This window comes from Mus musculus, chromosome 10 (genome assembly GCF_000001635.26).
Source record: "Mus musculus strain C57BL/6J chromosome 10, GRCm38.p6 C57BL/6J".
Taxonomy (NCBI): Eukaryota; Metazoa; Chordata; class Mammalia; order Rodentia; family Muridae; genus Mus; species Mus musculus.
In genome coordinates this window covers 58,315,783-58,443,958 of record NC_000076.6, presented here as the reverse complement: position 1 = coordinate 58,443,958, position 128,176 = coordinate 58,315,783, and the positions used below count along the sequence as shown (strand labels likewise).

The 128,176-nt window shown below is 41.6% G+C and overlaps 1 protein-coding gene and 1 non-coding gene across 12 annotated transcripts; one reads left to right on the top strand and one right to left on the bottom strand.

Annotated features, from left to right (window-relative positions):
- Positions 1-19,267: 19,267 nt before the first annotated feature.
- Lims1 (LIM and senescent cell antigen-like domains 1) lies at positions 19,268-120,617 on the bottom strand. Of its 11 annotated transcripts, none has more exons than NM_001359115.1 (11): positions 120,272-120,412; positions 44,779-44,938; positions 35,823-35,889; positions 34,279-34,399; positions 33,757-33,906; positions 31,406-31,556; positions 29,894-29,986; positions 27,277-27,325; positions 25,485-25,560; positions 25,124-25,312; positions 19,268-22,505 (listed from the first exon to the last, which is right to left on the bottom strand). In NM_001359115.1, exons 1-10 carry the CDS (start codon positions 120,301-120,303, stop codon positions 25,165-25,167), a joined length of 1,047 nt encoding a protein of 348 aa, NP_001346044.1. In that variant the 5' UTR covers positions 120,304-120,412; the 3' UTR covers positions 19,268-22,505; positions 25,124-25,164. The 11 variants fall into 11 exon arrangements, with proteins under 11 accessions (NP_001346044.1, NP_001180232.1, NP_080424.2 ...); NM_001193303.1 differs by lacking the exon at positions 120,272-120,412 and adding an exon at positions 49,359-49,586 and having other exon boundaries at positions 25,173-25,312; XM_030244824.1 differs by having other exon boundaries at positions 19,270-22,505; positions 25,173-25,312; positions 120,272-120,617.
- Positions 94,355-94,461, top strand: Gm23058. Its single transcript, XR_003949156.1, has one exon. It is a non-coding gene; the product is annotated as a U6 spliceosomal RNA (small nuclear RNA).
- Positions 120,618-128,176: the final 7,559 nt, after the last annotated feature.

The window sequence follows — 128,176 nt, the reverse complement described above, 5'->3', positions numbered from 1 at the left end:
ATACATTTAAAACCCTTAGGTCTTGGTGGTTGGGGGCAGGGGAGGAATCCTATCCTCTGGAATAGGCAGCAGGTGGCAACTTGCTATTGATTGGCAGGGATACGTATCCAGATGGAGTCTGTGTGGTCCATGAAAATAGATCCAAGTGGGTTTCCTGGAGCTTGTAAGAATCTTTTTAAGTTTACAATAAAGAGAAATTTGTTAACAGCTTAAACAATCTTTAAGGTGAGCTCAGGAAAGACAAAATTTCTATGAAACAGAAAGGGGGGGCAAGAGGGGCTTTCCCCCTCTATCCAGAAGACTGAATGCACACACATTTAACATAATTCAACATTTTTAAGTTTATATTTAAAAGACAAAGGAAACTTAAAATTTTGATGTTGGGTTGGCGAGATGGCTCAGTGGTTAAGAGCGCCGACTGCTTTTCCGAAGGTCAGGAGTTCAAATCCCAGCAACCACATGGTGGCTCACAACCATCTGTAACGAAATCTGATGCCCTCTTCTGGAGTGTCTGAAGACAGCTACAGTGTACTTACATATAATAAATAAATAAATAAATAAATAAATCTTTAAAAAAACTGTTAAAAATTTTTTGATGTTGTGAATATGACAGTTGATCACATAGATTTAGCTTGAGAAATATCTTTAGTCTATAGTTAAAAGACAAAGCAAACCTAAAATTTTGAATTTGTGATTATGAAAGTGGATCAAATAGTGGGATGTTTTATTAGAGTTAGGCAATTTGTCAGAACCCCATTAATTAATGTTAGGATTCAAACTTTTGAAGCCCTAGTATAACAGTGGCATAGTGAGGGGGAGAAATTTGAAGTATTTTTGTATCTTAAATCATTTTTTTAATCACCACCCAAGTTTTTTATGTCCTCCAACCTTTATATCTTGCAATTATCGACCTCAAAACACCTTCCTAGACCCTCGAATATTTTTTAGATTTTTTTTGTTTTTGTTTTTGTTTTTTGTTTTTGTTTTTTGAGACAGGGTTTCTCTGTATAGCTCTGGCTGTCCTGGAACTCACTTCGTAGACCAGGCTGGCCTTGAACTCAGAAATCTGCCTGCCTCTGCTTCCCGAGTGCTGGGATTAAAGGCATGCACCACCACACCTTGCTTAGGTGTTTTTTAGATCCTACTAACTTAAGCTTTTATATCCTCAGACCTTGCATAAAGTTTACACCTTTTTAAAATCCAGTTATTTTTCATAAAATGTATGTGGGTGGTTGATCATAAGGGAAGAGAAAGAACAAAGGGAAGATTTGGTGTGAAGGTAAGAAAAAACCTTCAATTTTCTGGATTGCTGGCAATAACTGTTCAGGTTGCTTGTAATCACAGGATCAAAAAAGCCATTAGGTGGTTATTTAGTAGTTTTCTAGTGGGCATTGGGGCCAAGTCTGACTGTGAAGGTGTACTAGTCTGGAAGCCTTTAGATCAGGCATTAGTTTTAGGGGCTTTAGGTTCTCCAGGAGGCATCCCATTGGAGAGCCTGAAGGCACTAACAAAGATGTAATAATGGCCATGGGGGAGGAAAAAGGTTATTATTTTTACCATTTGCAAGAATGGGGGTACAAACTGGCTGACCAGGTTATCACGTGACCGTCAGAGACCAGGGCAGATGCCCTGAGACACAGGTCACCCAGTATGGGGATATTGGAGCTAAAAGGAAGGGGTTCTGCCTCAGAAAAAGAGAAATCTTCTCAAGGGAAGAGGATCTATGGTGTATGTGGGGGGGTCATTGAGAATGGTCATCCGTGGAGAGAGAGGGAGAGAGGGAGAAGAGAGAGAGGGAGAGGGAGAAGGGGAGAAGAGAGATACACAGAGAGAGGGAGGGAGGGAGGGAGGGAGGGGGAGAGGGAGAAGAAAGAGAGAAGGAGAGGGAGAGAGTGAGGAGAGAGAGAGAGGAATGGTCCTTATGTTGAAGTTCATCAAAAGACCCTTGCTCAAAGACCACAGAGACCACCATCACTGCAAACCACAAGAGGTTTTTTTTTATTATTCCAACATGTTGGGGGACCCCCCCCCCGCCTCAGCACGCAGGCCAGAGGAGAGACCCCAAATGAACAAAGAACATACTTTTTATACCTTTGTAAGGGGCAGATTTAGGCAACAGGGTAGCTGGCTTATTCTAATTGGGGTAGCAAGTAACCTTTTCGGGCATTGTTTGGTTTGTATAAGGTGACTAAGTAATCCTTTGGCCTAGTCCCTCACTCTACCTGCCCTTGTGGATGGTCAGTAAAGTGGCAGTATGTTTTGAACTTATGGGTCAGCTATTAACATCACAGCTATTAAGTCATGGCTATTAACGTCAGGGGAATTCTAGCGACAAGGTCAGGGTGGTTTGTGGTCTTTCTCAGAATTCAATGTGGGGCAGGGTAGGGGAATTTTTTGAGACCTGCTAATATTGTTTTGGCAGCTGCAGGCTTTAGTCTGGTCATTATTCAGGATCTCTAAACTTAGTCATAAGGGTGGTATAAGAACCTACGCACCATCTGAACCAAAACACAAAAGTCATAGCCATTCTGACCGCTGAAACTACACAATTTGGAAGTCCCTTCAGAGGGGGAAGGGGCTGGGTGGTCTTGAACTTATTTTGGATTCTACACTTACATGTCTGGCTGCTGGCTTGTACCTGGCCATTGCTAGGTTACTGCTGGACAGAGCATAGAGGAAATGCTAACCCAGTCCATGGTCATTCAAAATTACCCCAAAAGTAAACTCATATTCCCTTTAAGACAAGAGCTATGTTTCTTGCTCTGACCCTGTATTTTCTAAATTCTCAAAACTTGCTCCTTTCAGGCCTGTGAGATAGCTTGCCGGAGAAGCCCGGGGAGCCCAGTTGTACCCCTTGATCTCCTGTCAAAGAGTAGAAAGGCAGAATAAAACTGTTCTGATCTCCCATGCTAGTGCTGTGGCCCGGGTGCCTTATTACCTCCCCCACCCCATGCGCACACACATACAAGTAATTAACCAAAAACACTTTGGGAATTTGAATGATAAATTCTTAGTTTAAACAAGACATAAAATAACATTTTAGACTTTAGATTTTTAAAAGGTCACACTTGTATATACAGTAATGCCTTGGTTATATTGAAAATTATAAAGTATGTTAACATTTTAATTGGGCATTTTGAGTGATTTTATTATGTTGAAGTTTTCTGTACTTCCCAAATTTTTCTACAACAAAGAAGTATTGCCTTTATAAGGAAAAAAAAATCACATTTTGTTTTAGACCAGCACAAGATCAAGTAGTCAACATTCCAGCTTGAGGGAGGGGTATATGAGGGACCATTGTTAGCTGAGGAATTGTCAACGTTTAATAATGGCTGCTAGAGTGCAAGAGCCATTTTCTTCAGGGGAGTAACCAGCCACTAGTTGGTGATCCAGTAAATAGGCACACACACTTGGACATACAAGCAACTACAATTAAGTTTCTGGGGTTAAAAAAAAGTCAAAGCAGAAAGGGAAGGAGGGTATGCTGGGGAGGGAGGGTATGCTGGGGGAGGGAGGGTATGTTGGGAGGGAGGGTATGCTGGGAAGAAACTTTATGGTGATTAAGAAAGGGGATGGGTGATTTTGATCAAAACATTATATGCAAGTATGAAATGATCAAAGAATGAATTTAAAATTATGTTTAAGTTTTTAAATAGAGACAGCTCAAGGCTCAAGGTGGTGGTGGTGGTGGTGGTAGTGGTGGTGGTGGTGGTGGTGGCTCACGCCTTTAATCCTAGCTCTCCTAGAGGGAGAGGCAGGCAAATCTCTGAGTTTGAAGCCAACCTGGTCTACAGAGTGAGCTTCATGACCGCCAGGGCTATGCAGAGAAACCCTGTCTTGGGAGGAGAGAGATCAGGAGTCAGGGAGGGGGAGGAGGAAGGGAAGGAAGGGGAAGGGAGAGAGAGAGCTCAGCAGTTAAGAGCACTTGATGCACTGTGAGGACTGGAGTTTAGATCTCAGTACTAGTGCCTCCTCATGCCTGCAACCCCAGCTGATGCTGGGTGGGGATACACAGGAAGATCTTCGGGATTTGCTGGCTTCCAGCTTAGCAAATTAAGTCCAAGTGCCAGGTTCAGGGAGAAACACTACCTCAAGAAAAAGGCAGGGATTGATAGAGGAGCACCCTGTGCCCTCTTCTGGCCTCTACAAACCTAGATAGGCTTGTGTACCTGTACATACATGATATACTCATCCACAGAGACCAGTGCACACGAACAAAAAAAAAAAAAAAAAAAAAAAAGCTTGGGGATGGCTGGGCAGTGGTGGTGCATGCCTTTAATCCCAGCACTTGGGAGGCAGAGGCAGGAGGATTTCTGAGTTCAAGGCCAGCCTGGTCTACAAAGTGAGATCCAGGACAGCCAGGACTACACAGAGAAACCCTGTCTCAGAAAACAAAACAAAACAAAACAAAAAACAATAGTCATCGCTAAGAAGTAAGCTTATGTCAGGCAAAGGACACTAGGACAAAGGAGCAGCCTACGGATTGGGAAAGGATCTTCACTAACCCTACATCTGACAGAGCTAATATCCAAAATTTATAAAGAACTCAAGAAGTTAGACACCAACAACCCAAATAACCCAATTAAAAAATGAGGCATAGAGCTAAACTGAGAATTCTCAAATAGATGAATCTGGAATGGCCAAGAAGCACTTAAAAGAAATATTCAAAATCCTTAGTCATTAGGGAAATGCAAATCAAAACAACTCTGAGATTCCATCTTACATGGGTCAGGACAACTAAGATTAAAAAACTCAGCTAGGCAGTGATGGCGCATGCCTTTAATCCCAGCACTTGGGAGGCAGACGCAGGTGGATTTCTGAGTTCGAGGTCTACAGAGTAAGTTCCAGGACAGCCAGGACTGCACATAGAAACCCTGTCTCGAAAAACAAATGAACAAACAACAAACAAACAATCAAACAAAAACTCAAGTGACAGCTCATGCTGGCAAGGATGTGGAGCAAGAGGATCAATCTTTCATTACTGATAGGAGTGCGAATTTGCACATCATCTTTGGAAATCAAGTTTGCTGTTTCTCAGAAGACTGGGCTAGAGCCAGCTATACCACTCTTGGGGATATACCCAAAAGATGCTTCATCGTCCCACAAAGACATGTGCATAGCAGCTTTATTCATAAATAGCCAGAAGCTGGAAACAACCTAGACGTCCCTCGATTGAAGAATAGATAAAGAAAACGTGGTACATCTACACAGTGGAATACTACTAGGCTATTTAAAATGAAGGCATCGTGAATTTTGCAGGCAATTGAATGGATCTTGAGTATTTCATCCTGAGTGAGGCAACACAGTCCCAAAAGGACTTGCGTGGTATGAACTCACTTATAAGTGGATGTTAGCCATAAAATACAGGACACCCATAATCCACTCCACAGACCCAAAGAAGCTAAACAAGAACAAAGCCGACCCCTCCCCCCCACACACACACACTTAGAAGGAGGAATAAACTGGGTGGGACAAGGATTGGGGAGGGGACTGGAGGATTCAGGATCAAGTGTGGGAAGAGACAAGAGAGATGGCCAGATGGCCATGAGAATGAATGGAAATCTGCAGCTGACAGGGAGGGGGAGGTATGGGGCATCTCCAGGAACAGACAGAGAACCTGGGATAAAGGAGACACCCAAGAATCAAGGATGGTGACCTTCGCTGTAACTCAGAGTATCAGAGATATGGAAGCTGAAGAGGCCACCTCCTGTAGCCAGGCAGGAGCCACAGTGGAGCGATAGGGACAACAACACACCCACAAAACTTTCAACCCAAAATTTATCCTGTCTACAAGAAATGCTGGCACATGAGATGGAGCAGAAACTGAGGGAATGGCCTCCCCACACATATGTAGCAGACGTGCAGCTTGGTCTTCATGTGGGTCCTGAATAACTGAAGCAAGAGTTATCCCAAAAGCTGTTGCCTGTATATGGGATATGTTCTTCTAGCTGAGCTGCCTTGTCTGGCCTCAGTGGGAGAAGAAGTGCTTAGCCTCACAGAGTCTAAATGTGCCAGGGTAAGGGGATACCCAGGGAGGCCTCACCTACTCAGAGGAGAAGGGAGTGGGGGATGGGGGATGGGGAAAGGATAGTGGGAGGGATGACCAGGAGTGGGACAGTGAGCTGGATGTAAAGTGAATAAGTAAATAATAATAATAATAATAATAATAATAATAACAATAACAATAATAATAACCAATAAAAAGAATAAAATAATCATGAATAAATTTAGCCAAAGCAAAATAAAACTTATAGATTAGAAAGACTACCCTAACCAGTGGCCAGATAACCTGGCTCATAGATTGGATGAAAGCATTTACCTACGCAAACCCTTGTACATGAATATTAATATCAATATCATTAACAATAGGCAAAAGTGTAGGCAAACTGAATGCACATTCAATAAAGAGTCATTTTAAGATGAGACATGGTCACTGTTGTGTGACTCTTTCTGAGGAGGCATGAGCAAACATATATTCACTGCCAATGGTATGAACAACAGACCAAAGAAAGGATGCCATATATCAGTTTGGTGAACTATTCTCTGATTGATTACCTGAAGTGGTAGTTTGAAGTGCAGAGACTCTAGACCTAATGCTCAGAAACATTGACACTCTTGTTGAAGCAGGCTGTCTACTTGGCCAGGTGCGAGCCACCATTATAACCCCTTTTCTGCAGTTTGTGGATCCAAAGTCAGTCCAGTTGTTTCCCCTGGGTACCACTAAATGGTAAGCTGAGCTGAAATATCTCTCTCTCTCTCTCTCTCTCTCTCTCTCTCTCTCTCTCTCTCTCTCCCTTCCCCTGAGCAAGTGTGAGGAGCGGTGGCCTGCGAGTTCAACTCTGGGTCCTTTGCAGAAATTACTAAGAAGAAAGCCACAGATTGGTAAGCAGTATAATCGTTCTGCTTCCCAAGAGCTCCCCTCAGAATTTTCTTGGTGTTTTTCTTTGCTGAGGCTTCTCTTTTTAGTCTTCTGATCAGAAACTGAGGCTTGGTAGCTATTCCCCAAGAAGCTGGAAGACGAGTTGGCAGAAAAGCTTCATGGGTTTTATGTGTCCTCCAGAGACCACAGCTCTACCAATTGGAGAGGAATGCTTTCTCTGGAGTTGCCACCACGCCCAGCTGGAAGTCAGTATTCTCTTAGCAACCTTCAGATGAAGATGTAGAACTCTCAGCTCTGCCTGTACCATGCCTGCTTTGGACACAGGCCATACTCCCATCTTGATGATCATGGACTGAACCTAAGCCAGTCCCAGTTAAATTTTGTTCTTTATAATACTTGCATTGGTTATGGTGTCTGTTCACAGCAGTAAAACCCTAAGAAAGGTAGTGAGGAAGAGGAAGAGATGCCTTCCCGTCCTCTCCCCTGCAGCAGGTAGGAGAGCTGGCCCAAGGTCATGAGAAGAGATTTGGTTCTGTCTTTCTCCCACTGCAACACTTGGGGTTGGGGGCCCTGCATCTTGCTTGGGCAACACAGTAGCACTGATCTTGATGGAGAGGGATGGGGGTGAACAGGCCTCAAGGTCATGAGAGCAGGAGAGCTGATTCTATCCCTTGCTGGCTATGGCACTGGGTGTACTAGGCAGGGCAGTGCTGGAGAGCTTGTTGGTGGTGTGGATGCAGGTGAGTTGATGGGCTGACCAACTCAGCTACCTCGCTGGCCCAAATCCAGGGCTTTGAGTTGCCAACTTCTACCTCATGTATGAACTGCTAAGAGTGTGTGGAGGGGCCAGTCCCGCTGATCCAAAGCTGCAGGATCTCCATGACACAGGGCAAAAACAGGATATTTGAGAAGAGTACCCATAAGAATTCAGTATTGATGGTGTAGCAGAAGCCAGAGGCCTTGAAACAGATCAATGACTCACGGCAATGAATATTTGCAAGAAAAGAAGTGTGGAAAAATGGTGTACTGTGGGACAGACTGTGACACTATAGCATCCATGACTAGATTTTAAAAAATTCTACCTTCTTTTCATTTCCTTTTGGGGGAAGCTTGCAAGGGCTGAGGGTAGATACAAAGGAATGAGGAGATGAGTGGAATTGGGGTGCACGCTGTGAAATTCACAAAGAATCAATAAATAAAATTAAATGAAGTTTAAAAAAATTCACAAATGACTCATCTTAAATTGTAGAAATTGTTGAGCAGCATAAGTAATCTCATGCTGTCCATACCCATTTAATCCAGGACGTGCAGGGTCCCTCTGTTCTGTGTGTCCCCACAGGGTATGCGTTCCAGCGACTGAATGTTTCAGAATCAGATCAGCTACCCCGGCAGCACAACATGTGCTTGAGCTCTTTTTTTGTCCTTAACAGTATCTCCAAAGCACAGGAGTAGCATTGCAAAGGTCATAAACACCAAAGGACAGACTAATTGATACCTTCTTGCAAATAAATAAATAAATAAATAAATAAATAAATAAATAAATACAGGAGTAGCATTGCAAAGGTCATAAACACCAAAGGACAGACTAATTGATACCTTCTTGCAAATAAATAAATAAATAAATAAATAAATAAATAAATAAATACAGGAGTAGCATTGCAAAGGTCATAAACACCAAAGGACAGACTAATTGATACCTTCTTGCAAATAAATAAATAAATAAATAAATAAATAAATAAATAGCATAGTAGCCAAATGGACTGTGGGTAGGTCTTGGGTCAGAATCCCTGTAGATAAGGTGGCGCCTACAACATCGTCTATCTTTTCTTGCATGCCTCCATTGTTGTGACTGGAATGGTAGTAGAACCCATGTAGACTGTTGGTATTCAAGATCTGATCACAGGCTCATAAAAACTGTTACTGATATCTGAAAAAACTGATCGGTTCCATCAATTCCCAGCAGATATTTGACTGAATGACTCTAATGAATTAGGCACTGCACTAGGCACGTCTCTGCAGGACAGATCCATTATATACCTCCTCAGTCCGCCACCAAGGGGAAGTTCTCGCAGTCTCAGATCATGTCGGACTTTTATGGGACTGTTTTATTTGGAGCCCCCCAGTGAGATTCCACACTCCACACAGAACTCAGCCTCACTCTGGGCCATGGGGAAGCTGCAGAGCAGGTGTCTCCTGAAGATGTACAGGGGTTCATATTTCCTGCTGTGGTCCAGAATGACTATTGTGTTCCTGGACAGGAACTTCAAGCTGACAGAGTCCTTCTGGTTCTCCTGGGAGTTAAGTCTTCACACTGAATTCAGTTGCGGATAGAGAAGGATACTGGTCGAGTTTTTCCTCGGTTGGGAAGGTTGTTCCTTACTGGAGTCTTCCCCTGTACTGTCTCTTTACTTTGGAACACCAGTTGTAAAAGACCTGGTTTTCTGGTTCTGGCTGAGTGAATGAATGGTTGAGCAAAATTGTAAATGATCGGGCAAACTAGTTTGCTTGCATCTGGACCACAGGATTCATGGGCTGAGCTGGAAATCTGGCAGAAGCTGCAGAATCTGATTGGGCTATAAATGGAGGTGACTTCACAGGGCTCAGTGAGAGCAGTTGGAATCCACCTACAGGTAAGAAACACCTAAGTCACCTGAATTTTTGATCTTAGCCATTCTGACTGGTGTGAGATGGAATCTCAGGGTTGTTTTGATTTGCATTTCCCTGATGATTAAGGATACTGAACATTTTTTCAGGTGCTTCTCAGCCATTCGGTATTCCTCAGGTGAGAATTTTTTGTTTAGTTCTGAGCCCCATTTTTAATAGGGTTATTTGATTTTCTGGAGTCCACCTTCTTGAGTTCTTTATATATATTGGATATTAGTCCCCTATCTGATTTAGGATAGGTAAAGATCCTTTCCCAATCTGTTGGTGGCATTTTGTCTTATTGACAGTGTCTTTTGCCTTACAAAGCTTTGCAGTTTTATGACAGCAGATGCTGGCAAGGATGTGGAGAAAGAGGAACACTCCTCCGTTGTTGGTAGGATTGCAAGCTTGTACAACCACTCTGGAAATCAGTCTGGTGGTTCCTCAGAAAATTGGACATAGTACTACCGGAGGATCCCGCAATACCTCTCCTGGGCATATATCCAGAAGATGTTTCAACTAGTAAGAAAGACAAATACTATTTATAATAGCCAGAAGCTGGAAAGAACCCAGTTGCCCCTCAACAGAGGAATGGATACAAAAAATGTGGTACATTTACACAATGGAGTACTACTCAGCTATTAAAAAGAATGAATTTATGAAATTCCTAGGCAAATGGTTGGACCCGGAGGGCATCATCCTGAGTGAGGTAACCCAATCACAAAAGAACTCAAATGATATGTAGTCACTGATAAGTGGATATTAGCCCAGAAACTTAGAATGCCCAAGATATAAGATACAATTTGCGAAACACATAAAACTCAAGAACGAAGACCAAAATGTGGACACTTTGCCCCTTCTTAGAATTGGGAACAAAACACCCATGGAAGGAGTTACAGAGACAAAGTTTGGAGCTGTGATGAAAGGATGGACCATCTAGTGATTGCCATATCCAGGGATCCATCCCATAACCAGCCTCCAAAAGCTGACACCATTGCATACACTAGCAAGATTTTGATGAAAGGACCCTGATATAGCTGTCTCTTGTGAGGCTATGCCGGGGCCTAGCAAACACAGAGGTGAATGCTCACAGTCAGCTATTGGATGGATCACAGGGCCCCCAATGGAGGAGCTAGAGAAAGTACCCAAGGAGCTAAAGGGGTCTGTAATCCTATAGGTGGAACAACATTATGAACTAACCAGTACCCCGGAGCTCTTGTCTCTAGCTGCATATGTATCAAAAGATGGCCTAGTCGGCAATCACTGGAAGAGAGGCCCATTGGATATGCAAACTTTATATGCCCCAGGGAACACCAGGGCCAAAAAGTGGGAGTGGGTGGGTAGGGGAGTGGGGGGCAGGGTATGGGGGAATTTTGGAATAGCATTGGAAATGTAAATGAGGAAAATACCTAATAAAAATATTTAAAAAAAGAAAAGAAACACCTAAGTCTCCTGAGATAGAGAGCCAACTTACTGGTGAAGTGAAATCTGCTCTGAGTAGTGCAAGAACTCCAGGGAGATCTTGATCCTTGTTCCCTGTGTGTCTGCCTTGCCCTGTCCCTCTTGTTGTCTTAAGAACAGGAGAGCCCAGAGAGACCTGTTCCCCATGTGCCTTTGTTACAAGAGTGGTGTTAATCCTTTCCCTGGGATTATATTGAGAGTTCCAGTAAACTCTGTTTTCCTTGTCTTGTCTTTCATTCTCAGACCCACTCTCCTCCCTTCTTGGGACTATAGCTCTCCTAGTGCGTGTGCGTGTGCGTGTGCGTGTGCGTGTGCGTGTGTGTGTGTGTGAACACCACAGCCAGCAAGTGTTGATCCCTGAGAGACAAAAGGGCAGTTTGTTTCAACATGACTCAATAGCTGGTGTAGGTTCAAATTTTGAAAGTCTGACCTCAAGTATTTTATTTCAGGCATATTTAAGCACAGCAGAAATTGAAAAGAAGTTTGTAAATGATAATTAGCTTAATCCCATGTTCATGACAGAGCTTGAGAGATGAGTACATCGGAATTCTGTGTAAAGTACAAGCAACATCTTCTATAAAGATAGGTTCTATAGATTAACTGGGAAAACAGGCTCAAGATAAAAGTATGGAGCGGAGCGGGGAAATCTGCTGTGGTCTTGGCCATACAGATAGCATAAAAGGTTGCTAGTCTACTCTAGCCTTTTGGACAGAAATCAGGGTGTACATCTTCCCTGCGTAGACGGTCCTGTGTGTTTAATATTCTTGGCTCCCCTAGTGAATATCTGCAACCACAAGGACTTCCTTGTCTCTTATATTCCTGGGCCTGTCTCCTCTTCCTTGACAGAAGCCATGTAGTTATGGGAAGCAAGTGAGTTTTCTGGAGATGCCTACCTTTTTGCATGGTGCTCTGTGAGGCAAGGACCTCAGAGATTGCTTTTCACTGCTGATATGCTTTTCCTGCCACTATGACATAGCCTAACGATTCCTGGGCATCAGCCTACCCTATTGGGCAAATTTTCTGCAGATCAATACGAAGATGAACTTTTATATAACAATGCTGTTCAGGTGAATTAATGACTTTATAGGACTCCTGATTTGATTCAAATTTTGGGAAGAAAGCTTCAGAAATTGTTTTAGGTTTTTTTGTTGTTGTTGTTTGTTTGTTTGTTTTTGTTTGTTTGTTTGTTTGTTTTTCGAGACAGGGTTTCTTTGTGTATTCTTGGCTGTCCTGGAACTCACTCTGTAGACCAGGCTGGCCTCGAACTCAGAAATCCGCCTGCCTCTGCCTCTCAAGTGCTGGGACTAAAGGCATGCGCTACCACACCTGGCGGTTTAGTTGTTTTGCCAGAAAGATGTAATAAAGTTAGAATCAAGAATAGAACATGACGCCCCGCCCCCCCCCCCATAGAATGAAGCTTGTGTCAAGGTTGTGTAATAACGAATACAACAAGCTTTCATAAATTGCGCTAAGAAGAGAAACAGGCTTGGAATAAATTAATGATCATGGAAAAAATTTATTCTAAGCAGGTCCAAGGATGAAACCACAGGTGTGCACTATGACAAAGCAAGGCCATGTGAAACTGTTACTTTGAACTTATAATGAGCTTATAGAATGAAACACTACTTTGAACTTACTATGGACATCCTGCTGTAACTCCCTTTTACATAACATTTTATCCAAGAGGTAATTTTATAAAGATCTGTTGTCTAAGGAGGTATACAAAGGCTGAGACAAAAAATAAAGTGTGAGCCGGGCACTTGGGAGGCAGAGGCAGGCAGATTTCTGAGTTTGAGGCCCGAGGCCAGCCTGGTCTACAAAGTGAGTTACAGGACAGCCAGAGTTATACAGAGAAACCCTGTCTCGAAAAAACAAAAACAAAAAAAAAAGTGTGGCTGTTGGGGCTCTGCTCCACCCATCAAATCATCAAATATGTGTGTCTGTGTGTGTGCGTGTGTGTATGCATGTGCACTTGTGAAATTGATGAAACAGACAGATGGTAGGTAGGGCCTGGCCAAGTGTGTGTGTGTCTGTGCCTCATAGAACCCTTATATTATCCTACAAACCAACCTGACATCTTTATAAAAGGAAAGATTATTAAGTTTTTCAGGCTGTCTGCCTCTATCTCCACCCACATACAAACTGCTTATGGATAGATAGCTCATTGAATTCAGTCATAAAGAAAAACAAACTCCTGGCTACTCTTGCAGAGGACCCAGGTTCAGTTTCCAGTGCCCACATGATAGTTTATAACCACCTGTAACTCCAGTTCCAGGGACTCCCACATCCTCTTCTGATCTTCAATAGTACCAGACATGAATATGGAGTATAGACATACAGGCAGACAAAACGTATGTGCATATGAAATAAACAATAAAAATAAAAGAAAAATGTACTCTTTTGGAGTATGGATAATATTTTTAAAATTATTAAATGCTGTTTTAGCTCACTGAAAAGCTGGCTCTGGAGATAGGACTTGGCCTCCTTGCTTTAGATCCAAGTGTGTTTGTCTCAAAGTGCCCTCCACAGCCCCTGTCCTGGGTCAGGCTGGCCCCATGATTCTGTGACAAGGAGGAGAGCCACAGAACATCCCAGGAAAGGCACTGTACACTGAGGAACAGTTAAGAGGTAAACTGTTTCCAATAGAGGCTACTACTGTTTATACCATGGTATCAAGGTGTCTCTGATAGAATTAGCTAATGGGATGTTCATATATGGAAAAGATAAAAGGGACCCTGTCTAAATCTCTCAATAATAATTCCAGTATCATAGTCAGCTAATTTCTGTTAGATGTCACATGACAATTTAAATTAAAAAAATTTTTATTAACCAGAAACATACAAAGCCTAATGATCTGACATTGTGTATACAGTAATATTAATTTATTATGTTACCATATATATGTACATATATATATGCATTCTTTTATTAAGAAGCTACTGCCCAGTATCTTTTAAGCCAAATAACTACCATTTTCATAACTTGCTGTCTGTTAATACCCAAGATACAATTTGCAAAACACAAGAAAATAAAGAAGAAGGAAGACCAAAGCATGGATACTTCATTCCTTCTTAGAATAGGGAACAAAACACCCATGGAAGGAGTTACAGAGACAAAGTTTGGAGCTGAGATGAAAGGATGGACCATCCAGAGACTGCCCCATCTGGGGATCCACTCCATAATCAGACACCAAACACTGACACTATTGCATATTCCAGCAAGATTTTGCTGAAAGGACCCTGATATAGCTGTCTCTTGTGAGGATACGCCAGTGCCTGGCAAACACAGAAGTGGATGCTCACAGTCATCTATTGGATGGAACACAGGGCCTCCAATGAAGGAGCTAGAGAAATTACCCAAGGAGCTAAAGGAAACTGCAACCCTATAGGTGGAACAACAATATGAACTAACCAGTACCCCCAGAGCTTGTGTCTCTAGCTGCATATGTAGCAGAAGATGGCCTAGTCGGCCATCAGTGGAAAGAGAGGCCCATAGTTCTTGCAAACTTTATATGCCCCAGTACAGGGGAACGCCAGGGCCAAGAAGTGGGAGCAGGTGGGTAGGGGAGCAGGGTGGGGGGAGGATATGGGGGACTTTCGGGATAGCATTTGAAATGTAAATGAGGAAAATACCTAATAAAAAGTTTTAAAAAAACTTGCTGTGTCTGTTCAAAGCGATCACAACTGGGTTTGTTAGATGTTTGGTTTTGGTTTTTTTTTTTGTTTTTGTTTTGTTTTGTTTTTTTTCAAGACAGGGTTTCTCTGTATAGCCCTGGCTGTCCTGGAACTCACTTTGTAGACCAGGCTGGCCTTGAACTCAGAAATCCGCCTGCCTCTGCTTCCCAAGTGCTGGGATCAAAGGCGTGTGCCACCACAGCCCGGCTGGGTTTGTTAGATGTTAATATTCCTTTAAGGGGGGGGTACCATTAAGCCCTCACAGTAATAACCAGTCACTCCTTGAGCTAGTTGCAAGCAATTAGGCCCTAATTGTATGAAGTCTCAAGGTTTTCAGGAGAAATGAGGGTATAGAGGCTAAAAACTAAAATGAGGAGTCTGTAGTCACTATGCAGCTATGGGAAAGTTGTTCTGCATGCTGGGCAAAGCCCCAGTAGAAACACATAGTGCTTGCCTAACACCCTCAGTTGAAAAACTTCTTACAACAAATAGAACGTATTTATTAATGTTATTATATCTCATGATATTTTAAAAAGAATACTGTTTAACCATAAGTCAATGGCTTCTGTTGGGGCTGAGGCTAAAAAGACCAAAAGACAAAGGCTCAAAAATTTTAACAGGGTTAAATTAATTACCTTGGTTTATAAAATCATAACTTCATGAGAGTTACTTACTGTAAATTGTTGAAACAAAGGTGATTTAAGTAAAAAAAATGATCATCCACTTTATAAATTAATGTTCTTAATGTCCCCAGATTACTTGTATATACAATCTTTGTACATACAGATATTTGTATATTTGTAGTTATATTACAAAGGTAATTCATTTACACTGTTAAGATTGGAAAAAGAGATCAAGTTACATCTCTCATCATATATTTTTCTGTAGCCTGGCAGTGGTGGTATATGCATTTAATTCCATCACTCAAGAAGCAGAGGAAGGTGGATGTCTTAGAATTTCTATTGCTGTGAAGAGACACCATAACCCCAGCAACTCCTATAAAGGAAAACATTTAATTGGGGTTGGCTTAGTTTCAGAGGTTTAGTCCATTATGATCATAGCAGGAAACATGGCAGCATGTGGGCGGACATGATGCTGGAGAAGGAGCTGAGAGTTCAACATCTTGATCTGCAGGCAGCAGCAGGAAACCCTGTGCCACACTGAGTGCAGCTTGACCATATATGAGAACTCAAAGCACCATCCCCCACAGTGGCACACTTCCTCCAACAAGGTCACACCTCCTAATAGTGCCACTTTCCATGGGCTAAGCATTCAAACAATGAATCTATGGGACCATTCCTATTCAAATCACCACAGAGGATCTCTGAGTTTAAGTTCCAGGACATCCAAGGCTATACAGAGAGACCGTATCTTGAAACACATAGACACACACACACACACACACACACACACACACACACACAGTGTGTATATATGTGTGTTATGTGTGTGTATATGTTTTCAAAAATTAAGTCTAATGCAGGTAACTCTGAAGTTTATAAAATAATACTCAAAATCAGATATATTAAAAAACTAAGCTGGGCAGTGGTGGCGCACGCCTTTAATCCCAGCACTTGAGAGGCAGAGGCAGGCAGATTTCTGACAGCCAGGCCTACACAGAGAAACCCTGTCTAGAAAAACCAAAACCAAACCACACCAAACCAAAACCCAAAACAACCACAACAAAAAACTATGAAGAAAAAATATTGGCTATGAGAATTGAATACTTGAGTACAATGGGTTAAATTCACAATATACTAGCATAGCAGGACATCCCCAGAATTACGTACCCTTTCCCTTGGAAGGGACCCAGACTCCACCAGAGCAAATTGCATGTTGGCCTCAGTACAGGATAGGGATGTATGAGAAAATAAAATTTGCCTGAGTCTGCTGCTCCACAGTCTCTAGCCGTGTAAGACAGACCAGGAAAATCTCCCCATCTCTATAAAAGACAAATTATTTCCCACGTTTCACATGGCAGGAGGAAGGATTCTCTCATTCAGTGGAGATCTTAGAGTTTGCACCTACTCTCAGGCAAATAGTAATTACTCTGTTTTCAATGTCTCACAAATGTCTATTTGCAGATGTCATGTGTCAAATGTCATATGTGGGTGCTGTGAATAGAGGAACCTTGTGCCTAAGCCTGACAGCTGGTATGGGACCTGCATGCTAGTTCACTTGGCTATGCCTTCTATCCTGACATTCAATATTCCTCTTAGCAAAAGCTAACTCCAGGGCTAAGAGGTAACTGATCACCCGACTTTGATACAGGGCCAGTCAGCACAGCAGGCTTAACCACAGATGCCCATTCAAACACTAGTCACAAGTGTCACCTTGTGGATCCAAAACATCCAGGGCAAGAAAACACTATCTGTAGAAGAGATCTCTCCAAGTCACCTTCCAGAAATGACAGCGACTAGGTCTTCAGCTCTACTCCCACGACAAACCTGGAAGTCAAAGTAGACACTGAGAGATAGGAATTACTACGTATGTTCTTCCTTTTGGACTCAGAGTAATATTAGCCATAATGCTTCCTATAGGGTTAGCCACTGTCTTAGTCAGGGTTTCTATTCCTGCACAAACATCATGACCAAGAAGCAAGTTGGGGAGGAAAGGGTTTATTCAGCTTACACTTTCATACTGCTGTTCATCACCAAAGAAAGTCAGGACTGGAACTCAAGCAGGTCAGGAAGCAGGAGCTGATGCAGAGGCCATGGAGGGATGTTCTTTACTGGCTTGCTTACCCTGGCTTGCTCAGCCTGCTCTCTTATAGAACCCAAGACTACCAGCCCAGAGATAGTCCCACCCACAAGGGGTCTTTCCCCCTTGATCACTAATTGAGAAAATGCCTTACAGTTGGATCTCATGGAGGCATTTCCTCAACTTTCTCTGTGATAACTCTAGCCTGTGTCAAGTTGACACAAAACTAGCCAGTACAGACACGATCCTTACCTAGGACTGGACTCTGACAAATGAAATTTGTTTTTACTAGTTCTACTGCTTCTAAAAATGATGTTTATAATAGAAAATTGTCTGATGTCTTTGGTTAGCCATACCAGACTATGGCTCCAAATAACTGTTGGTCCTTATGATATACTTTCCTAAAACTCAATTCCATGGCTAGTTTGATTGGAATCATGGGCCTACCCAGTCCTCTTGTCCCTTTTACAGACTGTTTAATTAACTGGTTATTAAACTCTTTCAAACGAACAGCCTTCGTACCTGAGGACCCAATGCTACCCCTTTTATAATGGGTCAATGTGTTGCCTTTCCCTCAGACCACAGTCTACACTCAGCTCTTCCCATTGGCTGAGCCCATCCTGCTGAGAAGATTCTTATGTAGCCACAGCGACAGCTTTGGAAGGCCCATTGCTTTACAACATACAAGGAAAGGGTTTAATCGACTGAAATGAAAACTCTTGTTCTTGCCCCGTGCCACTCTGGTGTGATGTGATTGTGAACCTTGACTTTGTAAACCCTACCCTGCTTCACTTCAGAGTAAGTGTACTTTATGGCAGGAGCCTGCTCTGTCACAGGCTTTAGTAAAGCACTCTGAAGTGGCCTTATATTCATGGTGGTCTGTAATCTACTCATGTGGTTATTTCAAGGGTACACAAAGGAAAGTCCCAGCTGTCCTGTGAAGAGAGGGAAATCCAAGTGAGAGCTGGAATTCCACTCAGTGGCAGAGCGCTTACTGGATGTTAGGGTTGGAATATGGACTATCTCCATGAGGCTCCAGTGGGTGGGTCTTAAGGGTTATAGCCCAGAAATGATTGCAGCCAAGGCTTCCCTCTACTTCTTGATCAGCCCAGATGTGAGCAAGCTGACACACACTTCCTCATCACAAGAGACTCTTCATCCTTTAAATTGCTTCTTGTCAAGCATTTGGTCAGTGTGCAATGAATTGGTATATCTACCAAACACAAGGCCAGGTCTGGAATGGGTCCCTAGAACTGGAAAATGTTGTTTATTCTGACATCCAACAATTTCTGTGACATTGTGGGATGTTGTCTTTGGAGTAAGACAGTTAGTACCATTGTAATCATAGCTGCTGATTACTTGCAAGACCCTGAGCAAAGCAGTTTCCTTATAGGAGGTGTGTGGGGGAGGCCACTAGACCTCATTTGAGATAGGAGCTACTTGTTCCCTCCTGCACGCCCTGAGCCCAGATGTAAGTGATTCTGCTCCAGAGGGGCGTGTTGTGAGAGGCACTAGAATATGTAGGAGGAAAGGTAACTGAAGGGTGGGGCTCCATTTACGCAGCTTTGGAGGTTGTCCCAGTGCTGCAAGGATGCAGCTTTTCTATGATGCAGCTGTCCTAAAGTTATCCAAATTCTTGTAAGTAGCCTTCACCCAAACTGCTGGAAATTAGTTCAGTGAAATCACCACATCAGCAAACTATGTGGGTAGAATGGTTCTCTGTCTGGGATGAGTAGACATTTATCTGTGTTGCCCCAGGAAAAGTTAATACAAAAGGTGCTAAAACTTGGCTTGTATACCATACCCAGGCCATTTTCTTTTACTTACATATATGATGTTTCTAACATATTATACTAAATGAATATTTGAATTCTCAAAGATAGGTCAAACTAAATGATATGTAACACACTATGAATAATTATGAATATTTATTAAGCACCAAAAGTACACAGCAATGGTTGCTACATAAAAAGCACAATTATTGATATAATTTCTTGCCATTAAGCTTACAATCTAAAATAAAATACAAGGATATTGTCAGCCTACATCAAAGTTTCCCTAACTTGAAATTGGCTAATTTGGCAAATGGATGAGGCAAAATGACCTATTTCAGGCAAAGTGTTATAATAAGGCTTTGAACATGACACAAAAAATCTTTTTTGTGTATCCATTTTCCATGTTATATTAGGATAAGGACAAAAAGGGCACTTAGAAATTTCATAAGCACAATGAATTATTTCAGATTGTTCTCAGAAATTCAAACAGATGTTCACTGACAAATGCCAGCAGCCAGTGAAACCCCACAACTAATAGGAAGTAGATGAAGTCTCTGTCTTGGCCCCATTTAGACCTCCATCTTCCACACTAAGGGCTCTAATGATTTACCCCACAGTGAAAAGCACCATCTCTAGATGAATTACCACATAATTATGAGATCAAACTTACTGGAATATTCCTGTCTGAAGAGAAGTGAGCAAAGACAGCAGTGGGGACTCTGGCTTAAGCGATGTCACGTAAGCAAAGGCAGTCAGGCAAGGCCACACACCTCGAAAGGGATGGGGAAAGCACGGGAATGAGTGCTTTTCTGCTCCATACTTCCAGTGAGGTATGTAAGTTACATCAAGACGCTAGACTACAAGTTCTATCTGCCTAAACGCATGTACAATAGTTCATAAATACTTCTAAGGTAGCCACTGCTAGTCATTCTTAGCTGACAAAGGCACACGGAAGAAATTTTGGTTCTTATTGTCAAAAGCAAAGACAAATTTAAAATGCTTAACAAACACAAATCATGTATATTTTTAGTCACATATAATTCTCTTAATATGAAAAGGATATTAGGAAATAAAATGATTGGTTACAAGTTAGTTATCTGGAAACAGAAATGTATTCCATAATGTGCATAATCAAGTATTTTAAAAATTCATGATTATAAACTTTTAATGGCAGAGTAACAGCATCCTGAGATATCCTTTTTGTGTGTACACATCCATATTTCTGAATGTGTGCATGTGTGTGTGTGGATGTGGAGGCTAGGGATCAGTCTAGGCGGCCCTTCCTCAGGAGGCATCCACCTTGCTTTTTGGAATACAGGATTTCCCCCTTGGATCTGGGGCTCACTAGTTAGGCTGAGTTTGGCTACCTCGTAAAATCCAGGGATCTGCTCCCTCCAAGTTTAAACTCAGGTCCTAAGGCTGGTGTGAGTCCATTACTGACTGAACGTTTTCCTAGGCCCCAGAGATATTCTTTACGGCAAAACAATACACTAGTGTTTTTGTTTGTGGGGATGTTTTGGGGGATAGTATCTCACACTGTAACCTAGGATTTGTCTCCAACTCCTGGTAATCTTTCTGCCTCAGCCTCCCAAATGCTGAGACTACAATGTGAGTCATTATATTCAGCAGTATTTGCAAAATATATCTTGGCAACTGAAAAAGAAGGTAACATGTTAGCAGCAGAAAAATTTAAAAAATGTTCATACTCTTGCATATTGAGTTCATACAAACAGAATGGCCCAGACATTTCAGGATAAACAGTTTTATAAAGTAGAACTCCCCAATTTTTCCTTAGAGTTGATACTCTTACCACCCTCTTTCAGTCTAAAGGTATCATTTATACTGCTTTACTGCTTTATAGTAAACAAAACCCAGTTATGACATTTGAAATAAAAAAGCCTTCATTAAAATGTTTTAGTATATCAGCATAGTTCTAATAAGAGGACAGGAATTAACTTTCACTGGCTTCCTGAGAAAAGAATTTTTAAAGTATGTATCAGTGGTGAATGATTCTAAATTTATGAATCTCAATCAAAATACTCATTTTGATATTATAAGAAATATCTAGAATTCCTGATATAGGATGCAGTTTTCTAAGGCAAGGCAAGTTAGATTATGTATGAAGTATAGATATTAGCACAAAGATAATACGAGATACAGTCATTCTTTCTGAAACAAGGTTTTAATATGCAGCCCTGGGTGGCCTAGGACTCACAGAGATCTGCCTGCAGAGAGCTGGGATTGAAGCCTAGTGCCACCACACCTGGCTCACGCTCACTTTTGAAAGCCATACATTCGAAGCTGCATTATAGTGCATTTCATGTCCCATTTGAATACTATGCATTTTATGTGTAATATAGTTTTAAAATGCTTCATTTCCCCAACATCACAATGTATGCAATATTTTCCAGATAACTGGCAAATTTTTGTTTTGTTTTGCTTAAAAATGTAAAAGATGCATTAGTAGTTACAAGTATGTTAAGTAATTTTATGAAGGAAAAATTTATAAGGAGAACAAAATAGAAAACTAAGCTTAGTGATTTAATAAAAAAAGAAATCAGTCATCCTGAAATGTTTTTGCTTCTTAGTAATATGCATGTTCCTTTTACAATGCTAACTGGATAAGCACATGACAACATAGGAACTGTTTGGGCACTTATCTTCCCATACAGTTCCCAGTATATGAATGGGAAATGATTTTCTTATGCGATCAGGGAAGCAAAGCTTATGTGAGTCCCGTGAAAGCTGACTCTTTATAACAGTGGTTGTCTATTATGTTTATTAACTGTGTGTTGGCGCATATGCACCATGGCCATCTGTGGAGGTTAGAGAACAACTTGTGGGAGTAAGTTCTTGCTCCACATGACCCATGTGGACACTGTCTCAGATACTCTCTTAAGGATTCAACTTAGTACTAGGCTGGCAGCAAGTGCTTTGGTTGGTCCATAGAGCAGGGTGTTTAACTCTGAAGTTAAATTTATATTTTGGATGGCTTAATTAAAACTACCCTTTAACCTTTTTTTTTTGTTTGTTTTTGTTTTTGGTTATATACTTTTAATGCCTACAGACTAATATGGCTAAAGAAATGAAAGTCCTGATTTCATCTGTGTTTTACATAGAAATAAACATTTTCTTTCGTTTTTAAATGAGAAAAGGGAAATGAAGAAAACCATTCTAATGCTCTGACATAGTTTTAAGCAAGGGTAGATCAGGTTAAGTAACATTGATTAGAAGAGAGAGAAAAAAGACACCAAAAGTTATTTCCTTCCTAAGGTCTCAGATAGTTTCTTAAGTCTTTTCTTCAGCTCCAAAGGAAATTTCTCGTAGCACTTCTTACAGACTGGCTTCATGTCAAATTCCACAAATTTATTCCTAAAGGGAATTATATATAAAAAAGAAATTAGTGGAAATATATTCAGCACACACATGCACAATATATACACAAACATGATAAAGTGACATAAATTCATGAAAAGACATAAATGAAGACGCAATGTAACATAGTATATAAAATCTCTATGTACATGTCAGTAAAGAACTGTAATTCTAATGTCAATTCTTATTATGATAAATGTCAAGAGTGACTGGTATCAGTTGAAAATATGCTTATACAATGGTTCTGTACCCCTACATTTAGAATATGTGATGTTTTAAGCACTGGGCCTTCTCTTCATCCCAAATAAAGTCAATCAAACTTTAAAGCATCAGGCAGCGCTTTCCTCTTCTCAGTGCCTTTTACCCCCTAGTTTGTTGAGACAGTTTCACTCTAGAGCCTAGTTGGCTAGAACTCATGGGGATTTTCCTTTCCCAGTCTACCCAGTGCTCGGATTGTAAGTGTGAACCACCATGCTTGTCACCAACAAACTTATTCCAATATATTTATTTAAAGCAAAGAAAAACTGGGGGGTTTTTTTGTTTGTTTGTTTTGTTTTGGGGGGAGAAGGGTTTCTCTGTATAGATCTGGCTGTTCTGAACTCGCTTTGTAGACCAGGCTGCCTCAAACTAACAGAGATACTCTTGCCTCTGCCTCCTGAGTGCTGTGATTAAAACCACCACACCCCACAAAGAAATGGTTTTTATAATGTGAGTGATGTAATTTTTGAAGGTAAAAGGATCTTATCATGTATTTAGTATTTTTAATTAGGCAACTATAAGGTTTCATCTTTCCCTGTAGAAATGATTTTCCTTTTGTCTCCTAATTTAAAAAAATTACCTGAAATTATTTTTTAAAAAAAGAGCTTAAATCATAGTAGGTTATTTTTAGCTATTGGGACAAAAAGCTGGTTATCATTCTTGAACACTAAGGTAATGGGACAGCCCTTAAGTGTTCCTTAAGTGGTAGTTCAATAGAGAACATGATTCCATTCTTAAAGCTAGAAGAACACATAGTATCAATTCACTTATAAACAGTTCTGGAGAAAACAGCTCTTAGGTGGTCTCCACCTGTAATGTACTCAGAAAAGCTAATTGCAGGAGCTTAGTACTGCTGAATTCCAAGCTCTGTACGTTATTTATAACCTGTTCATTTGCTGTGAAGTTATACTTAGAAAGCATTTGTAGAATAAGCCTAGTGATACACTGTTACAGATAACAATAATTGTTTTGAAGTCATTTTGTTTCTTTTTCTTTTTTCTTTTTCTTTTGGAGACAGCTTCTTTCTATGTAGTTCTGGCTCACCTAGAACTCTCTACTTAGGCCAGTCTGGCCTTGAACTCACAGAGATCTGCCTGCCTCTGCTTCCTGCATGCTCGGTCAAAGGTGTATGTATACTATCACATCCAGCACTGAGGTGATTTTAAAGAACAATGTTAATAACAAGAATAATCCCTACCCATGTATTTACAAATATGTTTTGTACATTATGACATTTCTGAGTTTGGCTTTCCATTTTTTTTTTTTTAACAAAGAAACTAACGCTGATTCAAATGTTACATGTTGCCAGTTGGTAAATGAATACTTGAGGGGCAGTTTGGTTTAAATGGTGGTAAGAGGCTTGAATGTACAGGCCTGTCTCATGTGCAGGCTCAGACCAGCTTTTTTGTCACAGTGTGGCCTAGACACTTTTTCTCTGCGATCTTTAAATAGTAGTTGGAACAGTTTTAAAGTAGCTCTACATCTATCAACTGTTGCTGGTCTCTGGTTTCTCTGCTGCCCAAAGTCATTTAACTGGGGAATTCTGGGTCTTGCCTGTTTTTGGAACTACATGTACTCTGTAACTATAACTAAACTAAATATTTTCCCAATGTTTTCTTAGAACAAAAACTATTTTTGGTGGCAAAAGCTTAAAATATATGATTCCTCCTTTAGTGAGACTAGTTCTCTTGTTTGAAGTTTATATTTGCCTTTTAATTCTTCAACAAAAGGAAATAAGAAAATGAAGCAAACCTTCTTTTCAAGTTCAAACCACCATAAAGAAAACCATGAACTAATCATGTCAGTGATCCAACAGAACGTCCAAGACTGAAGCATACCCATACAAAACAAGAGTAAGAGTCTGGAAACTCAAGGAAATGCCTTCACAAGCGGCAGGGAGTGAGCATACAGAGCACTGCAGAGGACAGTGTTGCTATGCCATCTAGGTGGCTTTGCTCAGCCAGAAGACATGCTGCGAGCACGTGTGGTTCTAAAACACCCAACACTCCACTTCCTCAGTTAAATAATTTTAGGTAAAGAAACCAAAGACCACAGCAGTTAATTGCCATAAAATACTTTAAAACTGTTCCCACTACTATTTAAAGGTTGTAGAGAAAAGGTGTCTCTTGGTCACACTGACAGAAAAGCTGAGCTGCGGCAGATATGTACATATTACACAGCCCTTGGTAAGTATGGGTCTCATTAAGCTTTATACTTGTAAAAGACAAAAGAACCAAGTTCACACAGGACGAGTATTTCAATCTCTATGGCCACAAAAAACCAAAAAACCACGCTTAAAAAAAAAGACAGAACAACAAAAAGACACACAGAAAAGAAAGGCATCCTAAGAGACTAACCACAGAGAAGCAATGAGAATGGAGTAGGAGGGACAGAACGTTTACAGACACACTGGCTTTCTCTTTCTCTGCTTGTCCTTATCCTTTGCTTCTCTCTCCCGTTTGGCAAGTCGCCTCTTAAACTCTTCTGGCATTTTCTCATAACAGTATTTGCAGACTGGCTTTAGATCAATTTCAACAAACTTATCCCTTTGAGTGGAACAAAGAAAGGACAGAACAGGAACAATTAAAGAAGAACATGTACTTTCAGAAGGACTCAAGAGAAAAAGAGACAGGAATCAATCACTTCCCCTTTTACATTCTAAATGGCATCTAAATCTTTTAGCTTTGGTAATCACAATGGACTGGACCCAGTACTTACTTGAGTGTGAGTTTGGTATTGCAGGTGGAGCAGGCAAAGCAGCTCACACACCAGGCCTTGTTGAGAGCAGAGACCACTGTGGGGAAAGAGATCTGGTCACACGGGAGCATTTCACTGCGGGAAGAGGGCTTCACTTCCCCACCCTGAAGAACGCGGACGGCTGCTCCCCATGCACCTAGAGGGGGGCTCAAGCCTTCTTTCCTGAGAGGTTCCTTTCCTCTAGAGACAGAGTCCTACTGTGTAGCCCAGGTTGGACTGAACTTCTGGTCTTCCTGCTTTATCCTCCTTGATTACGGAATTACATATGTGCACCATCATGTCTGGTAAGAAGTTTTGTTTTCTCCCTTGCAAAAGCACAGCCCAAAAGCTCGATGCTCCTCGTATGCTTCTAACCAATTTACTTTTTATTATTATGGCTATCTTTTCACCTGCTTTTTTTTTTTTTTTTTTTTTTTTTTTGAGGCAGGGTCTTATTATGAAGCTCTTGGCTGGCCTGGAACTCAACAACATATGGACCAGGCTGGCCCTAAAGTCATAGAGATCTCCTGTGTCTGTCTCTTGAGTGCCTGGCTTTTTTCACATTATTGGAAAGGTAGGTTATGATTTAAGCAAGACTATTTCTATGTTTTCATTTTTTTTGCATGCCTTTGTGCATGTGTGGGTGCACATGCATGTGTGTATATATGAAGTTTTCTTTGATCACTCTCCATCTTATTAATGGAGGAAAGGTCTCCCAGTTGAACTCAGAGCTAGCCAGAACAGTTAGTGTGGTTGGCGGCTTGCTCTGGGGAGCCCCTCTCTACCTTCCAAACACAGGAATTACAGGCAGGTTGCACTGTGTGAGCAGTATTTCCATGCTGCTAAGGATAGAACTCTGGTCCTCATTACACACGCATTTATCCTTTGAGGTCTCTCTCTCTAGACCTCTTTTGCCCTTTTTTTTTTTTTTTCCTCGAGACAGGGTTTCTCTGTGTAGTCCTGGCTGTCCTGGAACTCACTTTGTAGACCAGGCTGGCCTCCAACTTAGAAATCTGCCTGCCTCTGCCTCCAGAGTGCTGGGATTAAAGGCATTCGCCACCATGCCCGGCTCTTTTGCCCTTTTTTAACTTTTAATTTTTCTTTACTTACAAATTTGAGACACTAAAACACTATTCCTTGTAGCACCGTGGGCAGTAGATAACCATCTGTCTCACCTTGCTCAGGTGAGCTTTTCTAACAAGGCTCCAAGACCCCTGAAGCAATATACATTAGATAACAAATTTTAAATTCCCGATTTTAATGTACCTGACTTAAAGGGGTGTTTCTTTTGAAGTTGAGAATAAGCACCTAACTTCCTTTGTCCTTTACATGACAGTGTCTACTGCAGGGAGGAGTTAAATTGACTGCAGTGCACTAATGAAGGTCTTGAACTAACCTTGTATTTCCTGATTAGGTGATGTCTGCTGAGAATCAGAAAGCATGCAGCAAACACTATTGTTTAGAATTTTGTCAGGAAATTTCTGGCAGGACTAGTTAGTGACCATGAGCAAACACAGCTGCTTCCTCTTTGTTACAGCCAATCTGTCCTGCCTGGTTTGCCACACAGCACGTCCTAGCACCTCTGTACAGCTTGCTTGCACCAGCTGTGCTGCCTTGGTAGCCCATCTAGCTGTTGTACAGTTCTGGAGAAGCATGCCAAGAGGGAAGCAACTGACAGTGCCCGAACTGCAAACCACAGGAGCAGCTAGCTTCTTTCCATCTTCCCACCATTGTGTTTATGACAAAGTCGGCCCATCCACCCGCAGATACATACCATCACCTTCTATGACACGGTTGCAATGGAAACAAACATCACCAAACAGCTGAGAATGAAGACAAGAAACAAATGGTGAAGGCTCAAGCTGCATTAGAATTGTTTTTTGTTTTTTTGGTTTTTTTTTTTTTTTTTGGTTTTTTGGTTTTTTCGAGACAGGGTTTCTCTGTATAGTCTTGGCTGTCCTGGAACTCATTTTATAGACCAGGCTGGCTTCGAACTCAGAAATCTACCTGCCTCTGCCTCCTGAGTGCTGGGATTAAAGGCGTGCACCACCACGCCTGGCAGAATTAAGTTTTTAACAGTAAATATTTATATGATCTCCATTCTGTTTACCACTGAAAAACAAGTAGCTGGCAACTAAATTTGAGAATTTATTCTTTCTAAAGAAAATCAGTAATTGGTTAGTTACAATCAAACACTCCATTTTCTTCACTTAATCATATCTTTCCTTGTGACAATTTGAGCACCAAAATAACAAAACATACAAAACAACCCTATGCCCAGGAAGGAGGATGAAGCCTGTTCAAGCAGAACGCTGAGGGCAACTGAGCAGGGAGGGCACTAAACTGGGTAACTCTCATTTCCACCCAGAGCAGGCAGCACTCTTGCATGCTACTAAATGTAAGGAGAAAGTGATGAGGAGGGCATTTATGCTGTCAGAAAGTGACTGTTCACGGGTTGGGGGATGGGGTGGGCAGTAACTCCCAGTGCAGATATAGTCAACACCAAGCCTGGGTGGGCACCAGTGGAACAGCAATGAACACAGAAGAGAAGTGCTGAGGAAGACATACCACTCTATTCAGTGTTCCAGCCAAGAGCCCATGACCTCAAAATAATAGTGGAGAACCATCTGAAGAGATGAAAGGAAAAGGATATACTAAGGAGACTGGAGATGTTCCATATTTGAGGAGGCTAAAGAAATATAACAATACTGACACTAATCTTAGAGCAGGAAACAAAGAAGTACTATAAGAACATTATTGGGCTGGGTGGTAGTGCATCCCAGCGCTGGGAATGCTGCTGCAGTAATACAGAGAAACCTTGTCTCTAGAGAAATAGATAAGCAAATGTCTAAATGATGAAAGCAGAATAAGTGAAATCATTATATCAATGCTGGTATCTGTGATATATAAGGAGTTCTGTATTCTAGGGAAATATACATTGAAACATTTGGGGTAAAGGAACATGACTGCATCAAATGCTTATGGCTTAAAGTCCTAACTGAGGAACTATGGGCAGTTGAGGGCTGTGGGAAGGAGTGTCAACTTTCTTTAAGAGTGTAGCTCCTGGTAAGTTGGCCATTCTCTAGTGTACAGCTCCCTACACAGATGTAAATGGGAGCACAAACTGAAGTTGATGGGTTATTAAAAAAAAAAAGAAACTGGGGGTTATAAGAAGGCAAAGTATAGGAAGGTAGGGTAAATCTGGGAAGACTTAGAGAAGATAGGATTGAATATGATCAAAACATATTATATGAAATTCTCAACTAAAAAAATTAAAAAAAAAATCCTATGCAGCCGGGCGTGGTGGCGCATGCCTTTAATCCCAGCACTCGGGAGGCAGAGGCAGGTGGATTTCTGAGTTCGAGGTCGGTCTGATCTACAAAGTGAGTTCCAGGACAGCCAGGACTATACAGAGAAACCCTGTCTGGAAAAACCACAAAAAAACCCAAACAACCAAACAAACAAAAAACAAAACAAACAAACAAACAAACAAACAAAAAAAACCCCTACAAAAAAGCCAAAACGAACCAACCAACCAAACAAACAAACAAAAAAACCCTATGCATAAGATGGGCAGGAGTGGCACATGCCTTTAATTCCAGCACTTGGGAGGCACAGGCAGTCTGAGATCGAGGCCAACATGGTCTGCAGAGCTAGTTCCCAGACAGGACTAGTCTGAAAAACCCTATCTTGAAAAATCAAAACCAACCAACCAACCAACCAACCAACCAACCAACCATCTACTCACCCACCACCCATAAAACCAAACTAAACCAAACAACAAAAAACTTGCCCTGCAAAAAACCAAACCCAAAACAAAACAAAAACCCAGCAAACAAACAAACAACAACCAAAAAACTATGCATGGGTTGTAGAGGTGGCTCAGTGGTTAAGAGCACTGGCTGCTCTTGCAGAGAACCTAAGTTCACTTCCCAGCATCCACATAAGCAGCTTACAACCACCTTTAATTTCAATCTCAGGGGATCCAATGCCTTGTTCTGGGCCCCACAGGCACTGTACACATGGGGTTCATGGACATACATTCAAGCAAACACTCATATACATAAAATAAAAAAACCCTCAAAACAACAACAAAAAACTATGGACATTTAAATGTGCACGTATATCTGTACATAAAAGATATATGTATTAATATAAAGCTCTATTTTTATATAGTAAAATCAAATGCACCCAGAGGAAGCAAAGGGAGATTGTGGGTAAAGGTAGATATACAGCTATTGTTTGTACATTAGTTAGTGAGTGTTTTGAGACTCAAAGATTTAAAGTACATCTCTGTAGACCAATGCACATTTTCCAAGCACTTTCTCTCCAGTGGAAACATTGATGTTTCAGTTTGCATCTATCATATATCTACTAAGTACAGTCATTACCTGATTATAGTGAGTTTCACAGTAGGCCAAGCCCTTCCTCTCATAATGGCGATGCCCAAGAAATGGTTTTTCACATTTGGCACAAACAAAATGCTGGAAAAAAATTGAATAGATTAATAACCAGATTTCCATCTACCCCTTTTTTGGTGATAGTGCCTCACTATATAGATCTTATAGCTCTTGCTGACCTAAAACTTGCTGTGTAGACCAGGTTGGTCTGTAATTTACAGAATCTGCCTGCCTCTGCCTCCTGACTGCTGGGATTAAAGGTGTGCACAATCACACCCAGCAAGACCAGATGCTTTCATGGTCTCAGTGCTAATGTATAGGAAACTGTAATTGGTTACTTTAAGATAATTGCTCAGCAGCAGGATATGGCACACATCTTTAATCCCAGCACTCTGTCTCTAAACAAAACAAAACACCAAACAAAACAAAACAAAACAAAACAAAAAAACCCAAACCAAAAAACAAACCAGAAAATAACTAAGTACCCAGCAGTTAGAAGCACCCACTCCTCTGGATCTGGGTTTGGTTCCAGCATCCGCATGGAAATTATGACTATCCACATGTCCAGGTCCAGGGGAACTGATGCCCCTGTCTCACCATCATAGGCTCCAGGCACACACACGCAGATAATACATTCATACACATACAATAAAATAATCTTTAAAAAACAAAACAAAAATCCAGCCCATCAAATAAGACATCTAAAAGAAGAAATGGGCATCCCAGCAGTATTTATAACTGAGAATATCTGTTGTTAGATGTGACAATGTTGTCCTCAAGAAAGATTTAGGAAAGTATATATCTAGCATTATGCTGTCATGTTACAACATTCTAGATTTTTTTATTTACTATAAAGTTGTGCTTGTTCATTTTTGTAAACTTAACACAAACTAGTCCATAATTCTAGGAGTTGCCTCTCTAAGACTGGCCTGTGGGCATGTCTGTGGGTATTTTCTTGCTTGCTAATTGATGTGGGAGGGCCCAGTCCACTGTGGGTGGTGCTATCCCTGGGCAGGTGAGCCTGGGCTGTGTAAGGAAGGGAGCTGACAATGAGCCTGGAAGCAAGCCAATAATCAGCATGTCTCCTTGATCTCTGCTTTAGTTCTTACCTTGGCTTCACTTCACAATGGTCAATAACTTATAATCCATAATAAACCCTTTCTTTTTCCCAATTTGCTTTTAGGTAGCTGTTGTTTGTTTGTTTTTGAGTCTCTCTTTATAGTGAGTTCTAGCTGTCCTAGAACTTACTATGTAGACCAGGCTAGCTCTGAACTTATAGAGATCCTCCTGGTTCTGCCTCCCAAGTGCCAGGATTAAAGGAGTGTGCCCCCACACTTGGTTTGGTCAGGTTTTTTTGTTTTGTTTTAGTCATAGTGATAAACTAGGACAAAAGTCAACTGTTGTTTTAGATGTCCACATTTCATCCTTAGACTGTTATCTTGCTAGCACACTTGAGGCATGGAGATTGAAAGCACTGGCTCCCCTTGGGCAGGCTGTACTCACCTCCACATGCCATTGCTTGCCCATGGCATTCACTACTCGCCCTTCAATGGGCCTCCTGCAGGCGCCACAGATAGGGACCCCCATCTTATCATGGCATGGCAGACAGTATAGCTCCCCTTTCAGCTCCCGAGCATCAGCAGTTAGCTCCTTCCTGTCCACCAAAAGACATTAAACTGAATACTATTGTACAACCGGATGGGAACCCAACAGAGGTAGCAGGATTTTTTTTTTTAACAAGATTTTAAAAGATATAATTATAAGAATCCCTGATAATTTCTATTTTCCCCTCATTAAAGGTGATCTGAGAAACTTGAATTAAGAGACTTGGCTGGGTTTCAGGTTGTTACTAGTATCTTGCATTAATGGTGAGACACAAGGAAAGGTCAGACACATGCCACTTCAATCATGCTTATCATTGTTGTCTTATAATAACATATTACATCTCAGTCCATCTGTCTGCCTTAAAACTCCCAGTGCTGGATCCATGTCTGTAATTCCAACACTTGGGAGGCTGAGGACAGAGGATTATGAATCTGTGGACAGCCTATGATACAAAGGTGTTTATTAATATAAAATATAAATTATATTGAGTTCAGGGCACATGAACTGAAAAGCTATTGGAAGTTAATGGCTACTGGTGGAGGAGGAGTCATTTATCTTCAGGGTGTAGCCATTTAGGTAAGGTGTCCAAGATGCAGGAAATAACTCCACAGCCACATACTTGCAAGCAATCTTAGTTAAACTCAGTGGCCTATAACAGCAAGGATAAGAGAAAATAATGGGAGTGATTTTCATTAAAGAATATTATAACTATTAAGACAAAAAATAGTAAGAAAAGATAAATTATACTGGCAAATTGTCATGGGCTTTAAAAAATGTATGTGTATAAGCTCTTTGTTTGCATGTATGTCTGTGTACCTGGTGCATACGTGCAAAGGCCAGAAGAGAGCATTAGATGCCCTGGAACTGATGTTACAGAGGGTTGTCTTTTGCCACATGGTGCTAGGAACTAAGCCTGGGTCGCCTACAAGAACAACTAATGCTCTTAACTATTGAGCCATTTCTCCAAATCCCAGAATCCAGCATGTTTATTTCAAATGTCTTTTAAGGCTCCCTGTTCTGGGGCAGGCTAGCCCTCTACTGCTGCAAAAGGGAGGAAGGACAGCAAACAACTAAGGCTTCTAAAAGAATTAAGCCTTTGAGAACAGCTAGAGGGGAACCATTTCCAACAAAGGTTACCATTGTTCAGCCACTGGTATAAGCAGGCCTGTGGTGGCCCTGGGAAGCTAAAAGCTCATCCAGGGAGAGAACATTCTGCTCTGTCTATAAATTTCTCAATCAAGAACTTAACATGAGGGCTGGAGAGATGGTTCAGCGGTTAAGAGCACCGACTGCTCTTCCAGAGGTCCTGAGTTCAATTCCCAGCAACCACATGGTGGCTCATAACCATCTGTAATGGGATCCAATGCCCTTTTCTGGTGTGTCTGAAGACAACTACAGTGTATTCATATAAATAATACACGCCTTTAATCCCAGCACTTGGGAGGCAGAGGCAGGCGGATTTCTGAGTTCAAGGACAGCCTGGTCTACAAAGTGAGTTCCAGGACAGCCAAGGCTATACAGAGAAACCCTGTCTCGAAAAACCAAAAAAAAAAAAAAAAAAGAACATGAGAACTGGAGAGATGGCTCAGTGGTTTAGAATACTGGCTGTCCTTATAGAAGCCCTTGGTTCAATGTTAGCATTCACATGATGGCTGACAATCATTTTTAACTCTAGTTCCAGGGTATTTAATGAGCTCATCTGACTTTCATGGTCACTAGGCTCATATGTAGTGCATATACTGTATACCAGCAAAACGCCAATACACATAAAAGATAACTCAAGCAATGACTGTCTTCAGCAGAGTATCTCTAGCTATTTCTGCTGTATGTTGTAAATGCCTAACCTGATAATGTGACTTCTACATGCTCAATTACATGCTCAATTGGACTACTCTACTCATTTCTGCCAGATGTTGTAGGCACCTGATTTGGTGATGTTCCGCTGTCTGTCTGTTGCTTCTTATGTTCTGTCTGCTAATTGTTCTTTTACTTTGCTTACTACCTTCTTCTAACACGAAAAGTTGGGGGAATTGAGGTTTAATTCCATGGTAGACCATTTGCCTAGTCTGCACAAGACCCTAGGTGCACAGTACATACATGTGAGCACATGCTCACATGCAGAATAAAATAAAATAAAATAAAAGCTTGAAGAAAACAGTTGGTTTGCTGCAGTAACAGAAAAATAGGCAACTCTGCTCCTTCACGTTGATTCTACTGTTTTGCACAATGTCAGGGAAATACTGTAATACCCGCAGTTGGCACAGTTGAAGTGGTCTGGATGGTAAGGGTCGTTCTTGAAGATCAGAGGCTGTTCATCAATGATGGCATGGCATTTCTGGCAGATGTATTTTCCAAGGCCTCTGGCTTTTTCACGATTATGACATGGGCGACATAGGTGTCTATAAAGGGTCAAAGTGGAAATGTAAAATCTTAAGTTCTTTTTAATCATTAAAAATATACTTCTCATGTCTCTGACTAAAGATTAAAGAAACCATTTTTTAGAAAACTATCTCCTGTGCTAGAATCAAAGTAGAGGAAAATCTTTTCCACTAGTAACTCATGGTGCACATGGACTTCATCACTGCCTCCCTCTCCTAGCAGAACAGGAGGCGGCAGTAACAGACTCTGTGACCAAGCTCTGGGGTCATTTCACATGGTTAGTTCTGAGTTCCCACACCCTAGAGCAGTACCTCAGACTCTATAGAAAAAAACACATGAGAGTTAACAGTCCCTTTGTCCACCCACAGTCAACAAGGATGGAAAACTCCTACCTGCCAGCATTCTTGACAAACCCTATGTCTGCCAGCACTTCCTGGCAGAGGTCACATCGGAAGCACTCAGGATGCCAGCTGTTGTTCATGGCTTTGATAACCCTGCCAATGATGAATTCACCTACAGGAAAGTAAAGCACAAAGAATGTTGTGAGGTGTCTTATTTGCCATAAATGAAAGGGAAGTGTTTATGGAGGGACTGACTCTAGTGTTCCTCCCATAGAAGCTACTGCCTTACCCCTAAGTTGTCTTTAAGATATCACCTCTTCAGCCCTTGCAATTTTCCCTTTTACTTTTTTACATAGGACCTCAAGTGAGCCCTTAAACTTGAGATCCTCCAGCCATGGCCTCCCAGGTACCTAGGATCACAGGCCTGCATTACCAGCCTAGTTTAAAAGAAAGCCTTTTACACTGTGTCTGTTGGAGTAAGAGAACAGACAGATGATCTTTCTCTCATTTGGGTCCTCATTTTTTATTTTGCATTTTAAAACTGTCCATATTGTACCGTACCGTGCCATACCATACCACACCATGGCTTTCCTTTCCAAGCTCTTTCAGGTCCTGAGCTCTTCCAGTACCTCTTAGTTGTTTATGCCCACAGTGACACAGAGAGCTAAAATCTTATAGCACTCTTTCCTTTACTCTCACTACACACCCCCTCAACCCTTTCATTCCATGAGGATCAAACCAAGGGCCTTATGAATGCTAAGCACATTTCTACCACTGAGTGTTATAACTTCAGTCTCTACAAAGTATTTTCTGTTTTTTTGGTCTTGCTATATTTTTGAGACACCCACTTCCTTCACCAATCATTTTTATCATTGAACGCAGGGTCTCCAAGCCCTAGAAATGTTCTAGTTGAGTCACCACTGAAGTGGCTACAATGAGTGAGCCAAGTACAAAAGCACCGTTATCCAGTCAACTGAAACCTTCCCTGGCCAGACCACCAGCAAGTTGGCAAAGGCTATGTGCAGAGGGAAAAGCAGTGCAGAAGGCCCACTACTGGCTTTACCCACATGTCCATAAAAGTCAATTCTCTCCAGATTGCGGCTCTTCTTTATATATATATAATAGCAAGTATATATATATATAGCTTTATATATAATAGCAAGTACTCTCTGCTGTTCAATGACTGTCCACGTTAGCTTTACCTGTCAGCTTGAGGCATCCTACAATCACCTGAGAACAGAGGGCCTGTGGCCATGTCTGTAGGGGAGTGTCTTGATGGTTAGTCATCTAGGAGGGCCCAGCCTACTATGTGGCACAGTGTACGGGGGCAAGTGGCCCTGGACTGAAATATACAGCCATAGCTGAGCTTAAGCCTTATGGCAAGCCAGCAAGCTGTTTCTCCAGTTTCTGCTTCAGGCTTCTGCACTGCCTTCCCTCAGCGATGCACTGCTTCCTGAAGCACACATGAGATAGGCCCTTCCTCCCTCAGCTGCTTTCAGTCAGAGGGTTTTCTCATCGCAAAAGAGACAAAACTACTATAGTGACTTATATGAGTGTGAAACCTATTTTCACTTATATTCAGCAGTAAAACTTACCACATTGGTGGCAGCAGGGAGCAAAGAGCATTTGGAAATCATGCTCACAGTACTTCCTTCCTTCAAACTGAAAGAAAAACCATGAAGGCCATCAGCTTTCATATATATGTGAAACAAGCATAGAAAGAGATTATTTCATGAAAAGACAAAGTGGCTTTTGCTGTTGTTTTAGTGTGTGTGTGTGTGTGTGTGTGTGTGTATGTGTGTGTGGTGAACCCAAATCTTTGTGAATGTTAGAAAAGTGTTCTCTGCCAATCAACTCCTCCAGTCCTTACCAAAGGGGGTTTTATTTATTTATTTTTGGAGACACAGTCTCACTTTGTAGCCCTAGCTGTCTGTCCTGGAACTTGTGCTGTAGACTAGGTTGTCCTTGAACTCACAGAAATCTGCCTGCCTTTGCCTTTGCGTTATGAGTGCTGGGGTTAAAGCTGTGCGTCACCTCCCCAGCTAACTTTGGGACTTTCCATATTCCTCTATGTTGGTACAGGGAATAAACTGTACAAACACGAGGTACTCTAAACCAACATTAAAAAACAAAACAAAACACAATCCATATACATAGATATGTGTTCTTATAACCCTGGCCTGGGGAAGGTGGCAGAGTGACAGATGGACAAGATTCATTGGTCAGAAAGCCTAGCCAACTGATGAACTAACTTCAGGTTCAGTGAGAAACAGTATCTCAAAATATAAAAGTGGAGAACAATCAAAGAAAACAACCTCAACTTGCACATGTATGGGTACATATGTGCATGCACACAGGCACACCACCCCCACATACAGAAACTATACAAGGCGAGGACACAGTGAACAGCTGGTCTCACCTCTGACTGCTTATTTTTGATGTACATATTTTAACTTTAAGGATTATTATTATTTTATATATATGGGTGTTTTGTCTGCACACATGTCTGTGCACTGTGTGTGTCTGGTGTCCATGAGAGGCAGAAGCGAGCATCAGACCCACTAGAACTGGACTCTAGATGGTTGTTAGTTACTATCTAGGTGTTCAGAATTGAGTCTGGATCCTTTGCAGAAGCAGCCCTTAACCACCGAATCAGCTCTCCAGTCTCATTTACTTTTATAAATTTAACGAAAGATACAGAACTCTCAACTAAGATAATCTGCATATATGTAAAGCTCCTTCTTGCATTATTTTAGGCCAGTATTTAAAATTTTTCACTGTAAACTTAAATATTTACAAGAAGTACATATTCTAGAATAATTTTTAAAAATTATTGTGTATGGGTTTTTTGCTTGTCTATATGTCTGCACCACTTGCATGCCTGGTGCCCATGGAGGCAGAAGAGATTCACTGCCTGGCATGGATCTCTTCTTAGAAAGGGGGTGGGGGGGGGAAGCAGGCAGGCAGACAGACAGACAGACTGACTCAGGAAACAGAGTCCAAGTATTCAGGAACTGATTCCATTGCAATAACCTGCATTCTAGATCCTGTGCTCCTCTGTGATACAAGATCCAGTATTAGGACTACCATTCCTATTCCAAGAGATTTTGCTATAACAAGCTGCTTCTTTTCCACACACTGTAGAGACTATGAGCATAAAATAATTAAGAGTCTGGGGATCAGCTGGGCAGTGGTGGCGCACACCTTTAATCCCAGCACTTGGGAGGCAGAGGCAGGAGGATTTCTGAGTTCGAGGCCAGCCTGATCTACAGAGTGAGTTCCAGGACAGCCAGGGCTACACAGAGAAACCCTGTCTCAAAAAACCAGAGTCTGGGGAATCCCATAAATTAACCCAGAAAAGTTTGGGATATAAAATGAAGAACAAACCAGAAACTATAACTTTTGAAGAATCAAATTTCCATAAACACTATAGTTTAGATAATTACATTAAACCCCCAAGCCAATTTAAAACAAGGAATACTGTATTAGTTACTTTCTGTTGCTGTGATGAAACTCTGACTAAAAGCAACTCAAGGAAGAAAGGGTTTATTTTGGCTTCAGTTCCAGAAGGACAGAGTTCATCATAGCAGGGAAGGCGTGCCCTAGTGGCAGGAGCAGGAAGCTGGCTGATCACATTTTTATTCACAGACAGGAAGCAAAGAAAGAAAGCAGGAAGTGGGGTGAGTCAATAAATCCTCAAGCCCACTTCCAGTGACATACTTCCTCCCTCAAGGTTCCACAACCTTTCCAAACAGCCACCAGCGGGGAACCAAATGTTCAGATGAAGGAGCCTATAGGCGATGCTTCTCATTGATTATCACCACAAATACAATAAGCAAGAAACATTATGTCCCAGGAGATAGTGTGGTGTGGGAGAAGATGAGCCCCATGGCAACAGCCCTGCTTCTTTCTGTGTAGGTTTTGGAGTTCTGTAAATATTCTTATCAGAGGGGTGAGGGAGGAGGCTTAATAACTGTTGCTTTAGAGCCAATAATCGGGAACTTAGCTGATGGTCTCATTTCAGAAATGCAGATGCTGGACAGTCACTTGGTGATTTATACATCTGTCATGAATTGCTCTGAGACAAGTGGGTCAGTAGATAAGCAGAGAGGCTGGCTTTGGAGTTTCCTCTCTTCAGTCTTCACTTCTCAGTCCCAGCCTTCCTGAATAATCAGGATACAGTATTAGAGGAAATGAGTGAGGAAACTCTTTGTTAATCATTGTTCCATTACAGCATTCATTACCAACAGGCCTTTCCTGTTAATATCGACTGGGATGGGGGAGAAAGGCACACACTGGGAAAACCAAACAAGGAGAGAGAAATCTGCAGCATGAACAGAGAGTTTGGCCCTGGGTGTGCTGGCTGGATCTGCAGCACACAAAGAGGGCTACAGTCATGCCCTTGTTCTGGGTCCAGTCTATGCCAGTCGGAAAGATTTGTGGAATTGGATCCCTCTATAACTGGTGGGTTTAGCTCACTTCTAAAAATACTTCAAGGGAAAGAAAAATGACCTCTTTTGGTGGAGATAAGCAAGGTATCACAAAGCTATACTTAGGAACCACTAATGCAGGTGTCGGGGTCTGTTTAAACGGGCATTCCCTCCACAAAACAGCTAAAATCTATGGAAACTAGCAGTGATTTATTTCTATTCATTTAGTTTTTGAGACAAGCTCTCTCCATGTAGCCCTAGCCATCCTGATCTCACTCTGTAGACGAGGCTGGCTTCAAACTTCCAGACATCCACCTGCCTAGTTTGGGGTCAAGGGCGTGCACCACCACCAGCCAGCAGCACGGACTCTTTTAACTATAACTACATTATCCAACTTGAAAACCTATAGCTATAAGTGACTCACACATTCATGCAAGCTCTACATAACCAGAGCTGTGAAAACTATGAAAAGAACCCTGGGATCTGACACTGGCTTTCTGTAGGATCTACAGAATGTGTGAGTGAAGATTTTAGAAAAAAACGTATTATATTATGAAACTTATCTAAATCATTTCAGTTTCTGAGACAGATAGGGCAATGTAGTGCAAGAGAATGCAGCTTTGGAGTCGAGTCCTGAGAGAAAAATCGAGTCAGCTGTCACTATATACAGTAGGCAAGGGCTTGCTTTACCACATGTAACCAGTGATACCTAGTTTGTAGGATTCGTGTAACTATCAAATGAAAAAACAACAACTTAGAATGCATCTTGTGTAGTAAATGGCTCACAAACAGATGCTGAGTTATTTTTGGGATAAGTATGACCTTGTAAGTCTTGTATGCTGGCAATGTACAATACTCCTGAACAGGGGACTAGCTCCCTGGCAAGGTACGGGAAGCACAGGCATGCTGCCTTAGGACACCTATGGCACTGAAAGCCCCATCTCAATCAAGGCTTGGAGAAGCATCACCACCTGGGACTTGAACACATTAGATAAGCCTTCTACCACTGCAACACACCCCAGCTGTCCTGCTATGTTTTTAACATGCTCACACTGTTATAAGGTTACTATTTCCTGATGAAGACTAAAACGAGTGTTAATTTCTATAGTCTAATAGGTTATTTTAAAGTAAAATGCAGAATAGTATCAGAATGAAGGAAACTGGATTTTAGTTTGGCAATCCAGCACTAATAACATAAAATAAATCTTACTTTCTCTTAAATGGAGATAATAATTTCTTCATTATAAAGAGCTGGGAGCTGTATTTCCTTGGGTATTGGACATGTCTCATGATCTTTTTAGTTTACATTTCAGTGCTGGGATTGGATCCAGGGCCTTCTACATGATGAGTCTGCACTCCACTGCTAACCACACCCCCAGGCCCACCTGCTATTTTAAGCAAGCAAGTAAGCAAAGAAAGAAAACAGCACACCTTTTTGGTGGGGTCTTTTTTCTTTTGAGAAAAGTCTCATGTAGCTCAGGCTAGTCTCAAACTTCCTATGTAGTCAAGAGTGGCTTGAGTTCTTGATCCTTTCTCTCCATTTCCCAAGTGCTGGGGTTATGGTTATATATTAGAGATAGCAGATCAATGTGGACAGTCTTTGTGGCAGAAGTATTCAAAGTTAAGTGGGAAGATGAGTATTGTAACAAACAGTCACAGCGAAGTGTAAGGTGCTCCATGTAAGAGACGAATCTGAGTTCTGCGGACTCAGGAAAGACATGGACTGAAGCAGATGGAACTGGCTGGTTACGTTAGTAATGAACCTCCTGGGCAAGCAACATCTGTAAATCAGTTCTTCTTGGTGAACAAATCTGCAAAGCCCCTTATTTTTCAGAGGGAGACAGATTTCTACCTAAATTGAAACTTTTTAGGTTCCTGTTTTAAAGCACATCATCTAGTAGGAGACAGGGTCACTGAGTGAGTAGGGATCATATCTCGGTAGTATTCCTAGTAGCTGCTATGCATTCTTTTTGGTTCTGCTTTTCTTTTAAGACAAAGTTTTACTTTTAAAATGTTTTATTTTTCTGTTATGAGCATTCGCCTACTTGTATGTCTGCTCACCATATATTCCTGGTGCTCAACATGGTAAAAGAGAGCATGAGCTCCCATGGCCTTGGAGGTACCAGTGGGTGTTGGGAATTCCTGCTCCTCCTTGCCTCTCCCAGGTGCTGGAATTATAAGCCTGTGCAATCATAACCAGCTATACCATGCTTAAGAGATGTACAGATGCGACAGAAATGCTTTTGTTCCTATCTCTAGCCATGTGTTCTAGTGAGTGGGTAGTGAAGAATCTGGCTCCAGTCTTCTCTTTGCCTAGAGGGATGAATATCCTAGTCAACTAATCTAATATAAATATATTAGGAAGTTCCACAAAGAAAAGTGAATCATGTTTTAAAGTAAGTCAACAAAACTTGTCTCCCGCCCCCCTTAAATTTGAGACAGTGTCTTATTAAGCAAGCACACCAAGATAGTACTGAACTTGCAAATCTCCAGCCTTGGCCACCCAAATGATGGAACCACAGGTCTGTGTCACCATATTTGGTTATCTTTAAGTCTTCATAACTGGTTCCAAGGGAAAAGGAAGAGTAAGGACTGTGGAAATAAGGGGAAGAGGATACTTTGACAAAAGTTAAAAGCAATAATAGCAAAGGTATTATTATAGCAAAGTGAACCTAGGGCTCTTTGAAAGCTAAACAAGAAAGAATTATATCACCAACCCATATGTCCTGATGGCTCATTATACTAAGACTGACACATACACACCAAGTTTCTGCCTGTAATCTCAGCCCCAGGAAGCTGGAGGGTCAGGAGTTTAACGACACCCTCAGCCAGGTGGACTACAGAACCTCAAAAAACAGACAGTCAGAGACCCCAGACAAAACAAATCAAATGGACTTCTAGTTCTGGAAAACCTTCCATTGCTGGGCATAGCTGAAACATCTTATTCTTCCATTGTTGGGCATAGCTGAACATACATCTTATTCTTTGATGGGGATAGCTTTTTCTCTAACATGTCACTTAATCAAAAGTAAAGTTCGTATTTTCCATCTGTGGCTTTATAAATCTTTGGCTGGAAAATGGACCTTAAACAGTAAACATTGTAGCTAAAATAGCTGTCTTCCTTAGGACCCAGAAGGCAACAGCCCAATAATAGCCCGATGCTGGGATTTGTAACATCTTTTGGAATAATACTAGGGAGATATTTATAGCCCAGCAGTGAAGAGAGTAAGGAGTGAACAGGAGGACAAGTGTGAGTCATGTTTTATTCTGCTCTGCTCAGGCTGTTTCCATGCTTTCCCCTCTGACCAAACATAAATGGTTTTGCAACTGACAGGACCACATGTAGAGGCAGGTGCACGGAAGGTAAGCATTGTTAGCTAAGAAAGACAGTGATATTTAATGCCAAAATAGCAGGCAAGGGACGGTATCAGAGAAAAGGCATGAAGAGGGACTGGAGGACTCCAGAGGGCAGATCAGGTAGAAGACAAACCAGAACTAAGTTTTCCCTCTGAGTTTCTCAGGTCTTTCCTTAATTGTTTTTCCAGTAACATTTCCTTAATCTTAAGAAGAGACCTGAATGGATACTAGGGTCAATATGGGTTCTAACCCTGTCACATCACAAATTGCTACCTGCTGTGTTGTCAAGGATGTTTTCACCTCTCAGGGCCACAAAGGAAAGAAAGGTAGGGATTAAAGGAGACTTAGACAGTATGAGTAACATTGCTCCCTGCTTTTTTGTTTTTTGATGTGTACACATACATGTTCATGTGCGCATTGTATGTGTGCAATTACACATGCACATCTGTTTGTGACTGTAGTCCACCTTATTTTTGGAGATAGGCGCTCAACCTACCTTGACCAGACTGATTTCATCTAGAGCCTAGGCAGGTAGGTCTTCCCATCTCTACCTCCTGAACTATGGTATTATGGGGATGTGCCACTACTTCTGGTTTTTAACGTAAGTGCTGGAGATTTGAACTCAGGTCCTCATGCTTGTATGGCAAGCGTTTTACTGACTAAGCCATCCCCCATATTTCTGGAACCTCTGTGTGTGCTGTGAGCCGGTCATAAGTATCCGCTGTGAACAGAAGCTATATTTCTCATACCAGAGAAAGTATCAGTCACCCTATCTCCAGTTCTATGCTTTCCAGTTCTATAGTATGATCAATCCAGATGACCAGGGTTCCCTGGTCAGCTAGATACTGCTTGAGTAGCTGGGCTGACTCCCACACCCAGCACGGATTGTACAGATACAGGTGTCACAGCACGCCATCTGAAATTTGTGCCTACTTGCTTTAAGCCTACTAATGAAACTTCACAGGAGTCTTGTTTGGACGCTGATGACAAATAAAGCTTTGACTCATGGATTCCTTTCTCTCTACCTCCGCCTGTACTTTTCTAACCTCTGTGTATTGACTTTCATGAATGAATAATAAAAGCCTTATATTTAACTTATATTTTCCCTAATTCTTCATAAAGATCTTAAAATCAAAACAGTCTTATCTGGCTGAGTTAAGAGATTTCAGAGCCTTTGTCAAATTCTTTTTTTTTTTTTTTTCCTTTGTCAAATTCTAAGAGTTTGTTAAACTGAATGATAGCAGTCCAACAGCTGCCTTCCCTCCCATGCCATCACAATCCCTAGGGGCCTAACTTCTGTTTTTCTTACCAATGACAGCCATTCAGAGTCAACAGAGCATCTGGCTCACCACCATCACCTATATACCCTGGGAAGTTCTTTCCATCTTCTCTTCTACAGTTGGATTTCTGACAAAAAAGATTCTCTAAGGAATTAAAAAAAAAAAAAAAAAAAAAAAAAAGAGTATCTTCCTACTACTAAGAGTTTTTGTTTAATTTTTCTTGAGGTGTAGTAGAAAGTCCGGAACAATATGCGTACTACTGAATAAAATTTCATTCTATGACTCAATGCTCAATGCTATTTCCTTGCATTGCACTAATACAGACAATTCACAAATGGAAGGTTTTTTTTTTTTTTTTTTTAACATCTATGGGGGAACAAATGGTGTTTTCCAGGCTGGCGTGGGAATTTCAATCTGCCCAGAGCAGGGAAAGGCCTCAGTGGTACTAATAGTTTAGTAATGACTGCTATAAACTACCTTTCCTTTTTCAGGCATAGAGACAGAAAAATCGAAGTCTGGTAGGAGAAAAGGAAAAATACCTCAAAGGGGAGAGATGGTTTGGCCATTAAGAATAGAGGACCTTAGTTCAATATGGCAGCTCACAACCCGCTTTAAATCCAGTTCCAATGGATCATCTCTTTTGGCCTTTAAGGGCACTAGGCATGCATATGACACACAGATATATATGCATGGAAAACACCCATATACATAAAATAATAATTAAAAAAGAAATCAAAGAACAGACATTCTTAGCTTTATCAGAATTCTATGCACATGTATCATATAAAAATGCACACATTTGCAAATATGTTAAGTGGGATGCTAACAAAAATGAATTGCCAAAGTGATTACTCTCATGTTCACTCATGATGTGGGAATGAGCTTTCCTAGCCACCTCCATAATACATTTCCTGTGATAAGAAAGTTTCAATACAATTGAAGTACAGATCACACGATGACATCAAGAAAAACAAGTGTTCAGAAAATAGCTTAAGACACATAGAAGGGCTAAACAGAGTGGTTCCTGTAGTGCTCAAGTCCTAACAAGATCCTCTTTACGAAATACATGCATGGAAATCTGCAGAATATGGCCTGGAAATCAGGAAGTTGGTGACATGGGTTCCCCTTTAGGAAGATGTGCAGTGACATCCTGATAAAGTAAGGCCCAGGGGTGAGGCTGGGCAGATTCGATGTAGGAGCGCGCATTTGGGGGCAGAGATGCTTCTGCTGCAGGCTAGAGAAAGGATTCTGTACTTGGAGAAGAAGTACTCAGGTCTGATGGGCAGTTACAAGACACTGTAGCTTCTGAACTGAGATGTACTGACGGGCATGAATGTAGGTAGTTATGCCTGGGTATCCTATTTAGGTTGGGACCCACAGGTTCCACATGCATTCCACCACTGACCTCCCAGGTACTAAATACCTGGCACTTACTCAATCTCTGGTAAGGAATCTGAAAGTGAAGGACAGCTGAGTTGACCCACCTCATAAAAGAGTCCTTCTGGGAACTGCTGGAAGCACTGAGCACATACGAAGCACTGTTCGTGGTACAGCTCACCATTACTGTTCACGATCTTCTCAGCAGGCGCAAAGCCTCCCTTGCAGCGCTCACACGTGGCACTGGCCAAGGCATTGGCCATGTTGCTAAAACACACAAAGGGCAAGACAGAGACTATTAACCTGTTAACTGAAAGAGCAGACAGCATCAAGAACGAGGAGCAAACTCTAGCTGGACACAAAAACTCCTATTTTATCCATAAAACCAGATTTCGCAAGTTCTCTAATTAAAAATGACCCAGTCTCACTAACCTTGGCACTTTAGTTTCTATAAGGACCTCTTGCTCTGTTTCTGTTTGATTTTAACATTTTCAGCATTCTTGTAAGCAGTGTTGGATACAAAGAACACAGATCAAAGCCAAAAGTTCTCTTCGCTGGTGCAGTGGTGTACACCTCTAGTTCCAGCCTTTTAGGAGATAGAGGCAAGGAAGGTTGCTTGAACCCGGAAGTTAAAGAACAACCTGGACCAAATAGCCATAGCGAGACTATCTCAAATAAATAAATCAATGGATAAATGTTTCCCTTAAAGAACTCAGAATTACAGCTGGATAAGTAACTTTCATTAAAATATTAAAGAGGCCAGCAGTGGTGGCACATGCCTTTAATCCCAGCACTTGGGAGGTAGAGGCAGGTGGATTTCTGAGTTCGAGGCCAGCCTGGTCTACAGAGTGAGTTCCAGGACAGCCAGGGCTACACAGAGAAACCCTGTCTCAAAAAACACAAACAAGATATCCATGAGATAATGTTTTTAAAATTGTTTTTTGGCATGAATACAATATATTTAGATCACAGGTAGTCCTGCTCCCCACTTCCAAGACTCTCCATTCCATGTCACCCTATAACTTCACGTCCATTACTCCTTCCCTCCTCATGATGACACACTGAGTCTAATTAGTGCTGCCCATATGTGCAGGAATGCGTGGCATCAATCACTGGAGCATGGGTCACCAACAATGGGCTACACTGCAAAAGTAAACTGCCTCCTTCCCCTAGGCACTGCCAACTGCTAATAGTTAGCTACTCTGCTATAGGTGGGGCCTCATGAGCCTCTACCCTCCATGAAATAACAACTTAAAGTCAATTTCTTTTTCTTTCTTTTTTTTGTTTTTTGTTTTTGTTTGTTTGTTTGTTTGTTTTTCGAGACAGGGTTTCTCTGTGTAGCCTTGGCTGTCCTGGAACTCACTCTGTAGACCAGGCTGGCCTCGAACTCAGAAATCTGCCTGCCTCTGCCTCCTGATTGCTGGAATTAAAGGCGTGCGCCACCACGCCCGGCTTAAAGTCAATTTCTTTAAAGAACAGAATCTAAACTTCATGTAACTAAACATCATATCATAACCTAGATTTAGATTATACCTTTGATTCGATATTGTTCAAAACAACTGCTTAAAACCACTAAAAATTAGACAAGATGCCTCAATTCTATTAGACAGTTTATAAAGCAAACATTTAGTACTACAGTATAAAATGTATCACTAAATCACAGAATTTTATGTAATAAAAATCACTTTGGGGGCTGGTGAGATGGCTCAGTGGGTAAGAGCACCCGACTGCTCTTCTGAAGGTCCAGAGTTCGAATCCCAGCAACCACATGGTGGCTCACAACCATCCATAACAAGATATGACTCCCTCTTCTGGTGTGTCTGAAGACAGCTACAGTGTATTTACATATAATGAATAAATAAATCTTTAAAAAAAAAAATCACTTTGTAGATAGAGAAACAGGTTCAGAGGTGAACAGTTAACTCAACATCATGGCACTAGCTACTCATGAATGAATGACACAGGGGTAGAATCCAGGCTCTCTGCTTACAAGGAATCATCTCCATCACAGATCACAGCCTTTCGGCAAACTCTTGGCAGTTCATGGTAGGGACACAATCATGTTTTACAGGCCAGGAAAATAAAAGCAGGCATTAACTAGCATTGAGTGACTCTGACAGTTCCCTCACAAGCAATCCCACTCTACCTCAAAACACAGGATGTGATCACGAATAATTGTTTTCTCTAGCCACTGGCGCTTCAGGAGCCAGGCAGCAGCTGAAGCAGACTTAGGTGAGGATTTCACATGAATAGCTATTTTGTTTCTGAAAGCTCTAGAAATGGAGAAGGTTCCATATGCTGAACAGTCACTGACCAAGCCTTTTGTTTGTTTGTTTTGGCTTGTTTTTTTGTTTCCAGAGGCTGATTCTATGGTGGAGTTCTACCTCTACAAAAGCAGTCTGCTCCTGGCATAGCTTCTGACCTTTCAAATATCTCATCAGTCTGCCGGCACCACTGCCAAGGGACAGATGGCGTGGAGAGCCTCTCACTTCACAAACACTTTAACCAGCGGCCTTGCTCTTAGCTCTTTCCAAGGTTAGCATTTCCATAGCAAGACTTATTCTTTGTCCACCCCAATGGAGGACAGCTCTACATCTGTCTTCTTCCTCAAGTGTTTCAAGACAATTCTGTGTTGTAACCTTGCCACAGTAACACTATGCTGAATCCCCACATTCACCATTCCAGATCAATCAAAAGTCTGTTTTAATTCATAAGCTCAATTAAGATAGGAGTGTCACTGAAGAGAAGGGAAAAGATTGGGCCCGAGAGAAAGCAAAGCTGGTGACAGTGCTTGCTGCCAAGCCTGAAGATGTGGGTTTGATCCCTGGAATTCACATAGAAGAAAAACTGACTCCAGCAAGTTATCTTTGACCTTCATAGTGTATGACACTCTCCCCTCCGCCCCCGCCCCAAAATAACACTTTTAAAACGTGAAAAGAGGCAGCCTTACTTCTGACGAACCTGGCCTAAGCACTGTGTATAGAGACTTCCACTTTGTCTTTTCAGAATTATTGTGAGGAGAGAGGATCTAGACGAACAGCAACGTCTTTAATAAAACTCTGAAGGGATCTGTGCACCCTCTTTTCTTACAGAAAGAGTGGCTGAGTGGAGAAAGACGCTAGCCCACATCCGCTCAGGAATTATCAGAAGCTGTTTTGAGGATGAAATAATAAAAAAATATAATCCCCTCTGGAAAGCAGAAGGTGCTACTAAAAGACACAGCACCATTATAATTCTAAATTCTCTCCAATGATATCACTCCTCAGCAAACTTAATGGACCTCCCCGAAAAGCTGAAGAACATTCTGGAATGTCTTGCTTTACTCCCACTTAACTCAATGATTCTCAAGGTCTGGGGTGACTGAATCTCTGGAAGTTCTGAAGTACCCTCTCAGCCATATCTCTGTGCCAAGAGCAGAAGCAGATTGGAAGGAGGGAGCTGCATCAAGAAAAATGTGCAAAAGTTTACTTTTTCCTCTGTATTACTAGCATGTAATATGTCACTTTTAATCGAATAAATACATATTTCTCATACAAGAAGTATTGGATTTCAATCTTTTTTAAAATGGTGCTGATAAAAATGCTATTAGCACTGACCTGTTTATATTCACTACAGCTACATTCCAGACTTAATTATGTTTGAAAACTCAAGTAGACTTGGCCAAGTGCGTAGGTAGATGAATGTTTTACACACATATTCATATATATGAACTCCCCTTAGTGACCAAAGCAGGGACAGAAAACAGCGACCGCGTGCCTCCCAACTGAGCTCAGGCTTCCCCTCCCTCTCACCTTGTTGGCTGGCAGTTGGTGCTCTTTTTTCTTTCTTTGAGACTGGGTCTCATGTAGCCAAGGCTGATCTCAAATTCCTGACCCTCCACACCTCCCAAGTGTTGGGATTACATACTCAGCTTCTCTCTTGCCTGACTCTCCTGTATTGTTCACATTTTTTTTATACTTGACAGTATTTAACAATGTATGAAGAAGCTATTTTTAAAGAGATAAGTCATTAGATTGGTTATACCTAATTGCTTAATTTTCCAGAAAATGTTTTTTCACTAAAAGTGTTGATGACAAAGAAAACATGGGAGCGGAGAGAATACATGTCTACAAAAGCCAACCAGGACTGATGTTACACACCCACCTCCATAACTCGGCTAACATAGGAAACCACAATCAAACCTTCCAATTTTTACATCTCATTTATCTCCACATGTGAAACAAATTTCCTACTCTTAAAATACAATATATAAAATTCTGTTATCAAATATCTTGAGAGTTTATTAACCACCTCAAATATTGATTATGGGATAAATCCCCAACAAAGTGTTTATCGATTAAATTTTTAGTTTCATATTTGGGAACTCTCAGAGTATATTTTTCCTGCTATAGATCCTGACAACACAAGTGCCAACTTCTCTTATGGATAACACAGTGAAAATGTACCATTATTAGAAAGATGAGCGCTGTCTATTCTTCCCAGGAAGGTGGCATTTTCCTTGACATCTAGTATGTCCTCTGGTGGAAGTTTATAAGACAAGGCAATCTGAGAACCACCCCCAGCCCTCCGTACACCCTGGAAAAGCCCTGCTAAATTAAAACACACTAGCTGGCTTAAATGGCTAGGAAATGCAGAACTGAAGATCTGGAGACTTGAAAGCCTGTATTTTAGGAGGGAAGAGACTCACAATTTCGCATAAAAATCACAGAATTCCTTGTAGACCTTTACGTCACTGTGCCTGCGCTGCAGGTTTGACACAGCCCTCTCGTCTTCATTCCCATTAGCTTCAAGGACGCTGTTAAGGGCTGTTTGGGGGATTTCTTCATTCTCTGGGATAGTGCACGGGCGTGCCCGTCCTGGGAAGGCCATTGTACAAGCTTGAGAGTTCAGAGTCCTGTGATGCCGAGCAGGATACAGAGAAGAGAAACAATATCCAGGCCTCCTGTTTCCCAGCCAGGGTCACTCCCACTGTTCCCACATGCGTCACCCAGCTGCCAGGGTCACTCCTGACTTTTCATGTTAAGAGCTCTGCAGCACAGCAGTCTGGATCTATTATGACTTCTAGAAGCTCCCAAAACCATTTCACGTGTTAGTGACAATTTGTGTCTGAGTGAGTCTCCATTTGGGTATACACAGAAATTTTTGAAAAGCTTGATAAGCTTCAGAAAGGACCTGTGAGCCCCTGAAGGGAAGCTCTATGTAGCCATTTATTATCTTTGTTCTTGATAAAAGTAACAGCATAGTAAAGGCTTCAATGAATGGAGCAGTGTAAACCAGACTAGAGTTTAACTGTAATTCTTCAATTTAATCCCAGCTAATCCTGTAACAGGAGAGTCACGGATTCTTCATGGTATTCCTGCTATATTTAGCTTAAACTACTACTGTCTTGTAATTGTGTTTGTCATGATGATAATAGCAACAGAGAAGCATGAGGCAACACAGGGTGCAGGGTTCTTCTGTGGTTCCATTCTCTAGTCCAACAAGCCATCCTACCCAAAGCAAGCACCTCAAAGAACTGTGAGCAGGCACGGCGCTAAGCACTGCAGGTCATAGTGATAACAGAAGAGCCATATGCCCTTTGAGAGACAAGCAACAGTTGAGACCTGAGTAACCGTGAATAGTGTCTCCTATCATATCACCATATCCTCTATGAAACAGGTGCTATTCACAAGTAAGAAAACCAAGGCCACAAAGAGGCTGAATAATAAGTGACAGGGCTATGCTGTAACTTCTATGAGAGAAAATGGCTGAACAGAATCACTGGGAAATAAAACAGGAACTCAAAACCAGTATATGGCAGGTACAAAATGGGACCAGAAGCAGGAACTGAGATCACACCTCCCTACTTTGAATCCAGAGATATCAAAATGATGAGGAATTCCAAGACTGCAGCCCTGGACCTGCTTGGACCCCAGACTGGTGGATGCCAGAAGAGGGAAAGCCCTAGAGACAGCTTCCCTGTGCAAATATCACCCTTTCCATTCATCTATACTCTCTTGGTTTTGGTTTCTTTTCATTAGGACAAAGTAAAACAGGAAGGACAGAACCAGACAATTCTTCAGCCTCGTGCTGACGGAGCATAAGCCACTCCTTCAGTTTCCTCTCTGAAGAAGGGGAAATAGAGCAGCGAAGTTGGGAGCCTGGCAGTGGCATAGCTGTTCTACTGCCACTGAGTGTGTAGCTACTGTGGCCACCAATCAAGCAGGACATGATCTCTGCCCATAGAAATCTCCTTACTGTACTCCTTAACTAATCTGTTTTTCACCTGTATAACGTGTCATTTGTGGAACCCTACTATATGTGCTGGCCGAAGGTTGGTTTTGTTTAGTCACAGTCACTGAGATCTGTCCAGGTTGCTAGATACGTATATGTAGTTTGATCTTATGTTGCTGCATAATATTCAGCAGTATTAATATATATGTAGTTAAACCATTCACTCACTGAAGATTTAAGTACTTCATAGTTTTAGGCTATTGCCAATGAAAGTTGTTTAGAGGCTTCTGTGTAAATGTAGATTTATCCTTCACTTAAGAGATGCTGAGAGTGAATCTGTTGAGCTATATTCCAATCATACTTTAACTTTGAAAGAGCTGCTAGGAGTGGGGGTGCATGCCAATAATACAAGCACTTGAGAGGCTGAGGCAGACGAATTTAGAATTTAAACCCACCACGGGCTCCACAACGATAAAGGCCAGCCTGAATTATACAGTAAGATTCTGTCTAATATCCACTTATCAGTGAGTACATACCATGTTAGCTCAAATGCTCAGAATACCCACGATACAACCCACAAACCATATGGAGCTTAAGAAGAAGGAAGACCAAAGTGTGGTTACTTCAATCCTATATAGAAGGGGGAACAAAATAATCACAGAAGGTAGAGAGAGGGACCTGGGAGGGGAGAGGAAAAGTAGGGCAGGGCCAGGTATTTGAAGGGGCAGGGGAGAAGTACAGAGGGTCAGGAAATCAAATAGAAATATGTAGCAGTGGGGGGTGGGGAACTGTGGGTAGCCACTAGAAAGTCCCAGCTGCCAGAGAAATGAGAGACTCCCAGGACCCTAGAGGGATGACTTTAGCCAAAATAAGAAACAAAGGGAAGATAGAACCTGTGGAGACCAACTCCAGTAGATAGGCACGGCCCCCAGTTGAGGGATGGGGCCACCCACCCATCTCAAAATTGTTAACCCAGAAATATTTCTTTCCAAAGGAAAGACAGGGACAAAAAATGGAACAGGGGTTGAAGGAAAGGCCATCCGGAGACTGCCCCACCTAGGGATCCATCCCATCTGCAGACACCAAACTCCACCACTATTACTGATATCAAGAATGCTTGCTGAGAGGAGCCTGGTATGGCTATTACCTGAGAGTTTCTACCAGCACCTGACCAATACAGATACAGATACTCACAGCTAACCATGTGACTGAGCCCGGGGACCCCAATGGAAGAGCTAGGGGAAGGACTGAAGGAGCTGAAGGGAATTGCAACCCTATAGGAAGAACAATATCAACTATCTGGACCATCCAGAGCTCCCAGGGGCTAAACCACCAACCAAAGAGTGAACATGGAGGGAACCATGGCTCCAGATACATATGTAGCAGAGGATGGCCTTATGTGGCATCAGTGGGAGGGGAGGCCCTTGGTCCTGGAGGCTTGATGCCTCAGCATAGGGGATGCTAGAGCGGTGAGGCAGAAGTGGGTGAGTGGGTGGAGAAGCACCCTCTTAGAGGCAAAGGGGAGGGGGGAGAAGGGGATGGAATAGGGGGGTTGAATGTAAACTAATAAAATGATTAAAAAAAAAATTCTATCTAAAAAAAAAAACCCCCAAAAAACCAAACAAACAAAAAACCAAAGACCAACTTTTATTTGAAAGGTCTTCGGATGTAGCTCAGTGGTAGATTACTTGCCTACCACCAGTAAGGGTGTCTTCCATTGAAAAACAAACAACAAAGATCCTCCACTCAGTGACCTTATATCAGATATCACAAGTTCAAAACCTCCCTCAGAATGTATCTCTTGTGTAAACTTATGACCTATAAAGAAATGTGATGGCCACAAATGGCTGCACCAAGAACCTAAAAGGCCCCCTTCTGACAGTCCAGCCAATAAACAACCTCTCATTCCTCTCCTGTAAATTCTTCTACCAGCCTGCAGAGAGGTAGAGCTAACACATGGCTCTGGGTCTCCAAATTAGTAGCCCATGTAACAAAACATGTCTTTGCAAAAAGTTGATGTGAGAGGACTGGCTTCTAGGCAGGCCAGATAGTGATTGTTCTGGATCACCTGTCATATTTACAGAAAGTGGTGAGAAGATCTTTTATTGTTTTCTCTATTGGCAGCTGAAACTAGGCTAAGGGTGATGCCTGATACTAAGTACTAAGACCTGTATCTTTAAGGTCTATTTCATTTTGTTTTTGGAGACAGTGTTTCATAGGCATCTCAAATTCACTATGAAGTGGAGGCTGGCCTTGGCTCCCAATCTTACTGTTTTATATCCTAAAAGCTGCAATTAAAGGCATGCACAGCTATGCCACATTTAAACAGAGCATTGTTAAATTTTTTTTGGGGGGGGTTGGGGGGACAAGGTCTCATATTGTAACCCAGGCTTGCCTTACACTGGTGTTTCTTTTGCCTCAGCCCAGAAATGCTGGGATTATAGGCATGTGCTAAAACATGTAGTTTTATTGACCCAGTAACTGTTCACATCAATGTGGTACAGTGTGACATTTACACACACACACACACACACACACACACACACACACTTTGGAAAGATCAGACCAGGGTAAACTAGCTTAACACCTTAATCATCTTAATTATACATCATTTCTTTGGGGAAAGTGTAGAAAATTCAAAAATTTCCCTACTAGCTATTTAGAACGAGTCAATTAATTGTTGCTTACCAAAGTTATCCAACTGAAGTATACCATATGTAACATAAGTTGTTCCTCTGGTTCCTCTGTATCTTGGTTTCCAATTACCACCTCTTTTCATTACCCAAGCCTTCTCCTTGCTTAGCCACTGGTAACCACTCTGAGATAAACTGTTAGCTTACAAATGTAAGTGAAAGCATGCAGGACTTTCTAAACTTAGTTTATTTTATTTAATCAATGATTTCTAGTGTTGAAATGACACAAATTCTTTCTGTTTTGATGGCTAAACAATATTTTACTCTCTTTCTCCTTGTGTGTACAATATAATATTCCTTGATACTGGAATCTACAAAATAAGATCCATTCTGCTATACTAAAGTGTATGCTACCTGGCTTAAATGCTTATGTAACTTACAAGCCCAGTTTATTTTTGGTAAAAGCTCTTCTGTTCTTATAATAAATGCAGCAAAAGTAGTCTTTAATTCCACAAATGCTTGACAATAACTGACATAATCAGCCCTTATAAGCTTACATGCTGGAAGAATAACAGAATCATGGAGTTCAACAAAGGTTACTGATACATGGACATAATACCACAAAATCCTCTACAATTCTCTATGTAATCGATTTGTCTGATCTCTTTGTAATTTGTACCTGACTACTTAAGAAAAATGAGAGAGAGAGAGAGAGACTACATTTCTTTAGACTGCAAAAAGACAAAAACAAAAAAACGATAAAATTTGGATAATAGAGGTTAGCTAAGTACAATTTTTTACCCACAATCTTAAACCTCATGCTCCATGCAGCTGAAGACAGGTAACAAAGTATCAAAATGAAGTGGTAAGAATGTGTGGTGTTATCTGTGGAGGGTGAAACTGTATTTGCAGCATATATCAATCAGGACCTTTTCCTAGGGAAGGAGGAGGGAGGACGACATTTCTTACATCTCAGTGGGGAAAGCAAATGGTAGCCAGAGAGAGACCTAATTCATAAGGAACAATTCTGGCACTTGCAGATGCTCCCTAATAAAAGTGGGCAGAACTGTTCCTAGCTAGTGCTGACCTGTCTTGGAAATTGGCCAAGATGATGGACGCCAGAGAGAAGGAGCAAAAGAGGAGACAAAACTGGCAGGAAAACACCACAAAAGTGAAATGACTAAAGAAGGACAAACTGCAGGTAGAGAAAACCCAACGGGGGGGAATCTGCAGCTTTGGAAGGACTCTCAGTAGGCTTCCAGTCAGTTCCTCATAGTATTTTTAGTAATTAAATTTGACCGTACAGAGACCTCAATACTATAGTAACTTTTAGGCTTGGAAATAAAAGTTTGTTGTATCTATCTATCTATCTATCTATCTATCAATCAAAAAGTGGGTAGAAATAAAAATGCAGGAGATTAAAGAATATGGCAAGATAGAAGTTTTTAAAATTCAAACTGAAATAAAGATAATAAAGATGGTTCCGTATTTTAATGACTACTTGGTAACTTTTCATCTTTTTTTAAACAGTCTATTAATGCATTTAATATTTTTTAAAAAGTCTAATACATGTGAGCTTTGTGCATGTGAACACAGTACCAACAGATGCCAGGAGAGGGCGTCAGACCCCCTGGAGCTGTTGGACATGGATCCAACTGAGAACAGAACTCCGGGCCTCTGGAAGGACAGAAAAAGCTCTTAACTGCTGAGCCATTTCTTGAGCTTCAATCTTATATCATTTGAGCAGTAATTTCTCTGATAAATTTGTATGCATTGTATGTATATATACATAGTATATCCTCACCATCTTCGCTGAAAATCAGCGAATGTTGATGATTTATCTGTGTTCTCCAGTCTGCTCTATTAGTCTGGTTTTATGCCAGTACCAAATTACTTAGGCTGCTAATGCTTCCAAACTTCTTCCTCTCTGCTCAGGACTGCATTAGCTATTTGACAGTCTATGTGAATCAATTCAAATTTTTGTGGAGTACTTTTTCTACATCTGCAGATAATATTGCTGGTATATATATTTTTTCGAGACAAGGTTTTTCTGTGTAACAGGCCTGGATGTCCTAGAACTCACTTTGTAGACCAGACTGGCCTTGAACTCCGAGATCCATCTGCCTCTGTCTTCCAAGTTCAGGGATTAAAGACATCCTCACCACTGCCCAGCTGGTATTTTTAAAAGTTTTTATTTATAATATGTGTGTGTGTGTGTGTTTTCTATGCATATATGTCTATGTACCATTGAAGGATAGAAGAAGGTGTCAGATCCTCTGGGATGAAGTTACAGTTGTGAGTCACCATGTGAGCACTAGACTGCGCCTGGGTTGTCTGGAAGAGCAGCCAGGGCTCCCAGAGTCATGTCTCTAAGCCCCAATGGTATACTGACAGGAGCTGAACTTGTTGGTCATAAGGGGTTCTACAGACATTTTAACAATTCATGATCATCTACATATCTTTCTAATTTGGGGACCTCTTAGTTTCTTTCATCAGTGTTTGATGATTTTCTTTCTTTAATTTTTAAATATTTATTTTATGTATGTGAGTACATTGTCACTGAATTCGGACACACCAGAAGAGGGCATCGGATCCCATTACAGATGGTTGTGAGGCACCATGTGGTTGCTGGGAATTGAACTCAGGACCTTTGGAGAAGGTGCCAGTACTCTCTAACACTGAGCCATCTCTCCAGCCCCCTTGTGTTTGATGATTTTCATCAAAGAGATTATATTTTTCCATGGGCTAAGTGGTGGCTAATTTTTTTTCCTAGTTCTTTCTCTCTCAATCCTTTCCTATTTTATTTCCTCTACTGTAAATCAGATTGCTTTCTTGATTCCTTTTCCCAGAAGTTTTGTTATTGATATATATAAAAGCTATTGATGGGATGGTGAGATGGCTCATTGGGAGCTTGATCCAAGCCTGATAACCTGAATTTTCTTTTCAGACCCTAGACAATGGAAAGAGAAAAGCTGTCTTCTGATGTTCCATGTGCATATGGCTTCTGCTTCGCTTCCTGCCCCAAGGTTCCTGCCTTAACTTCCTGCCCTAGCATTCAAGCTGTAATAAACCCTTTCCTCCCCAAATTGCTTTTGGTCATAGTACTTAATTGCAACAATAAATACAAACCTAGCTAAGACAGTGGGTATGTTTAATGTTTTGTTGAGAACAAACTACACACTAGAGCACTCCAGTACAACGTGAAGACAGCTGCAGAGCTTCTGATTTCACCAGTCTGCTAACTTCATGACTGTACCCCAAATGGCCAAAGATCAAAAATCCAAATAGCCTGTTTAGACATGTCATACAAACCATCACAGCTGTTCCTAGGAGTTAGATACTTAAAATGTGAACATATTCATAAGCAGAGGTACCAAAAGCAGCTTTGGGAGTGGAGGCCGGGCTGGGATTGAATCTGGGAAATTAAGACAGGATCTCGCTACAAAACCTAGGCTGGACTCAACCTCATGTCATGCCTCTGGTCACCAACCAGAAGTGGTCTAATTGGTGAGCTCTGCACTGCAGTGAAAGTCTGTGTATGGAATACTGTTCTCTGAGCATGACCTGACTAGTGCTCTCTTGCACTGTCAGCAGCCAGGATTATTTAAAAAAGATCCAGAAAAGAATCAGCCCATTAACTTTCTGCCATGGAAGTGAAAGAGGCTCATGAGGCCTTGCCCCTCTCCTACAAGATTTATAAGCAGATCAGGCATGGTGGTGTATACCTTTAATCTTAGCACACAGGCAGGCGGATCTCTGCAAGTTCAAAGCCAACTTGGTGTACATGTAGCAAATTCCAGGACAGCCAGGGCTATGAGACACTGTCTCAACACACACACACACACACACACACACACACACACACACACACACACGGGTGGGGGAGGATTGGGGAGGGACAGAAGGAGGGGTGCGTGGCAAGCTGGCCATTGAGTCCAGGAGATCAACAAGCTCTGGCTTAAATGAGAGACCCTATCTCAAAGAATAATCGAGGATGATGCCGCGTATTAACCTGTGTTTCCACATGCATGTTCAGACATGAACACTTCTATACCCATGTGCATACATACTTGCAAACACATATGAAAGAAAACAAAACCAAGGATGACAACTTCTGAGGTTGGCCATTGGCTTCCACATATCTGTGCACACATGTTTACCATCCCACCATGAACATGCAAACACATCAGCACAAATGCAAAAGAAATCAAATTTATAGTAAAAGTTTAGCTTTAACATGTCATTATTCATCCACCTATCCATTCATTCTTCTGCATTGTATTAGGTAGCATAGTATAGAGATGATTTAAAATGAAAGTTTGGTAAATTTTATGCAAGGACCAGGCCATTTTCTAAGGGGCCCAAGCAACCACAGGCTTTGCTATCCCATGGGCATGATGGTACAGCAGAGGTGGAGGTGTAGAGAAGTGCTCTGGAACCATCCCCACACCACAGTGAGTGATAACTGTGGAATGGGAGAGCTAGAAACTGCTTATTTATTCTAAATCCATCACGAAACTAAGAACTTAGCAGCAACTACCACTAGGATGAAGCCTCTTCAATTGCTACAAAAGATCTGGGTGCCATATGGGGTATTCAAATCAATTAACATGGCCTAGTTACATTACTACTTGGCAGAACTATTTCCCTGTAATTCTCTACTTGGCTTAAGTGGAAAATTTCATCTGATTTTCCCGGGACTACTGAAAACAACGCAAGTGAGAGAATGGAGACGGAAAGCTCTTCCCCGTTTCCAGTTTGTAGGACAATGTAATATGTTTTCTTTCAAGACAATAAGGAAGTAGGCAAAGCTCAAGCAGAAATGGATGAATTTTCAGATAATATGCCTTTTGCCTTATTTTTAAAATTGCTTCTTAATTGTGTAAGGCAAACAAATTCATCACATGGAGAAGAGTGAAAAAGTGGTTAACACAAGCTTTCTTAACTGAGCTGAAGCTGAATAGCGATGCATACATTTACGTCTGTATTAGTATTACCACGATGTTTACTACGGTTATTAAAAGGAAATAAGAGCACTCTGACTTTACTGTATCATTTTGTTTGCTTGTTTTGTTAGGACCGAGTTGCTCTCTGTTGGAATGTACTCTGCAGACCAGGCTGGCATCCAACTAAGATTCGACTGTATCCGCCTGGGTATTAGGACTAAAGATGTGTGCTAATGCTGCCCACAACTTTATTGTATATTAACTATAACCCAGAGAGAAAGTTTAAAAAATCATTTAAAAACATGAAAATATGAAATGTGTGGATTAAAGTACCAGTTTTCAACCCTGCACCACCAATGCCCCATGCCAGGATGCCTGGTATAAGGCTATTTACATATAACTGTTCCTAAGAATTGACCACTGAAATAAAACATGTAAAATAAAGGAGGTAGCTTTGATGTCGTAGTTATATAGTAGCACGTGGCTGACCTTATGATATTTGAGGAGATATTCATAAAGGAAGTGAGTGTGATGCTATCCGACCATAGGCTGGAAACTTGTCAGGAAGTACACTAGTAGATACTTTGTCCCATAATCAATAATTCAAATCTGCTACTATCAGGTGCGGCAAGAACTCCTCTCTGGTGTCTGCAGAATAGAGAGGCCACTCAGATCAGGCAAGATGCAGCAAGGGGCTGCCAAGGACCTGTGACAGAACCATGTGTGCCAGCTCCACAACATCAGAAATGCCCCAAACTGGCTTAAATAATGCACATCAATACTGCAGCTACCCAACCCTATCCAGTTTAACAAGTAACAATAGCTTACTTTGGGGTCTATTTCTCACGAAGCACCTCTAAGTGATTCACATAACAAAACCCTATCTGCAAAAGATGTGATTGTGTAAAAGACGCCCTAGGTCGGGAGAGTGGAAGAGAGAGACAGAAACAAATCAAGCTCATGCTCTTCCTTTATGTCCCTCTCTGACAGTAACATTCTGAAAACTGTGTACAGAGAAAGTAACAGCACCTACGTTTCCTACCTTTCCACAAAAACACAATGCCAAACAGCTGCCTTTTCTCTATGATGACACATCCTTACCATACTGGTAACCTACTGTGAAAAGGAGATGAGCTGCCAAATGTGTAGAGAAAATCATAACCATTAATGGCAGAACACTGAGAAATGTCGTGAACAACTGGTAGGCTGGGCAGGATGAGTAGCCTGCACATTTCATTTTGTAAGTTGGATTTGCACTTCCCTGTCACCCAACAATGCCTTATATCCTCTAGAGGAAATGTATAACTGTCAAAGAATCACTATTATTCTCCTCAGCTAGAACCTCCATATCCCATTCAATTAGCCTGACTTTAGAGAAACCGAACACTGTGTTCTGTATGCAAGTGCCTCAAAGCTGGATCTCTTGTCTCTGTCTAAAGGTGGATGACTGAGCACCCTCTCCATATTCCATCAAGCATTCTGCTAAGAGGCAGAGGGCCAACACTGACAGGTTGACAGGTACCACCCCTGCTGACACCCATACAGCTCAAGAGGTCTTTAGCATGATTGTGCTTTAGAGACAGCTCCCGTAACTAATCACTGCAGTGAACTCCTGAAGCCCCACACAAATTTGGAGTGTTGGATCAACTTAAACAATTTTTTATATTTCCCTCAGAGGTTAGGAGGCTTTGCTGTGATTTTAAAAATATTTTTCCTAGAAACTAGTCCTCTAGTGATTCCTTTACTGCTCATAACATCTTTTATTCCTATCATGATGAATTAACATATTATCACCTACTTCCAAACATCTTTTTAGAAAGATACAAAGCCACATTTGAGAAAGCTCCAAATATAGAATAACGGTATTTTTAGCTGTGTTGACCTAAGAGATGCCCAAGTTACCAGGGAAACCATTTGGCACAGGCAGGAGCTCTTTATATGGCCATGGTGCCAAGCAGCAGCAGCAGCAGCAGCCGCCTGTCAGGCTCTAAGATACATTCTTATTTTAGTTCTGACTCAGCAGAGCTTTCTCACTGAACACAACCGCCAGCTACACTGTGACAGGAAGTTAGTGGGAGTTTTTATTCTTCACTAAACTTAATTTGAGCCCCACTTCACTGATAAGAAAAAAAGAGAACCATGAAAATATCAGTATAGAGGACAGAAGTAAAACACTTCATTCAAATCAAAGGTCTTTCCTGTTCATATCCCTGCATCTCTCATTTTCATCTACTTTCTTGATACAGAATATATATCTACCAGCATCAGAGAAACTGAAAAACCTTTCTGCAAAGTCACAAGATACCTTCCCTTCATGAGCTTTACATTTTGTGACGCACAGAGAAAGGCAATAAGTATTTTAGCTGCCATAACTCAGATTCTTTACCATAAATGTGATAAAAGATGGCGTGGGAAGGACATAACAAGACCCTAGGAGTCTGATGTTGACCAGATGGTGCAATTACACTGACAGCCAGTTTGCAGCCTGGGCTGCAGTCTCGTTAAGATTCAAATACTCTTTGTTCTGTCCCCTGAAACCAGGTCACATGGTTATGAGGGTCTTTATTCAATTCTTTCCCTCTTTCCCAGAGGTATTCTATAATCCTGGCAACTCACATCCTGTTGGGAAGTGAAATATTGCTGAACCCTGGCTCCCTACATCTTAGCTTTTAAAAGCAGCACTCGGGTTGTCAGTAGAGGGCACTGGAAAGAAGCCTCAGGCTTTGGTTCTCTGGGCCTGCAGAGAGCAGTCACAGATAACCAGACCTTTGGAGAATTCTGCAAGATATAAGTAGGAGATGGTTATGTGTTGTAAGCTTCCCCTAGGAAACTCTTACCTAAGCCCTTGGAACACTTGCTATCTCATGGCAGCTCATCCTATTCTATTGCTACACCAACAGCATCTACTAAGATCTGGCCTGGAGAGAGACAGTTTTCTATAAAGATAGCTAACCTGACAAGAGTCCTCCTTTCTAGATGAGTAGAGGACCAGAGCTCAGTCTCCAGCACCCACATCAAGCTCCAGATCCAGGGCATCCAATCCTCTCTTCTTGCTTCTATGGGCATTGCCCTCACAGGCTATATATTCACACAGGGACATGCACATACATACAAATAGAACTAAAGAAGTTATTCTTTTTAGATACCACACTTTAAAAAGCAGGTACTTTCTTTTCTCTGTTGAACTAAAACCAACAGAGGAAGCCTGTGGTCAGGATCCTATAGTTGAAGAGTTCTCAGACTTTTAGGATCCTTACCCAACATGAGGAACTTGTCTCACTTAGAAACTTAAAACAGCCATATTTGCTGCTGAAAACTAGGAAGAGGTGGGAGGAGTGGGTAGCTCAGTAAAGTACAGTTCAGTGAAACAGTCAAAGAGAGTTCTCAGAAGGACACATAAGAGGAGGACAGCTGAGGAACTTGAGGTCTTCGCTGAGTTCTCTTTGCTTCAGCAGATGAGGAAGCACCACTGCCAAGATGTAATCAGGACACTGTGCATGGGAAAATCAGCCCCAAGCACACTATGCAAAAGGCAATGCAATGGTCTATAGATATTTCTGCTATGAAATAAGCTCTTATGAAATGACATATCACACCTCATTCTCACTTTTTAAAAAAGATTTATTTATCTATCAATCTATTTATTTATTTATTTATTTACTTAATGTATGCGAGCACACTGTAGCTGTACAGATGGTTGTGAGCCTTCATGTGGTTGTTGGGAATTGAATTTTAGGACCTATGCTCGCTCTGGTCAGCCCTGCGCACTCTTTATCATTAGACATAAATACACTGTAGCTGACTTCAGACACACCAGAAGAGGGCGTCAGAACCCATTACGGGTGGCTGTGAGCCACCATGTGCTTGCTGGGAACTCAGGAGCTTCGGAAGAGCAGTGAGTGCTCTTACCCGCTGAGCCATCTCTCCAGTCCCACACCTCATTCTCTTTTCCCCCTCCCCACTATCCTCTCCCAGTCATAAAAATTAAATCCAACAATAGGTAGACCTGAGTCGTAACAGCAGAATCAAGCCTTGTCACCAGACTTTCTTTTTGCTCTTATATATAATTTAGCAGAAGACAGGAGAGTGACTCAAGTGTCCTAAGAACTCTGTTTAGCATGCTTTCTCCTGCCCATTCTGGTTAAGTCCTTGAGGACATTGCTTCTTCCTTCTATTCACAGCACCTGGTCCTCTGCTGCCATAGCAGTGGTGACAGCTCGCATCCAGTTCCCCCAGTTCTCATCTCAACCATAAACCTATTAGAATGGTGTGCAAGAGAGAATCTAGCAAATGGCTGGGGAAAGAATACTATGGAGCTCAGGTGGATTACAATTGTTTCAGTTATTTTGTAACTGAGTTAGAACATAGACAGGCACCATGTGGGTTACATTTGTGTGCACACTTAACATTTAATTACTTAAAGACTGCAAAAAGAAGCTGAGCATGGAAGCTCACATCTGTAACTCCACTACTCAGGAGGCAGAAAGAGCCAGAGGATCATGGTAGGTCCAAGGCCAACTTCATCTACATAGTTCTAGGTAAGATATAGTGAAATAACAAGTGCAAGAATTCGTCTCAAGCCGGGCAGTGGTGGCGCATGCCTTTAATCCCAGTACTTGGGAGGCAGAAGCAGGCAGATTTCTGAGTTCGAGGCCAGCCTGGTCTACAAAGTGAGTGCCAGGATAGCCAGGGCTATACAGAGAAACTCTGTCTCGAAAAACCAAAAAAAAAAAAAAAAAAATCGGCTCAAAAACAAAACAAAAAACAAACAAAACCCCAAACAAATCTTGAAATTAAACTCAAGCCTTTATACAGAACTGCTATCAGTGATTTTAGTTCAAAACAGCAAATGCACTTAGTCTGCTGCCTAACAGGACCTTTTACTTGAACTTTGAATCAAGCATTAGTAAAAATAATCTCTTTCACAATTCAAATATAAGAAAGCAAGATTTAATAAAAACTAACTTGGCACAATGTCCAATGACTCCTATAGGAAAACAGACACAGATGTACTAATTAGGAGTTCTATTGCTATGATAAAATACCAAGACCAAAAGCAACTTGGGGAGGAGGGGCTTTACCTGCTCATAACTCTCAGGTCATACTCTACCACTGAGGGAAACGTGGGCAGGAATCTAAAGGTAGGAACGAGGAAGCAGGAGCTGAGGCAGAGGCCATGGAGGCATGCTGCTTACTGGCTTACTCCTCAGGACTTGCTCAGTTTGCTTTCTTATACACTCAGGACTGCCTGTCCTGGGTAGTGCTATCCACCATGAGCTGGGACCTTCCATATCAATCACGAATCAAGAAAATGTCCCCCTACACACACACCTGCCTATAGACAACCTGATGGAGAATTTTCTCAACTGAGACTCCCTAGAATAGTTTAGCTTGTATCAGGGTGACAATAAAACCAACCAGGACAGAAGACACATTTTCAAAGAGGTGAGGATCTTGCAACCATCCAAAAGATGAACCGCTCACTGAGAATGGTTCAAATAAACTAGTAAAATGACATGGGAGTGAAAAGCTGTCCCATCAATAATAACAGGTATCTATGCTGGCTGTACCACACATCAGTGATTTATGGCTGCAGCTGCTACTCAGTAGCAAAGGAGGCTCTGGACTTGGCCCCCAGCACTACAAAGCAAGTAGATAAGCTGGGTGTGGTGGTCTATAACTGTAATCCTAGCACTAAGGTGGGCAGCTGAGACAAGAAGAGGAATCTGAGGCAAACCTAAAGAATAAGTTCAAGACCAGTCAGGGCTACATAGTAAGATCATGTCTCCAGAAACAAACAAACAAACCCCCAAAAATTAAGAAATAAAACCATACATATAAACAAACAAACAGCAAAAAGCCAAAACGAAGAAGTACACAATTTTTTACCCCTTTTAAGGATGGCCAATACTAATCTAGTATATTAGAGCAAATGACCACAAGATTTTTTTTCAGAGATAACCTATCTATAAATCTTCTCTGAAATATAGGAAATCATTCTGTTAAAATAAAGCAATCCAGAAAGATATGTACCCTATGTTTTTCTCTCACATGTGGGACAGCCCAGATTTATTTATACACACACACACACACACACACCACTCATGCATGTGTCATCAAACTACTAAGAGGTTCATAAGAGGGAAAGAAGAGATCTTAGGTTAGAGTAACAGATTCAGAAGTGGGGACTATCTGTGGAAAGGAAGGAACCAACCAGTGTAATAAGTGGAAGAGCAGAGAGGGAGAAGACATTAGAATACAGTACAATGGACACACACACACATGCCACAATGAAACCATTTCTTCATATTTTAATTTAAACCTAAAAAAACCCTTTAAACTCTAAATTTAAAATTTCTTAAAAGGTAGACTTAGAGATAAGATATTAGGAAAAAAGGGGGAAGAAAGAAATTTAAAAAGTAATTCAAAAGGGTAAGACTCCAATTGTACACTGCTGTGGTGATTGCATATTTACTCCCATGTGACAGGCAAAGCTGCTTCCTGGAACGGAGTGGTGGTGGTGGTGGTGGGAGTCTCCTGGCATACTTGATTACTCTGAGCACGAATATATTCAGAAAAAGTTTTGTTACTGCTCCTGTTGCAATGCCCCTGCTCTCTTATTCAGAAACGGAAACGCCACCAGCTCTGTAGGCACAGATCATCTCCAGGCACGACATACAAAAGCACAGACTTATACACTTGCTCATATAAAGAGACTTTAACAGGTCTTAGTATTTTCATTTGAGTTTAGGCAGCATGAACCATTAGTCATTAGTTATATTTGGTTTTAGAGTTGTATCTACATTTACTTTATACTTTCTAAGCAAGGAGGCAGGGAAAAACCAGGAGGCTTTCCTCCAGCTCATCCCCATTACTCACTGGATGAAGAAAGGTTTGCTAGAACACACAGGGTTACACCCATCCTCCAACATTGCTGCCCAGTTGCATTTCCCCACTTGTAGAACTGAGGAGTTAGGACAGATGAAATGGCCTACAAGGCCTAAAGTACGATTATCTGAACCAAAAAATAATCTCCACACTTTGGAACTACCAGGTATCTGCTAATCAGCAACTAATAACTCTGTCTATACCCTTACTATTCATGCCAACAATGGCACAATAATTTTTAATTATTTATCTGTGTCTTTTTTTGTTATAATGTGTTAAGAGCATATCCCTCAATTCCATGAAGGTAGATGCTTTAGTAAATGCAGACCGAACCAAAGGTGCATTTTACAGAGTAAATTACAACACTTGAAACCTATAGTAGTTTTTTTTTTTTTTTAAACCTAGATTTTTTTTTCTGGCAAATGTCTATGAAGAACAAGTAGAAAATGTTTTGTTTACTATTAATCACCCACAGGAAAAATAAAAGACTTCAGCTTTCACTTTTTGTTCAATGGTAATTTTTTTTCTTTTTTCTTTAAGATTTACTTATTTTATGCATACGAGTGCTCTATCTGCAAGTACACATGCACGCCAGAAGAGGGCATCAGACCCCATTATAAATGGCTGTGAGCCACTGTGTGGTTGCTGGACTCAGGACCTCTGGAAGAGTAGCAAGTGCTTTTACCCAGAGGCATCTCTCCAGCTTCTCAAAAAAAGAGTTAAAAGTTTTAACTTTTAAGATACAATCAAGTATACTCAGAATTTCTAGGTAACCAATCTTGTTAACAAAAAATCCCATATCACATGTTCTTTCACCTGTGTACTTTACAAAACATCCTCTGTCTTGTGTCTGCTTTAGTAAAATGTTCCTTCACGAGTCTGCCTGAGTTGTTCCCCTGTGTCCACTTCAGGAAAACACTCCTTTCATGTTCGTGCCCTAACAAAAGACCATCCAACACAACTGAATTTCCAAAGAACCCTTAAGTTTCTACTTCACCCAATTTCATTAGATGTCAAAAAAACAAAAAACAAACAAACAAACAAAAAAAAACCACCAAAAAAACAAAAAGCATTTGAAATCTTGGTGGGGTTAACAACAGAATGGAAAAGCTGAAAAGCTGACAAAATAATTTTATGATCATTACAAACATTGGTGGAGATGTGGTAACATCAGAAACTATATACACCACTAATGTGAATCTGTTTGGAAAATGAGCAAGTTCTGAAAAAAATAGACTGGTAGCTAAACAATTTAGATATCCAAAGTGAAACAAGCACATATCCACACAGCGGTATGTACATAAATTTCATTAGCAGCTTTTTTTCAAATAGAGAAAGACTGGAAATAAATACTATGTCAAACTCAACAAGTAAGCCTGTTTACAGTATAAACTACAATAATTAAATGCACAAAGATAAATAATTATTCTGAGTTTAATTAAGAAATCAAATCAGAACAAAACAAAACAAAGATATGGGGTGAGATGGTTGGATGGTTAAGAACATTTGCTGTGGGCTGGAGAGATGGCTCAGCGGTTAAGAGCACTGACTGCTATTCCAGAGGTCCTGAGTTCAAATCCCAGCAACCACATGGTGGCTCACAACCACCTGTAATGAGATCTGACACCCTCTTCTGGTGTGTTTGAAAACAGCTACAGTGTACTTACATATTAAATAAATCTTTAAAAAAAAAAAAAGAAGAGAGAACACTTGCTGCTCTTGCAGAAGAGCTGGATTGCACGCCCACACGCCAACAACAACTGTCTGCAACACTCCAGCGCATGAGAGCCTGTATCTGTTTCTGCCCTCCCAGGGCACCAGACATACATGTAGTACACAGATATACATGTAGGCAAAACACTCATATACACAAACAAATTAAAAAAATAATATAAAATTCTAAAGACTGCAAGGTAATGTAGCTCCACCTTGGATTAAGGTTGTCTAGGAACACAGGAAAGGAGAAGACAATGGGAAGAACTGTGAAGAGAGGTGGGATGATGAATACACTATGTGCACTTTAACTGATGTGCACTGTACTACACACACACACACACACACACACACACACACACACATATATACACACACACACACACACATATATACATACACACACACACATACGTACGTACGTACGTGTGTGTGTGTGTGTGTGTGTGTGTGTGTGTGTGTGTGTGTGTGTGTGTATAGTGTAGGGCTGGAGAGATGGCTCAGTGGTTAAGAGCACTGACTGCTCTTCCAGAGGTCCTGAGTTCAATTCCCAGCAACTACATGGTGGCTCACAACCATCTGTAAAGAGAGCCAATGCCCTCTTCTGGTGAGTCTGAAGACAACTACAGTGTACTCATATTCATAAGATAATTCTTATTTTAAAATGTAGTGTAGTGGAATGACCCTTAATCCTATATTCTACTGTATGCTGTGGGTTGACCTATATCCCCATGAAACATATGTGTGCTATACTCTGTTAGCTTTACATTTCATGGGTGGTGGTAGTTCACCTCTATAACTTCAGTATTTGAGAGGCCAAGACTGCCCTAAGTTAGGGTCCAGTTTAGACTACACAGTGAGACCTAAGACAGTTTGGGTGACATAATAAGACCTTGCCCCCAAAAATTTACAAAGAATATCCTTCATATTATTCACTGTACTTCTACATTACAGGGATATGAATATAAAATATGCTTTTTGATTCATTTCAGAGTTCGGACATAGTTCTGATTTTATCTATGCATAAAGTCAACTGGTAGGTGGTAAGAATTGGTAGGGAGAGCATAACTCCAGGAAAGAGAGGCAGAGAGATCATCATAGTACTAGGCCAGGGATCAGCTGAGGATTTCTGTAAAGGGGCAATTAGGAAATTTTTGTCCTTGTGGGCCATGCCAATCTGTATCATAATGCAAGTACCAGTTTACCACAAAGGCACCACAGATGACCCATAGAAAGAAGCACAGCTATGTCCCAATAAAACTTTATGTTCAGATACTGTAATATGAATTTTATGTAATTTTCATATGAAGATTTTGTTTGTTTGAGACTGGGTTTCAGTTTGTAGTCCTGGCTGTCCTAGAACTTGCTCTATAGACTACGCTGGCCTTGAACTCACAGAGATCCACCTGCCTCTGCCTTTCTTTTAATCATTTGAAAATATAAAATCCTGACTCTAGCTGCATATGTATCAAAAGATGGCCTAGTCGGCCATCACTGGAAAGAGAGGCCCATTGGACACACAAACTTTATATGCCCCAGAACAGGGGAACGCCAGGGCCAAAAAGGGGGAGTGGGCGGGTAGGGGAGTGGGGGTGGGTGGGTATGGGGGACTTTTGGTATAGCATTGGAAATGTAAATGAGCTAAATACCTAATAAAAAATGGAAAGAAAAAAAAAAAGAAAATATAAAATCCTTCTAGGTTTGTGGGGCTTTTCCAATTAGGCATGGGTGAGGTCTGACCTGAGGTCATTGGTCACTAAGACATTAGAACATGTTGTAGAATAGGCACCAAAGTGCTGCATCTCGATTGGTCTCTAGATCAGTTATTAACTCATCTCTTACACTGCAGGGGAAGCAAATGCGATTCTGAATAGTTTAAAGCAAATTGCTTGGATGTGTTTGTTATCTGAGTTTCCTAAAAGAAAACTTAAAAAGACAGTTAGTTGAGAGAAAAGAATAGTTAAGAAAGTGTGTGTGTGAGAGAGAGAGACAGAGAGAGAGAGAGACAGAGTGTGTGTGTGTGTATAGTGGAAATGCTATTTGGAAATGGACATTTTTTTTCTGGGAAAAAGGGGTCAATACTCTGAAACTCAGAATGATTCCTAAATTTCCTGAATCTCCATGGCCCTCAAATGCAGTTAGAAACATTACAGGTGGGGCTGGCGAGATGGCTCAACGGGTAAGAGTACCTACTGCTCTTCCAAAGGTCCTGAGTTCAAATCCCAGCAACCACATGGCGGCTCACAACCATCTGTAATGAGATCTGATGCCCTTTTCTGGTGTGTCTGAAGACAGCAACAGTGTACATATTTATAATAATAAATAAATCTTTTAAAAAAAAAGAAACATTACAGGTACAAAGTAACTTTTAGGTCAGGAGACAGAGGCTGGCAACTCTGTAAGTTCTAGGCCAGCCTGGTCTATTGAGTAAGTTCCTGGGCAGCCAAGGCTTTATAGTGAGACTCTCTCAAAAAACACAACACAATATAACACAACAAAAAGGATCTTCCAGGTCTTACTAGCACATTAAAACGAGTATCAGTAAAGCCAGAAGTTACGACGCTCTTCACATGTATCTTTCAGAAGCAATTTCAAGTGTAACACTAGAACTATTTTCATGTTGCTACAGAATCCTTTAAAACTTTATCTTTTTAATTTTAGACTAGTCTTCTACTTAAAATTACAAGAAAGATGTTTTCTGGCAGTGGCCCTTGCCCTTTCTAGTCCTCCACAGAGTTTGTGTTAAGAGTTCACACACTGCCAAGAAAGGGAGCATGTAACATAAACTCAAAAGTGCAGCTGGGCTTTGAGCAACAGTATGATAACATGAAATATACTTGATATTTCACCTACTCAAACACTGCTCCTAGGGAAGACATCTGCTGTTCCTATGCCAACAGGTGTTCCCTGATAAAGAGGCTATGTCTCTCTCATTCACCCTGAACCTTTACTTGACACACAGTAGGCACTCAATTGAAATGGGATAAATGATGTCTTAACATCATGATACTTTATTGCTCTGCACTATTTTTTTAATTAGATATTTTCTTTATATACATTTCAAATTTCAAATGCTATCCTAAAAGTTCCCTATATCCCCGACCCCTCGCCCTGCTCCCCTACCCACTCCCACTTCTTGGCCCTGGCATTCCCCTGTACTGGGGCATATAAAGTTTGCAATACCAAGGGGCCACTCTGCACTATTTCTAAGATACTGCTTGCCTTGCAGAGACGGCCATGAGGGCTTCTCCCGTGGTAAATGGCACATACTGTTGGCGCTTGTTTTTATTCTCCTTTAGAAGATCTGAGGTGCTGAAACTTGGGACACCTAACTTCATTACTCTCCTAATTCTTCTTAACTAATACTACAATACAACGAGTGGTAAATCCTATCTCTCTAAACTCATTAAAAAGTCTACCTTACCTACTTTTTCTGTTTTAACTGCACAGTCAATATGGAAAGTGCTTTTCCCAGTATTAGGAGACAAGAACAGCAGAAACACAAACCACTGTTATCATCACCAAGGAGCTACATAACCAAAATGGGTAGAAAAAATATTTTTCTTTAATTCATTGGAACAGACAGCATTTTTTTTTCTACATTTAAATTCTAGGGGATAAAAATCCCAGCACTTGGGTGGTAAAGGCAAGCGGATTTCTGAGTTCCAGGACAGCCAGGACTACACAGAGAAACCCCGTCTCGAGAAACCAAAACAAACAAACAAACAAAACAATTCTAGTTGTTTTAAAGATCACTATAATTATATAAATGAACTACCTCTTATATTACATAAGTATTTTAGGTCTGAAAATAAGTATAAAACAGTTTAAAATATTTTACAGATCTTGAATTTTTAAAACAGGAAATTCTAAGAAAACCCAATCTGAAATTACAACTATTTGTTTGTTTGCTAACTTCTCTCTTGAATTCTGAGTGCAAAAATCTGGCCTGTGACAGGGCTTGTAGGTTGGGCGTTCTTGCCTAGCATGTATGAGGGCCTGGGTTTGGACTGCTCCTCTCACAGGGAGAGATTACAAGTCAAATGTGTAACACTTCAAACTCAGAAGCCTTTACATTCTGTTGAATCCAGTGATTTCCAAGTGAATACAGTAAATGTTGCCAAGTCACTTTACACCGTAAGAAGGCATGCATGGACACTTGCCAGCATTGACAACAGTTCTTTTGTTATCAGGATCATCAAAAATTGGAGAAAGTCAATAATTTTCAAATAGGCATTTCTCTCTGAAAGTACAGGTCTCGTGACATAGCTGACCATAATGAGACACACGTTTTAAAAGCTTGTCAATTTCTTCCATGTCAACAGAGAACAAATGCAAGGTATAGATATCACGCGGCCATCTGGTCAGAATATTCAGATACTCTAATTCAAGAATAAATTACACTAGATACAGAAAATTATATTTTCCAAATGCTTCTTTTTACTGCAGCTTTCTGTCAGCAGGAAAACAGGAACACTTCCTATCTCCCTCCCCCGCCCCCCGCCCCCCCCCCCGTCCCCCCCCCCCCCCCGCGCCAAAAAAAAAAAAAGAAAGAAAGAAAGAAAAGGAAAGGAAAGGAAAGGAAAGGAAAGGAAAGGAAAAACGAAAAGCCAAATCCTCTTTCACAGTAACATGGGGCTTAATGCAGTAGCGACTTTCAGAATACCAAATCTAAAATAACTTCTTGGCAGTTACAGCAAAAAACTAAAAAATGTTGGTTTTAGATAAATTAAAGTTGAAACCCAAAACAACTAATCTTTTGCTAACTTGTTCTCCAGATTTTTGATGTCCATCACTGCTAAACTATATTCAGTAGTTCCACAACATTTCTTTGTTACATCACTTCAATAACAACCTTAGGAACCCTACCCAGCCCCCACACCAAATACTACAAACTACCTGACACATACTCAAAGTCTAATTTCTCACAAAAATCTGCTCTGATAAACCCAAACTGCTAGCTCTAGCCCCCAGGGAAAATCAATTCCTTCCCGTTGAGAAGCTAGTCTGGAGCTGCATTTAGAGATGCACCAGGAGCCCAGGTGTGGAGAAGAGCTGAGGAGAGTGGGAACAGGCTCCAGGGCCACAAGAGGCTCCTACCCAAAGAACAGGGATCCACTAGGCTGTGAATCCCGCTATAATCACAATCGCTACAACCGAGAGGAACCTTGACCCTTAGCCAACCCTGCACTCACCTCAGCTCTTCCTCTGCGTGCCCATTGACTCTCAGACTCTCAGGACGCTCTCGCCTTCTCCGGTAGAGGCCCGACTGTGAAAGCTCCTTAAGCTGTAGTGTGGTCATAGTTTTCTCTGCACAGCAATTAAGGATACTTGTGCTAGGCGAGCGAGCGTTGCCAGCTCAGAAAGGCAGTGTCCTCTGCCGAAGGACCTCAGCACACCTGACTCTGGGTTAGAAAGCTCCAGGCAAAGCAGGCCAGGCCAGTCGGCTGAAACACAGCTTCCTGTTTCTTGTTGTACACACCCTCCCCAGCAAGACATGACTTGCCTTATCTCTGGGCCCTGTACCTAGGGGAGGGGGAGTCAGTGACCCACACTGGCCCACGTGGTCACCAATAAGCAAATTTCTTATGAACAATGACAGCAATTCCTTTATAAAATCTCTCTAAGAGTCTTCTGAATTAAAGTTGGGGAAAAGCTCTAGCAAAGTAATGCTTAAAGGAGGGTCTGCCCTGTTTTATTTGCCAGGAAATCCATTAACATTTCAGACAGCTGTCAGTATAAAGAAATGCCTGGTCATCAGGAGCTCTTTGGGACATTTTCCCTGGGGGTTGGAGGGGAGTCAGAATTCCAAAGGAAACAGTCCAATTCCTTCCTCTCTCAGCATTCTGAATCCTCCTTAGAAGAGAAGATGGTGTCTAGGCCACCCCCTCCCCAGTAAATATTACTAAAAATTCATAAATGGGAGGAAGAGTGTTTCTTCTGCTAAATTCTGTTAAATGATTTTCAGATTCTATGTCTATTCTTGCTGAATAACCCCCAACTTACACAGCCTCCTCTGCAGGGTAACATTTATCTCCAGGTTGTCAGCCTATAAATGCCAATATTTATCTATGCATTTGATCTTGGGAAGCAAGGTGAAGGGGTTGCAGATCACAGAGGACATGGGAAATGCTGTGTCACCTGCTCCAATAATGTAAACAGTACATCAGGCAGGGTGCCACCCACCAGACCAATTAAGTCCCTCTCAGGACATACACCACAGCACAAATACAGGCAGGCTGCTGGCTATTTCTTAGCCAAAAGCTTGATTCATGGTTCTAGAAAATTTCTCTTTGAACACTTTGTACTGTTCTTTTCCTTTTAGACTGCTCTCAACAAGAATACAGAAAAGGACTTGAGAGTATAGTTCATTGAAGAGTGTTTGGTTAGCATGTACAAGGCCCTGGGTTCAATACCAGGCACTAAGAAACAAGATGTGTTTCAACAGCATAATGTAGCCAGTAGCATTACTTTTAAAAGAGGTGGGTGTTTGGCTTTGTTTTAAACTGATGCAACCCTGCCAACAAGGAAACAGCTTGTTGAAAGCTACTGACACAGGAAACAGAACTGTGTGGGATGGATCTTGTATGAAGAGTCTGTGGTTAAAAGGATGTGAAGACAGTCACAAAAAGACCAGTTCCAAGCTCTGTAACAAACAAGCTATGACAATTGCTGCCCTCTGACTTTTCAAATGGCTGGGCTGACAAGTAGGAATTTTAATAAGTCAATGCTTATGCTGCAATGAAACTGCTACAAAGAATAAAATGAAATTCTGAGCCATTGCTGAAGACTCTTTAAGCCATTGTCTTCATGAAGACAGATGGACAGAAAGGAAGAGAGGGAGACAGGGGAGGGGAGGGGAGGGGAGGGGAGGGGAGGGGAGGGGAGGGGAGGGGAGGGGAGGGGAGCTTTATCTTCTCCTCGACCTGTGCAGAAGCATACTGAGGTCCGACACACTGGAAAGGGAGCTAGATAAGAACACACAGGCACCAACAGAGATCACAAACTTCGGAAAAATACACTGGCCCTACACCAGTACCAGGTAGGATCACAGCCCTACCTCCAGTGCACAGTAGAGTGTATAATACAGTAGAACACAGAAGATCTTGGGTCTTTTAAAAAAATTGTTGTTGCTTTGTTTCTGGAGACAGGGTCTTGTACTATGTTGGCCTTATGGGCTTGAACTTGCTATATAGACCAAGCTGGTTTCAATCTCAAGAGACCTGCCTGCCTCTACCTCGAAACTGCAGGGATTAAAGGTGTGCACCATCATGCCCAGCCAGCCCCCTTTTATTTTTGAAGACAGGGTCTCATGTATCTCAGACTGGCCCTAAACTCATTAGGTAGGCAAAGATGTTTCTGAATGCCTTATCCCCCATCTCCACCTGCAGGTGCTAGGATTATGGGTGTGCATACACCAACTACTCCTGGTTGCCTGGTTTATACAATGCTGGGTATTCTTGTATGTTAATCAAGCTTTTTACCAGCCCCATCCCTCAGACCTGAGCTGCATATCTTCAGACCCTAGTTCTTTTTTTCCCTTCAAATACACTTTCCCATTGAAAAATAGTTACCAACTGTGCCTAAGTTTTCTGTTCAGATATAATTCAAAGGTTTTCAGTTTCAAGTTATCGTCTTTGCATACTTTTTACAGTGCAGAGAGGTCTAGACTTCCCCACGTGACTCTAAATAGAAAGCTTTCCATTTCTGCATTCTCAAGATTCTGACTGCCATTTCAGCCTTGCATTCAGTGTAGGATTCCTAACCTTTCCTTGAACACTTGTAATAGTGATCACTTCATAAAATTCCTAACTCTCTCCTGCTCCTACTGGCTAGAGAGAACAATGGTCCCCGCCAGCTGCTCCAGCCAGAGTTTTCCACCTGCGCTGTTTGTTGCATGAGCCTCATTACAACTTTCCATACCATTCTGTCCTTCCTAGCTTCCTAGATTCTTGTTGGATCAGGCATGAAATATCAATCCGCTCTAAAGTAATACCAACCGCTGCCATCCATGCTGACAGTTTCTTGTGTAGTTTTAATTTAAGCTCCTGACTGGAATGATTAAATACAAAGTTCTACTGCTGTGCAAGACCATTCTTCTCTCAGGCTGACTACTACCCAAGCTTTTCACATAGCTTTTCATCTTCTGGGAGCCAGGGACCTTTTGTGAATCTGATAAAAGTTTCTCACAGAAAATGCATGTGAGTACTACATTTTATAACAGTGTTACAAACAGATTCCTTCAAAACCCTACAGATAATTCTTCAGATCTTCCCTATATATACATTTGTTTCTCCCTTTTCTGAACACCTCCAACTCCCAGTGTGGGTCTTTTAAACTTCACCAGGTGTTCATTTGGTATCTGTCTGCTCAGCAGTGGGCTAATGCTGTTTGGGAAAAGTTTCTCTTGCCTGCTCTAAATTTCTCCCAGCCACCAATCTTCTAATCTATTCAAACTGATCTTTTAAAACGCAGGTCGATTGCTTATTGACCCTTCTTAAAAACCTTTCCCTGGCTCCACTGCCTTTATAACAGTATAAACAAAGAAAATGAGGTGTGTTATCTGGTGCCAGCAGAGCCTGCTCCTGGCTCCTTGGTCTTGACTCCAGGCAGTTCTTAGGACAGACTATTTCTCTCATTTCCTGGTTTCTCCAATGCAGCCTGTAAGTCTAGTAAAAGGATTCTAGCAGGGTTAGCTCCTACTCACCCCACTATATCTTGGGCAAAGTAGGAAGCCTTTAGATATCTCATAGGCTAATCAAACCCCCTTGTTCTATGGACCCTGTGCTCCCTTCTGTGTTCAAAACAACGTAGTATCACTATTTGGTATTTAGTTGTTTTCCTGAGACAGGATCATACTATGTAGTTCAGACTAGCCTCAAACTCATGATAGCCTGCTTGTTCCCTTAGAGTTTTGAAATGTTTTGCTCTTAGTATTCCATATTTTCTAAGTGGAATTTAAAATTTCATTTATTTATTTTGTTTTGCCTGCATGAACCTATACCACATGCATGCCTGGTGCTCATGAAGCCAGAAGATGGTGTCAGACTCCCTGGAATTGGAATTACAGATGGTTTAAACCATCATGTGGGTGTTAGAAATTAAACCAGGGTCCTTTGTTAGAGCAATGTGGTGGTTTGAATAGGAACGACTTCCAGAGAGTGAGTGGTGTATGTGTGGTTTGTGTGTGTGAATGCTTGATCCATAGGGAATGGCTCTATTAGAAGGTGTGGCCTTCTTAGAGGAAGTATGTCACTGGGTGTGGGCTTTGAGGTCTTATAAACTCAAGTCTGGGCAGTGTGACATAGTTTCTCCTTGCTGCCTGCAAATCCAGATATAGTACTCTTCATTTGTTTTGTTTTTTTGACAGATACAGTACTCTTGACTCTGCCTCCAGAACTCTGCCATACTCTGTCTGCACTCTGCCATGTTTCCCACCAAGACTATAATGCACAAAACCTCTGAAACTGTAAGTGAGCCCCAACTGAATGCTTTCCTTTATAAGAGCTACTGTAGTCATAGTCTCTCTTCACAGCAATAGAAACCTAAGACAAGCAATAAGTGCTCTCAACTGCTGAGCTACTGCTCTAGCCCCTGAGATTTTGAAAGATATACAAACTATAGTTTTAGAGTGTATTTCATGAAATTTCAGAGTCTATAAAACTGTAGATTTGAACAATACCTTCCACAAGTGTAAATATGGTAAGACTAAAAATTTGCCTAAATATTCATCTAACTTGTCAACTTACAGTTTTCAGCATTCTGTTACAATGACATCCCCCTTCAGGCACAAGAGGGGAAGAAGCCTAACTGAAACCCAACCATCGAAGTGGTCATTAGTGTTAAGGGATTATCTATTTCTTCTCCTTATAGTAACAGGAGCTACAAAGCAGCATCTATGCAGAACTGTAATTAACCAAGGTTCATTACCAGCATCTTTTATGCTGGTCCAGAAGGTCTATAAACTATATGAACAGCTGTGCAATTTCAGCCCATTAGTTTCTCTATGTGATATGCAATAAAAATAATTTTGTTTTATAACTAACTATGGATTTGATAGAGACAAATCCTCTTTTAGCCTAAGTTTTTATCTCATAAGATAATGAAAACAAACCAAAACAAAAAAGAAACCTCATTATGAGCTGGAGAGACGGCACTTACTTCACTTACCCTGGACCAACTTTAGTTCTTAATACTCATGCCAGGCAACTCACAACTACTTGCAACTCCAGCTCCAGGGGAGCCAACACCTCTGGCCTCATGGGTACCTGCACTCATGTGCACATACACTCTCTTAAACATAACTAAAAAAGAATAAAAATATCTTAAAAACATACTTTAATAAAGCAAAATTAGTGTTTTACATTATTTTCAACACTCATTCATCTTATATTTATTTGTCAAGCATAAGGTCTTCCTAAATAAGGTCTCTCAGGAGTGCTCTGTCATGAGATCCAGTGCTGCGGATCCAACAATTCAGTACCATTGCCAGTGGGTTCAAGGGCAAAGTAACTAGGGCCAGAACATACAAAACGCTAGTGTGGGGAACAGAAACGGGTGGGTTTCTGTGAGTTTGAGGCCAGTCTGGTATACACTGGGAATTCCAAGTCAGCCAGTGCTATACAGTGAGACCCTGTCTTAAAGAAAAAGAGGGGAGGGGCAAGAGAGAGGAAGGAAGGATGGAAAGAAAGAAGGAAGGAAGGAAAGACAGACAGACAAGAAGGCAATATCAACTATTAGAAACACTGTCCAGAACAGGGGGGAAAAAAATCACCAAAAAATGTGATCCACCTGTGGATAATGTTGCCAATGCCTCTGAACTCTGTAAAAGTTTCCTTTATCAAACTTTATAAGACACATCCAAGTGGACCAGCCATCAAAAACAGCCATCAAAAGCTCATGGAGTGCTGGTGAGGTAAAGGTACTTGTATGAAACTTAAGGACCTGAGTTTGATTCCCTAGGACCCAGGAAGAAGAGAACGGATTCCTGTAAGTTGTGCTTTGTGGTGGTCTGAGTAAGAATTCCCTCACACACACACCCTAGGCTCATATATTTGAATGCTTGGTCCCCAGTTGGTGGAACTGCTGGGAAGAGCCAGTAGGAAGGGCTTTGAGGTTTCAGAAGATTGGTGCCACTTCCAGTGTTCCTCCCTGTCTCCTGCTTATAGATCAAAATGTGAGCTCTCAGCTGTTTCTGCTGCCATGCTCTGGCTCTGCCATCACAGACACTAAGTCCTCTGAAATCATAAGCCCAATCCAACACTGTGTTTTGTAAGTTGCCTTGATCGTGGTGTTTTGTCACAGCAACAGAAAAGTTAGTACAACATCCCTTACATGTACCATGGCATGCACACACACAGACATACACAATCAAAACTAAAAGTTCACAGGAATTTGACTGAGTCAGAAACACATCTTCTAAACAACATGGGATCATCTATATTACTAAACAATAAGCAGCAGGATAGGGAGGACAGCAGCTAGAGCCAGGATAGGAGTGATAAAAACTGCAAAAAGGGTGTGGGCTGCACCAGGAAGCAAGGTGGAGAAGCCAAGGTAACAGACTAGGAGGGGCAGAGAGGGAGGTAGCAGGCTCTGGCATTGTTAACATTTTTCTTCACATTCTTTCATGCACATAGCAACAAAACAGACCTGGTGAAGTACAGCCTGAGCTGTACTTTCATGTAGCCATAATCTTGCCCATTGAAAGCTAGCATTTAAGGCCTACTCCGAATCTAATAAAAGTTTTTATAAGTCCACAAAATTTACCAGGCGATCTAAGTTGGTTGAGTGCTTGTCTAGTATGGACAGAATTGTGGGTTCTAACCCTGGTACCACGTAAAAACTGGGAATGGTGGTGCCCAGTGCTGGACAGGTGGCAGCAGAGGGATTAGAAGTTCAAAATCATCCTTGGTGCATGGCTGAGTGCCAGGTCAGCCCGGCTAGGTCAGACCCTGTCTCACAAGGTGTGGTTGAGGCACAGAGATGACTCAGAGGGCTAAGCATTCATTACCTTGCAAGTATAAGGAACCGGGTTTGATCCCTAGAGTGCTCTTTCCTTTGATATATTCACTTGTTTTTGAGATAGGGTCCTAGCAATCAAATATATTATTAAACTAATATAGTCTGTTTAGATACCAGTTTAAACAAGCCAACAATAGAAGCATATTCTTAAAACAAGTGGGGGATGTGATTACAAAGCAGGCATTAAATAATGCTGAGGCATCTCTGCTCTTTTTGTCAGGCAGGACAGCAGTATGTGGTTTTATAATAAAGCATCCATCTCAGAGTCCAACTCTGATACATACCAAGACAGTACCTGATATCTGCTTCTGCTTCTAAATATTTAATTAAAAGAAGAAAAAGAATGTGAAACAAGTTCAGCCACAGAGCAACGACATGCAGGCAGTGAGAGTGCAGAAGAGCCATTTCTTGTTTGTATTACAATATTTTCTTAACAGCTTTCTCTAATGAGGCCTCTGAGGATGTTAACTCTCAACACAATGGCACATATCTTGACTAAGATCAGACATAGTACATTCAAGGACATGCTAAATTCCAAAAGGAGGTCACTAAGAAAGAGGAGAGATCCTTCTAAGTGGAGGAGTAAGGAGTGCCTCAGGGAATAAAGAGCAGGTGCGGAGACTCATAAACTGGGGAGTTCAGAATTCTATTTTGACTCTAGACCACATGATTTACATGTCATGTGGAAAAAAGCTATAAAGAGTGTGAATTCAGGATGGAAAGGATTATAAACGTGGAGATGCAGAATTTGATGGTCCTTCACACAACAGTATAAGCTACAGGAGCAGAATAGAGGCATTCAGTGTGTGTGTGTGTGTGTGTGTGTGTGTTGGGATTGGAGCAGGGTTCAGGCTTTTTCAGGGCAACATGTTGCTAAGAATAAATCCACACAATCAAGAATAGCACATACACTTACATGGGTGATTCCTTTACCTGCTTCTAGCTGAATCATGTCCTGAACAAGAACACTTCGAATCCTGAACAGCTCTCCCCAATCCTCCATTCCTGTCACACCCTGATTTTCCACTCTTAGTAGATGACCCCTTCTACTGTAGAGAAAGTATCCATCTTCCGAAGGTAACCACCACAACTGCCCTCAAGGCCTATTTCCCACTACTCACTATTCTTGTACTGCAAGATGACCTCTATTCCACTGGGGCTCAGTAAACAACACAAAATCCACTCCATGCTAAGTTTATAGAACTGTGGTATTAAAGACAGCAGATCGCAACAATCATGATGTTAATGCTTTACACTTTAGTTGATTTAATCCTGAGTGGTATCCTATTTTGTATAAGCAGGAATAAGGCCTAAAACTGCCATGTGATAGTAGCAGGATCTGAATGGGCACAGAGGCCTTATTTATAACCACAGCACCATGTTGCCTCTCTCAAAATAAGGAACTTAATTTTAAAGGTTATAGTTTCTTCAACATAGTATCAAATAGCAACAACAACAAACTAATTCACTGCAGCTTGCTTATTAACACAAAAGTATACAGTATATAAAATCATAATAAAGAAACAACCTATGTTACTATTTAAAAATATAAATATGTAACAAAACCATAAAGGCATGCATAGAGGTGACAGGCTAAATTCAATAGAGTTGTCTCCTGGAGGAAAAGCACAGGGAGACCAGCTAAATAGAAGAAAGTATGCAAAGAGCTTTCAAGTACATTTGTGATATTTTACTTAAGATGGCTGATGCATCTTAAGAATGCTTAGAAGTTATTTTTTATTAACTTCTATTGCAAAGAAATGAAACCAGCCTGGTGGCTCCTGCCTATAGCTCTGACACTATGGGTGCTATGACAAGAGGATCACCAGAATTTGAAGCCAGCCTGGACTACACAGTGATTTTGAGGCCAGCCTGGACTAGAGTGAGACCCTGTGAGTCTCTATACTAGAGCGAGCCAAAATAAACACACAAAGTCAAGCCTATGCAAGGCTTCCATTTCTAAGTGTTCTTTCTGCCACCATGTGGCTCCCACAGATAGTACAAGCACACACTTTTCAGAAAACCAGCACTGTTATGTTAATGTTCAAATTATTACTGCATGAGTAGAAACACAAAGAGCCACCATTTGATACATAATCAATTCTAAAAACATATTTTGGGGTAGGGGTGTATCTTAGAGTGCTTGCTAACCATACCAAGGCTCAGCACTGAAAACACCACCATCATCCAGTTAGCCTATTAATTTCCAACTATGCAACTTCCAAACAGAAGATTTAAATAAGGAACTCATGTAAAGGAACAGTAATATGAAACTTATTGGGCAGTATAAAATGAAAAAAATCAACGTGAGAAGCTGGGTGGTAGTAGCGCATGTCTTTAATCCCAGTATTCGGGAGGCCAAGGTAGGCAGACCTCTGAGTGAGATGTACTTACTAGGTGAGTTCTAAGACAGCCAGAGCTACACTGAGAAACACTGTCTGGAAAAACAAACAAACAAAACAAGTAAGAACAAAAGGGAAGCCTTGCTTTTAAGCATAACTAAGTAGTAAATAAGGGCTTACATACACACTTTAAAACCAGTAAGTAAATAATATGAAAAGAATATAGAAGTTGGGCAGTGGTGGTGGCATGCCTTTAATCCCGGCACTTGGGAGGCAGAAGCAGGCGGATTTCTGAGTTCGAGGCCAGCCTGGTCTACAGAGTGAGTTCCAGGACAGCCAGGGCTACACAGAGAAACAGAGAAACCTTGTCTCGAAAAATAAAACAAAACAAACAACAACAAAAGAATATAGAAACTTTGTGCACAGTATTACTAATCCACATGTAAATTTTAGTATTCCCCTCTTTTCCCTGAAACTTAATACCTTTTTTTTTTTTTTTTTTTTGGAGACAAGGTATCACTATGTGGTCTTGGCCTGAAAATCACTATATAGACAAAGCTGGTCTTGAACTCAGAGATTTACCTGCTTCTTCCAACAACTAACTGGCTTCTTCCTCACTGTACCCCAGATCAGCACAGCTATTGACTCTGCTATTCTCTATCCAAATGAACTCACGGTTCATGCTGTTCCCATTCTCTGGAGCCTTCCCAATGAGGCAGTGGGAGCTCTTGGCTGAGATTTCACTGAACGTCACAGGAAACACCCTTACATTTGTCCCACCATACGATGCTCACTGAGGGGCCATTTTCCTCAATGATCCCTAGAGTGTGGCAAACAGCTTGTAGACAACAAGTATTTGCTGGGTAACTCAAGTTCAGGAACTTCATAGAAACACGAGGAGGAATTTAGATTGTGAGGCTTATTTTAGTTATGTCTACAGATATATACCAGCACATGTCCATACTGTAACTGAAACTTACAAAACAGGGCCCTTGGTTCACAAAGACACAATCTGCCAGACAAGGTGGCTGACTTCCTATAGAGTCTTACTTCAGTGAACTTCTTAAAAATGTAGACTGTGGTCTCCATCTCTTTTTGCTTTGCCTCTTTTTCTCCTCTTGTCTCACTCTTGAATGCAGGGATTCCAGGTATACAGGCCTGTCAAGACCTGGAGTTGCTGATGCTCAGCATGAAGCCTTAGGACATACCAAAGCCACTCCACTCTATATGTGACAACAGCCCTCTAGGCCTGTATGAGTCTGGCCTTCTTCTCCGAGCACAGTCCTTCCTCTCCTTCCAAATCACGGGCTGTCTCACTTTAGTTTTCAGTGTTTCCTATGGCAAGGGTTACCAAACTTTTGGAAAACTCTGGATGCTAAATATTTTAAGTGCATCCAGTTATCAGATTTTTTTTTCTTTTCTTTAGCAGATGTAAACACTGGATACCACACTTAGAGAAGGAATGTCCCAAAGACCACACAGTCATTTAATGCTTGAAAGACCCAGGGCTAGGTTTATGAAAAGAAAAACTGGTCCTCAGCCTCACCTACACCTGCACTGGTACAAACATAAGAGAAGAAACAGGCGGGCTGATGAGTACCCAGGCCAAGGAGCCTCACTACTTAGTAGATAGCACTACAAGCCATACAGCTGAGTAGGACGACAACAACCCAAAACACAACCAACCAAAAAAAAAAAAAAGCCTACTCCTCTTGGAGAATATAAACTTCCTCCTTTTCCTTAAATGAGTCATACCTCCCCAGGCTTCTGGTATCCAGTGAGCAAGGCTTAATTAATCCTAAATAAATTTCCAAACTAGCAGTGTTATCTGACATGGAATGTTCAGTATCTAGAGACCTCAGCTTCAATCTCTCCTCCCAAACACAGCACAAATTAAGCTTATTTTCTTTCTAGGACATAAAACAGTAACTTCTATTCTACTAAAGTTTGGCAAAAAATAAAAATACCTAACAAAACAAAACCAACCCCCCACAAACCATAAAGTAATTTAACATAAAAAGTATTAATTTTTAAAACTACAAATTCCTCACAAAACATCTTCACTTGGTAGTCATATTGTGACTAGAAACAAAGAAACTGAACCACGGTAAAATTTATTTTGGGGTAGAAAGAGCTTTCTAAGACTTTCAAATCACATCCATGACCCACCTGAGGGAGGTTACTTTACAATCTACTGAATGGCGAAAGTCATTATCTAATTTAGTTTTCCATGAACTGTACACTGGCAGACTGACTGGCAGGAGGAGCTTGCGGCAGCTACCTACCTGTGTAGTGTGCTCTGTACACTGGTGCACCTCCGAGGACTACTGCAGAGGTAAAAGGTGAAGTTCAGTGGCAAGACCAGCTGGGCAACCTTGAAGACTGTGCTTCAAAGCAACAACAAAACCGCTCAAATCTCTTGGTCTAAAACACATCTAACAGGGTGTGGTGTTGTTCACATATAACTCCAGCACTCGGAGGCCACGAATCAGAACTGGAGACTAGTCTGGGCCTATGTAGTAAAACCCTGTTTGATTTATTTATTTTGAAACGAACTTGGCTGGTCTGGAACTCCTCCTGGCTCTGTCTCCTGAGTGGTGGGAATAAAGGTGTGTTGTGCCTGGCTAGAACAAAATTACAAAATTACAAAAAAAAAAAAAAAAAAAAAAATTCAACATTTGTAAGATTCCCAGTACACTGACTTTTATAGAGCAGATACCAATGAGTAGGTATGATGATGATAAAAAACAAACAAACAAACAACTGACAGTAAATAAGAATACCAAAGGACTACTTAGAAGTTAATCTGTGGGCTGGAGATATGGCTTAGCAGTTAAGAGCACTGGCAGCTCTTCCAATAAGAACCTAGGTTCAATTCCCAGCAAGCACATGGCAGCTTACAACTGTCTGCCACTCCAGCTCCAGGGGACCTAAGGGATCTAAGATCCTCACACAGACATATATGCAGGCAAAATACCAATGGACATTAAAAACAAACAAACAAACAAACAAAACCTAAAAATACGTTAACTTGCAATTTACAGAATTTATGTGAGGATTCAAACAACATTTCTTTGCATTATGGACAGAAAAAAAAAAACCCAAAAAGTGTACAAAAACATTCAGTAATGTAGGAAAGGAACTGTTTGTGTAAAGGCAAACACAACCAAGCAAGTACTTAGCCCAGTCAATGATAGGAAACAGCACCCTCTGGTGCCTGTTTGTGAATCTGCTACTTTTCAATGATCAAGATATAACATTTTAAGTGTTCCATTTAATAGAAGGCTTTATAGAAAAGAACTTCAGCGAGACAGCTCAGTGTGCAAAAGGTACATACTTCTAGGTCTGGTGACTGTTGTTTAATGTCAGAATTCATATGCTGGAAGGAGAGATACTTCTCTGATCTCTACACTCATGCTGTGCCCCTTATGTCCCCCTCCCACATACAAATAAATAAATTTAATGTAAAAAATAAGAAGTGCAATCATCATAGATCTAGGAAGATGGCTCAATAGGAAAAGTGCTTGCTGTTCAAGCATTAAGATCTGAGTATGGACCTCTGAGCTTGAGCCCTGCCTGTCTACAGATGGAGTTTCAGGGCAGCCAGAGAAACCCTGTCTCAAAAAACCAAACGAACAAACAAACAACAGCAAAAAAGATCTCAGTATGGATTCCTAATAGCCATTGTAGAAGCTGGATGTGCCAGCACACAGCTGTTAGTTCGAGCACCGAGGAGGAGTTAGAGATAGAGACAGAGGGATGTGCTGGCCAGGTCGTCTAGGAAACTGCAAACTCCAGATTCAGTGAAAGACACTTCTGAAAAAATAAGGCATACAATTACAGGGGGAATACCAGATACTAAATGCTGGCCTCTATCCATTTCACAGATATACACACAAATGCATACTCTCTCCCACGTTTGGAGAGATTTTCTTTTTGTACGTATTTTCTGTGAAGTTCCTATATGTCTTTGATTATTTTTACTAATTAATTAATCAATCAACTAACTTTGCATCCAGTTTCCCCTTCCTCCTCACCTCTCAGCCCTGCCCTGTCCCTGTCTTTATCCCCTTTATGCCTTTTTAAGTTTTTTCTTTTTGTGTGTGTATTTGTTTGTCTGTGTATATGCGCATAAACCATGCGCATGACTGCTGCCTGCAGAGGCCAAAAGAGGGCGTTAGATTCTTTGGTACTGGAGTTATTATAGAGCGTTGTGAGCCACCATGTGGGTGCTGGGAGACTTCTATAACCAGAAAGGCCATCAATCACAACTGATAAAAAAAAAAAAAAAAAGAAAAATATTACATGAGAATACATGTAAGCAATGTCTATCTACAAATTCAGCTCTACAAAAAACACTACAGGAAAACTTTCGTTTGAAGAGGTTAACTACGTCCTAGACAGGAGGAAGGGAAAGGTAGTGGGGAAAGGAGGAAAACAGAATACATATGATATACATGAGACGTCCAAGCAGAGACAAGGTTACTGGGAAAGTGAACGTGCATGAGGGAAGATCACAAGGGAAGGGGGTGAACAGAGGGTCAACAAAACAAAGTATGAATGAAAACGCCACAATAAAATCCATCACTCTGTGTGGTAATGAAAACCCAGTGAAAATAAGGAAGCGATGAGGAGACTGAGGAGACTGATGTCAACCTGATTTGTACATAAAACTGTATACATAAATCACAAGGTATCACAAGGCAACTCGTTCATCTGTATCCGTTATCAATACATTTAAAACAATTTTTTAAGGGCTAGAGAGGGTTGAGCAGTTGAGAGCTCTTCCTGGGCCCTGCTCAATTCCCAGCACTGACAACCAATAGGCTTGGAAGACGTATCTGAAAGTCATATATATTAGAAGGGATTGCTACCTAGAATACACACATTCTACACCAACAACCAGATAGACAATAACAACAACAAAAAAAATGGGCAAAAGATCTAAACAAAATGAGCTTAGCTTCTTAACAGGACAAGAAACAGGTGCAGAAGCCAGGCAGTGGCGGCGCACACCTTTAATCCCAGCACTCAGGAGGCAGAGGCAGGCAGATTTCTGAGTTCGAGGCCAGTCTGGTCTACAGAGTGAGTTCCAGGACAGCCAGGGCGACACAGAGAAACTCTGTCTCCAAAAACCAAAAAAGAAACAGGTGCAGATAATGATATTCTGTATTTTTCCTAGAAAAACAAAACTATAATGAGATATTAATCCCACTCATTATCAAACAAAACGAAACAGAAAATCGACCACTGTTCTCAGGGATTCTACCTCTGGATAATACTCCAGAGTTCTTAGAGATAGTTGCCCGCCATTTTCCCCAGGGAGCATCATTCACAAAAGCTGAAATTAGAATTTACTCAAAGAATCACTAAGGTGAGAACAATTCAATAGCTAAAAGTCACACACCTGTACTCTCAGCACTCAGAAAGCTGAAGTGTGGGTGAGGGGATTCTGAGTGTGAAGCCAGCCTGGGTTACAGTGAGTTCAAGAGCAGTTTACACTTAAGATCTGTCTCAGGAAGGAAAAAAAATCTAAAAGGTTCCAACAACGTAAGAATGAATAAGTAAGATGTGCTACAGAAAAATGATGGAATATGACTGCCTGTAAGAAAGGAAATTCTCACATGTGATTCATGGGTGGACCTTGAAGACCTTTCTCCACCAAATTAAAAACAAAAACCCAAACCAGGTTACTACGGGATAAATACTACATGTTTCCACTTTCTAGAGGTATCTATTATAACCAAATACATAAAGATAAAAGGTAGGTGTATCAGGGACAGGGGTGTGGGGTAGGGAATTGAAAATGACTACTCAGCAACTCTCAAGACTTTCAGTCCCAAGCAGTGGCTGAGTGTGGGAAGCTGAGGAGCGCTGGAGAAGCATGCTGAGGAGAGCTGTACAACAGCGTGAGTCTGCTTACTTACTATTCCTGAACTTACACATCATTCCCATGGGAGCAGAGGAGATGGCTCAGCTACTGTCCCCAACAGAGGTCCAGGATGGATTTCTAGTAGCCACATGACAGCTCACAACTGTCTGTAACTTCAGTGCCAGGGGATGCAACACCCTCTTCTGCCTTCCATGGGTATCAAACACACATCATGTGTGTTAAAGTAAAAGTAAACTTCAAATGGCAAACTACAGAATTTACTCCAAATAGGTACTCAAGATAGACCAAAGTGGCTCAACAAGAGTTTATTGGAGCTGTCTACAAAGTGTTCGTGAAATGGACTAAAGCTGTATTACTGGATGTTCCACCTGTAGCAGGAAGAGCGGGGCTGCCTCTATGTAAGCACGGGGGGGGGGGGGGGGGGGGGCTCTGCAGCTGCAAAAGCATCTCCTGCAGGAGGGCTTAAATTGAGGACTGCCTGAGAGAGCAAGGTTTGCTGATGCAAACAATGCCAGCCAATCAGGAACTGCTGTTTAGAAGAGAGGCTTTCTTGGGACTAATGGGGGAGTGAGTGGAAGGTATTAAAGGAGCTTGCTGCAGCATTCTCACCTGATCCCAGAGTCTGCGTCCTTGACTCTGCGCCAACTCACCCCCAACCCCCAAGGAAAAGTAGGGTTGGGCGAAGAGCTGTCTGGGGCACAGGCAACATCCACCAAAGAGTCTTTGCTCCCTCAGCAACTATTTATTGCTCATATAACCACTAGGAGCTTCATATACTTTCCTTGTATGTTATCTGAGCCCCCACCGCCAACCTTTGCTAGGTTTACCTAGAACTTCTGAACCACCCCACCTGATCTCGTCACGCTTTTAACCACAGTTACACGTCCCACTCTTAAGAGAAGCATAAGCAAGACTCAAGCTCTTCGCAGATAGCTTACTACTGTGAATAAGAACTCTGGGAAAGAAGCTGCCTTTAAAGACTGACTGACTGATGGTCCAAGAAATAATTACCTTATCTTGGGCTAGCTTTAGGTCTCCCTCCATCTCCCAACAACCATTCCTGACCTGCCTCTATTTCAGAACTAACATCTTGTGACTAACAGATTAAAAAAAAAAAAAAAAAAACTCTTGGAATCTATTAATTTAGCAGACTGCTATCACCCTCTGACTCAAAAGCTAAGAATGTCATCAGAATCTTAGGCCTATAGACAAGCTTCCCTCATCATGTTGCAACCCCCTTGCCCTGATTTATAATTTTCTTTGTTTTTTAAAAGTATAAAACTACAGTAACCTAAATCTGTTTTCCCAAGCTATGGTCACTTAAAACACTCCAGGAAAAAAAAAAAAAGAGCTATCTTTCTTTCCTTTAAGGTGAGAGATGGATTTTGTTTGTTTGTTTGTGTACCAATACTACAAAGCAACAAAAAAAACCAAACCCCAAACAGCAAATATAATTGGAAAAGAGAGAGGTTCATTGAGTCAAAGACAAAGGAACAAGAGCCACAGGAGCAAGAAGATGAACGAGAAATGCCAACCTTTCTTAGAGTAAAAAACATGGCTGGACTGGAGAACTTATATATGCAAGATGATCTCTGGACGGAGATGGCTTGAAACTGTCATTTACATCGCTCCAGGCAGAGTAAGGGCTGGACATTTCCTTATACAGTAGTTTGTTCACATTTCTCTTTTTAGGCAGACATTACTGTTTCCATCTCAAAACAGCAGGAGGAGGAAAACCTTAGGCAACAACACTGCCACATGCATCAAAGGCTGTGGTTTCCAGTCTTGACTGGACTCAGCTAGCAGACTCTCCAGCACACACACTCTGCTACCCCAAATATAGTTCAGTATCTAAGAGCCAACAGCGTGGTTTTCCTGAGGTTGTTTCTGGTGGGGGTGATAAAGGGGTTCAGACTTTGCTCTCTATAAATAGTCCTCAGGCGGAAGGTCTATTGTCTGTTTGATATGGTCAAACTCTTTCCTTACAGAGCAGCCCAGCCTTCTCGGTAGGGGACCTTTCCTCCAGAGCTATCAAGTTAGGTAAAGCTGCTCCCATAGTCACAGAGGCTTTAAAGCTGGCTCTCTGTTGTAGGATGACTGTCCTTTTCTTGGAGTTCTGTTTTTTAATTTGTAGCCACATACCACAGTTCAACTTAAAATGTAGCTAATCTGAATTGAGATGTGCTGTAGTATAAGAATATAGATCAGACTATCTTAATAATTTAAAAATACTTATTATTGGCCACTTACCCATCTATATAGCTTGACAGTTTGACATTCTGAGCTAAATAAGTATATTATGAAAATTATTTCACCTACCCCTTTTCTTTGCATTTTGAATACTGCTACTAAAAAACTTGAAGTGCATATGGGGCTCGTGCTACATCACTCTTGATATGTAGTTAACAAGCCCCATTTACTGAATGGACTTGGAATAGGCACTGGAAACTCAGCTGACCACATACAAGTTCAGAGAAAGGAATCCTCCCATCTTTTCACTTCTTATCATGCAGCAAAGGGGTGGGGAGGCTGCCTAGATCAGAATTCTAGCCTGGTCTCTTGTTAGCCTGACAAGTTTCTTCACTTGGAGGTCAAAATGCTTCATCTGTAACGTGGCCAAAGGAAATCCCCCTCTTAGGCTTTTAAGGCCTAAAACAGCATTTAGCAAGTGTGTTCTTGATTTCTGTGTGTATGTTTCAGTAGCTAACTTAGTGATCTTGGGATCATGTTATAGGATTGGATTCCAATCCTTTTTCCTTCTTCTCCACTCAAACTGTTTCCAAATAATTCACTCAAAGGGAGGCCAGGGTATTCCTCCTAAGCAAACTTATCATCACTCCCATAGTTGTCTTATTTATCCATACCACCACCTATCACATCCCTTTCAGATACACACACACACTTGGGTCTATGCATTAGTGAATAATAACTTGCAAATTATGACAACTGGAATGGAGCTATGACTCTGTTGAAGCATGCTTCCCTAGCATACACGAAGCCCTGCACTCATGACATAGTTGCAGTGGCACCCAGCTGTAACCCCAGCACTTGAGAGGTAAGGGCAGAAGATCAAGGTCATTCTCAGCTCCATTAACAAATCTGAGGCAGCCTGGGCTACATAAGACCTTGACTCAAAGAGGGAAAAAATATGGCTGCTACACATTTTCTCAAGTCTATTACTAATAGCTCAGTGCTAATTCCCAAATTTAAAAATGGCCACGTCAGGAGTTATAGCTCAGTGATAGAGAAAAATGAATAGGCTGGGCATGGTGGTGTACATCTTTAATCCTAGCACTCAGGAGACCGAGGCAGGCAGATTTGTGAGTTCAAGGTCAGCCTATTCTACACAGCCAGTTTCAGGACCTACATAGACTTTGTCTCAAAAGTAAAAAAGACGCTGGACAATGGTGGCGCACACCTTTAATCCCAGCACTTGGGAGGCAGAGGCAGGTGGATTTCTGAGTTCCAGACCAGCCTGGTCTATAAAGTGAGTTCCAGGACAGCCAGGGCTATACAGAGAAACCCTGTCTTGAAAAAAAACAAACAAAACGAAACAAAAAAAAAAAAAAAAAAGAAAGAAAAAAACCAAACAAAACAAAAGACAAGCAAAACAAAACAAAATAATGGTCTACTTTTTTCTTTTAAACAGTTTTACAGGTTAATGAATAGAGAACAATTCTTTGATTAGTTGTAGACAGCAAGGACTAAATATAAAAACAGTACATTTCTCTTTTCAAAGATCACAGGCAGAATTTATGGCTAAACACTAATTTAACATGATGGGTATGACTGCACAAGCGTTTACTTCTAACATTCAGGAGCCAGAGGCAGGCGATCTCTGATTTTGAGGCGAACCTGGTTTATAGAGCCAGGTCCGGGACAGCCAGAGCCACATAGAGAAACTGTGTTTTGAAAATCAAAACAAACAAACAAAAAATTAATATAACACAATACCAAAAAAGCATGACTCAAGTCTTTCCCAGTGTAATTCTGCACCGGACCTAAAATGCATGAATGATGCCAAACCCAGAGCACAGCTGCCTTTTTACAATGCCCTTCACTCTGAAACCACAGGACCATTAAGTTACTTTCAAATGCAGTCAATAATTAGACACATATCTATAAAGAGACTCAAAACCACTGCTCTCTGCTGAAGGGAGATTTTAATTAGCACAGTTAAAGGTTGCGACTTACTTAAGATCCTTTCCCTAAAATGAAAAATAAAACCAAACCAAAGAATGGCCTCCTATTTTCTTTTAAGTTACAGGTTAATAAATAAGAACAATTCTTTTGACTAGTTATCATGGCATCTTTCCAAACACAGCAAAGACAAAAAGGTCCTTGAGAACTTATGAGAATTTAAACAAATATCTTTTATATTTTAAATACCTGAGAAAGACAGATGAAACAGAAAACAAATGCAGAAATAAAACAATACCCCGTATGGTGCTAGTTCGTGGTGTCAGGTCCTTTTCTTCTCCGTCTGTCCGTCCGTCACTTTACCCACACAAGCCCACCTCTGCAAAGTCAGCAGAGACTTAGAGGTTGTCACATTCAGGGTCCCCACACTCCTCTCCTAATTTAGAATAGAGGATCTCTATTCCAGTACTTCTACTCTTATTTCAAGTCATCTATCAGAACTTGGACAGCCATGTCCATGAAAGCAAATTATCTTTAAAGCCTCTTACTTCCTTGATTGTACAGCACTTCCTCATCTGAGCTCTGTGTCTACTGCTTTGAACTATATTTAAGCCAATGAAACCAACTTGAGGCTTTTTTTTTTTTAGTCAAATCATGTAACATGGTGTATTACTCAAAAACTCCACAGTTCTGAAGCAATAAGTCAACACCCTAAATGTCATAACTCATATCCTGCGGAGCTATCTTGTATTCTTAAGAAGTTAACATTTAACCACTTGTAATGTGGAGGCAAATATTTTAAAACAACGGTCAGTAACTAATCAGCACAGGTGAGGTTGGATGCTCATGACAACTCTATCAGTGCCACCTGTAGCTTAGAGACCAGGATGCTGGGCACAGGCTAGCTCAACAACAGAAACTGTTTTTGTTTTTTTTCTTCCTACTGCAGACACCCTAGACAAACACAGCACAAAAGAGTAGCAGGTCAGAGTGTTCAGGACTCACTAGCCTGACTCAGTCATCTCTCGAGACCCCTTGACGCTAAGTTTCCACTGAAGAATAGGGGATCTTTTGTTGAGGCTGAGGGAAAACAGGAGAAATGTAGCCTGCCTTCCTCTTGCATTAATGTCTTGATATACTGGGAATACAACAAGAAATTCTTTGGCCTTTATTATAAAGAAGTTGCTTTTAGGATGGTGCTTTCTAAGTTGTAAGGCCTGGGGTTAATCTCAAAAGAATAGGAAAGCAATTCATTGCTTTTTTTTCTACCCAACATTCAGACACTAGATGCTGGCAATCTTTAGAACTGGTATGAAGCAAACGAGGAGAATTGAAAGATGTGGTGGGCAGTCCCTCTTCCAGGGAAGAGCCCAGTGCTCGGACAGGCAGACTCACGTCAGGCAGGCTTAGGCAGAGTAAGTTCCAGAACTCTAGGCTCTGTCAGTATTCCTGGGGAGACACATAAACGGGCTTCATTTTTATGGTGTAAAACCCAATTCTAACAGCAGACTACAGAAGGCAGAAAAGTGAGAAGTAAAAAGCACAGCTTCCCCACCCCCACCCCCCACTGCTACCACCATCACCCCAGTTTCCACCAGAGACAGCTGTGTGCCATGAAGAGAACTCCTTGGCCTCTACATATGTCATCACAGGTGTCATTAGCTCCTCCTTTCTCTTTATAATCCTCAGAGATTAAACACCCAGAGAGAGCTTCCTACCAACTAGCAACACAGCTGTGAAGTCTCTGCCCCCACATACCATTTCGCATCTTATTTCTACTACTGGCTCTTACAATGGGAAGCCCTACTTCCTCAGGCCTCCTTCCCTTTTCGTTCATCATTTAGGTTGGAGTCTACTTCTAAGCAGCCGATTCCTACAGCTGTGTAGTGCTCCACAGCATGAGCACGCTGAAATGACTGGCATTGTTTTCTTCTCTACTTTTGAGTAGGCCCTGTCAGTCTTCATCTGGAAGACAAGTACGTTTCCCATTCCGAACGACCTGCTTCACCATCCTCAAGGGTCTTATCAGCATCAGCATCATGTCTCTCTCTCTCTCTCTCTCTCTCTCTCTCTCTCTCTCTCACACACACACACACACTTTTAAATTTATATGTAGGAGTGTTTTGCCTGCATTGTATGTGTGCCATGTACATACAGAGGGTACAAAGGTGTCTGCAGAAGTCAGAAGAAGGCATTGAAGTCTCTTACCGATGGTTGTAAGCCACCACATGAATGCTAGGAATCAAACCCAGTCCTATGCAAAAACAAAACGTGCTCTAAATCATTGAGCCATCTACTCAGCCATTCATTCATTCATTCGCTTATTTATTTGCCTGCTTCCTTGCTTATTCATTCATTCATTCATTCATTCAAGAGATCTTCTGGGAGCTGGTGAGATGGCTCAGTGGTTAAGAGCACTGACTGTTCTTCCGAAGGTCCTGAGTTCAAATCCCAGCAACCACATGGTAGCTCACAACCATCCATAAAAAGATATGACTCCCTCTTCTGGTGTGTCTGAAGATAGCTACAGTGTACTTACATATAATAAATAAATAAATCTTTAAAAAAAAGAGAGAGATCTTCTGGAAGGTTTTCTTTCAATGATTTTCCTCTACCCTGTCAATATTCCAATCTTAGCTGCTAATCTGATTGAGGCCAATCCAGATACTCAGAACCAGTCAGCTACTCTCCTTTTCTGAATAATTTGCCCATCGGGAATTTTATAAATAAGCTTCATTTTCTCCTCCCTTAAAATGAACTCATTGGAATCAGTCTTTAGTCATTACCATGACCCTCTCTACTCTTTACACAAATTTTCCTAAGAGTAGGCCTACCTCATATTTATTTTCAACCCACTACAATCTAGAACCATCTCTCATTAAGAACAGTTTGTGCTCGCTCATGTAGCCCATATACTAAACTTAGAATCATACAGAGAAGATTAGCATGGCCCCTGCACAAGGATGACATGTAAATTCATGAAGTGTCCCATATTTAAAAAAAAAAAAAAAAAAACAGTCTTACCTTAAAAACCAAGTCTTTCTAGGCATGTTAGCATATTCTTATAATCCCAGGACTGGGGAAAATGAGGCAAGAGGTCTACAGTATGACCTTGTCTCAAAAAATAAAAACAAAAACAATTAAGAGGGCCACGCTCAACACTGCGTTTGGTCTTCATCTTACCTTTGACTTTCTCTAGGCCAGTCAGTCTCTCTGGCCCACCTTCTCACTCTTTCTTCTTCCCCTGCCCCTCTGCTTCCTCTCCCCTCATTTCTTTTTTTCTTTTTTCTTTTTTTTTGTTGTTTTGTTTGTTTGTTGAGACAGGGTTTCTCTGTGTAGCCCTGGCTGTCCTGGAACTCAGATATTCACCTGCCTCTGCCTCTGCCTCTGCCTCTATGCCTCTCTGCCTCTCTCTCTGCCTCTCTCTCTGCCTCTCTGCCTCTCTGCCTCTCTGCCTCCCTCTCTCTGCCTCTCTCTGCCTCTCTCTGCCTCTCTGCGCCTCTCTGTCCCTCTCTGCGCCTCTCTGCGCCTCTCTGCCTCTCTGCCTCTCTGCGCCTCTGCCTCTGCCTCTGCCTCTGCCTCTGCCTCTGCCTCTGCCTCTGCCTCTGCCTCTGCCTCTGCCTCTGCCTCCCGGGTGCTGGCATTAAAGGCGTGTGCCACCACACTGGCTTCTTTTTCTTTTTAAGTATGTGTTGATACAGGTTATTGCTATATAACCCAGGCTGGCCTCAAACTTGGGATTTTCCAGTCTCCCATCCACTGCAGGTGTACACCTCCATGCCGGAGTATATTTAACTTTGAGACAAGGTCTCACTATGTAGTTCTGGTTGGCCTGGAACTCAGCATGTACAGCAGGCTGGTCTTAAAACTCTACAGAGATCCTCCTGCTTCTGCCTCCCAAGTATTTGTATTAAAGGTGTGGACCACTCTGCCTGGCCCCAGTTGACACTTTTAAATGAGGCTTTCCTGGGAAGCCCCAATCTCTTAGCTTCCAGACCATCATTTTTTAACCTTCTCTTTCTTGCCTGCCTTTACATATGCCCAGATCCAAACGTTGCATCTCTGCCTCTCTCTCAGGCACATTCTCTCTGATGATTAACGATTTCCCTAGACTAAGTACTTCCACACCAAGCAGGTCCTTGTGGTGAACACCTTTAACCCCAGCACTCAGGTGGCAGAGGCAGGCAGATCTCTGTGAGTTTTTAGGCCAGCCTGGTCTACACAGCAAATTACAGGACACCTGGAGCTACATAATAGAGAAAACCTATGTCAAAACCAAACCAAACCAAACTACTTTCACATTAATAGTACTAGTTAGACCATATTTAATTTCACACTCAAATAGCTCTGTGAAACGCTTTTATGTAGGCATTTGTCTATACTGCTGTGAAAAGACCATGATTAAGGCAACGTATACAAAAGCATTGATTTTCGTATATTAAACCATCTCTGCATCCCTGGAATAAAACCTACTTGGTCAGGATGGATGATTGCTTTAATGTGTTCTTGGATTTGGTTAGTGAGAATTTTATTGAGTATTTTTGCATCGATATTCATAAGAGAAATTGGTCTGAAGTTCTCTATCTTTGTTGGATCTTTCTGTGGTTTAGGTATCAGAGTAATTGTGGCTTCATAAAATGAGTTGGGTAGAGTACCTTCTACTTCTATTTTGTGAAATAGTTTGTGCAGAACTGGAATTAGATCTTCTCTGAAGGTCTGATAGAACTCTGCACTAAACCCGTCATCACTGGAAAGAGAGACCCACTGGACAGGCAAACTTTATATGCCTCAGTACAGGGGAACGCCAGGGCCAAAAAATGGGAATGGGTGGGTAGGGGAGTGGGGGGGAGGGTGTGGGAGGCTTTTGGGATAGCATTGGAAAAGTAATTGAGGAAAATACGTAATAAAAAAAAAAAAAGAGAGAGAGAGAAAAAAAACAAACCAAAAGCATTGAATGTGGGGCTTCCAGTTCTGAGAGTGAGTCCATTATCACCATGGCAGGGAGCAAAGCAGCAGGCAGCAGGCAGGCTGACAGAGTGCCTCATCTGTTAAATGGCATTCCTACAAGGTTACAGATAATCATGCCCGGCCTTAGTTGGTCACCCTGGCAAGGAGCATCTATTTGGTAGCCTGTATCACCTTGACAAACAACTTCAGGAAGGAGAGAAACATGTGTCACTTGCTGCAACCACTTCCACCCCTTACCCTGCCCCATAAGAGTTGCAGCCATTCCCCCCCCCCCGCCCCTCCCTTCCCCCCCCCCCCCCCCGCCAGTTTCTGGCAGGAGAGTCAGGCCCTCATTGTGTACACTAATAAATATAGTCCTGACTGTCAAAGAATAGGCTCGTGTCTTTTTAAACCTCCTGTCTCTTTATGCTACCTCAGAAATCTATCACAGGCATGGCATCGGAACAGTAGCTGAGAGCTTATATCTGATCAATAAGTACAAGGCAGAATGGCTTGGACTTTTTGAAACCTCAAAATCCAACCCCAGTGACACACCTCCTCCAATAAGGCCACACATCCTAGGCCTTCCCCAACATTTACACCAACTGGGGACAAAGTATTCAAATACAAGAGCCTATGGGGAGCCATTTTCACTTACACCACCACATAATGCAAATAATTCAATTCTTCTCAAAGATAAATCAAGGTCCTGATGCTTAAAATAAGCCATTCACCCTCTCATTATCTTAAATACAATTCTTTCTTTTAGTGTGTCTTCTCTCAAACATGGTAGCATTACTTAACCAATCACCCCTGCTAGAAATTCCCACAATGACTCGTGACTTCTTGTCATTATATCATCTGCTGCTAGCTCTCAGATTTGTCCCTGTCACTCCCACTTAACTCCTGCCATGGTCCAACCTTCATTATCTGCTGCCAGAGCTTCACAGATGTATTCCCCCACCTCTAGACCCTTTGGTTAAATCTAACAGATTCAACCACAAATGATTTCTTTCTAAGCAACCTGGTGTCATTATCCTGCTAAGTCTTCCAATGGCTCACCCACTGAAGATAAAGCAGAAATAATGCTAACAATATTACCTGGCTCTACCCTGTTCCCTAAGACCTCATCTACAAGTATACAGGCCCTCATCTCAAAGCTCCTGTTTCCGTCCTCATTGAAAGATCTCTCATCTTCCTTTTGCTAACATCTCATGTCAACATAGCTGGGATATCAGGATTTCAGAAAACTTGTCCCATTCCTGCCCAGGCCTGTTTAGATTGGCTCTGGTAATGCTTTTCTAACTTCCTTGGGGGCAGAACTAGAGTCCTACTCATGTTTCTGTTACACCTTGAGAAGGCTAGGCTGATGACAGACTTCCGATTGGCAGTTTAGGAGATAAGGCCTAAAAACCCAAGCTTCAGGTAGCTAATCAGAAACTGCCCCACCACTTGGCCTGAAACAAGGACAATGGGTCAGGAGTTTCCAGCCAGCCCCCATGCCTCTGTAATGGACCACCTACCTGGAATTCCCCTAATGTGCTACAAACTGGGCCTGCAAGTTCATTTCAGGGGGGTCTCTCTTGGTAGTGGGAGACCCCAGAATGCTGGACTTATGCAAAATAAAACACTCTTTGCATTTACATACTATTTTAGCCCGGGTTATCATTCTTCTGTGAATCAAAGACCCTTACAACCTATGCCTAGTGTATATAATAAATATAATAAAGCTTAGATAGGCTGAAGTTGCTGTTTTTCCTTGAAGAGGAAAACAAAGCAGAGAGGGAAGTTATATGGCTTTAAAGTCACCCAAGAAAAACTCAGCTGCTATACAACATTCAGTAACTCACCTAATCTTCCTTTCCTTGCTTCTCCTGAACTCAGCAGAGTCTTTCACTTCCTAGGCAAACAAACACCTACCACTGACATTCATCCCTACGTTAGATGTACTCTTCTCTTTGATCCTCATCCTTAGAACCCAACAACTTTATCTTAATTGTCCCTGCATCTTGTGCACCCTTTTCCTCGTCCTGCCCTACATCACCTGAGAAAATGTTAATTTAATTTGTGACAGGGCAAGACAGTGCAGAGGTTCCTTCATCTTGTTATTCTTGCTGAGGCCATTTTAGGTTTAATTAGGATTTGATCTCCTTTGATGAGAAGCCCTATGGAAAATTATCCAACTCTATTTTAGGATCCTGAGGTCAAGATGCCCAGCTAACTTACCTTAGTTTCTGGTAATTGGTCTGCTTATGTAAACAAACGTCCCCCCAACCCCTGCCACCCCAGCTAATTGCTTATCTAGCTTCTGTTAAACTGCTTGCTTGTGCAAACTTCTCCCACCCTAAACTACCTGCCACGCTGCAACTGCTGAGTGAGATACCAGAACAAGATTTTTGCTTTTAAAAACACAACTCTAAATGTTCAGCACTACACTTGGGTCCCAAATACCTAAGTGTAGCCTCAGCCAGTTGGAATAAAGATTTTTCAATTGGCTATAGACTGTGTCTGAGTGGTCTTCTCTAGCAGGCTTCCCATAACAAGTTCATTACTCTTCAATTTAAAACAAAATAAAAAACTTAGTAATATATCCTAACCATTATCTTAAAGGACTTGATTTTCTAAACAAGAAAAAGGAAAAAAAAATAAGGATAAAATAATGGCCAAATGGTAAGTGTGTGCTTAGCATACACAAGGCCCTGGGTTGTATCACCAGTATAAAAATAATAAAGGGCTTTCTTGAAGGGGCATCATCCATAAATACAAGGAGAGGGGGATGGGGGAGGTGGCTCACCAGGTAAAAGACTTGCCCTACAAGCATGACAACCTGAGTCTGATCCTTAAAACCCATAAAAGGTCCCAAACTGTCTCTGACCCCATTCCATGCTGTGGCACATATATGCCAAAACACACACACACACACACACACACACACACACACACACACACACACAAACGTAAAGACTTAAAGTTTCAAACAGAGCTCATTCAGTCGATCTATAATTCCATGGTATTTTGGAAGAAGCAAGTTTTCCTGACACTGTAAAAGAGTACTTTATGATTACTGTTAGGGTCTACGCTCAGATAATTTGCTCAGGTAATTATATGGCTTCCTTTTATTCCCCTTCCCTTTTCTTTCCTGTCTTTTTATTTTTAACCATTCCAAAAGCCCTAGGCATGACATTCAGTGCCTCTGGCCTTAGCCTACTTAATGGTTATGGTGTCCAAATACTGCTCCCAAAAGTTTCTGCCTTCTCCTTAAAGAAACAGTTCTGGTACCACTGTAATAAATAGCAAATGTGAATTTTTTTTTTATCAAATACTATAAAACTTGTGTTTAAGACAAAGAACTAAAATATTTTTATCTCTCCTACTTTGTAAGAATTTTAGGAAACTATTTAAATCCTTCCCACCCAATGAAACCTTTGCTTACTATCTTGGTGTTCCCAACACACTCTCTTGATCAAGAGTAAAGTTTGCCTTGTAAAGTGTATGACACTTCAGTTGGAGTGGTGGTCTCTTTCTTTGTGACCCGAACATATGTCTAATACCACTACTGAGACCAGAGGACTTTTAAGACTATTAAGCTACCTAATGGCAAAAGCACTGACCAAAATATCTAAAGGAACCCCTTAGTTAGGATCCGAATTAACTCATTTAACAAGATAACAGCTTCTCATTACTAGTCATAGCCAAAACATTCAAACTACAATTTAGCTTTTTAATCAAGGACATCCCCAGTCTGTGTTGAAGGTCCTACTTCCTAATTTGTTTTGTTCTAAAGCAGAAGACATAACTGATGGAGGAGATAAGCTCAGGAAACAGGTGAGGAGGCCGTTGCCTTACGGAGAAGAATTCTCTTTCTGAAGGAGCACTGAAGTTTCAGGGGCTTTCCTGCAATCATGGGTGGAAAATTTCCACACTTAGAAGTTCTTTGTTTTCCCATGGAGTTCCTTTAAGGGCAGAGACTTGCTCTGACTCTTCTTGAGTTTTTCTCTCTCATGTTCTCTCACTGTCTCTTTCTCTCTGTCTATCTGCATCCACCCTCAACCCCTCCACCAGATGGTCTTTTACTTTCCACCCCAATAAATCTCTTGCATGAGTTCTGCTGTGTGGTGGATCTCTGCTGCTTGCCCTGGCCCTAAGTACCCCCTCCCTCTTGTACTTCCAGAGCTAAATCCTAGATTGACTTGAAGAATCCAGAGCAAAGACAGAAAGTGGCAGATTGAACATGACCAGCAGAATAGACTGGGCCATGAGAGGGGAGAGATCGGGGAAGAGCACGAGAGGAAGAAGAGATGGGACCAAAAGAGACCCAAGAAAGCACACGGCTGAAATGGCAGGTTTTTAAAGAATCTGAAACTGGAGGAATAAAGCCCCTGAGCTAGAGAGGTTTAGGGTAGGGGGAGGGAGTGCGGAAGAGCAGAGAGGAGCCACAGGTACAAAGTGAGCTCGGAGGCCAGTGCACACTTCGTTATGCTAATAGGCACTTTAGTTAGCCTTTTATCCTGAATTTCTTTGGGACCTGACAAGAGCCCATTGGTAATGGCTCTGAGGGCTCTCTGACTTCCAGCAATACTTCATAGCAGAACAACTCTAACCCAAATGTTCTTAACTTAAATGTATTCTAACTCAATACTTTGAAACTGAACGAAAGTACTCTTTTAAAAAGTAGCTCTTAAGCCGGACATGGTGGCGCACACCTTTAATCCCAGCACTTGGGAGGCAGAGGCAGGCGGATTTCTGAGTTCGAGGCCAGCCTGGTCTACAAAGTGAGTTCCAGGACAGCCAGGGCTACACAGAGAAACCCTGTCTCGAAAAACCAAAAGGAAAAAAAAATTAAAAAGGAGCTCTTTGTGGAAGACAGCACTGTTTACTTAATAGTTCTAGCCCAAGCCAGAAACATGGGACTCTGTTCAGTGCCTTAATGTTTCTAACTAACCTCCAAAGTGAAGTCTATTATTCCTTTTAAGAGTCTCAGAATCGATGTGCTTTCTTCCCTCCCTACAGAAGGCATTACTGTTGGCATATCATCTCTTGTTTGGATTAATGAAACAGGCTTCCTGGCTTCTGAAGCTCCATCACCCCACCTACTTATGGCTTTCTAAGCCTCCACACACTGACTTCTAGGCTGGGCCTCAAATGTGTCAGGTAACAAATCTTGCTGTCTTGATCACACAACAAACAGCAACTTAGTCAACACAGATACAGAGTCTGATGCCGTCTTCTGGTTACATGACTGCTCATTTTGGTCAGTGAATCTAATTTAACTTACTCAGACTATTTCTCAAACCCTGGATATCTAAGTGGCAAACAAGACTCTGCAGCCAGACCAAATTAACTAAGGCCCTGTAGAAAAATTCCACAAGAACTTCAGAAAGACCAGGAGTTGCCTTGGTTGTTTGCTTTCTTCAAAGTTTTGGAATTCAGCTCTTTCTTCAATTCTGGGAACCATCCCACTATTTTCCACAAAATTCTTCCTTAGTGTTGTTTGCAATAGAGTCCTGTTATCTGTCACAAGGAAACTTAAGTAGCAGTAACACTGTCCTCTGCCCTGCTTCAGCACCCCCACGGCTCCCCCTCCCAGATTCTCAGGCTCCAGGGCAGCACCAAAGCAGCTGTGCTGATCTCCACATCCTGCTTTCTTGTTCCTCTTGGCCTCCTGCCTTCAGCTCTTCCTCCCTAAATGGCCTGTTTGGATAATTTCTACTCACACTGAGGGCTCAGTCTAGATGTTATTTCCTGTGTAGTTTCCCAGAGGGATCTGCCTTATTCCTCAGTAACCTAGCCCCAAGTACAAGTTACTATAAGTAGTAAATGTTACACGTAATATCAATATCTTTACTCATGCCTAGCAGAGACTGGTTCTCCACGAATACATCTCAAAGGAACAAACAAAATTAGAAACTCACATCACTCAAATTAGTATTCACAGTAGTTTAACAAAGTTTTAAAAGTAAATATAGTGGTATGTACCACCATACACATAATTCCAGCATTTAGAAGCAGCAAGGATCAAGTTCAAAGCCAGCCTGGTATAACTAGCAGGTTCCAGGCCAGGCTGTCTCAGACTTCTAAGTAAATAGGGAGCTGGGGAGATGACTTAGGAACACCCAGCTGTACAAGCAGTGGACCTGAGTCTGATCCCTGACATCCACAGAAAAAGGTCAGCATGACAGCCTACGCTTATAATCCCAGCAGTGGGGAGGTACAGGTGGATCCCCAGGACTTGCTGGTTAGTCAGTCTAGACAAATGAGCAAACCACAGGCCCCAAGAAAGGCCTTGTCTCAAGGGATAAAGTATTCCCTACATATACTCGACACTCCCTACACCATATATACACATACATAGAAATAATAAAACAAACTTGGAAGCAAGAGGCTCTAAGCATATGACACTGGCTGTATTTTAACATCAATAATATGCAAAGTCATTGCTCTATGTGTTCACAATTCATAAAAATAATCACCAACCTGTGTACTTAAACTTTGTGCCTTTTTTTACATTGTAACTTATATGCACTGATGAAAAGACTTTGAAGTACATTTAATAAGTGAAAAATTGGTTTACTGATCTTTTAGTTGAAGGTTGTCGTTTCTGATTTTGTGGGGGGGTTAGGTTTTGTTTATATATTTTTATATGTGTTTCTTGTGGTTTTTCCTTTATTTATTTTCATTTATCCTCTAAAGAGAGGGAAAGGTGTGGAGTTGGGCAAGTGAAGAGGTGGGGAAGGTCTGGGAACAGTTGTGGGAGCGTAAACTGTGATCAGAATATAGTGTACAAAAAAATGATTTTCAATTAAAAAGACCCCATATTCCATAACAATCAAGGGATATGTCTACCTAATCTTATACAAGTGTCAGCTGAAGATAGAAGGTAAAGGCATGTTTTAAAACATGAAGAAACAAATTTTTGAACGTAAAGAATGTTAAATAAAAGTTAATTGTGTGTGTGTGTGTGTGTGTGTGTGTGTGTGTGTGTGTGTGTGTGTGTTTTTCCCTGAGACAGGGTTTTTCGGTGTAGCTCTGGCTGCCTTGGAACTCACTCTATAGACAATACTGTCCTTAAACTCACAGAGATCTGCCTGCCTCTGCCTCTCCAGTGCTAGGATTAAAGGCGTGTGTAACCACTGCCTCATTTTAAAAAGTTAATCCTTATTAAGCTCGTTTCATATTTATGAAAATTCCTAACATAATTCAAAACTAATGCTGTAATATAAAATAAAAGCAATAATTTGGGGAAGTTATTAAAACTGATTATGAGACAATTCAAAAAGATTATTTTTAAAATTCTTTATGGAATATAAGTAATTGCCTATTTTGGACAATTAAAATAAATTCAGACTAAGCAACAAATCAAAACAAACTTCTGTAGTTCTCATGTGGTGGTTTGAAGGTGAATGGCCCTCATAGGCTCATATGGTAGACTCTTTGGCTCCTAGGTGGTGAACTGTTTAGGAAGGACTAGTAGGTGTGGCCTTGTTAGAGAAGGTATAGTATTGGGGGTAGGCTTGGAGGTTTCAAAAGTCCATGTCAGGCCTAGTCTCTCTCTCTCTGCCTACGGCTTGTGGATCAGATATAAGCTCTTAGCTAATGCTCCAGCAGCCTGCCTGCCTGCCTACTGCCATTCTTCTTAATGGACTCACCCTCTGAAACTGTAAACAAGCCCCCAATTAAATGCTTTTTAAAGAAGTTTCCTTTATTATGGTATCTCTTCACAGCAAAAGAAAAATAATGAAGACATGGGAAAATGGTTCAGTCAGTAAAGTGTTGATTGTATAAACATGAGAACCTAAGTCTGACACCCCAAACCCACATAAAAAAGAACCAATATGGTGGCACATACTTGCAGGAGGCAGAGTCCTGGGGTTCACTGTCCAGTCAGCAAGCCATAGGCTAATGCGACTCTGACTTACAAAAGAGGGTACAGAATACCTGAAGAACAGATAACAACAGAGGCAAAACACTGTGCTTTATCTCTAGTGGCAGGAAAGTCTCTACAAATAGCGCAGACACACAGAGAAAGGCTACCCTTGAAAGGTACTAAGCAAGAGTGCCACCAGCCCCCTACCCTCTCCAACCTTTTGCACCCCAGTAGCTTAATTGGTAGAACTTGGTAAAACATCTGGCAGTTTGCTTCATTTCAGAATAACAAGGTTTTTATTTTATTTTCAAAACAGGGTCTCAATATGTAGCTCTGGCTATCCTGGAACTCTAAGCCAGGCTGGCCTCTAACTCAGAGAGTCTGCCTCTGCCTCACAAGTGCTGGGATTAAAGATGTGAACCACTATGCCCCACCAGAATAACCAGCTTAAATACTTTGCTCCTCATTACTAAACAGTTTTCTCAGAGGCAGTTTAATGCCACAGAAACACATGAGATTTGAAGTGTTAGGATCCAGGTCTCCTTTTCACCTTACCAGCCACTGGCTAATTTGTAAGGAGATAAGGGTCTTCTGGTTTCAAATGGTTCTTCGAAAAAAAAAGGAAGAGAAAAATAGCTTGCTTTTTCTACAAAAGCTGTGGAGATTAAATAACATGGCACAGGAGAAAAATCTAATGAAAGATATCCAAATATTTGCCAGTGTTCAAGATTCTCTAACTGGAGGCTGAGTGATCTTAGGTTTGCCTATAGTCCAGAGATTGCTGTAATTCTAACAAATTGTACACATTCAATTGAGACTCAGGCCCCACAGCTCCTCCTCATGTGATGACGTGTATCAGAATCCACAGCAGTAGCTGTGGTGTGGACACAAGAGCAGGTCCCCAGAGACTCTGGGAAAGCTGGCTTAGATCTACAGAAGCCACTCTGCACTTGAAATCTCATATTCCTTAGCAGTTTATGAAATGTACCAGGATAGTTTACACAATAAACAATTCTTCCTAAACTACAAGAATAGCCCCAAATTGTTCCTTCAATCCCTGCCACCATCATTTCTAACAGAAGACAACAGGGCCACTTTCTAAAACCTCCACTTAAGATTCCATGATCCTGAGCCTTGCCTCAGAGATTTTAGCCCAGATAGTGCTTTTACAAAGGCTCCATTATCATGACTTCTTTAGATCCTGCCAAGTGTGAGCCAGTTCTTAGCTGGCTCTGTAACTACACAGCAGTGGCAAAAGCCATTTGCAGCAACCAAACAGCAACAATTCTTTAAGAACACCAAGCTGAGAGTGGGGTATGGTAGTACCCACCTTTAATCCCAGCATTTAGGGAGGCGGAGGCACGCAGATTGAGTTTGAGGCCAGTCTAGTCTATAGAGTGAGTTCCAGGACAGCCAGGGCCACACAGGGAAACCCAGTCTCAAAAAAACCAAGTGGGGGTTGGGGATGGGGTGGGAGAAGAGAACCAAATGTTAAAAATACTCAAACAGCAGAATAGTCCTAGAAGAGAATAACTCTGTGATCCAAAAGGATGTGCCTGCCTTGAATGGGGCTGACAAGAAAATGATCCTTACAAATTGCTCTAGGACGAGACGGTCTCCAGAAGGTACAGCATGTTCTCACAGGAGGATGGGCTCTCACACATAAATTCTAATTCTTTATGGGTCTCTCCTTAACAGCTTACAATTCCCAGCAGTGATTTCTGATGCTGATACCTGTCAAGATCTACGTTAGTTTATTAGATATGACCATGACACAGGGGTCTCATATGAAAAATCCTCGTCCTACCTCAACCTATCTCTATACCTTTTTGTTATTTACAGTTAAGTTACAATGGAGTAAATTTGATCAGCACTGCATTAATGTGATACCTCCCCATAGTTAGGTGGCTTGTAGCATCCTGCAGTATGAGGACCTGCCCTGAGTCTGTCAGTCTGTTCCTTTCTCTCCCTTCTTTCAGCAGGGAACTCACTATATGGCCTAACTAGCCTCCAGTTTAGAGTCCCCCAAGTGCCTGAACTGCAGTTATATGCCACCTTACCTAGCCACTGATGTCTCTTCTAATCTTTACCATATAAACTTGAATAGCTTTACTATTCTGTTTCTTTCAGACAATATTTTTTCAGTCTCACATGGACAACCCCCAGAAAATCCTACTATAGCTCAATTTGGCTGAAAAATTCTCTTCTTTCATCTTCCCACCACTGTGTCTGTCTGCGTCCCATTCACAAGACATGGCCTCTTTATGTAATCCAAGATGCCTTTAAACTCTTTTTTTTTAAAAGATGTCTTCAGACACTCCAGAAGAGGGAGTCAGATCTCATTACAGATGGTTGTGAGCCACCATGTGATTGGTGGGATTTGAACTCAGGACCTTTGGAAGAGCAGTCGAGTGCTCTTACTCACTGAGCCATCTCACCAGCCCCCACCTTTGAACTCTTTAGAGAGCCCAGGTTGGCCTTCAACTCATAATTCTCCTGTTTCAGTTTCTTCACTGATAGGATTACGGAAAAGCACCACATTGCCTATCTTCTTTGTTTTTTTGTTTTTGTTTTTTCTTTTTTTCTAACACGCTTAAAAACCTGCTTAAGGTCCAGTGAGCGGGCTTAGTGGGTAAAGGCATTTGCTGCACAAAGCTGGCAACCTGAGTTTGATCCCTGGAATCTAACTAAAAGTGGGGGGAAAAATAGAGAGAAGCAGCTCTGCAAAGCTGTCCCTGACCTGTGCACATGAACCATGCTACACACATCCAGAAACACATCATGCACATACACAATAACAGTAACGCTTGAAAAATCCTGCATGATAGATGGGGTACACCCTCGTGAGTAGTAGCTTCTTCAACTAATGAGGTTTGTGTGTGTGTGTGTGTGTGTGTGTGTGTGTGTGTGTGTCTGTGTCTGTGTGTGATATGCTCGGGATTGGGATTGAACCTAAGGCCTTGTGTAAGCTAAACACACATCTTACCACTAAATGACACTCTAAGACCCTAGCTTGCTTGTTTAAGGATCAGTCCCAAATTAGGTAAAATCCTTGTAGTGGACAGTCACTACGTTCTGTAATCCATTTCCCTATTTCTCCTTAGGTAAGAGCAAATATGGAAACCCTGAGAGTTGAGGATATTTCCTAGTGGTGAATTACTTCCCTGCCAAGCACAGTGCCCCCAGGTTCAATCTCTAACACTGGAAAACAAATAAACAAATGGAAGAAAGTTTAATAAATAGGAGGGGGAAAGCCCTGACTTCAGAGACAAAGGCTGAGCACATACATGTCCAAATAAGGTTAGACAGACTTTTCTGCTCCCAATATGGGAATCTTAAGACAAATAAGAAGCATGAAGCACAGCTGGCGCTGACTCAAGTGAGACAACTAAGAGCCCTAGTCTTTCTTTTGTCCTAACCTACAGCTTTTTACTAAGTTCCTTTCTTAGTTTATGTTATGAAAAATTGTCTTCTGTTGTTTACAGTCAGGACAAGGGACAGCAGACAATGGAGTGCTAGAGACAACAGAAGCACTTGTGTACCTACGTGTACAGTACTAAGCTTTAAAAAGTACAACAGAAGCCTTACAGCCCAAACCTCAATCTCCCAGGATTTCAGTTAAGTGACTAATAGAGAGCATGTCTTAGTTACTTTTGCTGTGATAAAACACCATGTCTAAAGCAACTTAGGAAGGAAGGAAGGAAGGAAGGAAGGAAGGAAGGAAGGAAGGAAGGAAGCCGAGAGAGTGGTGTGGGCATCTCAAGTGTCTTGACAGCAGCCATGCACACTGCTTTAGGTGGATTCTGACCTTACACCTTAAATCCCTGCTAAGGAGCCTAAGTGAATCAGAAGGTGGTTCCCAAGGTGCATAGATTATAGCTAATAGGGTAAAACCTAGGTTGCAAAGGTTACAGGGGAAGTTAACACTTGTTGTTGTTGTTGTTGTTTTTCTATATTCTCTGCGTGTATAGAGAGTAAGGCTATACTTGAGAAACATAAAATCTTAGGCCTTAACCAGGTTTCATTGCTATTTTAGCATGAAATACCTCTATTTAAAGGGAATATTATCTTGGGCTGGAGAGACCATTGGCTGCTCTTTCAGAGGACCCATGTTCAATTCCTAGTATCCACAACGTTTTCTAACTTTAGTCCCAGAGGATTCTTCTTATGGCCTCCTTGGATGCCAGGTATGCACATAGTACAGATATACATGCAGGCAAAACACCCATATACATAAAATAAATAACAAAAAGATCTTTTTAAAGTGGTATTATCCCGATGTTGGTAATCTTCACAGCAAATATTTTTAATTGTACTAACGTTTTTTCTCTGAAAGTTAGTCTACTATGTAGCTCTGGCAGCCTGGAACTCACTATTGTAGATCAAGTAGACGGCTTCTGCCTTCAGAGTACTGGAATTAAAAGCATAAGATCCTGTCTTGACTTTATTACACTAGAATTCTTAATTCTCAGTTGCTAAAAGGCTCCAGTCAGAGATCTTTTCTTTTCCCACATCCTCAAAATCTTCCCTAGCTTTTTATCCTGCCCCACCGTTGTGACTTCACCAATGAACCACTATCTACACTCCTCAAACAAGACTGCTCATACGAATGAGTCCATCTCAGAATCCAAGAAAGACCATACCCTTCACTGGACCAGTCTATATTGCATTCCAAAACAAGAACTATGCTGATAGCCTTCTAAGCACTACCAACCCTCCCAAAAAATCCTCCAATATTCCATTACAGGTAATGGCCTGCAACTCTGATGGTCTAGGCATCATGTCCTTAAAAAGTCTCTGAATGAGAAAACTGAAGAAATGAATGAATATTTGATTTTTGTTTTCTAAAACTCTGCACGAGGATAACTGGTATTCAACTCAAGCCCAAGGTTAAGGAAGGTTAGCTTTACAGGCTCTGAAACACACAAAGAAGAAACTGAGCTAGAGGGAAGGCATAAATCAAATTCCCAAAGGTCCCCTATTAGTTAATTACAGGCTTAACACATATCACTTTTATGAAACTCTGTTTCTGTTTTTTAGAAAGAGTAGCTACCCAGGGAAGTACCCAGTGCCTTGGAGCCAGCCAGCAAGTTCGTCTGTGCTGGAGATATAATAGACACTTAGAAGTTGCTTTTGCTAAAAGAAATTGACTTCTTACCTAAGCTCATCAGATAAAAATAAGGATGAAGCCTGGTATCTCTGCCTCCATTTGTGCCTATCTCATCTGTAATATCAGCACTGGGGAGTCTGAGACAGGAGGATCATTTAGAGTTCTAGGCCAGCTGGGGTCACATAGTGAGTTCCATGCCAGCATGAGCTACAGAATGAGACTATCTCAAAACACAAAAACAAAAAAAATGCTACCGTGATCTACATTTACCATGATCTACATTAAATCTAACTTTATACAACAATCCCTAATGAACATCATCATTTTTTCTATTTTAGAATGAATTCAGAATTGATCTATTTGTATTTATGTGTATGTTCCTGTCTACTTAGGTACATGTTATGCAGATGCTCACGGAGGCCAGAAGATGGTGTCAAATGTGCTGGGGCTGGAGTTACAGATGACTGGGAGCTGCGGTATGAGTGTGAGAATCTGAATTCAGGTCCTCTGGAAGAGTAAGTGTTCTTAAACCTCTGAGCCATCTATCCAGCCCTAAATTTCAGTCATGATAGAGAACAGAAGACAAATAAGGCTCTTATATTCTACACTATAAAAGTACATTTGTACTTCATCTTGTAGAAAGGAATCTGTCTGCAAAATACTATAAGCAATCCAGCCCTCTACAGACATGTGAAAAATGCAGGAGGCAGAAGAAGAGAAGCACCAACACCATGCATACCAGACACAGGACTGACCACCCGACCAGAGGGGCAAGATAACCTCAGACCTCACTGTGTGGCGGTGTCGATTCTCTATCAAGTAGGCTAACTGGAGATGGCTGGAGGAAAGCATGTCTTTTAGAATGTTAGTCAGTTAGCTTCCCAGACTGTATGGGTTAAGGAGTGTAAGGATTCTGCTTACTCGTTTCGCAACGGCTGGTACAAACTCTGGTATACCAGTACAACTTCAAAGACTAAATCACATGACTCATGACACAGATATAAGTCATACAGCCACAATTTTACAAGCCCCACTGATCCCCATCTCCACCCCACCTCATAGCACTAGGGCTACAAGTGGAGCCAGTCCACCTTTTTATGTCATGCAAACTCTGGTCTTCTCATTTATACAACAACTCCCACCCCCAGACAGGGTTTCTCTGTGTAGCCCTGGCTGTTCTGGAACTCACTCTGTAGACCAGGCTGGCTTTGAACTCACAGAGATCTGCCTGCCTCTGCCTCCCAAGTGATGGGACTAAAGGTGTGCATCACTACACCCACCTTGGCTAATGACCTTTTTAATGTTCTTGAATTACATTTTCAGATACTTATATTCATCAGAGAATAATGCCTAATTTTGTTTTTTTGCTGTGTCTTTATCTGGTTTTGGTAACAGAATAATACTGGCTTTGTAAAAAGAATCTGGTAACATTTCTTCCTTGTTTGTTTTATTGGCTAATTTGAAAAGTGTTTGCTGTTTATAGGTCTTGTAGAATTCAGTAATAAATCCATCTAGACCTGGAATTTTGTAGTTGGAACATTTTATTATTATTATTACAGATTCGATTTTGTTCCTTGTTTTGGAGCTGTTTGAATTACTTTGTCTCATTTTGTTTTAATTTTGCTAGGTGATATGCATCTGTAAAATTCATCCACTTTTGAGTTTTCTAACGTATTGGGATATAAAATTTTAAGATATGTCTTATGGTGTAGATGGTTGCTTCTCTCCTTTGGCAGCTTGTATAGCACTCCCCATTCCTATGAAAGCTAGTCCTCATGAAGGAGGCTTCCAAGTCAGATTCAGTTCAAATCCTTTGAGGCTTATGTCCCGAGTGCATGGTGTCTGTCCAGCAATAGGGGCTTACCTTTAAATTCTAGAAGGGGCAATGGTACTGGCCTGTATCATTTTGGAAGATGGACTTTTCTGACAAATGGAAATAGACAGATAATGCTTTAAAAGAAATATGGTATTACGTGTTTTTTGATTAGGTAACTGAGACTATCAATATTCGGTTACTATTGAAAGACGTGCATTAATTCCTGCTATTCTGTCGACTTAATACTACTTGCTGTCCTGTTGGCTTAATTACTGTTAATTCTTTTCAGTGTTTGTCCTTCTCTTTAGTCTGAAGAATTCTACAAGTATCTTCTATAGAGTTTAATTCCTTTAGAATGCTTTTATTGTGAATTTTTTTCTCCTTCCATACTGACAAATAGTTTATGCAATATAGTAGATTGAATTGGCAGCTGCTGTCTTGAAATATATCATTTCAAGTCCTCCTATAGTTTCTGTTATATTTCTCTCTTCTAGCTTCTAACGAACTTTATTGTTCTGGATATGTAGTGTTTTAACTATAACATAACATTGGGAGGAGGTTCTTTTTTGCATCTGTCTGTTTGGTGCTAGCAATCAATGTATCTTGTACCTATATGCACATTTATTTTCATAGATTTGTGGAACTGCCTGCTATGATCTTACTGAAAATGTTTCCCTAAAGACTCTGACAGCAAACCAACTGCCTAAAGAAAGCAGAGACAAGCTGCCTAGAAGAGCTTTAGGCTCCCTGAATCATTTGGAAGGGACACTCTCCACCCTGTGGAGCTGCCTGCAGGCTGTGCAATGTGCTCTAGGTTTCTAGCTCTGTGCTCATGTTTCTAACCATGGTAGGGTGGTGGTTATGAGTCATTTCTGCTCCTGTAAGTAACTCTTTACCCATATTCCTGTAAGTAAAATGTTTCCCTAAATCTTTAGCAGGAAATTCTCCTTCTATGGCCACAACTGAATATTCCAATTCCACCTTATCTCCAAGCCAATATATTCTGTCATCCCTCTGATCCATTCTATTCTTGAGGCATCCACAAAGTTTTTATTCAACTTAGTAAATACGACTTCCAGTATTTTTGTTTTGCTTTTTTTACTTTTTGTTTTCAGTACTTATATCCCTTTACTGAGGTCCAATCTCATTTTCTGTATTGCCCCTGCCCCACATTTATAAAGCTGTCTTTTATTTTTGCAATTCATTCAGGGGGTTATTAATATCTTCTTTCTCTTTAAACATACTTATCACACTTTCTAAGTCTTTGAATGGGATTTCATCTAATTTACTGTCATTGCAGGGAATTGCAAAAGATTAGCAGATCTTGGAGGAGTCATGCTGCCTTGGATTTTAGGCTTCTCATGGTTTTTGTTTTGCTTTTATGTGAGATTTGTATATATGGGGTTAGGCTGCTGAATTTTTTTCCTTAAATAATCTTCCCCTCCCAACAAAAGTGTTTATAATATTTAAGAAGGACTAAGCTATATAGTAAAGTTCAGATATAATGTTTCTCTCTTACAACAGTGTTGGGGCAACCAAGCTCAATTCTCAACATTCCCCAAGAACAGAAAATTGTTATTGAACTCAATCATTGTTAAAGGATAGTCCCACTATGAAAATAAAGTAACAATCAAAAAAAAAAAAAATCACCCAGTAAACACACTCCTTTTAGGAAGTAAAGAAACAATAGTATAGTATGCAACAATCTACTACTACAAATTCGAGTGGAGGAAAAAGGAAAGAAAGTAAGGCCCATGATTAGCAGTGAGTTGGTAGAAACAAAGTAGAGCAAAGAGTAAAGAGGAGTGGGGAACAGGAGGGACAGGAGGGCATAAGGAAGGCAAAGATAGAATGGAAAGAGTGTGGTAGCTGGAGACACACCCTAGTTGGCACAGTGCTCACATAGCATTCAGGGCCCTGGTTTCAATCCCTAGTACTGTACAAGTCAAGTATGACAGTGCACTCCTATGACCTGAGAGACCTTGGGAGGTAGAGGCAGGAGTTCAAGGTCCTCCTCAGCCACACAGCAAATCTGAGGCCAATGTGGGATACATGAGACTTTATCATAAAATAAAATAAGGAGAGAAAGTTAAAAAATATGCTAGCAGATAAAAGTCTCATGTATCAGGAGGCTGAACTATGGAGACTCCATAAACCCACTCAGACTATGCTCTTTGGAAAACCTATCAAAAGGAAAGCAAAAAAGCATAAAAGGAAGGGGAGAAGAGGAAGAGGGGCAGTGATGGTGGCCTTGGTGGCAAGATGGGTCAGTGCTTACAGGAGCTTGCATCCAAGCCTGGTGAACTGAGTTTGATTCCCCGGGATGCATAAAGTGAAGGAGAGAGCTGACTCCTACAAATCAGCCTCTCCCTTCCACACCAGCACCACATGTCCGCACATACTGTGTCGATTGTTTTTGTCAACTTGACACAAGGTAGTCATCTGAAGAGAGTTGAGAAAATGCTACCATCAGATGACCTGCAGGCATGCCTGTGATTGGTATAGAAGGGCCTGGCCTAGTGGGGGTAATGCAATCTCTGGGCAGGCTGTCCTAGAATATATAAGAAAGCTAGCTGAGCAAGACAAGAGGAACAAGTCAGTAAGCAGTGTTACTCCATGGTCTCTGCTTTAGCTTGTAAAAAAAAAAAAAAGATACAAAAAAGATACAAAGGAAGAATTAAAAACAGAATAAAAGTCTGGGATATAGGTGGCCTGTCAAATTAATATAGGTTATTAAGCAAAGAAGGAATATATGTGAGTGGGAGAGAGCTGCATGGATACAGTTATAAAGTCTAAGTGTAGTCTCACCTGCAAGCTGGTTCCAGCATCCACTCTCTTGGCTTTCCTTTATGGGCTCAAATACTAACACATCCCTAGGCAATCTTTTGTGAGATCTGGTCATAGATACTAACTAGTCCTATCAATCTTTCCTGGGCTGAGTCACAAATGCTGGTCACACATCAGGGTGGTTCTTCAGGGGTCAGGCTGAAAAGCTATTGTTACCTTGGGACAGTCTTTTGCAAGGTCACATCACTGATACTCAGCAATCTTGAAGGGGTTGGTTTATAAATGTTGGTCACATCTTTGGTCATTCCTTCAGAAGTCTGGATGTGAATGCTGGATTTGTTCCTGGGAGGCCATTACCATGATGAAGGCCAGAGTATGTATGTATGTATGTATGTATGTATGTATCTGTGTATGTGTGTGTGTATGTATGTATGTATGTATCTGTATATATATATATATATACACACACACACACACACACACACATACATACATACATATTCCATGTTGAGAACGAGAAGGTATCTTCTACTTGTGTTGACTGCAGTGTCTGTTGTTTACTTTGTCCTGAGGTCTATTTTACCTGACACTTCAATGATTGGTATTAATAAAGTATCCCACAAGTTATTTTAATTGCTATTATCATAATGTATTTTTCCCCATCTTTTTACTTTCAATTTGCCTATACTGTTATATATACAAGATGAATTTCTCGTACAAAGTATATATTTGGGTCATTTCTTAAAATCTACATAATCAAAATCTGTGTCTTAATTAGTGTCTTTAGCCCACTAATAGGCTTTTTCTTCCCTGATCTGGGGTTACAGTAACAGAAATGTTAGACCTCTTTCTTTAAACAGTTCCATGGTTCCCTGAGACTTTAAAATTTTATTGGACTGCACCCAATCTCATTTCTTAATTCCTGTTTTGCTGTTAGGCTACAACAAACAAGTAGTTAACTATAGACTGTACAGCTCACAGTGCTGAAAACATCTGCTAGTGTGGTGAGTGGACTTTCCCCTCCAGTGCCCACACGAAGTCCTCCATGTTACTGGTGAGAAAGCATGCCGAGCGAGCGCCCAGATGACTGTGGCTGAACTGGACTCTGTTACACTAGTACAGCCTATGGATCCAACACAGGCAAGCCCAGATCTAGTAAAGCTGCACTGAAAAAAGCTTTTGGAAAGTTTCTGAAGGACTTGGTTTCCCTCAAACCCCTTTGTTATGTGGAGACCTCAGCCTGGGCTGCATAAGACTCTTGTCTCAAAAAAAAAAAAAAAAAAAAAAAAAAAAATGCCGGATAGTGGTGGCGCACGCCTTTAATCCCAGGACTTGGGAGGCAGAGGCAGGCGGATTTCTGGGTTTAAGGACAGCCTGGTCTACAGAGTGAGTTCCAGGACAGCCAGGGCTACACAGAGAAACTCTGTCTCAAAAAAACCAAAAAGAAAGAAAGAAAGAAAGAAAGAAAGAAAGAAAGAAAGAAAGGAAGGAAGGAAGAAAGAGAAAGAAAGAGAGAAAGAAAGAAGAAAAGAAGAGAAAAAAAGAGAGACATTTTCTAATATTTCAAACACAATGAAGTAATAGGACCCCAACAGTATTTTAAGAATATCTACAAACAACATGAATGATAAACATTCAAACTCAGCAACAAAGACAACAGCTCCTGTATTTTAGATCTCATCAGGTGCAAGTGGACCAATTTGCATTAAAATACAAAAACAAGCAAGCAAGTAAACAAACAAACAAACAAACAAAAAACCCAGGGGTTGGAGAGGTAGTTCAGTGGTTAAGAGCACTGGCTGCTCTTCCAGAGGATCTGTGTTCAATTTCCAGCACCCACATGGAGGTTCATAACTACATGTAACTGCAGTTCCAAGGGAATCTAACGTTCTCTTCTGGCTTCTGAGGGCAATACACGGCAATGGTACACTTACATACACACACACCATACACATAAAATAAAAATAAAAACTTGCCGGGCAGTGGTGGTGCACACCTTTAATCCCAGCACTCGGGAGGCAGAGGCAGGCGGATTTTTGGGTTCAAGGACAGCCTGGTCTACAAAGTGAGTTCCAGGACAGCCAGGGCTACACAGAGAAACTCTGTCTCGAAAAACCAAATAAATAAATAAATAAATAAATAAATAAATAGATAAATAGATAAATAAATAAATAATAAAAACTTAAAATTTAATTAACTCAAAAAAATCAGTTAAAAAAAAAAAGCAATACCAAACCAAACCAAACAAAACAAAAAAACAGAAAACCTGCTCTCATCCTAGATTTCCTAAACCCTTTTGAGATGTGGCTAATGTTTTTGTTCTGTAGGTCATTTTATCTTACTCATCTTTGTATATCCTAGAAAGGCCCTAGACTCCTAGGTGTCCTAGGATCCTGGCTCTCCTTCTGTCCACCACATTGTGACAGCAATCACAGTTTCCTAGCCTCTTCCATTTTACTAACTGGCCAGCACTAATTACCAATGCCAACATTATTTAGAGTTCATTGCTCAAAGCTTACTCTATCTACAACTTCCTGTCCCCATATTAAAAGTCTGCTTGAGGCTGGAGAGATACCCCAGGGGTCAAGAGCACTGGCTGCTCTTCCAGAGGACTCAGGTTTGAGTCCTAGCACAAGGTGGTTTACAACCAACTGCATTGCCACACCTTCTGCACTGCAAGCACGTGATACACAGACCTATATGCAGGCAAAACACCCGTATACATTTTTTTTTAAAGAGTTGGTAGACTCATTAAAGCTCCAAAATGTACTTCAACATGAAAAAAGAAGCAGGAAAAATATATATAGTCCTCTCATGTATGTGCCCACACACACACACTAAGCTTCACTGTGGAAATACCTGATGCTGTCAAATGAAATAAATAACATCACGATGAGGGGACATAAAACTCCTACTGCTGGAGGCTGGAAAGATGGTTCATCCATCAGGAGCACTAGCTCACAACTTCTGAAGCTCCAGTTCCTGGGAACCCAGAGCTCTCTGAGGGAACTGCACTCACAGCGTCCATACACATACATGCAAGCAAAACAACTATGCACAAAATTAAGAACAACAACTACCACAACCACCCACCACTGGAGAAGGTTTAGCATTAGAAAACAGGTTGTATAATTCTTGCTTTAAATAGCTTAAGGCATTAAGCTCTGAGTCCTCTGGAATACATTAAGGTTCTGTAGGCAATGTAAATGGTCTTCCTGAATTAAGAAACCATAGCTTAGAGCGGTTGTAAGAACTGTAAAATCAACAAGTGGTTTGACACGTTTTTCCTGCTATTTTAATGCAACCCTACTCAATGATATGGTCTGAACTGAGGCATACTTAAAGGATCGTCTCAAGAACAAATGTGTTACTGAAAATATACTTGGAGAATTAGGCTCTGCTCTCCCATTATGGCTTTCTAAGGTTGCTGAGTTTCTCCACCCGAAGGAGAGGCTGAGCCCTCCCAGGGAAGGAGAGAAAGCTCATTTCCAGAACCCGCACTTAGCATCATAAAGAACTACCAAGGAGAAGAGCCACTTGGCTCACACAAAGAGAGAGAATGCAAATGCTAAAATCAATATAGTGCAATCTCATAATAAACAAACAAGCAAGTAAGGGCACAATCCTGATGGACTTTTTTTCTCCAAGACTGTAGAGCACACTGTAGAGCACAGAACAGCTAAAGAACTAAGGTATTTCAGGGCTGGGGATATTACCTCAGGGGATAGAGTACTTCCCTTACATACATAAAGCCATGGACTTGACCCCCAGCTCTGCAGAAACCCATGAAAAACGGGTGAGACATGCCTTTATTCTAGCATTCAAGAGGAGGATGAGAAATTAAAAAATCACCCTTGGCTTACTTACTTTAGATCCTCGGTTGCTTTACGTTCTTGGTTACTATGGCTACAATAGTAAGTTCAAGGCTGGCCTAGACTATGAGACCCAGACTTAAAACAAAAACACAAACAAAGCAAAACATCCCACAAGGCGATTTCCCTACTTCAGAAGCAGACATAGGACATGGCACATTTAGAAAGTGCCATCAGAGTTTCCCTGTTCATGATGGCACTGCCTTACAGGAACTTTAGGACCCAGGGTTGCTCTTTGTCATTAAGTCCTAATAATCAAGTCAAAATCCTGTCTCAAAAAACTCAACCAAACAAACTCCCTATGAATGAAAAGTCCATACTACAGCTCTCATTCAAGAACTATTTTGGGGCTGAAGAGAGAGATGGCTCGGTGGGTGAAAACATGAATATTACAGAAGACCCTCGTTCCATTCCTAGCTCCCAATTCAGTCACCTCACAAACCCCCTGTAACTCCAGACTTAGGGGCATCCTCTGGCCTCTGTAGGTACCTGCACTTACATGCTCATGCCCACAAACATACATATCGTTAAAAAGAAAAAAAAAAAAGAAATACTGGGAAGGCCACGATAGCTTTACCGAATTCTTTACATACAGGATAAGAATGTCAATTTCTCCTTTAAGTGTCTGATGAAATAAATAATACAGTCACTCTGAGAAAACATTCCATCCATTTCTTTAAAAGGTAAACGTAAAATTACTGCACAGTCTGGCAAGTTTATACATTTAGACATTTATTTTACAGAAAGGAAAAACATGATCATGTTCACACTAAAACCTGTACATGAACACCCACACTAACTTTATTTTTAATTTCTTAAAAAAAAAAAAAAAAAAAAAAAAGGCAAACACCCAAATGTCTTTCAGGTGAAGAGTACAACAAACTGCTGTACATCCATGTTATCACTCAGCAAACTATGGCACAGGAAAGGAAGACTGTGTAACTCCACTTATCCGGGATACTGAAAAGTTAAAACAAGCAAGAAAAATGGCAGTTGCCAGGAGCTGGGGGAACAAGGAATGGAGAACTGTTCACTGTGTACAACAGCTTCAGTTTTGTAGATGTCTGAGGGCAACAGTAGTGTACCAATATGGATGTACTTAATGCATAAAAATGGGGGCGGGGCGCACATGGTGGTCACATCTGTAACCCCTGCAATCAATATTCCACACATCCTTTATCCAGGTGGACAATGTCCATGGCCAATACAATAATTGCTTCTGATGAGTACAGTGGTTGTACAAATTCTTAGCTCTTGATCCTCTTCCTAGGTGCCTGGAACCCAATGGTAAGTGTGCGGACAGTGCCCCTGCTACATCCCAAAGCAATAGAGCTTGAGCACATTATTATGTTAAACACTGGGCTGAGTTAGAAGCATTTTTTCTTGAAATACTATTTGTTCTGAAGGAACATCAAAAAAAAAAAAAAAAAAAAACCAACAGTGACTTAGCAAACATTTCCTTGAAACTAAATTTTGGGGACAACTGACAATATTTTGTTGATAATGAGAAAAGCTTCGCGATTTCCACTGAAAATTGCAATGCTGGAGTGTGAAGCCTGTCGAGTCTGACAGCTTCCTGAATAGTTAAGAACTGAATGAAACCGGTGGTGATGTTAACGAAGCTCACTTAGAGACATTAATACCCTGTGTTAGCATCCAGAATCTTCCTTAATAGGGTAAGCCAATAAAAATCCATTATGAGTAACAGTTCCATTCAAATACAAGACAGTCTGAGGAATTTTCATATAACTGTGAGCTCGGGTTTCATATTAAAACTAGTCTTTGAAGAAACATCTTCTGAACTTCTGGCAGAATCATAAAGAATACCCACAAGTATTTGGAAAAGCCATTCGAATATTTCTCTTCATCTACTTAAAATCGAATTTCTTTTAAATAGTTCATTCAAAACACATCACAAAAGACAATGCAAAAGGGGAACCCAGCTGCTTTTTCTATTAAGCCAGACGTGGAAAGGATCTGTAAAACAAACATGTATCAGGCTGTTCGTCTTAACTTTTCTGTTTAGGGTATGCTATTTTCATTCAATTGTTATGCATGTTAATAGATCACGTATCATTCAACGAATAAACATTTTACACGTCCGTTTTCATTTCTAATATAACAAATGTATTGGACTGCGTGACCCTGAGACCCTCTGATCCATTCTTCTTGTCGGTAGAATGTAAAGTACTATTAGCCAAACTCTGGGACAGCATCTGCCCTTACACCCCTAGGCCGCACAGGACAGCTCAGCAGGACCATGAAGGCCTCTCCCGCCTCGGGCTTGGGCGGTGTGTGTCCGGGCCTCTCGCCAGCCGCAGGCCGCGCGGAGGCGAAGGTTGCCCGCCCGCCGGGCCGGGCCCAGAGGAGGCTCGGGCAGCGGCGGGTCGCAGAGCGCGCGCGCGCCCGTACCTGTTGGTCATTCCGGCCGCCACGCCCAGCATCTCCGCGGTCCACGCCGGGTCAGTCTGTGCCTCAGTCCCCGCCGCGGCGGCCGCACCCTCTTCCCTCGCTGCGGCGGCGAGCAGTCGATTTGAGGGCCGGTCCCAGGCAGGAAGGGGGCGGGACGAGGCGGCCCCGCGGCCACTAGCTGGTAGTGGCCCGCAAATGGCGGCGTTGACCACGCCCCGAAGAGCGCCAGCCTAGGCTCGCGAGGGGGCGTGGCTAAGGCCCGCCAAAGCCGGACTAGGGCGGGGCGAAGTTTTCTGAGAGGGCGTGGTTAAACCTCGCGTGGGTAGGACGGTGCGCTTGGGGTGTTGCGTAGACTGGGCGGGCCGGGGGTTGGGGGGAGGGACCCGGAACGGGGCGGAGCGAAGTCAAGGGGCAGAGGCTGGGAGGTGGAGCGCGGCGAAGACCCTCCAGCATTGGGCCGTTTTGGGTCTTGGCCCCGCTCCTTAATTGTCATAGCTCCTCCTTCCTCCACATAGTCCCGCCCCTTCTTCGGCTTGGCCCCAAGCCTGCTTTCTCCAAGTTTGGCTGTAGGCGCTTTTCCTAGCCCCAAGCAGGCAGAGAGGCTTATGGGTGTTCCGAGGGTGGAGGATCACAGAGTCTAATCGCCGGGAACACTTGGTAGGGTGTAATGGTCAAAGAACAGGCAAGAGTACCCTTGGCTTGAGCCTCTGACTCAACTTGGCGTTAGGCCACCTGGTTCTGTCTGAAGGGCGTGGGGATTATACAGGGTTCCCATCTGCTCTGCGAAGGTCCTAAGGAGATTGTGCCAAAGAGGATGTCCTGCAAGTCTTCCAGGGAGGAGGCCTCATCTGGATTGTGCATTTCCAGCCTGCCGGACTTTCTTGCTCTGTTAGAATTTTAGCTGACCTCCAAGATGGCTCAACAATTCAATCCCTGATGGTGTAAGGAGACAATCATTTCCACTTGTCCTTTGACCTCCAAACACATATATACACAATAAATAAATGCTACGAAATAGAATTTAAAGATTTTTGCTTCCAAAAGGAAAAAAAAAATCTTGCTGCCATTTTGGGATAGTTGGGTAAAAACTGGCTGCTTCTTGATTAGTGGTTTTTAGCTTCATCATAGTAATGCCATTTGAGGAATGTGCTTTCAGAGTGATTCTACTTCTGTGGTTGACCAAAGTCTGCCACAAAGAAAGCTTAGAAAAATATGGTTGTTCTAGAAAACGGGATTGAATTTCTAACTGCTCAACTTTACAGTATCTCAGAATAAAAAAGGATGCTACCATGACAATTTCTTTATTGTTGACCAGGCTGTCAACAGTCAGCTTTTAAAAACAAAATTTGATATTTGGACGTTTTTCACATATGTGTGAATATGTACACCAAAAATACAAAGTACACACAAATTGAAAAAAAAATGTGTGTGTGAGTATGAGTGCATTCATATATGCCTACTCACCACCTATGTACCCCTCAGAGACTAGAGGACAGCGTTGGAGCCCTTGGATCTGGGGTTACAGATGTTTGTGAGCTGACCTGTGAGTGCTGGGAACTAAACTGAGGTCCTCTGCAAGAGCACCAAGCATGCTTCACTGCTTAGCTCTTTCTGCAGCCCCACAAAGAGTTAATGAAAAGAATATCCAAAATAAATAGTTAAATATGCATCCCTCCCCCCACAGCTGTGCATAGTGGTGCACACGTTTAATCCCAGCACTCAGGAGGCGGAGGCAGATGGATCTCTGTGAATTGGAGGCCAGCCTGGTCCACATAGAGAGTTCTAGAACAGCCACAGCTACATAGTGAGACCCTGTCTCCAAACAAACAAAAATAAAACAAAAACTAAGAAAATGATGAGGCTTTTTTTTTTTATTTTCCATCTCCCTTTGTCTCTACCACATAAGTGTGTAATAAGAGGACAGGGGAAACCATTTCCTGCCCCCAAATAATAGACTAGTTAGACAACTCCTTTATCTTCAGAACTAAGTTTTACTCTATCTTTACCATTTTTGTTATACTAGAAAACTAATACTACGTGCTGGGCAATATTGTACATTAATTCAGAGTGAAATCTTGGACTCTAAATGTCCTGGGTTCAAAACTCACATTGAAGAAGCCAAGAGTCCAGTAGTTGCTCAGTGAGAAAGTTCAATGACTCAGCAGTCCAAATCTGGCATTGAAAGCCTAGAACAATCCTGGAGACCTGCATTGGAAGCTCAACGAAATTAGCTCAAAGAACCTCAAAGAGGACCAACAGGTAAAAAGGAAAGTTCACACTCTTGTTCTTATATCTGGGCTACCACCAGAAGGATGCTGCCTACTTTCAGGCTTCAAATAAATTGATCTTTTTAAAAAAGAAATTCACAGGAGTGCCCAGTGGGTGAGTTGATTCCCGATTCAGTGAAGTTTATAACAAAGATGAGCCCGACATCACATTCTCTGAACACCAAGGTCTTTACAACACCTGAGAAAGGAACCTAAGGCTTCATGTACAGAAAGCAAGGATTCTTCCACTGAGCTACATTCCAGCCCCACGCTGATCATGTTAAGAAAAAACTTGGACAAGGAGAATATTTGTGCAAGATGTTTCTGGAAAAAGGACAGTTTAGCATTCCTAAAATTCCACTCCGCTGAGTTGTGCATGACAAATCCCATTACTCCCACATGATCATGTATGAGATCAGTGGAGTTTATAAGAACCCAGTCTGACTTCATTTTTAAATATTTTTTTGAATCCATCATGTACAATATTTCTTGTATTGGGGCTGGAGAAATAGTTCAGCAAAAAAATCCACTTGAGCTGGGCGTGGCACACACCTTTAATCCCAGCACTTGGGAGGCAGAGGCAGGTGGATTTCTGAGTTTGAGGCCAGCCTGGTCTACAAAGTGAGTTCCAGGACAGCCAGAGCTATACAGAGAAACCCTGTCTTGAAAAACAAACAACAAACAACAAAACAAACAAACAAACAAAAATCCACTTGAGGGATTGTTGCCAATGAGTATGGGAAGGGACCTTGTTGACATAGGTTCGGTCTTATTGGAGAAAAGGTTTAACTAGAGATGAGCTTTGAGGTTTCTGCCCGGTCTTACTGCCTCTCTCTGCTGCCTGCCTAAATCAGTATATAAACCTCTCAGCTACAACTCCAGTATTATGCTCTCCACCATGATAACAGAATAACCCTCTGAAACTGTACACAAGACTCTGATTAAATACTTTTACCGGAGTTGCCTGGGTCATGGTATCTCTTCACAGCAGTAGACCAGGAACCAAAACAGTGAGACTTCCATTGCTATCCTGAAATATGGAGTTCTCTTTTAAAATGTTTTATTCTTTAATCCTTTTTTACAGTCCAGTCTTTTTCCCCCTCCCAGTTTGCCCTCTGACCATTCCTCATCTTATACCTCCCCCCACCTCTGTCTCCAAGAAGATGTCCCCACTCTTTCCACCCCTACCTCACCAGACCTCCCCACTCCCTGAGGTCTCAAGTCTCTAGGGTTAGGTGCATCTTGTCTCACTAAGGACAGATCTGTCACTGCTCTGCTGTATATGTTTCTGGGGGCCTCATATCAGGGGTGTATGTTGCCTGGCTCAGGGTCTGAGAGATCTCAGGGGTCCAGGTTAGTTGAGATTGCTGGTCTTCCTACGGGGTTGCCCTACTCCTCAGCTTCTTCCAGCTTTTCCCTAATTCAACCACAGGGGTCCCCAGCTTCTGTTCATTATTTGAGTGTAAGTATCTGCATCTCACTCCATCAGCTGCTTGTTGGGCCTTTTGGAGGGCAGTCATGCTAGGCTCCTGTTTGTAAGCACACCATATCATCCATCAGCAATAGTGTCAGGTCTTGGGGCCTCCCCTTGAACGGGATCCCAATTTGGGCCTGTCACTGGATCTCCTTTCCCTTAGGCTCTTCTCCATTTTTGTCCTGATAAGAGCAATTATGGGTCAGAGTTTTTGACTGTGGGATGGCAACCCCATACCTCCACTTGATGCCCTGTCTTTCTACTGGAGGTGGACTCTACAAGTTCCTTCTCCCCACTGTAGAGAATTTCATCTAAGGCCCCTCCCTTTGAGTTCTGAGTCTTTCACCTTCCAAGTCTCTGGTACATTCTGGAGGGTCCCCCAACCTCCTACCTCCAAAGGTTGCCTGTTTCCACTCTTTCTGCTGGCCCTCAGGGCTTCAGTCCTGTTCCCCACTTCAATACCTGATCATGTTCCCCTTTCCCCCTCCTTGTCCCCTTTCCTACCCAGGTCCCTCCTTTCCTCTGTCCCCCGACCCCCAATTGCTTTCTTCTCCCTCCCAAGTGGGATTGAAGCATCCTCACTTGGGCCCTTCGGCTTAACATTCTTTTTTTTTTTTTATTTATTTATTTATTTATTTATTTATTTATTTATTTATTATATGTAAGTACACTGTAGCTGTCCTCAGATACTCCAGAAAAGGGCATCAGATTTCGTTACGGATGGTTGTGAGCCACCATGTGGTTGCTGGGATTTGAACTCGAGACCTTCGGAAGAGCAGTCGGCGCTCCTAAACCACTAAGCCATCTCACCAGCCCCCTCGGCTTAACATTCTTGAGTTCTGTGGATTGTATCCAGGGTATGCTGTACTTTTTTGGCAAATATCCACTTGTTAGTGAGTACATACCATTCATGTCCTTTTGGGTCTGAGTTACCTCACTCAGGATGATATTTTTTAGTTCCATCCATTTGCCTGCAAAACTCAGGATGTCCTCATTCTTAATAGCTGAGTAGTATTCTATTGTGTAAATGAATCACATTTTCTGTGTCCATTCTTTTGTTGTGGGACATCTGGATTGTTTCCAGCTTCTGGCTATCACAAATAAGGCCACTATGAACATAGTGGAACATGTGACCCTGTGGTATGGTGTGGCATCTTTTGGGTATATGCTCAAGAGTGGTACAGCTGGATCTTTAGGTAGACCTATTTACAATTTTTTGAGGAACCTCCAGATTGATTTCCAGAGTGGTTGTACCAGTTTGCAATCCCACCAACAAGAGAGGAGTATTCCTCTTTCTCCACATCCTCATCAACATGTTCTGTTGCTTGAGTTTTGATCTTAGCCATTCTGATTGGTATAAGGTGGAATCTCAGGGTCGTTTTGATTTGCATTTCCCTGATCACTAAGGACTTTGAACATTTCTTTAAGTGCTTCTCAGCCATTCAGGAATCCTCTGTTGTGAATTCTCTGCTTAGTTCTATACCCCATTTTTTGATTGGGTTGTTTGATTTTTTTTTTTTTTTTTTTTTTTTTTTTTTTTGGTGGTTAGCTTCTTGAGTTCTTTATATATTTTGGATACTAGCCCTCTATCGGATGTGGGGTTAGTGAAGATTTTTTTTCCAATCTGTAGGTTGTCGATTTGTCCTATTGACTACGTCCTTTGCCTTACAGAAGCTTTCCAGTTTCACGAGGTTCTATTTATCAATTCTTGATCTTAGAACCTAAGCCATTGGATTCTGTTTAGGAAATACCCCCTCCCCATGCCAATGAGTTCAAGATTCTTTCCCAGTTTCTCTTCTGTTAGATTCAGTGTATCTGGTTTTATGTTGAATTCCTTTATCCACTTGGACTTGAGCTTTGTGCCAGGTGACATATATAGATATGTTTTCATTTTTCTACATGCAGACAGCCAGCTAGACCAGCATCATTTATTGAAGATGCTCTCTTTTTTCCATTGTACATTTTTGGCTTCTTTGTCAAAGACCAAGTGTCTGTAAGTGTGTGGTTTTATTTCTGGGTCTTCAATTCTATTCTATTGATCAACCTGCATGTCTCTGTACCAATACTATTAGGTTTTTATCACTATTGCTCTGTAGTATAGCTTGAGGCCAGGGATGGTGATTCGTTTTTGCTATTCTTTTTTTTTTTTTTTTTTTAATTTTCCAGATGAATTTGAGAATTGGTCTTTCCATGTCTTTGAAGAATTGTGTTGGGATTTTGATGGGGATTGCGTTGAATCTGTACGTGGTTTTTGGTAGAATGGCCATTTTTAAATTGGATATTTTATTTATTTACATTTCAAATATCCCCTTTCCCGGTTTCCCCTCTGCAAACCCCCATCCCATCCCCCCAGCTTCTATAAGGGTGCTTCCCCCCCGCCACCCACAGCCATCCACTTACCCACCCACTCCCACCTTACTGCCCTGGCATTCCTCTACACTGGGGCATTGAGCCTTCACAGGACCAAGGGGGATGGCTATTTTTACGATGTTAATTCTACCAATCCATGAGCACGGGAGATCTCTGAAATATGGAGTTCTTAAAAACAACCATTTTTTCATTTATTTATTTATTCACTTAACATCCCATTTAAAGCCTCCCTCCCTTTCTTCCCCTAGTCCCACTCTTATAGATCTCTCCCCCATTACCTCTTTCCCTTCTCCTCAGGGAAAGGGAACCCCACTCCACTTGGGGACCACTCCACCCTGGAACATCTAGTCCTGGCAGGACTCAGCACATCCTCTCCTACTGAAGCCCAACCAGGCAGTCCAGGTAGGGGTAAGGGAATCCAATGATAGGTAACAGAGTTAGAGACAAACTTTGTTCCAATTGTTCCACACAAAAACTAAGCTGTAGGGGACATATGTCCAGCCCCTGTATACTCTCTGGTTGGTGGCCCAGTCTCTGTGAGCCCTTATGGGCCCAGGTTAGTTGACTCTGTAGGTTTTCTTGTGGTATCCTTGACCCCCTCCAGTTTGCTCAATTCTATCCCCCACTCTTCCACAACACTCGTGGAGCTCTGCCTGATGCTTGGCTGTGGGTCTCTGCATCTGTTTCCATCTGCTGCTAGATGACGCCTCTCAGGAGGCAGTTATACTAGGTTCCTGTAATACATGTCTTTCTGTGTTCTGTGTTACCCACTCAGGATAGTATTTTCTTTTCTTTTTTTCTTTCTTTCTTTTCTTCTTTTTTTCTCTTTTGAGACAAGGTTTCTCTGTATAGTCCTGGCTGTCCTGGAACTCACTCTGTAGACCAGGCTGGCCTGCTTCTGCCTCCCAAGTGCTGGGATTAAAGGCATGTGCCACCACTGCCCAGCTAGGATGGTATTTTCTAGTTCCATCCATTTGCCTGAAGATTTCACGATGTCCTTGTTTTTAATAGCTGAATGGTATTCCATCATGTAGATGTACCACATTTTCTTCATCGAGGGACATCTAGGTTGTTTCCAGTTTCTGGCTATTACAAATAAAGCTACTATGAACATAGTTGAGCAAATGTCCTTGTGGTATGGTGGGGTGTCTTTTGGGTATATGCCCAGGAGTGGTATAGCTGGGTCTTGGATAGAATTATTCCCAATTTTCTGAGAAACCACCAAATTGATTTCTGAAGTGGGTTGTACAAGTTTTCACTCCCACTAGCAATGAAGGAATATAACTACTATTTTTTTTTTAAGGTAGGACTATGGCTAACCTGGAACTTCCTATATAGACCAGGCTGGCCTTGATTTGCTTGCCAAGTGCTGGGATTAAAGGGTGATGTGTCACCACACCCAGCTTCATAACCACTTCTTACCCAAAGGAATCTCATGGATTCTGAACACCAGAGCTCAGTCTTTATACTCAATACCAACCAGAGTTTTATCTGTTTAAAAATATGTATATTGTGTTTATCTGTACCCATTAGGAAGTTGGGGGGCTTTCTTCAGTAGCACTGTTAGGAATGGTTTCTTTTCCATTAGTATTGCGAATGGGTCTTCTATTAACCAAAACCTGATCGACCAAGGCAACAGTTCAGGCTTGAGAGCTGAAAGCTGAGTGCTGGACACTTCTCAAGGCCAGCTTCTAAAGGCTAAAACAGCAAAAACCACACTGAGCTCCTACGCAGGTGCTGGAAGTGCTGCCTAGTGGTCGGCCCCGACTCAAGCCAATTTAGACATAATAGCTC

Coding starts and splice junctions, on each gene's coding strand:
- Lims1 (XM_006513068.4), bottom strand. CDS start 49,540: ATGGCCTTCCCAGGACGGGCACGCCCGTGCACTATCCCAGAGAATGAA. Junction 44,939..49,358: donor TGTGATTTTTATGCGAAATT/GTGAGTCTCTTC, acceptor TGTGTGTTTTAG/CAACATGGCCAATGCCTTGG. Junction 27,326..29,893: donor GTGAAACTCACTATAATCAG/GTAATGACTGTA, acceptor CTTCATTCTCAG/CTGTTTGGTGATGTTTGTTT.